Raw genomic sequence first — 144,179 nt, 5'->3', positions numbered from 1 at the left:
TGATTTAAAAGTAGAGCATGTTCAATTGCAAAAACCTCATCTTGTCTTTTTATCTGGTAAGACAGGGGCTTCTGTGCTCACTGACTGTTTCAAGATCCTAATCCTAAGATTTCATAGTGAGGCTCATCCCAGAGTCTTCAGGATCACTTCTACAGTCTCCTGTGAGCTTTGGATTGGATTCTATCCACATGTATCCAATTAACATGGTCACTTAGTCCCTTGAGATCATCTTCCTTTCATCCTCTTGCAATGAGAGTTAGGTTTCTTAGGTCAATCCAATATGCAGTCTCTGTCAGTAAAACTAAAAGGGTAGTGTGTGGATGAAGAAAACACTGGCACCAAACAGCTAATACATAGGATTTTGCCATAATTTCACACTGTGTTCAATCCTATTGACGTCACTTCTGTGCAGTGTTTAGCCCTAGATTTTCCCACAATGGGATCTCATTCTTCTTTCATGAGAATATCTTGGACAAATTGCCATGTCACATCATTCAAAAGCCCATGATAAACCTTGCATCTTTGCACTGGGCTCCCATTTACATCAAAAGGGTAAAACATGCCTCTAATTTAAGGTTAAAATATACTGCTAAGGCATAGGCTAAAATAAGAGGCAGAAGGATGTTGAACAACATCAGGGAATCGAAAGTACTCTGTCTCAGAAAAATGCAGTCCTTTATAGTACAAGTATTTGACACAAATGGGGAAGAATTTGTAATGTGCCTTTTCAGGGAACAAGCCATATCTCCTTTTCTTCCTACCCAGCATCCCCACTGAAATGTAGAGCTAGAGAAGAAATTCATGATTGTATATGTTCTTTATCTCTCTTTTTACACTGATACCTTCTGGGCTTGGTATCCTATTCCTACACTTACAATCTAAAAAGGCTGTAGAAAAGACAAGGATGTTCTTTCTCTCCCTTTCCCCTTCCTCCATATATTCATTTCTGAGATGGACAGTTAAGTTTGTGGGAAAAAATCCAAAGCTGGTGTCACAGCTTAAATTCTGGTGATGATGTATAGGATCATATGGAAGAAATGCATTATGCATGTATGTTCCTTGCATATATGCTTACAAATGTAGAGATGAAATATTATCTCTAAGAGTGTAAAAGAATAATTTAAACAGATATTGACACCAGCTTAAGCTTCCTAAACCAGAGTTAAATTTTGAAATGCAAACTTCAGCTGAAAATATTATGAAAATACAACTGCAAAGGACATTCCACAGGGCTGTACATTTGCTGCTACTCTTCACAAACTGTGTGCAAATAAAACTAAAGGCAAAAGTGTCAGAATCACCTCCATACTCAGTCTTCTATTTCTTTCATTTGAACACATTGTCTAGATATCACTAGCAGAGTCACCTCGAGAGTTCATCTGTGGCAGCCTCATGGATAGATAGCATTGTGCTGGAAGCTGCTACACTTCCATCAAATTGCACTTTCTGGAATGAGGGAAATGATCACTACATCCCATGATATTTTAAAACTTTTCATAATTACTCAGTTCACCCATTGCTATCCACAGAGCTATCAAAATACAGTTATTTGGAAGATTTGGGGTAGCAAACTCTGAACTGTGTTATGGAGGGTTTTACAGAATGATTCAGTGTATTCAAATAATTTACAACTGTATCTGACCTTAATTGGGGTATTCCAAGGTCATATATATATAAGAAACAATGTCTCTTTCCATGACTTCGGTTTTATGAAAAACTCCTTGTATAGTTCATGACAGTTTCAACTTTTCACAAGACATTCACAAATTAGAATCATCTTCCTTGTGGGCCTGCTAATGGAAATCCCCTCATAAAGTTATTAGTCACTGTCTTACAATAGCTTCTTGTCTCTAAGTACTTTGATGTTGTACATAAGAGCCATGGATCAATTACATTCATTTTTCCCATTACCGGGCAAATATTTGGACATTTTCTGTTGAGTTGATTCAAGGCAGAACTAAACCAAAGGAGCTGCATACTGTGCAGACATTTCTAACCTTCAGAAGCTGAAGGTTTTGTGACCTGGGAGAATTAATAGATGTTTATTCTAGCAGGATAAATGGAAAAAGACCATTTCTATTTTAGGGAGATAAATGAAAAGCAAGGAAGATGGGGTTTGTTATGACAAAATTGTTCACAAGTGGCATGTTGAAATGAGGAAAAGCAGTTATGTATTTACATTATAATCCTAACGGAATGTTAGTCAAGAGAGTCTCAAGTGGTAAAACGCATTAGTAATTGTTGTGCTTCCTTCACTTATCAAAACAAGTATTTCCACTAAAACTCATCTGCAAAGACTGTCTCCATTGTAAAGATTCAAAATACACCTATCGTCCAGAGTCAAAATCCAGAACTTTTGAATTAAGATACGATTTCGTCCAACAAGGGGAATACATTGCTAATTTTTTCCTGACTGTTTCAAACAATAGCTGTAACTCTTCCACCACTGTGTCAGAAACACATTTTGAAAATATTTCACTTGCCAGGATTCTTCTGCAGAACAGAAGAAGGAAGGCAAGCCAGCTGGCATAGCCAGCAGTGGCAATCTCAAGTGTTTACCACACTCAGGAATGTTATAAAGCAAGAGCAAACAGATAGCATTCCCCAAAAATGGTGTGAAGTATTGCTCAGCTGGTACTGTTCTTCTAAACTTACTCAAGCTCACTACTAACATTTATGGGATGTTTGGCTTGAAAAAGGATTTCATTGAGAAGAGACTAGTGCTCTATTTGGTTATCAGTTTTTCATTAAATCTTTTCTTCAGCAGAGACTGAAACAACTTCTTCCATAATCCAGAAAGGAATTTCTAGGACTGTGGTATAGGAAAACCCTCTGTCAATTCAGCCACTCTGCTGCTCTGCACTGGTGGCCAGTGTGGATTGGCCGTACAGTGAGAGAGGCTGTAGGAGAGAGTGTGTGGGGGCTTCAGACATCTGAAGTGATAGAAGTAGTGAGTCCTTAGAAGGAACCCCAAAAGGGGATTCCTCACCAGAAAGGCCTGCGATTTAAAAAGGTGTTTATTTTTGTCTGAAGGTTTAGGAATTTTCAAGGGTGAAACTATTGTCAGTACTGTCTAAAAAGACAACGGATTTAGAGCCATTCCAAGAATGAATGGGTGGATGGATAATGAATTTCACATTTCGTGCAAAAATACATTTATGATTTTTTTTTTTTTTTGTGGAACTTTAGTAATATGTTTATTAAGGCCTTTATGAAACAGTTTGAGCTTCTCATTGAGTATTTACATGTAATGAAAAGCTGGCACTCAGCCAGAAAAATTTCTTTGAAAAACTAAAGCATTTCAATCAATCTGTAAGTGATATCTTTAACTCTGTGTGCTTGGAATAGACAGTGAAGCTGGTTTGAAAAGTTGTACTTGTAACTGTTTGCAAGTCCTTAGAACAGTTTCTGAGCTTTGGTACAAAAGGGCCATATCTTCATTTCCAGGAACATCTTATGTCACAAATATCAATTAGTTTGAACAGGAGAAGACATAGTCTACACTATTAACTGCTGTGACTGTCAAGAAGGGCATAAATCATTGACATCTGAAGATCTGTTCCATTTTTTTGAATTTTACTAAGCAGAAATGCAACCATAATGAACGACCATGAATTGTATAGGTAGCAGGACATGGATGCCACAAACACATTGTTTTGTGCTTTTTATCTTTTTCACCCATTTTTGTGGCTTCACTTCCTTTTCTATATTGTTAAAATGAAAAACACTGCAAAGAGCTACAGATGAGTACAGCCTTATTGTAGGGAACCACCCTCAGCCAGTATGTATTTCATTATACATTGTCTTGAAACTCCCTGCCAGGACTGCAGCTGAGGACAACAGTTGTTCTTGCATTATTGCATTCATCCTATTGTGTTTTGTAGTTTAAAATGTGTTATTTCGTTGACATAAAAAATGTACTTGCAGCACATGCAATTTCAAAAAACAGAATGAATTTTAGTGCCTCTTTCCATTTATGACTCAAGCACTTTGTTGGAGTCATCATCATCCATCACAATGTCATCTCATGATTATTATTTTGCCTGCTGGGTACAGGCATTTTACTTAAAAGTGAAAGTACCAATTGTGCTAACTACAATTGTATGTTTGCAGTGTATTGAAGAAAATAGGCATGGCGTGGGAGTTAAGTGAAAAGACAAAATTCTGCCAGGTGCTGTGCAACTTCAGACCCATCCAAGGTGATAAAGATCTAACTTGCCTTGCCTTTTTCAGGGTCAGACCACTGACAATTAAATAGTTCTAGCAAATGTGATCTCATTCTTATTTGTCTGGGACATTATGAAACACAGGATAAAGGAACTTCAAATGTGGTAGCAGAATACAGAGCACTAATGCACGCAGCGTGGTACTTGAAATGTGTTCCTTCATAATCCTATATTTCCCAGACAAATGCTTGTAAACATTAAAGTAAAACAAAACACATTTCCTTTTTATGGAAAAAAAAGAAAAAGAAAAAGCCCTGAAAACCACTGGATTAGCAACACCAGTGAAGGACAATCCCCTGAAGGTCCTAAATCTTGTTTCCCAAATTTGGGCTGAGTTAACTGTGTTAACTCAAATTTTTGATGACAGATCATGGAAAAAAAAAAAAATTAAGAAGACAAATACTGGTAAAATATACTCTGAATTGATTCTGAAGTAATAACACCTTAAAATTTTAATAGTTTTATTGATTACACAGAATGTTCCAATGGTCAGACTTGGAAATAGGACTCAGAAATACTGTATTTTTTTTTCTGTCTTGGCTGTAGGTTTCCTGCATAAGCAGGAACAAACCATTTCATCTGTCTCGTGTTGTACACTCATGGCTAAAGAAAACATACTGCTTTCAGCCTTCTACAAGTCAGAAACAATGTAAGTGAAAGAACTTATCTGCCATTCCTGTCTCCACCCAAAAGCATGGAGAGAACCAAATACATACCGAGGTAGTAAAAGCTGCTAATATTGAATACTTACACAGTAAAGCAAAAAATACTGTGGAAAAATTCACTGCTGTCAGATTCTGGATTTGTTGAATCCTATTTTTTTGACAGTAGATGGAAAAAGATGAAATTGTTTAACAGATTTTGTTTTCATAGTTGATAAAATGTCTCTTTCGGGCATCGCTTTTGTATTTCTGCTGCCCAAGCTGTGCCCAGTCACTCAGTCAGAAAACTATCACACACGTGAGCATCTCTTAGAATTAAATAGACAAAGCAGAATAGTTCACAGGATGAGAATACATAACGTGTAACACAGCCCAGAACAATATCTCTTTGACAATGTTTTATCTCTGGCAGCTGGTTTGGTAGGGCTTATTCTATACTCTTCTACTCTTCAGCTGCCATCTACTTCCCATCTTCCAACATCCAATTTATATAATTTTTACACAAGAGGCAGCACACAGGATACCAAATATTAATGACTAACAAAGCAGTATTAATGACTAACAAAGTAATTTGGTGGAGGGAGAAGATCACTTGTTTGTACTTCACAGCATCTCTCCTTTGACAAGGATTTCCCTAATTTAATGATGTATTGAACAAAAAAGAAACATTTTCCTTTTTCTATATCATACCACTTATCTAATAAGGTGGACATAGTTTCTGTACTCCTGAAAAATGTTTGGATTCTCATAATTTTGGGGCATCTTCACCACGCTGCTCTTTCAGTCATCTCTTTTGCAAACAGAAAGACGTTATCAATTCAGTTTGTTTTATAGAAAACTTTTTCCGATTATTTTTTTTCCCCATTTGCTATACTATTCATATTATCCTGACAGTGGTACAGATTTGATCTGTCACAACTGAAGTTGACCAACTGACAATTTTATGTTTGAATTCTTCCAAAGCTCTTGCGTGAATACTATCCATTGTTTTCCTGCACTGTCACAGTACTGATTTGCTCTGAAATCTCTGCCTTTCCAGTCTGGCAGTTTGCACAGACTTATTCTGTGTAAAGAATAACTCCAGTGTGCAAGACTCCCACCTCATCTGCACCAGAAACCAATGCAAATAATTCACCTACCTGTCTATAATGTCTTTCTCTTCCTTTGCTGTTTCTTCTCATCCTGCTTACTATCCACACATGCTGCTTCTGATGTACACAAAAAAGGTTTTACTGTTAGATCTGATTGCTTCTGCAAGTTGTTTGTACTAATATTTTTGGCTTACTTTGCTGTGTTTAAACATTTATATTGCTGGGAGTTATACTTTTCCTGTTTTCTTTCTTCGGACACAGCTTCCATGTTTTGGAATACATCTTTTCCTTTTGAATGGCATCAGTTACACCGCTCTTTCACTACACCAGCTGCTGCTTCTTCTGGGTGTGACTCATTCAGAATTTGTTTTTATCAATGTTATTGCTGTGCATTGACTGGCATGCATTTACTCTTTTGGAAGCATGTACAATATTTGCAAATATTTTACTCTTTTAGCTGCTACTTCCAATTCTCCATCAAAGAGCTTCTTCTAGTTTTTGTAATTCTCCAACTAACAATTTATCAAAAGCATTTTAGTGGTGATTTATATGTTATCAACAAAATCCAAAATCTCTTAACAGATTTTCAAATAGGAATCAGACAACAAAACAAAATGAAGAAAGGAAAGTTGACAGGACAAACCTTCTCAATCTAATTCATCAAGTCATCCAGAAATTAGTGTTCCATCAATGTTTTGTTTCATAGATTTGTAAAGATCATCCATAAGATCACCCAGTATGGGGTGCAGACGTAGAACCTAGCACTATATACTGACCTGACAGAGAGACAGACATTCTATAATAACAAAAAAGAGTACTTTTGGTTATTCCTGAAAGTATATTAAAAGAGTTTTTTTCATTAAATCTTAGTAAGCAACTTGAGAGCAAGATACCACACTGAATTGTTAGCCCTCTACAAATGATTTAAGATCATCTTTGTGAAACAAAGGGAACCATAGCATGCCTGGCTAAACTGAAACATCAGTTTGATTGCATATATTTCACCTTTCATACAATATAAGATATTGTAATACAAGACGTTAAGCCTTCTTCAGCTAATCTGTGCATGGAGGCTGCACATTAAGCCTCAACAGATTCTACATGCAGCTTCAGACACTATGTACAGCTTTAGGAAAACCACAAATTTTCATACTTCGTGTTTTAGCAATCTTCTTAGATTAATAAATGGAAATATACAGCAATGAAAATATAAGAGCCGCGTATTATTAATGCAGCTACTAATAATAAGAGTGTAATGCCAAATTTACGTAAAACTCGAGACTTGACTACTGTCTTTAAGTGTCTCTTGATCTTTTGGCAAGAATACAACAAAGCTTGTGCCATGCCAAATTTCTTTAATGTCTATAAGCATAAAGAAGTATTTATGAAGCTGCTTTCCTGTATTTCTGTCCCCTTTAAATAACAAGTGAATCCTTATTTTTTTTAGAGCTCACAGTGAATGTCTTTCATCAACTGGAGAATTTATGTGGAAAAAGCATGACACATACATATTATGTGGATATCGATATGCATGTTTAACATTGCTTATGCATTTATGTTCTCCCTGAATCGTGGTACAAAGCAAATGCGTTTTTGTTTGTTTGTTTGTTTGTTTTCCAAGAGTATGGGACATCAGCAATTCTTCCAATGGGAAAGAAGAGCTGAATGAGTTCTTTATTTTCCACTTTGAGATTTCAATCCTGTAAGCCAGTAATTTTTAAATAGTGGAAGAAACAAGATGGGGAGACTGGAAAAACAGATGTCATTGCAAGTGGCAAATAAGAATACAATGCCATTCAAGAAATGTGTCAGTTCAGAAACTTCCCAATCTGATATGATTTCTTTGTATGAGAGCTTGAATAGCACATAGAATCATAGAATGATTGGAGTTCGAAGGGACACTTAAAGGTCACCCATATCAACTCCTGTGCAATGAACAGGGAAACCCACAGCTAAGTTGCTCAGAGCCCCCCAGCCTGACCTTGAGTGTTCCCAGGGATGGGGCATCCGCCACCTCTCTGGGCAACCTGTGCCAATGCCTCACCACCCCGACAGTAAAAAACTTCTTCCCTATATCCAATCTAAATCTCCCCTCTTTTAGTTGGAAACCATTTCCCATTATCCTATAATAACAGCAGAGCTTGCTAAAGAGTTTGTCCCTTTCTTTCTTATAGCCCTGAAATAAACTGAAAAGTCAAACAACGTATCATGTACCTAACCAATTTTATGTAAGATCAAATTCAATTTAAATCTTTTATTATTTTTTTAAATGCTTTATTTTTATTCCTCACAGTAATACTGAACCCTCTTTAGTTGCTACAGAATGAGTTGAAGGTAATGAAATAGCAAAGACAGAAAGGCGTGCATGTTTAGCCAGAGCCATGCTTTGTCACTTTATCATACAAACTATGTCAGCTGGTGTCAGCATGAGTAATCTAAGCTTCAAACAATATCACACTGCATATAAATCAATGAACACAGACAGAAACAGGCTAAGTCTGCTTTAGGCACCCTAATGATCCTGAGTTTTTTCTAATAGCTTGTCAGACTTCAGCCTGTCAAGCCTGAAGATTTAGGGACACGGATTCACTGCAGATTTCCTGATTGCATTCCTGGTGGGCTTCTAGGAATCACAATGAGGACTCCTAGGAAAAGGGAAGAAAATGGATAGCCTTCAGGCCTTTATGAGGCACAGGTTATTGTCATGCCCCAACTAAATCCTAATTACTCTGATTAACAATGGGAGCCTGTCACCGCTCATGCATAATAGAGAGAAAGTTTGGGGTAATTACTATCAAACTCTGTGGCAGCTGCCTAGGCCTCCCCACGTGCCCATGGAGGCATTGTCAGCCCTGCATGCCATTCCTCCCGCTGCTGTTGCCAAAATAGCCGTGCCAGTGTGAGCCGCATTTGCAATTCAGACCGGGACTGGATGGATACAGTGGGACCAGCTGCCTTGCGGGGCTCCAAGAACGCAGAGGAGGTATCAGTTCAATGTACTAGATGTCTCACATCATCATTCTGAGAACTTCTCTCTAAAAAACAAGAGTTTGTGGTCACTTATTACTCAGATTCAGTGTCAGCCTTCTCAGAGCTCTGGGACTGCTTAGCAGTTAAGTATCTCCGAGGTATAGTGAAAGTAATATTTGAGGGAGGTGTCTGCAGCAGCATACATACATCTAAATGAAAGGGAAGAGGTATAATGCTGCTTTCATTTTGAGATGGGGGGGGATGGAAGTGCAGTGGAGTTCCTTTAAAATAGAGAAAAGACTTGTTTTCTAGGGGGGGGAAATAAGTATTTTAAGGTGCTTATGCAATGAAAGTAGTTTGCAGTCATGTTTAGGTGAAAAACCTAGCATGACCCAGCATTGTGCACTTGCAGCCTGGAAGGCCAATGATGTCCTGAGCTCCATCAGAAGAGGGGTAGCCAGCAAGGTGAGGGAGGGGATTGTCTCCTTCTACTCTGCCTTGGTGAGGCTCTAGCTATGTCCAAGTCTGGGACCTCCAAGTCAGGAAAGACATGTAGCTTTTGGAGACGGCCACAAAGATGATCAGAGGGCTGGAACACTTCTTTGAAGACGGGCCGAGAGTTTGTGCAGCCTGGAGAAGAGAAGGCTCTGGGAAGATCTCACTGCACCCTTCCAGTGCTTGAATGGAGACTGTAAGCAGGAGGGAAATCAGCCTGTGAGACAAATAGGTAGGGATAGGACAAGGGGAAATGATTTTAAACTAAATGAGGGAAGATTTCGGTTAGATGCCAGGGGGAAGTTTTTCACAGAGAGTGGTGAGGCACTTGCACAAGCTGCCCAGAGAGGCTGTGGATGCCCCATCCCTGAAAGTGTTCAAGGCCAGGTTGAATGGAGCACTGGGCAGCCTGAACTGTTGCTTGATGTAACAACTGGTAGCCCATCCTGCAGCAACGGGGTTGAAACTTGATAATCTTTGAGGTCCCCTCTAACCCCAGGCATTCTATGACTCTTTGATACCCCTTTACTGACTCCCCAGCTCCTTGCCCTCTCCTCTTGTGCTGACTGTGCTGCCATTCAAACTGACTGCTGAATTCCCTACCAAAGTTCCAGTGCTCCTGGAATTGCAAAGCACCACCAGCGTAGATGAGATGCATGCAGTAAATTCCAAATTTAAGCACACAAAGGAAGCAAAATACTGCTTTGGAGGCACAGGGCAGAGCAGCCACAGGCAGCCCTCTTTCCCTCTGTGGCATGCACCATCCCATTTGGCCAGACTTTGAGTAATGTTGATATTTCGTTCGAGAACTGAGGGAAATGAAATGTTGACAACCTGGAACTTCTCACAAAACAGACATTTCTTTTTCCGGCCGGCTCTAACGTCCTCATGCACATGCATGTGTCTCTGCAGAATTATTAGCTGCTATGTAATGACAGCGGGATTTGTGCCCACTTCCACCATGTGGTATGGAGGGAATCCAGTCCTCAAAACTCCAATGCTTGAGCCGTCACCGGAGACTTACGGAGCCTGGAAAGCAGGGAGGTGGCACAAGCCCTTCCCCAGGGAACAACCTGGTGCTGCTGTTTGCGTGTTCTGTGCAACTCAGTGGTGGGAAGCATCACTGCAGAGGAAGCCCGAGGAGCCTGAGAGGGCAGCTCCACACAGTGCAGTCTTTTCTTTGCAAAGCACAGTATGAGAAAGGCGGCACTGTTAGGACAAGCAGTGACTCCATTCTGTGGGAGTCCCATTCCCTGAGTCTCCCCGTCCACTCCCTCCCCACCACAGAAGCAGTTGCACAGTGCCAAAAGCCATCAGAAGGTCTGCATTACATCAGGGAAGCTGAGTATGCTGCCCCTCTGAGCTAGCCCACAGGGAAGAACAACAGGAGGGAGATTGCTGGGGAAGATAGGACTACTTAAGTGGCAATTCATTGTGAACCACTTTTCTAAGCTGTTGATAGAAGCATTAAGTGTGACAGAGGAAGGGGACTTATCTTTTTGCCCAAGCAGAACCCTAATGACTCCATAATGACTGCTAAATAATGTTGCCAATAATCTCCATTTAATTATACAGCTCTATTATGACCTAAAAAGGAAAGAAAACACAAAAGGCGTCTGCAATCCTGACATACCCTCAAGTTCCTTAGCCCAGTTCTGCAAAATGTACACGGATATGCGGTGTGAATTATTGCCAGGAAGACAACTCTCCCATCCTCCCTCTCGTCTGAAACATTCACTGTGCAACAGATTTGTCTGGCTCTTGAAGCAGCCATCAATCTGTGCCATGTCTGCCGCAGCTTGTTAACATCCAGGTAAGCCTTCCTCAAGACAGAAATGTATGCAGCTTCACAAATCTGATTGGGAAGGCTCTTCCAAAGCATTTTATCTTTGACCAGCATGGTCTACAAAAGCAGGGTGTTTAATGAACACAGCACCACTTCATGTGGAATTTTGAGGAACGTTTTTCGGACAGATGCCTATTGTAGAGCCTGATGGCTTACACAATGGCCTTTTTAAAAAGCCTGAAAAGTATGAATTCCCTCTTTATCATTATTAATTTTTTTACAGATGCTGAAAGTCTGAAAATAGGCTGGTCTTTGAAATAACAGCTTAATGGTACGCTATGCATGCAATGGGCTGAGTATTTTACTTAAGTACAAAAATCTATTTTTGGCTTAGTATTCCAAAGCTTACTTAATACTCATTTCACTAAAATACCTCTTTAGGCACAGTCCAGATTCTGGCCAATACAAACACTGGTTTCATCTGGAATATTCAGCAAAGTAATTGATAAAAAACATGCGTAAATAGATGAAGAGTCTGTTGTCTGACTTCCACCATCAGCTCAGGAAAGTTATTGTTGTTATAAATAATGCTAATCAGGGAAATACAAAGAACCAGATTTCTACTTATTGTGTGGAGAAAGTGCCAAATTCTGGATTTTGCAATTAAGTTATAATAACCAATCCAGTGAAGCAGGAATGAAGATCATCTCCAGAACATTATTTTGGTGAAAAGATATCGTGATTCCAACCGACAACTACTGCTCATTTAATTTTAGACATGTGTGTTAAGTATGCTGTATTTTAAGCTCCAGCTGATGAACCCTGCTAATTCTTTTTGGTAAATTGGTAGAGCAGCACCTGTCTTGCCTTTCATTTATGGAATAGGTGTGAAGATTCACAGACCAGAGCATTACCTTAAATCAGATGGGTATTACTGAGGAGAGAAGGACTTTGGTAAGTTGCAGCTGAAAAACTGCCTTATTTTAGTGTAAACCTTACAGTGAGTGTTGATTTGAAAATAGGTGGGAGAGACACAAAAAGGCATTACAGGGAACCAACTTGTCTACAGGAGATGCCCTTGCTGTATTTCCAGGCTCACCTCATCTGGAGGGCATAATAACAGTGCCAGACACTGCAGCTAATTATACTACAAAGCTAACAGCCTTACAGAAGCATGAGGAAAGAGACACGGTCACACCAATTCATCTCATTTCGAATCCCGCCAGTGGAATGGAATGGACATAAGGGCAGAGACTTGGGATAGGGAGAGTCACAGCCAGTGTAGAGAGAAGCCAGCCTCCCCATGAAGGTGCCTGAAAGAAATGGAAGCAGGGACAGGAGGCTATCTCCCCCCCAGCACCCAGTATTTGCCTTGGGCTGCAAAATGGAGGCTAAGAGGGAAAAACAACAGTGAGGAGAGGGAGATGCCAGGAGAAGAAGCTGAGCTCAGTGCATAATGCAAGTCCCAAAAGGCAATGGGAAATGAAGAAAGGCTCTGTATTCCTCCAGTGGAAAATATTAGAGCATGTACACATGCTGAAATGCTCTTATTAGACAGGTAGCAGCGATTTTTCTTTTCCTTGCCTAATTTTTTTTTTCATTAGAAAAATAAAATAAAATTGGCTGGTTGGTGTGATTCAGCTCCTGAACTGGCTTTTCTAGAGGTAACGCTTCCTGTCTGAGGTACTGTTTCTGGCAAGATGGATTTCCTGGCTGAGATTTTCAAAGTCACCTGGGGAACCTATGTGTTCACACATGTACTGTGAATTTAAGCAGAAACAGTCATTTGAATCCCGTGAGCAGATGTGAGATGTTCTTTTTTTCCCTCTCTTTTCAAATACTCTTTATTTGCTGCATCTTTTATCTGTCTCTTTGCTGTTTGTTCTTTCTTTTCATTTTCTCTTTCCACTAAGGCTTCACATTTCACTCCCTACTTTTCTCCTACCAGTTTGTTCTACTACCAGCTTATTCTGTCTTTGACTTTTCTTTGTCCCCAAATCCTCTTTCTCCACTCGCACTCCTTTCTATTGCCACCAATTGCCCCTTATGCAAAAACTGTGCCATATCTTCTGTTCCCAGTGCCACCTATAAAATAAGAGTTCATTGCAATGCTCCCTTCCCTGCAGTGGGCCTGCACTGATTGTCCAAGCTGCATGCATGAACACTGACCAACAATACTGCAGAAAAACCCTCTATGAGATTCTGTGGGCTGGTGGGGTGGGGAAGGAGAGAGACCGAAATACATCTGCTTTTATTGGTTACAAATCATTATCTAAAAGTTCAAATAGTTTTGAACACTGACACATGGACCAAGCTGTCCCTCAGTGTGCCAGATTTCCTACTGGCATCTTGCATGTGCTGCAAAGACAAATTTGTGCCTTTACTTTTCAGTTTCCAACACCTGCCAGACCAGGAATTCCCCAGAGTGCTCCTTCTGACTGCCTTTGTGTAAATGTTGACATTTATATGCACTCTATTCCTCTGATTTAGAGTTTCCTCTCCTGTTTGTGTGGTAAAATGGGAGGGTACCACCTGAGCATAGGCTATTCTGAGGAAAGCACCTCTGTCTAATACTCTTCCTATTCTGAAAAATAATTAGAATCAAGTGTCTGAATGCACTTTTTGCTTCATTATCCAGAAGAAGATCATGCACTGATATGAGCCATGGCATATGCATTTGGCTGCTCAGGTAGAAAATATCATCACTGTTTTTAAAGGGTCTAAAAAGTGATAATCACAGACCATATTTTTAAGTGAAAATAGACAAAAAAAAAAAAAATTAATGTATTGCTTGTTATTCAAGAGATGTAGTATTTAATTATACAGTTTAGCCTAACACCCAAAGCATGGCACAATCTCTTACTTTAAAATACTTGGGTCCTTTGAAGTCAGGGCTTCTTTTTTGTGGTACTTTGTTAACAAAAAGTCTGCCAATTCTGCAGGACAGAATTTATAGCAGCAGGTCAAAAGACAGTTCCTGGAGGAATTCGGCAGCTCTTTGTAGTAAATCAGCAGTCATGTCTTTGATAAATATCTCCCAAGCCCAGCAGTAACTGGTCCTTGGTGCTGAAAGATGAGGCAGTGGACTCGTATGAGTCGTGTAGTTCAGTGAAAGACACGCAGCAACAAGGAGCTAGTGAACAGCTTCTGAAAGTGTTATGGTTAGACCAGTGCTCATCAACACAGAACCAGTGCTGGAAAACAAAAGGAAAGCCTGTCCTGGCACATAAATTCAAATCTGCTGCTCAGGTATGAAGTAAGTGTGCAGCATTTTGGAGGATAACAAGGCTCTAACCCAAAGAAAGGATATAAAACATCTTTAGAGGAATTAAGGCCTCTGCAGACCTTCCTACTGTGTTTGCATCATGAACTGCTGCATTTAGTCTGTTGACTTGATAACTGTTGAAATGGAGGCCCTGAAAGCACAGAGTAGTTCATGCAGCCCCCAGTTCAGAGAGCTGAGGATTGGTCCTGCAGCTGCAACAGAAACAAGCAACCTTATAGGACCACTTTGAGCAAGCTGTTCACAAAAGGCTCTTTTTTTTGCCTTTCATAATTAGATCTGCCCTGCCAATCAGCTGCACTCAAGTCATTGAGAATATTTTTCGTGGCCTTTAACAGGGACCATGAGGAGTTGCCATGGGCGCAGCAGGACTATGTCTGAGGAGGGTAAGAGTAGAGGATGAAGCTTCTGGGCCAGTTTTCACCAAGCGGAAGCAGCACTCCCATGGGAGATGTCACGGCATTTCAACACTGTGAAGCTTGTCAGTGCCTCATCATATTAATCTCAGAGCAAACGCTGATGAAGCTATGCATTTCTAGGGGAAATTAGAGCACTGGTGCCCTCGACCTTGGAGCAGGGTAAAGCTTGGGATAACTGTTAATGCACTGGCTCATGAGCTTCTACCGCTAGAACAGAGTAGAAGAGGATGCCAACAACTGTGGGAGAGGGAAAATTAATTGGTTTTATTATTCTTCTGGCTGAGATTTACAGGCCCGTCTCATCAAGACTATGGTGTACACATGAATTTAAATAGGTGTGAGGAGCAGCTTAATTTGACAGCATGAAAATTTGTCCCCAGCTGGCAAACAAATCTCTTTCCTTCTTCTATTAAAAAAAAAAAAAAAAAAAAAAAAAAAAAAAACAGTCCATCTAGTTAAAAAATGGATTCATTCCCATCCAAGACATCAGGGAAGTCAGTCTTGTTAAAAATCTGGATTAGCTCCCATTCAAGCCATCAGATCGTCATCCAGGTACTGGAATCACGCTAGGAAAAATATTATTTCATATTCTTTTCTTCCCAACTCAGTATCTGGCCTCTTTCCACCAGGAGAGGGAAGGCCTCCCTCTGAGAGGAATGGCACCAAGCCCTTTTTGCACAGTTTTAAGGATTGCTTATTATAATTCCCTTCTTTGTGAGATTCCGTGCACTTTATCCTAAGAGCAAATACAAGCCTGGTCTGACTCATTAAGGTCTTTCTGAAAATGCAATGGGATTTCTGGTAAGTCTTCTGAACCTCTTAATGAGGGAGATGTTTCTTTGCAATAGGAATCAGAGCACATGAGAATTTCTGAAAATATTTCACCAATTCTGCCCTTATAGATAAACAAAAACTACTTACATGCAAGACCCAGATTCTGGATAAAAGTGACTGTATTCAGGACCAGGCATTTATAGAGGGAAGTTTCTCCAGAATAATAAATTATCTCAGAAGAGATACAGAGGAATCATTGTTTCTCAAGCAGTAACGTTTAGAAGTCCCCTTTGTGGATTCGCACTTAACACCCGTGATACAGGATGAAGCTGTTTTGTGGTTTGGGAAAGGATAAGTTTTAAAACGTGATAAAGGGCCAGGTCTAATAAACCACTAAGATCTGCAGTGTCTCCTGCCTCTTGATATGTACTATATATTACCAAAAACAATACAATAAAAGTTTGTGTTCAGGGATTAATAAACACAGAGATAAAATGTGTATTACTTAGAATACTGTATATACTGTATATTCTAAGACCATTGTAAAGTTGGTTTTTCTGTTGACATAAAATACTGTAAGCTACCTAAGATTGTAACTTGTTAACTAGATTGTGTGGATGGTTTATAGGGAAGAGATCCAACTGTCTCTACTATGCTTATACAAGTGAGAAAGAAACTTGGTTCACAGTAATTTTATATTTCAGCTCTGATGAAGAAGCTCATAACTTTCATGAAGCTGATCTCAGACAGTGTGAGAGAATAGATGAGCAAGTGGGGAGGATAAATGCTATGGATTCTCAAGACCCACACAGTTTCAAAACATTGTTTCACATGATGCCAATCCTCCCTTCTTGACCCTCACTCCTTTCTGTTCCAACTTCCATAGCTTTGCAATCACATTTATCTACCCTTTAATATGCCTTCCTCTCTCCTACTGCTGTGTGAAATACTCCCACAAACCGCAAGATAAACTAATTCAGGATTAGGTTTTCTGAAGCACTGAGTTCCCATTCAGGTCCTCAAATATATGCCAGGTTTTCAGTAGCTTGTGTGATTTTTTTTCCTCTTCTGGAGTCTATTTCATTTACTACAAAAATATGAACAACAAAAATAAGTCAGAATGATCTAAGTAGATGAGTGATTACCCACCTGGCTCTGTCCTGTACGAGGAAAGGCTGAGTTACCTGAGTCTGTTCATCCTGAAGAAAAGAAGACAGAGAAGGGATCTGATAAATGTTTATAAATATCAAAAGAGAGGTGGGAGGGAAATGGATGAGGCCAGGCTCTTCTCAGTGGTGTGCAGCAATAGGACAAGGAGTGATGTCCTAAAACTTAAATGTAGGAGGTTCCATACAAATGTGTGGAAGAACTTCTTTATGGTAAGGGTGACAAAGCACTGAAACAGGTTACCACAGAAGTGGTGGAGTGTCCTTCTATGGAGTTATTTAAGGCCTGTCTGGATGCCTACCTGTGTGACCTATTGTAGGGTATCTGCTTTAGCAGGGAGATTGGACTCTACACCGTGACGTCCCTTCCAAACCCTGCAATTCTGTGATTCTGTGACTACCTTGCTAGCAATCCTGAATTTGTGAATGAGCTACCCATTATTATTATGGTTTTGCTGTAACAGTTGAGCTCCACTAATTTCCAATAGAACAGAATATATTCCTTCTGCAGAATGCTAAGAAAGGAGAGTGGCTTCTGTAGCATTGCTTTTTGTAGTAATATTTATTGCAAAATTTGCCACAGTCCTTAAGCTCAGAAAAATCTCAGGTCTCACAAAATCAGGGGACTTTAAAAACATTTACTCACCGCTGACATTATCATTTGTCTCCTACCTTTGAAGTACATTTGGGGTTTCATTATGAAGAATTGCTCACTTGTAAGATTAGAAATACAGCCTTTAAAAAAGCAAATTTAGGGACTTCCAGATAATAATTTGAGCACAGGAACTGAAGATTGAATAGTGAGACCTGTGATAAAATCCTAACAACTGGCAGCATTAACAGTATGAATGTTACTGCAATTAATGAGTTTCAGGAATGCTATTAAGAGAGAATAGTGCCTCTGTGTGCAAAATACTTTTTCCCATAAAACTATAGAGCTTGGCTTTGTATGTAGCTGCCAACTTGAATTAGTCAGGAACAATTCATGTCAAACTATCCTGATTTCCCACTTCAGTAAAGCAAGAGACATTGTGGGCAGAAGAGCAACACAAGTACTTATATCTCCACTTCAGAAAGTTTTTTTTAATGTTGTCTCAAGTGACATTACTGTGAGCAAATTAGGGAAACAAGATAGTTGTTGATCCAAGACAGATGTCTATGGGATTCAGAATTACTGTACAGAATTTGCTGGAAAAACATACTTAAAAAGAAATGAGAAATGGTCCACTGCCAGAATACAAGGCTGTATGATGTGGCATTTCCTAGCACTCCTCAGCCAGTTTAATAGTTTAATTAACAAAATTTCCTGTTACAATTTTAAACAATGGAAAAGGTTGGAGGAGCTGCAGGCATACTGAAAACTAGATGTCAGGCTGACAAAGAAAGTGGTCAAATAGTTTCAAAAACAGAGCAAGATGCAGTTTAGTATGGGCAATGGCTCTAAACAAAGTTGGGAATAGCCACATGCACAAATTCAAGACAGAGAATAATCAATTCTGCAGAAAAGTCTTTGAGAATAGTAGTGATTTACAAACTAGATATGATACCATGCAAGTGGGATAAAAAAGGAAGGGAGAAAGAAAGGAAGGAAGGGAGGAGGAGGGAGGAGGAGAGGAAGAAGGAAGGAAGGGAGGAAGGAAGGAAGGAAGGAAGGAAGGAAGGAAGGAAGGAAGGAAGGAAGGAAGGAAGGAAGGAAGGAAGGAAGGAAGGAAGGAAGGAAGGAAGGAAGGAAGGAAGGAAGGAAGAAGGAAGGAAGGAAGAAAGAAAGAAAGAAAGAAAGAAAGAAAGAAAGAAAGAAAGAAAGAAAGAAAGAAAGAAAGAAAGAAAGAAAGAAAGAGAAGAAAGAAAGAAAGAAAGAAAGAAGAAGAAAGAAAGAAAGAAGAAGGAAAGAAAGAGAAGGAAGAAGAGAAGAAAGAGAAGAGAAAGAAAGAAAGAGAGAAAGAAAGAAAAGAAGAGAGAAAGAAAGAGAGAGAAACAAACATCATATTACATAGTACAAACATTTTTGTTGGAAAAGTGTAACAATCCTTCTTCTCTCACTAGTGCTGCCAAAATTATAAGTGAAGCTCCATTCCCAGTAATCGATACCACATTTCAAAGAAGAGCTAAATCACAGAAAGAGAAATTAGAATAATTTTCAAACATACACAATTCTCATACACGTTCTCATAACGACTATAAAGAAAATAATCATAGATCAAAAGAACAACAGCAGATATTTAGAAGGGCTGCTCCAAAAGTAATGCCTCCTATTGTATTATGTTGACCCATGACACCAGAGACAGATTTTGGGTATACAGCAGTAGAGATTAAACCTGCCCACCAGCATTTCATTACACGTTGTTGCCATTTGACAAATGGCAGTAGAAGGGCACTTTGACACAATGGTGTCTCACAGGGAAGTGTGTATGAAGCAAAGGAGTGGAACTGAATTCCTCCATGAAAAAAAAAATGGCATCCATTGACATCATTGATGCTTGCTGAACAAACAGTGGATGTGAACACAGTGAGGCAGTGGGTGGTGCACTTCAGCAGTGGTGACAGCAACAGTGTGTCACCTCCACTGCTGCAGATGTTTATGAGCACAGCATGCAGGCTGTTGTCCATTGCTAGTGAAATTGCATAGCTAATGATGGAGAAATGTGTTGAAAGATAGTAGTTTGTAGCTGAGAATTTTCTCTATTAAATAGTGTTATCTGCGTCTGCTATAGTTTCCATGGATACAAACAGGAGGCATTACTTCTGGAGCAACCTACATAGATTAATCTTTAAGACAAATTTCAGTGAACATAAGTAACAACTTCTATCAGAACAATAAGATAACCAAGTGAAAGAAGTGATATCACTAACTATGAAATGAAACAATATCATCTTGTTGTGTACCGCTGCTTCTGAAAATAATCCAAAGAATTTCATGTCACATTACATGCAAACAACTTCAGGCACATTCTTGTAGCATAGTCCAATGAAGTTTGCAATTTAAAGGGATGCAGAGGTAAAAGTATAAGGTGGGAGGAGGTGTAGTTGAGCAATTTTTCATAAGATGTGGAAAAAAGCTGAGTACCTAGATCATTTGTTTCCAGCTAGTCATTTTCAGTTATTATGTCACATTGTTACTATTATGCATAAACTGAAATTAACTGAGTGGTTATTTTTGGAAGTGTAATCAGAGAGAGAAGTAACAAAATTAGTGTAGGTTGGTTTAAATTTTATCTACCCTGGTTGATAATTCTGTGCTGTTTGGTCTCTTTCTGTAACTTTTTGGTATAAATGCCCCAAAAGATAGTCATGAAAAATTTCAGTTTGTCAGTCATAGGATCTGAAAAATTGCAAAGAAATTCAACTCCAACCTAAGTTTTCCCAAAAGAGACTGACAGATAAATCTGGATATTATTTACATTGTATTACATAGCCAACAAAGAAACAAATGTTTGAGTAAATGAATTCATTATATCTTTCTTAAAAGGTCTACAGTCACCTTTCCTCATTTTGTATATCATAGGTGTAGGTGTATGATTGCTGCAGTTTCACATTAACACACTGGGAAACTGAACAGATTGCAGAAAGGTGTGGATCCCACTGAACTTATTAGTTTGCCCTGCTTAAGAGAAAACTAAAAATTTGACAAGAAAATTAAGAAGTTAATTGAATCTGCTTATTCTAACAATAGCCAAAGGCAAAGAAGATGTACTGATGTTGGATAATAAAGTTTCATTTCTCCCTTGCCCTGAAAGGTGATATGTGTTAGAAGTAATGCCCCTTGGCACAAGAGTTTGCTGGAATGTACTGGTTAGCATGGATCAGTGATCTTAAAGCTTTCCAAAGAGGGTGCAGATGTCAGTCCACTGAGTAATGAGCACCAGGGAGGATTGTTCCCAGCAGAATCTGTCTAAATAAATACAAAACTACTATCTGTCAGTCTGAAAAGAAGGTCAAAGGCTATTTTTTTTTTTCATCTGATTACTTGTTTGTCAAGTGTACAAAACAATACATAAAAAATAAGGAAATGAGGAAATACCAACTGGCATATGGCAGAGCTTTATGAGATAGGTCAGATTGTGTGTAGAACTGTTCCCAAACAGTCATGTGAAAGTCATGAGAATTATTTTCTTTCCTAGAAAGAAAACATCTTTTAACTGCATTTGAGACATGCAATTGCACCAGTATTTAGACCCAGAGTGTTTTCAAATAAATATTTTGGGAGGAATTGAGGAGTGAATTCTGTGTAACTGAATGGCTATTCATTTCTCATAAACAGTGGGTTACTCTAATAAAAAGATTGTTTTTATCTTGTGATCTGCAGTGTCCATGCAGGCATTCTGTGAAAAGTAAAAGAGACAAGAAGAAATTTTCCACAGATTTACATACATGATGCTGTACCTTCACTAGATGAATGCCAGAGGTCCAGAAGTTGAAAATATTTGAAAGCCACTGCCATAAGCAGAAGTTGAGATATACGCACCAAGGAACCAGTCCATCTCTCAGTACCTTCAGTGAGAGCTTGGATGACTCCCTCATTCAAAGCCCATAGGAATCAGTGTGAGTCATTCAGAGACTTCAATGGATGATGGACCTGGCTGTATTTGAAGAGTAAAATTTATTTAAATATAAAATTTTAATTTATTTGCAAATGATTTGTGTATGAGAAAGGAACTAATTTAATCAAATAAATATTTTGCTGCAAGTAATTTGCCCTAAATCCGTGCTTAACTGATTTTCCTTGTAACTTCTGTATAATATCTGCAAACCTAAACTGTAATCTAAATGGAGTAAAACTGAATTCCTGCATTCCATGGAGTTCTTTTTGAAGGTTTTATATGCTATATATACACACTATATTCATATTTAAAACAGCTGTTTAACATATGAGGATTTTACTACTTAGTTTACTTCTACCATTTTTCCATTAATAAATTCACCATATATACAGGCTTACGAACAGACTAAAACAGACCCAAATGTTCTAAATATACAGTCAGTTCATTAATAAATGATAATAAAGCAAGGGAAAATGTACAGTTTTTCTATTCATGCTTGCTGAAAATATGCAAGAGAAACAGATTGATATCATCCAAGTTCACAGACCACAGGAATAAAACCATGTAAGCCTTCATCTACCAAAGAAAATTTTAAAAAACCCAAAAAACAAATAACAAAAAAACCAGCCATGTGTTTTACAACAACCAAAAAAAAAAAAAAAAAAAAAAGTCAAGAAAATTCCAAAGGAAAAGAATTAGAGACATGTCTTTTCCTGGTTCTGGTCTTGCTCTATTCTCAGTCTCAGGTAATGAAGGTATATTTCCTAAAACAAAAGCACACTGTGATATTTTCAAAGGTACTTTGAGAGCACGTGTGCTGAAATCAGCTGAAAGATTTTGCAATTCAAATGTATTAAATCTAAGGCACCAAAAGCTACTGCTCTTTTAAGAAACTTTGGATCATAAAAATGCCTGCTTTCAGATTCATTGTTAATACTGAGCCTAACAACCACACTTTACACAGTTCAGAGAGCCTGCGAGCATCACCGCCAGCACAGACACGCTCATCCTTTTACAGAGAATCAATGGCAAACTGTGCCGCAGCTCTGCCCCGGGTGGAGATGACAAACAGATGAGTTCCCACACTTGTATTCACTTGGGTTCTTTTTGGCAATTTTAGATGAATTCAGAGGTCACTGGAAAGTGAACTCTGACAGGACGAAATGCTTAAATTACAAGGAAAAAAGCAAACAAACTTGACCCCTACACTTCGTGATGGCTCTGACAATCATGAATTTAAAATATAAGGACTAAAAACAGAGGAAATTGCTGAAAGTTCGATAGGGAAAAAAAAGTCTTGTGCAACATGGTATAATATCATTCCATGAAACAGAAAGATTAAAATCCGCTGTATCCTTCAGGTTTCCTAATTCTCCTCTCTCCCTAAAAATTCATGGGCTGGGGACAAGTGTGGTGCACACTAAGCATTCCAATTGCTTTTGAAAGGAGCATTTTGCTAGTGGAAAATGTGCCGTCTCTTTGATTGCAAATGTAGTTGATTGTGAGGAGAATGAAAGGATGACCTATGACATGACCTGCTAACGCAATAAGGTCATTTTTTTTTTCCACTCCTCACACAAAAGATAAGAGGATGACTGCTTACAAAGTGTTCTGGCAAATAGACAAATTAGGACTGCCTGGACTCCCGCTCCACTCAGGCAAGTTATTCTAAGTAAAGATAAGTGAAAGTTTGAAATGTTTTGAGGAGGAGGCAGGCTGCAAGCTTTCATTCCTTCCCCAAATGGATGGGTTGTGAAGGAGCAGAGCAGGGCAAAAAATGGCTTGCCCAGGAGTCTCAGATTTCAGATGTGATGTTTCTGTAACTGTGTGGTGAGAGGAGGACAGGATGGCTGCATGGATGCAAAGACTGTCTGAGCTAAGGACACCAACCCTAAGTTTGACTCCCAGGTTGACCATTTGTTTTCTGAGAGGCACCACACTAGAAGAGACAAGCAGGCAAAATCTTCCTCCCAGATGCCTAGATGCAAGCCAGGTCTGTGTTAAGTTTCATACAACCACATCACCATAGCACTACATTCAAATAATGCCTGCCCTTTCAGGATGACTCTGGCATCAGGAAAATTCAGATTCAGGCTTCCAGATCCAAACTTGCATTTCTCCAGCCAGGTCAATGCATGGGCAAGGTTCCATCCATATGTGCCCACATATATAAACCTACTTTTGGTCTACTCTCAGACCTACATTTTAAGCACTGCAGGAGACAGGGAAAATATTTTCATAAGTTAGTGATGTGATATGAGATGAAATGACCCGTGAGTGAAAGTGTTCAGATAGGACTGTGCTGCTCATTTATATACCTACCTAGAAAACTGAGATGGGTTTTAGAAAAATTAGTGCCAATTTTCAGTTGAGCCTTCCATACAGCTGTGGTTTGGGTGAAAGTTCCCTTGTTCCAACAACAACAAACCAATAGCGTAAGGCTCAATCATTTTAGCATAGGATTGCTCTGAGATTTGGATTTTGAACACTAACAATCAGTATGAACTCATTCAAACCAAAACCGAAACAAAGGTTTTTGTGAAACCCAAGAAGCCTGAAAAACCAACTTTCTAAGCAGTGCTACAAAATCAAGCTGCAGAAAACCACAGAAAAGCCCAAATAGCACACAGACACATACACACAAAAAAAAAAAAACAGATGGAGAATGTCATTTTCTAGAACTGCTTAATAATCCTGCCTACAAAACTGGCAGGTTCTCTAATTTCTGTTTGATCTGCTTCAGAAATATACAGTACCATTATAATTCCAACTAAAGTTTTTCCATCACACACCTGGTACCAGCTGCAAATCTAGCAACTATCCCATGGAAAGTAGAATCTTAATCACCCACGATAGGGTGACAGATCAGATATATGTTTTCAACACATTCATGAAACGCTATCAAATGTGGTAAAATGTGATTTCACCTCACAAACATTTTTTAAAGGAAATGGAATATTCTTGGGAAATTCTGGAAGACTAGCAAAAAGAGAAATGTATCCCAGCATCACCCCGTTGAACTAGATTTGCGCCATCTGACAGAATGTCCTTGTCAGTTCATTTGGGCTCTGGCCCAAAGGAATCTCCAGGCAAGAACTTGACTCTAAACATGGCAGCAATCTCATCCAAGGATTCATATGCTTTAAATGAAACTTCAGTGCTTCAAAGAGGCTGAAGCTACATTAATAGATAAGTGAGAGGTAAACCTGAAGCTAACTCATGCATAAAGTACAAAGACGGATCTTTTCTTTTAAGTATTTTTCTCCATAATCAACATATAAATGAACATATAAATAAATCTCTTAGCCCTGACAAAATTGAAATAAGCAACGAGAGTGAGCCTGGCCCCACACAATGCACACAGTTCCCATTCTCTTTTGGTGGAATCTTTGGGAAAATTCAGTCCTATGTATCTGTCAAGCCAAATCTTCATCTGTGACCAGAACAATGAAGATAGAGAATCTGGAGATCATTTCCCTCAACACTGTCCTGGACACGCTGATATTATTATGATGTTGTAGAGCATCCATACCTCCTATGTCTTGATTATATTGCTAAAATATGTGGGCATATCTGCACAGTGATTCACCATTAGGTTAAAATGAGTAAAGTCAAATAGAAACTTTTATTGCTCCTTGTTTTAGAATATAACAGAAAATACTTGACATCTGGTCTCTTTTAATGGCATCTGGAGTTGTGTCTAAGCAGATACTACAAAATCAGTTTCTTCAATTGCATTTGAATTTCAGTACGAGCTATTTCAGCAGATACACAAACTCTTCGTTTTAAAGCTAGTTAAACTTACAAGGCAAGAAGGATCACTCTCTAGGGCTCCTTTGGTTAAAATCAGCATCTGTACATTGTACTCTTTGATCTCTGAACAACAAAGAGAAACCTCAACTTGGAGGCAGGATGAGGTAGAGAAGCTGAAGAAAGAAAGTATTCTTTGAACAGAACCGTCAGCTGTCATTTAACACAAAGGCAGGACACTTCTGTTACTTTTTTGGTTTGCGGACTTGTTTTGATTTCCAGCTTGCTTTTGCTTTCCTTTCAGGAAGAAGAAAGATTTGCCAGTAGCTTCTGAAACATTTCAGAATTCCACTGTTCTATTACCTGCACTCAGCATTATCTTTTAATCTCCAGCAAAAAAAAAATACAAGAACAATCAAATAGCGTTACCAGGAGCAATGGTATTGCTTCTAATGGATGCAGAGTTACAGATATTGGGGTTAATAGGAACAGAGGCTGTTCAGCTTTAACAGATCTAACAACTGGTGCATGGTCATACTCTCAGACACTTTAGTTGTCTTCTGTGTAACTAATTACACGGAATATGTGAATCAGTATTCACAGAATCTGACTCATAAAGAGTACTCGGGGAGATTGGGTAGCTAATTCCAGCTCTGCAGTGACTGATTCATAGCTCAGCAACCAACAGTCAGATGCAGTATCAAATTCACATTGTGTTTTCTCTGTTCTGGCCCCTTGAAGGAACAGAGAACTATATAGTTACCACCTATCAGCTGTCCTGAGCATCTATGCTGTCAAGCTGGTAGACTTGGAGGCAAAAAGACTCACAGAGTTTTTATCTACTTTATATCAGTTTACAACTGGAACAGACTAAAGACAGATATTGCCAGTAATCAACTGTTACTGCAGTTCTGCTGCCAGGCAGTAACTTATTAAGTTGCTATAATTCAGCTGTCTGTCTGAACTCTAGCACATTTGGTTAATGAACGCTCGTTAATTATTCTTAACCATGCTGAGATTTCTATTAGAAGCATGCAATTTAGGTTTTTGAGCATGGCTGCTGGGCTTTGGAAAAAGAGGAGGAAGTTAGTTAACTTTTCCACATGCGTACAGAAAAATCAGGGTTTAGAATTTCTTTTTGTTTTTCTGATTATTATCAAATGATTCCCTCAGTCACTTTGCATACAGGCACTTAGTTCCTTGCAGATACTGTTGGTATTTAGAAAAAAAAAAAAAAACAAGTTCCAGGAGCACCTTGGCTCTGTGTTCTAACCATCAAAATTTTGCCTGCCTACTGAGTGCAAAATAGGGATTTTAGAACATCTAACTTGTGGCGACAGCACCAAATATTTGCAAGTATATTGGTACATTGCAAGAACATCAACACAATAGTGTAAGTTGTATCTCTTACAAACTGGGACAAATTCTGTTGCCTGTTTTCAGTGCAGTTACCCCAGCAAAATCAACTGAGTGACTCCAGATTTATACTCATGTAATGCAAAGCAGAATGTGACTCACCATATGGAATTCATTTGGAAAGAAGTCTAGTTGTGAGTTTTATCTAAAGCTTATTGAATTGTTCATTTTTCTTATTTCTATTTTTCTTGGTTTCGTTGCAGGTTGATAAGCAATCTGAATGCCTGCTGAGGACTAAAGTTATTATTAAACATCTGAAAGTAAAGGTACCTAGAGAAATAGATGAGCTATCCTATTTCCAAAACTCCATCCAAGTTTCTTTCTGTTGTTACCACACAGAACTCTGACCCAAATCATCACCAGCCCTAAGGGAAGGCACAAGAGTATAAATAAGTTATAAAGAATATTTACCTCTTGAATAACCTATTCAGGACCTGCTGTATGTTTATACAATCACGGTTGTTGCAGTATGGAAGGAATTCTGCTCCCCAGGCTGAATACTCCACAGCCATCAAACAATGGGTTCGGTGGCTCCTGTGCACTGCAGTCTCTACTCCCACAGGGTTTCCACATTTTCATTTCTTTCACAGCTGCAGTGCAGGCTTCGCACGCAGGCTCTGTGCTCATCACACAGGTTACAATAAATGTGGCAAGCTGATGGACCAACATGTCTCCCATCTTACTGAGAATGCCAGAGACATCAAAGGAGAAATCTTGCGACACTAAGTGTCACATCAGGATTGTCTTGAGTGGTAGTCTCAAGTTTTGGTTTGACAAAAATCTGAGAACAAAATCAAAATCTGTGAAATTTGGGCCAATTCAATGGGCAGATGGCTTGTGCTATTAATTCCAATGGAAGGTTTGGGGTGTAGCTCATGGTAGTATTTGAGTCCTAACCAGAAAAAGAGTGTGCATGTCCAGAAAATCATTTCAAATACATGCAGTTAAGATACAATTAAACATTTCATTTTATTATATTATTATTTTATTATTATATATTATTTTGTCAAACATAGAATCAATATTTTAATTTTAAAAAAGAAATTTTTTTAAAAAGGTAGAATCAATCCTAATATATAATTTTTAATGCATAGATTTTCAGTTATGTGAGTTTTTTAAATGAAATAAAGGAATAAATAAAGTCAATAATACAAATTATTGGCCTTTAGTTAAATGTTCAATAATGCTATATCTAGAGGGTGCTGTTTGGTGACAAAGAAAGTCACTAGACACTTACTTTTGCAACTGGTGTCTAACTCTTTGTCAAGTACTGAGAAACTATGAAGAATGTAGAAAAGATTTGGAAGAGACAATGAAAGAATTGAAAATACTAAAAGACTGAGGAACTCAATAGATTCCTGTGTCAAGAAGAATGCGAAAGGGTGACTTGCTTGGCAACATAAATGTCATAATTCTTCAGAGCTGCAAAAGATCAAATTATAAGAAGCTTAACTGTCTGAGCACTGGAGCTAAACGGAGTCAGAGCAGTGGCTGATTAACCACTAGGACAGATTAATAAGGTTATGGTGAATTCGCATCTTAGACCATTTAAAATTAGGACTAGAATGTTTTCTAAATCAAATGTTTTATTTGGAGTGAGAAATAGCTTACAAAAGTCCTATCCCTAAGCTATGCTGGAGGTCAGACTAAATGATCTTACTGCTTCCATCTGGTTTTGTATTCTTCAAGTAGAAATCTCTTAAGACGCTTCCAAAAGGAAGGAGCTAGCCTTCTAAAATGTCTAGCTAGCATTTACTTGAGAAGCATTGGTTTCTGATTGACGAAATGTATTCCACAATGTTAGTTTGCAGCATACTTTTTTTATCTTACTATTAAAGTTTAACAACCTGTCTTTATTAGTTTTGGTTGTCTTTAGCAGGAATACTTCACTTGTTAAGAGTAAGCTGTCCTCTGAGCAGCTGATAAATCAGACTAATTCCCTTACAAAAGAAGTTTAAGATTAAGAAAAAGAGACTTTGTGCAAGATTAGATTAACATAACTATTTACTTCCAAAAGGAAAGACTTAGAGGACAATGCCATAACATGTGTATCAAGTCACTTGTCCTGGTTCCAGAACTAATTACTATTACAAATATTGACTCTGTGCATCCTGCCAGCAATCCAACAAGCTGTCTTTTACTAAATTTTCTGTTGAATCAATCGCAGCTTCAGATCTATACAAGACTGTTCTACTGATGTTTATACAGACCTCAGGCCAGAGCAAGTGATTAGCTCCGGCTGCTTCAACTGCTTTAGCAACACAGGGTAGATAGCTACAAGCTGGACCAAATGACTACATTTACTGAATTTGTCTCATCATCAAACTTGCTGTAAGTGAAGACATACAGAAATCTTTATTTTATATCTACTTTTCCAGCTCTCAAAGTTTTCGTATTTATTTTCTCTTGGCAAAAATGAAAGAAGAAATGAGTGAATAATGGAGTGAGTGATGCTTTTCATACTAGCTAGATTTTTTAGCAGTGCAAGTCCTTGTACTTTGCAGAAAGCAAAATGAACCTATGCTAGGAGTGTAAATATGGATGTTTGAAGGCAATTCTGTAAAGGGAACAAATTTTTTCTTTCCTGTGCTTTATGACAGGCTCCTCTTAAGAAATCAGTTTTCTCTCTTTTGGGAAAAAAGTGGGAAATCTTTCATTTGTTATTAATTGGTATCAGTGCCAAGATACATCTTAGTCTCAGTTAATAACTTGCATTACTCCATCTTCTCTACAGTACTGAATGAAGAAAAATGATACAAACTGAATACAAAAGCTAAAAAATGCAGCCTGGGGAGTACAAAATCTAAATCAACTTAGGAAACATTTCCACCAAAGAAAACCAGAAAAAATATCCACAAAATCAAAACATTTAATCAGAATATTTAGAAACTCACATGCATTGATTTTCCTTCCTAATTTTTTCATCAAAAGTGACCCAAATCTTTTAAGTAGAGCAAAAAAGGATTAAATAGCACTCCAGATAGGCTTTCTATATGTAAAACATTTTGGATCTCTTTAAATTTTCTCCACTCATTTTTCCTCAGTGATTTTTTTTTTCATAATGTGGCATTGGAAAGGAAAAATCCATTATTCATATGCAATGCCAAAATTCCTCTAATAAACCGATTATACTTTTTTTTTCTAGAAAAATTTACATACAGATTTGAATTACACACAACCGGATGGGGAAGATTTGTGCCTTCACTTAAGCCCACATTCTTAAACTAGGTGGTGGTAACTGAAGTGAAATGAGGGATGTGAGGGTGAAAACGCATCAGACAAAATTCCTTTTGAAAGCTTGAGTTTTGCAGTTTAAATTTGAGTAAACAATTTGTCAGTGTCTAATTACAGTGGATCTATTTGCCTTGGTACATATTGGCTACCATTAAAAATGCTAGGAGTTAAAAAAGGAACAGCAGCATAAGAAGAAATCTTTCTAATGTTGCATACAAAGCTCTGTTTTTCCTTTACATTACTTTGGGCTGCTCCAAAAGTAATGCTTCCTATTTTATGATGTTGGTCCAAAGTGCCAGAGGCAGATGTTGGTTATATAGCAATAGAGGTTGAACCTTCCCACCAACATTCCATTCCATGTTGTTGCAGTATGACAGATGGCAGCAGAGGGGCAGTCTGAGACATTGGTGTCTAACAAGGAAGTGTGTGAAGCAAAGAAGTTGGAGCTGAATTCCTCCATGAGTAAAAAATTGACATTCATTGACGTTTGCTGAACATTTATGAAGACCAAACAGTGGATGTGAGCACAGTGAGGTGGTGGGTGGTGAGTTTCAGCAGTGGTGACAGCAACAGTGGATCACCTCCACTGGTGTAGATTTTTGTGAGTGTAGATTTTTACAAGTACAACATACAGGCTATTGTTCACGCTGGTTAAAATGCACAGCTAATGGTGGATAAATTGAAAAATAGCTTTTTGTAGCTGAGAATTTTCTCTATCAAATAGCATTATTGTCTTCTTTGTATCTGTTGTGGTTTCCAAGGAAATAAGGAGGAAGTAATATTTTGGAGAAACCTATGTACATGTAGGGTGGCCCCATTCCCGCTGTGTTACCTGCTCTCATGGGGACTGGCAACTTCACGGAGGTTTCTTTGCTGTTTTCTTCTCCATGTTTGGAAGCCCTTCTCACACAGCAATCCCCAACTCCAGAATGCAGATGCGGTGGTGCTGATCAGAAAATGAAGACAGTAGACAATTTATCATGTAGATTGTCTCACAAGTATCCCTTAAAATTCACATCATCCAAATACAGCACTTTATTTTGGCAAGCAGTTATGTATTCAGCTTTTAGGACTTTACTTCTTGGACGATTCGGAATGCAGTAATTCAGGAAGTAATATTTTAAAACATCTAGTACAAGAAATGGGGCCACTTTCTCATACTCTATTGCAACCATCCTAAGCTATTCCTTTCATAGTCTAAAAGAAAGGGGAAGGGATAAAAAAAATGTTCAGAGGAAACTGCCAGCAAATGCCATACATTTCTACTTCATTTTTCAATCTTTTTTAGTGTTCAACTGTCCTAAGTTCTGAAACATTTCATTTAATAACATGGTATTAATTTTGGGAATAACACCAGATCTAGACTTCTTGCCAAGTACATGGGACTGGTTTGATATCTTAGCAATGAGTATCACCTTCAGCCCTGACTATTACTAATTCTTATAACACTAAGTTGGCATTATAACATTCATAGGGCTTTTCTTTCCAGACCAAAAGAATGAAAGATTTTATCAAGGCATGAAGTACATTCCAGCAGTATGGACAATTTCTTTATTGCTTAAAGTGTAGATTTAAAAATCTATAGATCCTACTTATGAACAAAAAATTCCTTATACAGCTGTATTGTGTTGTTTCCACATTTGCTTAAACACAGGAGTCTGGCTACAGAATATACAAAAGATTCATAAAAACATGCCTATGTTACACATGTGTGAAACACATGGAATGTAACACATGGCTTTCAAACTCAGGGCATGGGTTTCCCTTTCTGTAACTATCTAAAATAAGAATTTTCTAACTAGGGACATTTTTTTCAATAATATTGTTAAAAACTTAACCTCAGAGGGTATCAAAAATCTCTCTCCTGATATGGAGCCACCCATATTGCAGACAGCTGTTCAGAAAAGATTATGCCCTCCTGAAAAGCAGAACAGTTGAAGTCTCCAAAGCCCATTCTTCTTGTGAGAACCATACATGGAAGATTGACCAGAGATATCCTTCCTTTACCTTCATATCTATTAACTGCACAATAAATTTGTGATTAAAATGTAGAAGTTAGCTTATTCTGTTGACACTATCTTACATAAAGTTAAATGGGAAATGGAACACAGTCCTTGGCAGCAGTAAGTATCCCAGTTTTCATATACGGAAACACTGCAGGATCAGTGTATTTCTTTTTCACTGTCTCTTGCAAATATTGGATCAACCTGAATAGCAAGCATCTTGCACTGATGTTACTGTGTATGAAAAATGCATCCTCTCATACAGGTACTGACAGCTTATTTCTAAAAGGTGTTATTACTTAAGCAACATACAGTTAATAACTAATAATATCACTTTCATAAGCTAAGCTGTAAGATTGTTCTATTTGTTGGTCACAGAAACATGCAATTACATTAGCTCCAACATAGCTCTTCTCAGTGCTCAACTGGTAGAGAAGTCAAATGAAGCCCTATCCTGTTTCATGTGCAGTCTCTGTTGAAATGTGGCTTTCAGCTTAATGTAACCAGTAAACCCATCCCGATTTCTTAACCTGTGTGTGAATGTGTGTGTGAATAGGATTAGTCTGAGTAGTGTCATATCTCCATTTCTGCAATAATGACAGGAATCTGGATATTAGATATGGCTTAAATAAGAGCTCTGTGTTCACTCTCAGAACCTGACAAGAAAGTCTTCCACAAGCTGGCATTCAGTGAGTACCAGAAGGCTTGTACTACAGGATCTTCTCCAATGTTTTTTTTCATAAAGCAATATATCTGAGAGTGAAAAATCATCATTTTCATGTCAATCCAGATTGTCTCATCAAACACCTCTTGGCCTTGCACTCTGCTTTTGTTTTTATGGAACTTCACTGACACAGTGCAATACCAAGAAAGCTCATTCTGGAGTAGGTGCAAATTTGAATTCAGACAGAATTAACTGTAGATCTGTTTCAATGATTTCCAAGGGAGAAAAACTAGCCTTTATGGGGTCAGATATGCACAGTCCAAAGTGAAAAAAAGTGGGAGGATGGGAATGAAGATGGCAAAGACAACAAGAAAGAGTAAGTATAGTTTCAACAGAGAAAGAGAAAAGTTCCATTATTTTCAGATAGCATAAGCTGATGGTGGGGCCATGAAGAAGGCTTCAGATGGACACAACGTGAGTGTCATCACATAAAAATTTGGATTAAAATAACGTCTAGTATTTCCTTGCAAGAAACCCACAGATAAAGTAAGGCCGTGCTCTACAAATCGTATCAGTGACAAAGGTGACCCTGGGACTTTCCCCTGTGGCTGCTGTTTTGGAACTGGAAACTGTGGCAACTATCAACAAAGATTTAAAATAAGTAAATTAATTAATTAAAATAAAATACAGTCTACATTTATCTGGAGACCTATAGGAGCAGCTGTAGAAAACAACCAGCCTAAGACACAGCCTTAAATCAGCTGGCACTCTGAGGCCAGGATAGCTGAAGTGGTAGCTGATCCCATGTGCCAGAGCTGCCCTGCCCTGCATCAGCAGACAGGAGACTGTGCATGCTCTGATGGAGACAACATTGAAAATACAGGCTGCATATGTAGCTGTTATCGTGGAAAGTACGTATTCCCATTGGCTCCACTGTCAGATAGTCTGAAGCCAGAGAAAATGCCACAAAAGATAAGCCATACACCTCTTTGTTCATTCCACTTGTTTAAATGGTTGTCTGCTCTGCTCTGCTTCGTGGGGTCTTTATCAGAGTCATTCATACAAAAAGCATCAGTCTGCTTCTGATAAGTATTGCTGAGATGATTACTGCTGGAGGGGTGCTAGGAGCATTTAGTCTTGATTGCTCATGAACAATAAGCAATCAACAGCAGGTGATTTATCCATTTACCTATTAAGATATTTAGTTAAATTTGGAGGTCCTGCTGCTTGTTTGTTTCCAAATTTCAGCTTCATCTGTCCTTAAAAAGATTAGCTCTTGGAGTGTCTGAGCACTTCAGATTTCATTGCCCTGTGCTCAGGATGGCTCAGGACCCAGCTGAGCTTGGCAAGCTGGGAAAACTCAGTTTTACCTGCTCAGTCTAAACACTGTCAGATGCTTCTTGTGATACAAGGCCAGGCAGTGGCCTGGGATGTGAGATCGTGTTTTATTGTAACAAAACTGAATTTTTATAATCCCAAATGCTGAATCAACATAACTTCACTGCATTACAGACAGCAGAAGTACTTTTTTTTTTTTTTTTTTTTTTTTTTTTTTTTTACTTGGATGCTAGCAGAGTGAATAAAAAGAATTTTCTTGGCATCAGAGGAGAGAGGGGATACGAGGAAGTAGAACAGATCCTGTGTTTGCTAACAGAGAAAGAAAAGGCACCTCTGCCAATCTCTGAGTGGTGGATAACTTTGATATTATCTCACATACACCAAAGTTACAGGGATACCTTGAGATCCACCAAAATCAGATTATCTGCTGAATGGCTTAGTAAACTATAACTGCAACATTATCAAAGATTTTTTTTTTTTTGTCTGTCCTCTTCTAATTGGTATAATTTTGGAAAAAATAAAATTGCAATGGAAAATTCCACTGAGCCAGACCTAATTTTTAAGATGAGGTGCTGTTTGATTTCATTGAATTGCATTAAAAACATCTGACAGAAAAAGTTACTGCCTGATCTGTATTTCCAAAAATTTCCTTCCCAGTCCAATTCGTTAGTGTTCAGAGACATTAGCAGTAGCGTTAGAATGTATTTCAAATAGAACAGTTGAGGAATAATCAGTGGGAGACTGTTTTGTTGATAGTTACACAGAGTCAATAATAGTTGTATAACTAAGTTATAATAAGCCTGCTTTTTAGCTCTTCTTAATTATCCAGGGGTAACATAGTTCACTAACTATGTCACTTAGCACAACTTCTAGCAAGCAGAATGTTCCTGAAGTTTGTTTAGAAAAGAAACTAGAAAAATTAGGGGAGTTGAAAGTGAAAGACCCAAAGCTGACACCACAATTGCCACTAACACTAAGCCCCTAATCTTAAACTTAGTAGCCAAAATATCAATAGGTGAAGCTGCTGAGTTTAGAGCCTCTCTGACTCAGTGGGAAGTACATGGAACTTAGCGAGAAGCTGTAAAGCACAAATGCAACTTGGACCTGTGTCATCCTGCAGATATTATGAGGTTGCCCAAGATGGTTTGCCTTTGCAAGGAGATCAAACTTAGACTCCAAATGATATAGAAATGCCCAAGCCATCCTGAATGCGCTATGAATAATTTTGTAGAGTTCATTGAGTTTTGGATCCAATCCATTAAATATAATGAAAATGAACCCACTACTGCTGTAATAGCCAAGATTTAAAAAGAGCCCACAGTTTTACTTTTCTGTTATTTGGCACTGCTAAGCTTAATCGTTAAGGAGCTCTGACTTCATAAACAGGTGTAAGAGCAAATAAAACCTTTAAACTTTGCCTTTGTTATCAAGAGACCATCTAGTACCACCTGCACTCAGAGATGTTTAATTAAAAATAAATGTGTCAATGTTTAACAGAGCACTCCAGTGTTATCCACAGAACTGCATGGGACAAAAGATTCATTTAGAAACATCTTAGTTCTGAAAGATTTTTAGGTTTTAGGCTTTTTCTTCCTTAAGTTTTTCTTTGACTGAATTTATATGATATGAATGAGACTGATACATGTTATTGGTTTGCCCTAACAGCAAAGAAGTATTTAGGAATGACAAAAATTGAGAATGGTGTAAGAATGGTTCTGAATTTCACATTTAATTTTTATATCAGAGATTTTCAGATTTGATCAAGATGAATTTTGAATATGAAATTTTAGTGTTATTGTATCATGTTGTTATATAATCATTAATGTTATTGTATAATTAAAAATATGTAAAGAGTTTGTTGAGTTTACTATTCATTTTATTTATAAGCATTAAATGAGTCCTCATGATTTTTACAAGCAAATGAATTGTTTCTACCAAGAACCAAGAATGTTACTCAAAAAATGATGTGCATTTGAGTTTAGCTTTAATAAATAAATAAATAAAGAAGCTTGAAGTAATATGGAGGAAAATGCAGCTATTTTTAATTATTACTCTGTCTAACAAATGCATGCTTATGAAATAATCTATGCATAACATGAAAAAGTTCTTTGTACTGTTTTTGAAACAGTGTTTACATCAAAGTAAAACATATGTGTGATAAAAGAACAAAGCAGAAATCCCTAGTTGCTAGTTCTATTTGAGAACTATATACAGGATATTTACAACATTTCATGGTATGGTAGAACTCTGTGTGTCAGGATGATTAATTAACAGACATGAAAAGTTAAACCATGAAGGGCTCAGGAAGATATAGCATCTCCTAAACCATCAGGATAGGTAGAGAAGAACATTAGGATTCTTCAGTGTCTTGCTGCTAAGTTTTATTATTACTCAAAAGACACCTGGGTCCAAAGCATCAAGTGGAAACAATTTTACAAATGAAAGGAGATAAACCATTTGAAAAAATTATGAGTAACTAGTCTACTCAAAGGAGTTGTAATAGGATCTGGAGCTTTCATCCCCATCCAATTAACAGTGATGAAGACTAACTCTCATCAGGAAAAAATTGGGCAGATGTTCCCATCACAATATCACTACTACAGCTGACACCAATTGACTTTCTTATTGGTCATGTCAACAGAGAGTCAATGATTACGAGTAAGAATTATTGTCCTTCCAGAAAGGCTTTAGGATGGCTAAAGAGTGATGAATGCAGTGTGTCTAGAGTAAGTCTCAAATGGGAACAGGTATTGCTTAGACTTCTGTTTAAAGAATTGTAATAGGCCTGATTCTTTTATTGGATACAGATACTGTAAATCACAATTGCTGATTTACAACAGTTTTAATGGTATCAATGGAAACTGTTCAACATAACATTCATGGATGGAAGAACTGGGTTGGAACACTAGGCTCTTCAGGCTTTTCATTGCTTGCTAAATTGCATGCATAGTGTCAGCTGAGGAAGGGGAGATTGCACTGTTGCACATACTTCCTAATAAGAGCTCCACTGGTAAAGATGATGAGTAATTTGTGGGCAAATAGGAAACACTTCATTAATGATTTTTCCAGTACTCTGATGGAGGAAGAAACATAGTGAGTATACCTCCTTTTATTCTCTGACAACCTTTGTGGCCATTTAGATATAAAAAAGGTATTTTTTTGAATTATTCTAATTTTTCTTGACATCTTCTTTCATGTGTTCCATACATTCCATTAGTCCTATAATTAGAATAACATTTAGTTAGCTAAAATGACTTGGTTTAAATGTGACTACTGTGTCTGGAGATAATGTGAGCAAATGTTGGCATAAAATTTATAGATACAGAAACATAAATAATTCTTTAATGAGTTCTTTCAATCTTAACATAATCAGTGGAAAACTAAACCAGTTGATCCCCTGACTATGGAAATATAAACTCACAGCAGGATTGGCTGATAGCTGAAAAACTTCATTTTGGATAAGAGCCATTTTTAAGAAATGTGCTGTTTACTTAGCCAGGAAAGTTTGGCTGTAGTGAGTAGACATCAGAATTGTTTATTATTGGAACCCAGAAGCACATTAATTATGTGATTTGAGTGACTGGGTAGCATCAACCCCTCAGGTTTTACATGTCAGAGTGCCCTCATCTCGTGTGGTGTAAACTGACCCGTGAAGTGCACGTTTGTGCACCAAAGGTTAAAGGAGGACTCTTCTCCATCTCCAGCCAGGGTCTGCCAGGGTGGCTGCACTTCAAATTTATGTTTTAAGAAGATCAGAGCACTTTAATATACTGCACAGGGCAGCAGCATAGCTTCAATTTCACTTGCATGTTGTGATTTCCTATGAAAGATCATCTGTCATTGGGAGTTCTTGTAACACATTTGCAAATAAGGTCAAACAATTTGTTCAGAGGTGAACACGGTAAGTATAAACACATTGTAAATATTTGAGTATGAGTTTAATGGTGTTTGAGAGGCTTGCACAAAAAACCTCACAAATAAAATTGCCATATTTAAAAACAAATTAGAAACTTGCACATTATTTTAGCCTTTGGTGGGCATTCATCATCATTACAGACATTTCTGTTTATTTTGGTTTGTGTTGGGAAAAGGGAACGTTTAGAAAGGCCCAGCAGCACGCTACAAGTCAGGGCCTCGGTGCTCCAGTTTGGCCTCCCATTAGCCGCATCCCAAGCAGAGTTGCCCAAAGAGATTGCACTCACCATGGAAATATTTTTAAAGAGTGATTATGGTTAGGGGAGAAGCTCTAGTTTGTGCCATTTAAAGTAAAAAAAAAGTTTAGCAGTGAGGAGTAAGTGTGCTTCTCACGTGTGAGTGATCAGTTGTGGTTTTGTGTGAAAAATGTTAAGTAATTGATTGTGCTACTCTTCATGGAAATTCTTCAGTGTTTGGGGGAAGACAGTGTGCAACTGTCTCCCAAAATACTTTACTATTATTATCCTTAGGATTGGAGATCCACCAGATCTACCTCGTATGTTGATCAAAGCACTACCAGGGATTTCTCATGAATCCAGTTCTGCTTGTGCCACATTTGGTATCTCTGTAGTAAAGGCTCCTTACCGTAACACAGCCATATTCCAACTCACTCCTGATGTGAAAACTTCCCTGTACAAGCACTTTTATGTCTCCACTACATTTTAATATAGATTTTGGAATGTAGAATGAATGGGTGTTTGAAATGTCTCTCTCACAAGTTCAGGTCCCTGAGTAGTCTCCAAGAAAAACTGGATTTGAAGAGCATTAAGCTATAGATTTCTGAATCCAAAAGGGTACAAAATAGATTTAAACATAAGAGTGTCATAACTTAAGTCCACAATATCCATTTTCTGTTTCTTTATACAGAGCGCAACCCTCCAAATATTTCTGTACGTAACACGAGGAAAACCATACCTCAATGTAGAAATTTGCAAGCTTGTATCTTCAGCTACAATGCTATTTAAACAGAGAACTGTATATATGTGGACCAGTATCTAAAGCATCTAGTACATTTGGGTGGCTATAGCATTTGGCTTTGGACTTATCTTTAATGCCAAATACGTGAAATATCACCTGAAAGTAGCATACATTTTTTTTTCCAGAATTTAGCCTTCAAACACACAAATATCAACAGCTACCACAACACAAAAAAACTCAGAAGATGGCAAGAGGCAACACATGCTGCTTTGAATTTATTTATTTTTTACCTTCACTGAGATGTTATTCTTTAAATCAATCCTATAGCAACTTAATTTCCTACCCAAACATTGCCTTTTGCTGCTGTTTGTTATTTTATTATTTGTTCTCATTTGAATGGAGGAAGAGCCACGTCACAGTGGTGTGGCATTAATGCTGAACACCAACTCTGGCCATGTCACAGCAGGCAGAATTCTGGCAGCAGTCCCACGTCACAGAGAGGTTGATGCCATGGTTGGCCCAGGATAGGTCTGTCCTCTCTGTCAGGGAGATGTGCAATGGTCAGCATTGGCATGAGCCTCTGACAGAGAGAGAAGGCCTGCCCATGGTAATGGAGAACATTTGCTCGTTACTGATACACCCTGGATAGCCACAGCCTGGGACATGGAAGAGACAACACAACAACATGTTCTCGTCTTCTCACTCCTCATCACTCAAGACTGATCCAACTTCCTACAATGATATTGGTCATACAATGAGGACAAACACACAGCACAAACCTGTACCATGTCATGACTCCAAAGGCAGTTGGAAGGTGCCCACAGCTATGGATAACATGAATTCCTCACACAGCCCACTGTATAGTTCATATGAATTGCATTATATGAAAAAACTTAAAAGCAGCAGTTTAAAATATAAATGTATAGGTAGGACTCCTAGCATTAAAATAGACTTCTCTGTCCAGTAAAATAGTGTATATAGTATGAGTAAAGAATGCCTGTTCATTAATCTTACTTTTGATCATCCTGAGCCAATTTCACCCCAGGGTTTCATTTGGTCTCTCCTAAAGCCTTACCATAAATCACATGATGTATAGCACACAAAGAATAATTATTTTGCTAAGGTTAAGGCTAAGTATTCCACTGCCGTTTTGCCATTTTTAAGGCGTTTTTTTTTTTCTTCTATAACATTATAAATTGCAGTGCTTGAGTACATATCATACCTTTTGCAGGACACTGTATTAAAAAAAAACATTCTAGGTGCCAAAATAAAAGAGTACCAGCAGCTGTTCAGGGAGCTCTACATTGGCATGACTGTGTGGAGAGCCCATTTTCTTCATGGCTACATCTGGAGGAGAGAGCACTGCACAGCCTTTTCATGGCTCCTTGGGGAAAGACAAGCTATTTCATAGGGACTGACCTTCCTGTCAGCCCATGAGACACCATAAACCGAACTGGGAGAGAACTGGACTTAAACCGTTTCTTCTCTGCCAAGATCACACCCTTTTGGAGGTTGCTTTGTCCCAGCACAGAAGTGAGCTGCTGCAGTAACTCTGCCATGAATGAGAGCCTTTCTTTTGAGTCATACGCTTTTGTTTCCAGTCTACAGTGTCTTGGCTTACTACTGTGCTGGGGATTATCCCTTCCAAAAGCCAGAGCCTGGAAAACTGGCCATTTTCAGCAGCTGTTAAACTAGGTTTCTGAAAAGTGTATATATATATATATAAAAGCAGTCTCACTACAGTGAGACTAGGTAAAAAAATGCAATAATAAAAATAATATAACAACATATTTTAATATTATAATGTAATAGGAAAATGTAGTACCAATAATATTATCATTAATATTAACATTAGTAGCAGTAACAATATACTTCTGGTTAAAGCTCCATTTTTTTGTATGCCAGTCAGACATAATGAATTAGGCTGTCTTTTTTTTCCAACCAGAAAAAGTCCCAGTATTACTGGAAACTTCATGCAGACAAATCCCAAATGTGTGCAGAGAGGATCTCAGTCAACTTGGGGAAATGACCCAGCAATAGCTGTGGCAGGATTGGGCTCTAAGTAAGGGCATAGGAGAACTGAAAAGGGAGAGAAGTTTGTAATCATCATGCATGTATGAGGAGATGCATGTATCAACAGTCTGGATTCAGGTCTCTGCTCTCCTACCCTCAAAATCCTACCAAAAACACCACAGGCAGGACCAGAGTTATGCAGATACAATTTATGGCAGAATTTGTCACAGTGGCTGCATTTCTCCATTCAGGTCTCTCAAAAGCCCAATGGACAAATTCATGAATGCCTTGTGTAGTTACGTTGTTCTCTATTAATGTGAGATAATATGTCGCTATTACTTCATAAGATCTAATATGAAATTAATGAAAAAAAAACCCTCGGCACTGAGAAGCTGTGAAACTATATACACTTAAAAGAAAAGACTCTAACATGGAGCAGCTCCGAACTCTTTAATGTCTTTAAAAAAATCCTCCAGTCCTGGAGGGTCTCTGGAATTTCTTTCATACCGGAGCATTCCAAAACATTGCATGTCACGCACCAGATGGTAGGCTGAGATTGTGTCTTTCGCTCACCCTTTTAACACCTTCATTTTGAGCCTCCTGTGGTCATTTTTTTCCCCCCAGATCCCCTAAAAGAGGATTGTCAATGGCACAAACCACTCTGCCTGACTACACTGAATCTTATATTTCAGCTCACCCCCCATCAGAACCAGATATTTTGGGTTCTACATTAAAACTTGAATTATTGTGCCCTGGTCCACAGATATATCCTTGTGTTCTCTCCACTCTAGCAGTATCTTGATCACGTTTCAGACTCTTAATACTCTTTTAACTCACTGCAGACTACAAAATCCTTAAGAAGTCCTTTACTTCAAGATCTTTATATAGATGTACAAACCAGTAGGCAACAGAGCTGAAGTGTGTCAGCAAAGCAAGCAAAGTTCACATCAGTAAGGGATTTGGTGTACTTGCTGTACTTTCCCAGTTTTGTTTCAAGGATACATACACCTGATGGGATGGCCTAGAATAGATGCATCAGCAGGAAATTCTATTCACAAAAGCAGAAGAAAGGAAATATGAATGGAAATAGGAAGGGAAAGAAGACAGTGCAGAGAGTTTGCCCAAAAGCCATGAGGAAAACATGAGGCTGGAAAGATTCTGGAAACAGTAAGGAGGAAGGTCATGATGTCAGTCATGGGACAAACTAACTATCTGGAGCTATTGCTGCTCCAAACCATTTCCCCTGAAAAGAAAGCAAGTTTAACCAAACTGATTTGAGAAATGACAGCAGTTCAGCAGCTGTCACAAATTGGTCTTCCTTGCTTCATAGAAGCAAAATTTTTTAATATTTGTGACACTAAAGTGCAGTTTGGTATGTCTTCAGCCATCCAAATTTAATCTGATGTTGTAAGCTTTCCAAAACCTACTTTGAAGGCTTCACCAAGGGTAATAGAAAAGATTCTACCTTTTTCACATTGAAAATGAACTTGCAGAATTAGTTGTTCCATGTGAAAGGAAACTGCTTGCCAGACACACAGATTATTTAAAGTCTTTGAATGACCTGAGAGACTTCTTAAACTTTCTTCCCTCTGCCTCCTACTCCCTACACTATAGGAGTCTCTTTTATTTTTAAATATATAATGACAATAAATTTAGAACTTCTGGATCTTTCAGTTCACTCTTCCTAGTTGGCGCCTCATGTGAGCAATGGGTCATGAAGTTGACATTCTTCCAGTGACGTATTACTTGCTAGAGTGGCACTGACCACTCTTGGAAAGGCAGGTCAAATAGTTCTTTAATTTAATCTTTTACAGCTAGAAAAGAGATTGCAATTATTTATAGCAAAGGAGGATGTCCATGTGATACTCTCTCTGGGAGAAGAGAGATACAACAGCAGAAGCCACAGAGCACTGTATCTCAGGAAAGATAGCTTATTCTGGGGATGAGCCAAAGGTAGAATAACAAGTGAGAGGGAAATGATAGGGAGATTCTGGAGAATTTTTCACTACCTGATTACCTTCTGTCTAAACATTTGGCTCCAACTTCTTTTCATGTGACTTCATCCAAAAATACACTTCACAACAGAAAAAGTGTTCCTTCTGGGAAGGAAAAGTTGAGTGCATTAAACTTGGTTTTCATCCAGTGACTTTGATTAATAATGTTTCTTAAAGTATACGTTTTTTCTATTGGGCCATTACTCCTGAGGGCACGACCCTGAAGTTTCTTAGCTTGTTGCAATTGGTCGTGCTGTTTTAAGAAGTTTCGTATGTCTCTTTGACTTCATGAAGAACTGGAGTCCCAGTCCCCACACAGATCAACAAGAAAAGTGTTTTGTGAACCACTATCACTCTGCCTAGTATTACAAGACTCTATTAACCAGGTAAACAGCTGAATTCAGGAAGATATGTTTATATTAGTTTCCACTTAATAATGTAAATATTTTCTGATGCACTTCTGTAGAAGAAATGCTGAGTCATGAAGCAGCAATTGAGCACATGGTGGGAAGGCAGAGCCAACCCAGGGGAGCTCAGGTGCAAGGAATGTACCTGAGTGATTGCACCTGGTGGAGCCAGGATCCACCCCTTCCCAGACCTCATGTAACAGTTGGTGGTGAAGGCAAAGATATCTTGTTGGAGATCCCTGCATATCTGAGGTCTTCTAAAGGCAAGCAGCTTTTCTTTTTTTGTGTGCCCACAAGCTGCTGCATTTCAGCTTGTTCTCATTTGCTGCAACCTAGGATTGTGCCACCTCACTATCACTGTACTTTCCATCACATTGTAGCATTACAAGTGCTGTTTGTCATACAGTTTGATTAGACATTCCCCACAGCCAAACAAAAAGTGTTGCCTTTCAAAGTTCCAAATCCCTTTTCCTGTTATTATTTTGCAGTTTTATTATTTCTTAGGCTACATGCAAGACATCTACTTGCTTTCAGCCCCTTCTGCCCTTACAATCTTTTTGTCTGCCTCACTGAAACACAATGTTTTGTAAAACTATCATCGGAAAACTCATACACCTAAGGTTTTTTTTTTTTTAATGAACAAAGGTACTTGTACTTCCTAAGAAAGAACTGCTATAGTTTCAGCAATCTGATTCCAGAATAGAGATTAATAGTTTTGACAATTGTCATAGACGAAGAACCATACTTCTGCTCAACAATAACAGTACAATTTGTTGTTCTTTCAGCCCCACATATTGTTTATGTGGATCTCTCTCTTCATGCAGAGAAACTAAATGTCTGTATTTCTTCTTGGCTGAAGTGATCCCCACATAGCATCTTAAATTTTGAGGAAGAAATTCTGACATCATTATTCATTCATCACTGCCTCTGCAAAATTATGAGATATCACGAGAATGTCTGAAGAAAGAAAAATGTTTATATATGACTTCTCATTTCTTGACCCCGTGAGGTTATTTGCTTCAACTTTTATCTGCACGCTGGAAGGCTAGCAAGTCACTCTATTTAAAGGAAACTTAGATTCTCATGAACTTTCTTTATTCCAGCATCTTGGGCACAGAACAGAAAACAAATACCACAAGACTTAGTGATAAAATTGAAAATCTTGACAGTGTTTTTTCCTCCTGCTGACTAGCTCTTTACTCCATGTGTAATCTGGTATAATCAAATAGAGTAAGCCACCAGTAGATATTATTCATGTGAGGAAAGCTGGCAGAAATATGTCCCATTTAAAGCTGAATACACTGAAGTAAGTTTCCAACCTGATAGTCTTGGTTAGCCCTATACAGATATGCACTGTATAAAATATATGCATGTACATATATCAATATACACACAAACCTGAACCGTTGTAAATATTGCACCAGATGCTGAACTAAATATAAGGTATGGTCTTACTGGAACTATTATATAAACCATCAAGCAGTTATATCTCTATTAATCTTAAATCAAGGAAACTGCATCTTCACAAAAAGAAAGGGATTTGTTTATGCCTCTTAAATGCAAAATAGCCAGAGAAAGAGTACTGCTGTGTGATCACAAGACAATGCACAACATGAATTGACACATGTGGCAACTGGACAGCTCAACATGACAGAAAAAAGTGTTTCACCAGAGGTACAATTATGGAACAATTGGAACAAAAGAAAGGTGCTTAAAGGAAGAAATTTACTTACCCATATCAGAAGATTCCAGGATTACTGAGGAAAGCTCCACCAAGAAGAGATCTCCAGAAAGAGATCCTTCCCTACTGGCAGTCAGCCCTTAAATGAGGTCTGAGAGGTGCAGCCAGGCTCCACTCCTTCCAGTCACACAGCTGAATTGCCTTCACCTGTGTTCCCATGGCTGACCAGGTCTTTTCTCCAGATGCTCAATCAGTGGTTCAGGCTGTGACTCAATGGTTACCATACAACATGCATACATCATTTGTCTAGACAAAGTATTGCTTGCATCTAATATAATTACAAAATCTTGTTGTTTGGAGCATTCAGAGTTCTTGGATACATAGATTCCTAGATCTACACACATGGCAGCCTTTCCTTTAAACAAGACACTTCAAAACCCCTTTCTCCTCCTTGATCATTTATTTTTACACTTCTTGTGAGACCTTAATTTCCTTTGAAACTTCAGGTGTCTCTGCCAAATCTATTTGAAAATCAGTTAGAGTTGTAAAAAGATTTTGTGGGGGCACGTAGTATGACTGCAGGGGGGGGAAAAAATGATGTTCAGCTAATAGCAGTAATTCTGTCTTATTTCTGTATTCTATCACAAATTCCCATGAGAAGCACTAGCTGGCATTTGTAAATGGCAGCTGCTGCCTATGGGTTATCACAATCAATCTTCATGCTACTGCAGCTATACACATAAACAATAATCAGTGTCTGTGAATCAGCAGGCTGAAGCATGTACCATATCTAGTTGACTACTATCGAGACTATTCAAAGTGACATTTCCTTTAATTTAAAGAATTATGTGTTCTGAATGTATTACATGCATTGTATCAGGTGCTTTCTGATGATTATATAGTGAGGCAAAGAAGAAATGGATGATTGCTCTTCAAATTGATACCATTTTGTGTTTTAAACCACCTTCAAGTCCCACGTAAATCAGGCTTCTGTGAATACCAGGGACTTAAAGCCTATCGTGTGAAAAGTCTGTTGAGGGTAGCAACAAAAAAACAACGTAAATAGCTCACAGGAAAGTAGGTTCCTATCTATGGCTGAAAAGGAGTGACCATGTGTCTGGAAAGCATTTGCTTATTTTGAGCACGTAAGGAGCTCACTGATTTAAGTATGGGCATACCAAAATTCAAACTTAAGAAAGCATATTTTGCCTGACATTTAGTTAATCTTGTCTTTAGAATGTCAAATGCCCATAGTTGAAGACATCACTCATATGAATCTTCACGCAATTTGAATTGGTTTTGTTATTCTTATCCAGACACTTTCTATTCATATCATGTCAATTTGTATTGAAGCATCCAAAACCAGACTAGGGTGCAACTGGAAATTTATCATTTGTAGTTTTCAGCTAAAACATTACTACAGTGAGATATTACTTCTGTAAAGTATTTCCCTAATCCATCTCTTAGTTTATTTTGGAAAGGCATGTTCATTAAACTGTAGTACTCACAATGATTCAAATCTGTTTCCTCAGGAAATTGTGTTAGATCAAAGTCCATTACAATAATGAGAAGTTTACTATATTTTCTAACACATATTACTTTCCATTAGAGCTGTCAGCATGCTGATGGATGGAAGAACAAATAGTTTCAGCGAAAACAACTATTTTGAGGAGCATCTGATGGTCTTCTTTACCTGATCATGATTCAGAATCATTTGTTGACAAATAGCATTCAATCTCTTTTTCCAAAATAGTTAAAATAATAAACAGAAGACCAATATGTCATTAGCCTCTTCATAAAAAATAGGATATTCCCAGCATCCTGTGGGTTTTGATTTGCAATGGAAGGTGCTATTTATTTCATTTCAAACCCTCTCATATGGGGTCCTGTTGGAAGCCATTTGAAATTCCACATAAATTATGTTCCAAAGGTTTGTTTCGTTCCTCACTTTATGCACTTTTTCCAGGAAATCCTTAAAGATGGAGCGGCACAAATTGCCATTACGGAAGTTGTGTCAGTTGGTCTTTATCATATTATGCTTATCTTAATGCATAATCTAGTCATGAATTAGATTCTATTTGAGGTCTTATCTTTCCCAGCTAGAGTAGACTAAAGAGAAAAGTCTTTATTCATTGAAGTGCTCTGACTGACTTGCTCTCAAGTCCTTGGAATTCAGAGACTGAGCACTGCTAGTCCAGCAAAAGGTTTCATGCACTTGCTAACTGAGCACAGTCTCCCTGCAGGCAGAAGCCTTCTCTCTTGTGCTTAAAATTACATGTGTGATTAAATACTTTCCAAGCTGTACTGAGCAAGTGAAAAACCTGAACCCCAGGTGAAGAAAAACAACAGAAAGAACTATCTCAAGCAATTAGCACTTTTTTCCTCTTTTTAATATAGTTTTCATGAATCATATATAACACTCAGATCATTCAGAAGTTTTCTCTTTAAATACCCCATTTCATTAGTTCTAACTTCCTCAAACATAGTTTCTGTCATACCTAAGGAACTGCCAAATGTTTCCAAAAGAAGCATATGATGAGAACATTTCTTGGTGAGAAAAATGAAAAGAAAACATGTGCCTAACTTTTCCAAGTCTGTTCTGTCTAAACTTCTATGCTTTCCTCACACGCACAGCTTTGAAACCCTGTGCCTAATACCAAACTGACAGAATTAGCCTTTTTTACATTTGTCCAATGGCTAGCAAAAGTACACCTCCTCCACCTTTTGCTATATCTCTTACTGTGAGGTAGTTTAGTTTTGCTGTGTTAGCATCCAAAGCAAGTCATTTTTGCTGTGTATAACTGGGTATTTAACTGTTGTAAACCCTTTGAAGTCTACTTTTTCTGCCAAGAGGTCAACACGGTCTTTCTTTTGCCCCTTGAAAAGGACCTTTCATTCATTCCTATGTTTGGTCAAGTTGTTGTGGGTTCTGCTGTGGCCTGGCACCACGAGTCCTCCCTACACAAGCAATTGCTGCTCTCATTGCTACTGCTGTTTGTATTCCTTGTTGCTTCTTTCATTTATCTTCACTGACACACCAAAGGAAAGAAGGGGCTGAAAGGGGAGAATTTGGCTGTAAGCTAAATTGATTGCATGTTATATTTCATGGAAGTCTGGCAGGAAGGGTTGAGTGATCTCAGAGTTTCAGGAATATTTTTGTTCCTATTGTGCAAATCAATCACTGTGAGGCTCAGCCTGGGCTGACTGCCCCCCGGCAGCCCACAGCAGAGTTTGCTGCATTGCCAACAACAGTTTAAATATAACAAAAGTCTCCCAAGTGGACACTGCATTCCCTTGATGGGGTCATGTATTACCCAGCATTTAATAAAACTCATGTGAATTTGGAAAGGATTCCCAGATAGATTAGTGGTTGAAAAAGCAGTAAATTTAACAGGTAGAAGGGATGCCCAAAAAAGAGGTGATGCTGTCACATTGAGGTGGCTGTTACTCTTCTGTTCCAGTATTAATTACTGTAGGTGGGTGTCTTGGGAGTATTAGAACGAATTATTGTCAGATAAACGAGACTACCCCTTTCCTGTGATGGTTCTACCCATTCTGGCTCTGTCATGGATGAATTTGCTTCGTCTGGAACACCAGCTTAAAAGGCAGGTTTGCATCTCAGCTTTCTATTATTCTATGGAGGGCACAGGCCTAAAATGAGTAGAGCCAATGGCTTCAGCAACAATGAGGGTCGAGCAACACCTACGCCATGTCCCCCTAAGTGCTCAGGCAAAGATGCCTCCAGCAGAACTTGTTCTCCCACTTTGTGCCTGAGTACTGTCTTAATCTTTCCAGAAAAACTGCACCACTGCTGCCCTGCCCTTTGCATCCTGCCCTTTTCTATTATTACCCAGAGATACCCAGTCTCTCCTAAAAATTATAGCTACTCTGCTAACCTCATCTTTAACCAGGTCCTGATAAAAGGTGACCGTAGCTGCTGCTTAAGCAATTAACTCTTCAGTTCTGGCACAACTTGTCACGTTTTAATTTCGAGCCTGAAAACAGAGTGAGAAATAATGACTCTGCATTCTTCCGTGGCCAGTGTACGGCCATAGGCTATCTTAAGAATATAAGGCCATATGATGTGTCACTGTTCAAAAATTCAAAAGGAATCCAAAGTAGTAGCATGTGCTTGTTCCTCCCATGTTATCTAGTTCACTACTAGACTTAGCAATCACTGTCACAAGTGAGAGCTGAAGGAATGCTGAGTCTGGAATCATCACTCATCTAACAAGTTAGTGCTTCTGCAAGATACACAGCAACTTGCTGACTGCTACCACCTTAGTTTGGACACAAATCAGACCAGACAGAGAGAACAGATGCAAGAGCTCATGAAACTCTGTGCCCTGGCAAGGCACCCATTCTGAAAAACACTTCAAGATTGCAGTTTGGGTGTGAAGGGTAAAGTCTGTAATCCTCTTTGCTCTTGTGTTTGGGGCTCACATTAATCACCCTCCCTGCAGCATACCATGAAATATATCTTTCATTTGTAGCATTGTTTTCTTAATAATTCATTTTCTCTGTACAAATATATGTTCAATTAACATATTTATGAGTGGAGAATTACACAGATACAATTTTAAATCAGTATAAATGTGGAATATGGACTCTGTGGAACATATAGCTTACTTTAAATGAAAGAACTATTTTCATAATGTTTTCTTCTTTTTCTTTTAAAGAACAATTATTTATTTTTAGAAAAATATGCAAGATTGAGTTTTCCAACTGGCTGCCCAAATTCTTTCCACCAATCCCAAGTCACTGCAGCCAGAAGAGCAATAGTGCACAAAATATGTGTAGACTTGCCCTTTACCCATTGTTATGCACAGTTATTTTGTAGAGTAATTTCAGCTGGCCCATGAAGGAACCCAAATCTTGACTGAATTGGAAAGGCTGGGATTTTTGGAGGAGTTCAGGAATTCTGCTAAATGCCGTTAGGTGTCTGGCTACAGCAATCACTCAAAAAATCTCAGACTGAAAAGCCCATGTGACAGCCATCAGTGCAAGGACCCAACAGAAAATAAGTTCTATTCTTGCCAGGTCTTTACAGAGACAGACAGAAAACCACAGTTAACAAACGTAAAACCAAACGGAACTTTACACTCTTGGAAAGTGACTGTTCTGAAGCCCAGCCAGTATACTTCATAAACACATTAAAAAAAAAAAAAAAAAAAAAAAATCTTTGAGCAGCATGCATTTTTTACAATATAAAGACCCCACATCACCACAGAGCAGCTGCCTGCTTGAAGCCACCCAATCTATCCCATATTAATGCTGTAAATAGAAAACGTTATTACATGGCCAATTCTGCATTCCAACATAGATGTTCACTGCTGAATTCAGGGATGCTGTCTTCAAGCTTTCAGATCTACAGATTTAAGGAAGAATAAATACGTGTGATGTGCTTCTACTACCAACTTCAGAGCTCATTGTTCAGTTCTCTGCCTGCACCCATCATCCACCAAATTTACTTTGTTGACCAGTAGTGAATAAGCTCTTATGTTCTAGAGTTGAATGCAGACGTACCCTTCTAAGAAAAGAGAAAAAAAAAAGTGTCTAAAGCTCATCTGCTGTGGAATAAATCTGGGAATAAAATAGGCACTTCTTTCATTTTGTCTTGAAAGCAATTTGGAAGGAAAAATACAAACATTGTGAACAAAGAATCGTGAAGGCAATATTGATACTGCCATCAATGCATTTTAAAATATTTAAACCTGCTTCTGATTATCTTACATGCTTTCCATTTGGCATTTACTGCTTCTGATTATCTTCCACTTGGCATTTAACAAACCCCCCAGGGCCTGATCAAACGTCAACTGAAATTAAATCCTTCCTATTCGCACTGAGCACTATCGCTCCGTGGTCAGTTTGGCCAAGGAGGCAATGGATAGCTTTAAACAACTCCTCATTATGATCTGCGACAGGAGGAGAGGGAAGCAGAGATGAAGGCAGTCATGAGATGTGTTCTGCATCCCAGAGTGTGAACCTCACAGGAAAAATCATCCTTCAACTTCAGCTGGGGCTGCAGAAAGCCCTTAAGACTTCGTGTGATTTTCTGAATGCATGTAAGTTGATTGCAAATCAGTCCAGTTAATCAGATATGCTTTTAGTTTTCAGCTGGTGTCACTGGTAAGCTGCACTGGGCTGTGCTGCTTGGGGGAGATTGGGCAAATGACCTCGGATGGGTTTGGCTCTGTGTCTGCACTGAATGTGTGAACAAACACATCCGGAAAGAATAATTTCATGTTTACTTTGAAATGTGTTTCCTCAGGTTTTCCAGTAATACACTTTCTGCAAATATTTGAGCCAGTAAAGTCTAATCACACAAACATTATGGAAAGCAAACACCAAACAAGTGTGAGCCAAAAAAATTCATTTAAAATCCAAGAAGGACAAAATTCAATCGGCCTCTAGCTGCTGAGAAAGAGACATCTCAGTTCCTCTTGCTGAACGTGTGCTGTTTGTATAACTAGGAAGTTAATGGATCAAGGGATTGACTCTTCCCAGGTCTAGAGTGCACCATAAGGGGTGGGCAAGGAATATTTCTGTCTGTTTAAGGTTGGGTTTAGTCTGCAGTGCAACAGTAATCTCAGAGGGCTTTTGTGTGGGTGCTCTGCTGAGGCTAGCACAATGTTAATTATACATCATCACGATACTAATTTAAATGAGGATAATTGAAATCATCATATAATTGAAAAGAGGCCTCCTGCATTTGTCGCTGCCTACGCTTTTCCCCTTTTTTTTTTTTTTTTTTCAACTTAAAAAATGTTGATTTATTTATTTTCCATTCACGATGTCGAAGGCAGTCAGCTGGAACATCCAGCAGAGAGGACGCAGTGCTGTGAGGCTTGCAGCCAGGTCCACCCCTGCCTCACAAAAAGTGAGGGCACCTTCGCTTTGGGGATGCCAGGGGGCATTTGGCACCCAGCGTAGCTGGCCAATGTAAATGAATGCTGGCAGGGCACTGATACACCCAGATTGAAGGCAATACATAGTTAGTCCACCTGACTGTAGGTAATAATTGCAGTAACCGGCTGCATTGTACTAACCCCAATGGTTGTTACTGTACGCTGAGGGCATATGTTATCTGCAGAAGTTTCATATTTCTTTTCAAAAGTGGAGTTATCCATTAATAAAACATAAAGTGATTGCACTAATGTGTTCGCTTCATAGGTGGCCTGGCAAAACACATGCAGAGCTTTTTTCCAGGGCTTCCCTGCACGCAGTGCTGCCCCATGTGTTCCCAGACCCAGAAGGGCTCCCAGGAAATGGGGGAAACACAACAGTAATTCACTGCAGGGATGGGCAACAAGTAAGCACTTGAACTTTGTTGTCCAGTGAAAAGGAAACAAGACCATCTTGCAGTGGGAGAAGGAGCATGAAAAGATGTTAATCGCATGAGCAGTAATCTCTTTGGCTGCTCAGCGTGCCACACTTGGGCTTTGTTTGCCTTGACTTATCTGGCTTACTTATCCCAATCCGTGTGATCATGGAGGTGGTGGAGGGCCTCTTGAAGCGTGCACGAGATCAGCTACCGGGGAAGGGCAATGAGACGTTAAGGAGGAAAGGTGGTATCATAAAAAAGCAACCTTCCAGGCCACCTATCTCGACGAAAGGGCTCAGATGGGCAATAAAAGCAGAAAATCATTGAGACAGCAATGAGTTATGAAGGCTATTAAAACCCACAACTGAATTTACAGAATAAGTTTCCCCTGATGTATTATAAAAATGCTTTTCCCCAGGAACTGGAGATACCAAAATTTGTACTGCAGATTAATTACAGCTTTATTTAGCAGAACTTGGGGAGCAGGAGTGTTCACTTTGGTCAAAGTAGCACGGATGCTAGTAGTGTTAAACTTTCTGAATTTCAGCTACTGCCAGGAAATCATTAACATTACATTTAACAATTTCAGGTACTTCTGGTTTTGAACTCCAATTTTATTATTTATGGAATCTTGATTGCAGGAAAAACATACCCAGCCCTTGTATTTAGATTCTGTTTACAAAGGAGCTCTGTGTTCTCACAGGAACCTGCATAAGAACAGAAAAGTAGATTATGTGGCTTTTTTAATAGTTCTTCACAAAGAGTCTTCTGTTTCTAACAAATGGTTTATGCAAATGTATTCTCTGTACTGCTTCAAGCAGTATTCATGGAAAAATGACCGTTATGCAATAGGGAACAAATGACTATTCACTGTGTCATTTCTTAGGTGAGCTCATGGACAACATATATTTCACGGCCACTGCCTTTCTCCAATTTTATAATTTTGACAGAGGGCAGAGAACTATTGACTGGCAGTGGGAAATGCAGAGCACTGGCTTTAAGCCTTTCCAGCAGTATTCCAAGAAAGGCAATGGGGGATTTTATATTGCATACTAGAAGAAAATGTTCATGTTAAAGGGCTGTTGGACAAAGGGGCAGTACAGATGAAAAAAAGTAGCTACATCTTCAAAGTTACAGCTACTGCTGGACTTTGGAAGGACAAAAGGGTGAAGGTTTCACAAAAATCTTAAAAGGATACGAGTCCCTGGTGTGAATATGACAAAAAATGAGACAGTTTGGAACATACAGGCCATATCTTAACAAGACTTATTCATACAAGCCAGCTTGCTGAAGTCAACGGCTTTGTTTGAATTGGGGTAGGGTTAGACAGCAAGTAAGGACTCATTCCACAGTCCAGTTCAGAAAGGATGGGTTGGTAGTGGGAATTTGATCTTTTACAACAAAATAGACTTAAGCCATCAGTTCATGTACAAACTTTATATGTAAATGACAGTGTAACATAATACAGAGCAAGAAACTGAAAGGAGTAAGACATGGGAGTTAAAGTAGCTGTAGTGTGAATGTTTTGAGCCTCCTTTGCCTCTTATGTACCTCGTGTGACAGCAGTTAAGCTTCTTGAGTTGAGTCCCATGAGTGAACATAGCAGTCTGGGAAAAACATCTAGGCTTGTCACTCTCTATTCTGCACTTCTGCAGTTTTTGCTCAGATGTTTTTCTGGTCTGGAGATAGAACGCCAGTTGTTTTCAAGAATAAGGGAATCTAAGTTTGTCCACTTCCTCATCCATTTGTGTATTTTCTTACTGGCCATCTGCAATTACCAGAAAGCTGGATAACTGTACCTGCCTTGGAGATCAATAATCTTTCATGAAATTCATACATTCACTTCATACTGTTTGAAAAAAAAGTATCAGATCTCTTGCATTTGTTTAGAGCAAAGATATTCAGTGTATGAAGCAGAGTATAATCACTGGGCTTTTCAAGTTTATCACATTAAATACAGTTGGAGAGGGGAAAACAGTAACTATTTTAGGCATGTAGGTAGATATACTTACATAGTACGTATGTTTGATTAACTGGTGACCAGAGTTCATCAACTGAGACTGGAGAACTTGCACTACAAGATCAGGAAGCACTGCATCTTCCTCAGTTATTTTTACAAACTATATTCAGAAAATAAAGAATTTAGTGCCTACTCCAGATCTATATAATAGTAACGTATGTCTTAATGCAATTTTACACTTTTTTGGTTTCATCAGCAGGTATTGTAAGAAACTTTCCTAACTATGGGTGAGTAATAAAAATGGGTGAGTAATAAAAAATTCCAATGTACACATACCAATACCATCCATTGCAAGAGGTTTACATTAATCTTCAAGGACAGTGAAAAGCCTTACCTTCTCTGTGGAGTCTGAGGCTTTGCTTAATGTGTGTTTTTAATATCTTTATATAGACTGTACATGCTAATATCAAGATTCTAAGTTGAGCATTGTTTCCAGCTTCCCTTGGACTGCATTTCTGGCTGAAGAATAAACAAATATTGAAAGTAATTCACAGAAGAAAAAAATTACTGAAAACACCAAAGACGTGTTCCATTTGTAGATTTAATTAAGATACCATGTCAATAGAAAAGCACTCTCTCACAGAATAACAATTCCCTGCGCCTTATACGCAACCAAGCCAAGACAGGGGAGCTTATTTCAAGGTAGAAGATACTGGCCCCCATCACAACTATCAAGATAAGTGATATGACATCATATAGAGAAGGACTAGAGATGTTTTAATAATTTAGCCTTGTGAAAATCCTGAACTTCTGCTTAGAAAAAGTAGGCATGTGTCAGAAGAAGGGTCAGGTCTCTGCTTATTCGTGGTCTTTCCCTCAGAGCCAGTTAGCTGGTGGCTGTCAGACACTGCTAACAGGGTGACTGGCTTTGTGGTCAGCCCTACAAGGGTCATTCTGGAGTAAATGCCAGTTGCCTGACTGACATATTTTAACTGTGACCACAGTTACACTATTCTTGATTGCAATAAGGGATACTTAATTTTAGGAAATTCTTTGAAAGCCAGCAGGACCTTTGGAAAGGTAAATACTTCTCAGTATGTGGGAAGGTATTGGAGTTGGTGTCAGAGCACAAACAGTTAAAGAAAGCCTTTTGAAACGTCCATCTAGGGTCATGGTGAATGGGGATGTTGAATCCATTCCTCATCATTCTTTCCCTCAATGGTGCATTCAGCTCAGGCTCCACATAGCATTGCCTTTAGACCGGTGAATCTATTTTTAACAGGTAAAAAGCCAGCTAGGTTATTCTAAGCAAGTAAAAATGAGATTTTGATTTGCAATTTCCAGGGACTATTCCCTTCTGACAAATAAATAAATAAGTACGTATAAACACTAAACAAAAGGCCTCGATTTGCCCAAATTATGGCATGTCAAGTTGCAGCTATAGTCACTATTCTCATCTTTCCGTCAAGATATTTGATTTGTTATAAATAAAACCCCGATGCAGACAAAGCCAGAGAACACTGTGTCCCAGTAACTTTCCCCAGATTGGCACAACTGGGTACAGCAATATTTGCAAAACACATTTCTGACAATGAGATTTACATAATGAAAAAGTGGACTAAGATTTGACCAGAATCAACAGTGAGACTGTAAAAGAGATGGGAGTGCAAGCTCAGACTCCTACTGTTTTAACCTCAAAACTTCTCTCAAATTCCTTCTTGGAAATCATGCTTGCCCTACTTAGAAAGATACTAAAATACTTCTTGCATAACTGCTCAGGAAAGGCCATACATAGGGAATAAATTACCGAGCTGGCATTAATTTCATTTCACTCTAATGCTCTGCAATACGACATATTTTACATCAGCTCCACTGCGTAAGGTTCTTCTATCAACTTAAAGAGAAAAGCTTGACATTAAATTTATTTCTTGGATAATATATTGGATGCTTCTGAAGCACACACTGAAGCATGAAGTGATAGTGTCTGTTGAAGCCATCAGTTCTTATTGACAAGTCTGGTTAAATTATCAGGTTGTATGTAATTTTATTTGAGTGTAGGAAAATGAAGGTTATAGCCAAGAGCTTGGTGGGGTTTTCTTTCCTGAGATGATGATTTATTCATTTTGGCTTCAATAGCTACGGTGTCAGGCGTATTTTATATTTTTCCAACTTTGACACTTCAAACATTTGATTTCCCTTTGCAACTTCCAACCTAGAGCATGTTTCCCATTATAGATATTCAAGTGACTGCCTTGCACACACTGACTCATGAGGCTGGTTTTTATTTTCACAAAATATATATCCCTATTTGAATAAAATACAGATGGTGTCCAATACATTATACACAGCAAATTTGCCATTCCTTGCTTCATCCCCTCTGTGTTCAGTTCCTCAGATTTGAGCCTCAACATGTCTGAGAGGGCACAGCAACAGAAATTTGAAGCCAGTCATACTTGGTTTGCTATCCTAGATGCTGTGTAGTTTTAAAATTACTATGGTAGGATTTCGCATTTGGAGCTCTGCTTTAAAAGTGAGACGCACAGCCCTCAGAAGGTACTGAGCAGGCAGCTTCATGAGGTCCTTTGGTAGAATTTGCATCAGAGGCACACAAGATGGAAGATGCAGGCACCTTGGTACCAAATGACTTTCCAGGTGACAGCTGGAGCACATACTGTGCTCTCTTACACCATCAAACAATTTGGAAGGAATCAAAATGCACATGCACAATGGTTACTTGGAAAGCTTAAGATCTAGATTTTTGAAAAAATCTGTCGGCATCACTAGATGGCATTGTAGGATGGTTTATCTTGTCATAGGAGAGAGGTAGGTACAACAGTAGTTAATGAATTGATTGCAAGCAAGCTGAAGGCATGTCCAGTCCAACTTCGGAGAGTGAATTGCAACACAAAGCAAGAGCCAATGTTGGCTGATCGGTTACTGAAATGCTGGAATTTTGTTCTGTCACACACAAACAGTCCAACACTGGTGAGCAAGAACTGGAAGACTGAAGCTCAGACAGAAATAACTTTCAGGGTACTGAAGAGACTGAGAACTGATAGCACATGGGCTGGTGACCACAGAGAGTTAATCCGTTCCTGAGTTTTAGTGGAGAATTTTGGTACTCCACACTTGTTTCTCCCCCACAGTAAATTTTGACCACCCAAAAAATATTTCTTACATTTCTTACATCTCTGTTTTTCTCATACCTTTTTATTACCTAGTTCCCATGTCCCTTTCCTATTACTTTTAAAATGATGTATATTTGCCATCCTGTGATGTTTTTGCCTAGCATCAGCATCCATTTGGGAATTACTGTTAATTTTAATGAGTAGACTCAGTAGCACCACAACTACAGCGGTTTCTTAATTGCATGAGTATTATTACACTCATATAGTTCTCTTTTATTCACACTCTAGAAGCTGCTAAAAAAAAACACAAAGAAAAGTATGTTCCTGCGTAACCACATAATTCAAGGAGCTTGGTCCTTAAGAAATGAACCATATATCAGAGTAATTATAGGTCATGAAACATATGTTGCAATATAAGGCTGAAATATGGTAATTTCTTTTCACATCTGCCACCTTGACCTGCAACCCAAGTTATTAAACATTAATTCTCTAGGTAGAATGTACAGTCTATTTGCAGACTCATTGCCTATACAATAAAGCAGGTATTATTTTTTGTCCCTGTAGTATTCTCTCTGCTTAAAAGTTGAGTGTTACCTAACTTTCATCCTGAATAAGAAATCAGAACCACATGCAGATGAAGATTTGATTTTTAATTGAGGTGTTTTGTTCTTGAAATGAGCATTAGTTTTGCCACTCATGGGACTACAGTGCAGGATGGTAAAATATGTGGAAATAGCTCGTGTCCAAGAATGAGATGAGGCCTGGTAATGTCATGTAATGTTTATAATAGGTCATGAACTTGCCCAGAATCAAGGTCTTGTATGAAATGTGAAGTATGCCCATTTCTAAAACTGCTTTTGTGCCCCTCATCGTCCATTTGACCGGCTGCTCCACATTTCTTCTAGTGTATTTATAGAAAGCTTTAATTTGTAAATACCAATTTGTACCATTGTCTTCATGCACGCTGGGTATTGCTGAATGCTGAAAACTCGGACTTGTTAGGACATACTTGAACTCGGCAGAAGGATGATAAATGAGGATGACATGAAGCCTCTTACTGTTGAACAGTAAGTTTGTAGAAATAATACTCATTTCCTTAGACTATTTATTGAATGGTATGTCTTTAATTTGCTTAGTCTTGCTGAAACTTCCACTGTAAGGGTGAGGTAATGCTCCATGTTGTCACTGACTTTCACATGAACCTATTATACACATGCTTACTCACACGTATTATGCGTATGAATACAGGGAAAAATCAGTGTATTTTTCTTCACTTTTATGGTCAAAGCATTTAGATCAAAGAGGTGAGTTTTATTTTGTTTGTACTTCACAGCTATTCATCTGACAGTCTGATTCTGTTTTGTATGAACATAAATCAAGGATTAGCTGGACTACACTGAAAAAATCAAGCTAAGTAAGATCAGATTTTGGCTTTATCATTTCAAGTAGTCACTGAATAGTTTAGTCTTCCTTCTTAGCCTTAGAGTCTTTTGCTGAAAAACTGTGATGAGTGGGGATTTATTGTTTACAAGCCACGATTTCTAATAAAGGCGTTGTTTGACCGCTGGCTTGACATCAGAGACGCTTTAATAATCAGGATGGCTCCTATTGAATTATATTTCCCTTCAGCTTGCATGGGGATATGGAGCACTTATTAAACAAAGTCAAATGTTGACTGTGTGCATCTACGAAAGGAAGAGACGTGATACTTTTGCTTCCTTTCTATTTTTAAAATGCAGCTTTCAAAACCATCCACGTCAGCTTGAAAAAAATACACTTGTAGTTACTTGCAAGCAAGTTACTTGTTATGGTTAAAATGCCAGTCAGTGTCCACATCTGTACTGAAGGATGTATATGGCCCTTGTATGGTCTTGGGATCTCTCAGAAGCAGTCCTCAGAATCATTTGCCTCATCTACCTTATTATCAACAAGTGTGTCTTCTTCACTCGAAATAGTGACTGCACAAAGTCGTGGGGTCTTATAAACATTAACAGTCAGCACTCCACATCCATCAGTCAAAGTGTAAGAAAGGTATATATTTTGCTTCTCTAATTCTTTCTGAAATGCACACCTCATATATATCACCAAGTATCTGCTGCTGCAGAGAGGTGTGGGAGAGCAGTAGAGCAGTACAAATCTGTAGGAATCCATGACCATAGCAGAGAGAGCCCACATGGTAACTACCTCTTTCCAGACAATTGTCTAGAACTGACATGTTAGCTACCACATCTACTCCTTTGCTCATCTAGGATAAACACAAGGTTGCATTCACTTACTGTAAGCCGTTGTACAGATGATACAAATTCATCACTCCATAAGTCAGGCAGGAAGAGCATGGGCAGCCCTTGGAGGCACTTTATGCCACAGCCTGAGCAGGGCACTGCAGCCCTAGGTTGGAACAAGCACTCAGCACAGACTTGCAGAGAACTGCGACTTCATGGAGCTCACTTCTCCAGATGAATTCAACATCCTTTAGCACTTCATTTTGTACGTAGCCAATTGCTTTTTCACTAGGTAAATAATCTCTGTTCAGTGTGACAGACATAAATAAGTGTACACGTACACACATGTGCATGCACACACACAGACATCATTTAAAGCCGTGTGGGTGTCTTCTTTCATATTTCTACCTTGTGGCCTGAGTATGTCAGGAAATGTAAAAAGCAGTCAAAAAGTTATGGGCGGGGAGGAAATAGAAATTCTTTTTTCCACAGAAGACACAGTACAGCTCCTGGCTGAGTGGAACAGACCTGCCAGCTCTCTTTGAGCTCTGCCTCCTCCTCTGCTGTGGTTTCTCAGGGGTTTCCATGCCACAAGCGCCAGTCAGGCACTGCTGAATCAGACCCACAGCTGCCAAAGACACTTTCTCCCCATGAATTCAAGCTTTTACCAGTGCTCATTACAGCTTTTAAACTCACTTGTTGTAGTATCACGCCTCTCTTATTAAGATTTTAATCATGATTTCCATTGGAAAGCCTTACTCTCAAAGAGTTATAAAACTGCCTATATAAAGTTGATTACTGCTGTGATCTAGAATCCAGCTTCTTGGCTCATGGCTGTTTCTTACTTACTTGATCTCTGTTTGCAAAAGCTGATGTAAATTGGTTTGGCAAGTTTGTTTAATTCCAGAGATAAACAATTTCTGACTTCAGAGGTGTTTGTTGTTTTTTTTTTTTCTTTTCAGGCGTGCAGAAAATGATGAAGTGAAATTATCCTTAGGTATCTGCCCACAGTATTAAAGAATATCCCAGATATCTTTTTTTTTCTTTTAGCTGTTGACAATTTTTTATCTAGGAACACAGCTAAAGGATTTAATCATTCACTTTGTTTTTAAATGCTGAGTATTTTTGGAATGGTGTGTAGACCTTAAATGGGGAGGCTAAACATTTTCCAAATACATACCAGCACCTCAGTGCCAACAACCCGTATCACTTCAATGAACTGTGCAGTGTGTGTTGGCATGATTTATGTAGCAATTTTAAAAGAATCTGTAGTGTTTGTTTATTACCACAGTGTGATTGATGGGTTTCTAAGTGCACTGTGACACAATCAGCTGAGCTATTGCGGCGGGTAGTTTGATAATCTGTGAGTTACCCCCATTACAGCATGTCATTTCAGTGGACTGCCAGAAGTCGTTAGGATATCAGTGACCTCAGAGGAACCGTGGTGAGACAAACCTGCTGCCAATTGTGTCACCATCTGGCCATCCCTTCTGTGCAATCACTTGGACTATGAAAATTTCTGCCCCTCTTCCTTGCTCTCCTGCTACCCTTCTCTCTATGTCCAGCAAGAAAATCAACCATCTAGCACCATGGCTAATTACTTCAGGTTCTATTCTCACCCTCTCCCCCTCTACAAATGGTACTGACATGACTCAAACTTCAGAAAAAGAAAGGCTGATGAAGTGTTGTCTTCTAATGGTCACCTGTTTTGTGACAGTCAAATACATAGACAAAAGCCACCCCTGGATCCTGAAACACACCCCTTGCTGGAAGCCACTGGAGCAACATCAGCTCCTTCCTAGAAATAACACCCTGGGTTTAATGTGACTTACAGTACACCATAACTAAACCCTCACTGGATTCTGGCATTTATTTCCAACACAAGAAAAGCAAGTAAGAAAGAGATTGCATTTATCTTTTATTTATTACAAAAATAAACCATTTAAGAAACAAATGCACATTTTTTTTCCCTGGCTGTACAAACTACAAAACAGTATGACATTGGTCACTTTAGCATTTACTTCATTGCTTTCACTGAAAGCAAATTCTCTAGACACACCATGCCTATAAAAAGCATTTTATATAGAATTAAGGCTAGCATTCAATTACCATTATTAAGGTCATTTACTTCATTCACTCTAAGAATTAGCAAGCGGTGCCTTAGAAAACCACGGATTTGATGATAAAAATATGAATAACTGCAAGATATTCCATAAAATAGTTCTGTTTCACCAGATGGATTGCTTTGCCTGTTTGTCAAAGATGTGGCTTCATGAACAATTCAAACTTGATTCAACAAAAGTCTTAAGCACAGGCTTAATTGTAAGCATATGCTTAGGCCTATCCCTATTCAGCAATGCATTCAGCACTTGGTTAAGCCCCTGCCTTTCAGGGGGACCATTCAAATGCTTATGTGATTTGCTAGACCTACAAAATGGCTCTTTTAAATTAAAAAAAATGAACCTTTGTGATAACATTGGAAGCGAAAATGAAAATTAGCTACAGTCTTGCAATTCTAAACATAATCAATTCTTTCATTTTGACAAACATGTTGCTATTGCATATTCGATAGCTTTAACATGAATGCTGATTGTCTTCAGCAATGTTTGATACTTAGCTTACAAATTGATATGTTTCAGTTACTCTGTTGTGATTGTACGAGCTCAAATAAATATCAATGCAGAAGATACAGATTTCTCATAGAAATAATCAACTTCTGTCCCTGTACTCACACACACAGGTCAGAAAAGTCACACTAACCTTAGTTAGAAAAGTTAGAGCTGCCAGTTGATTTATATCCAAAATTACATCCCAACAGTGTATCGTATTTTGTATTTTGCTTCGTTTTAAAAATCACATTTTCAAAATGTTGTCTTATTGCACATTCATCCTGGTCACGCAGGTTACTTCTTAAAAGTTTTGTTTAGCACTCTATAGATTAGAATGAGTAATAGTGCAATTATCTCTCTGGACACAGCCACCTTATACATAACAGCTGCCTATATTTATACACAAACAGCTCTGGTCACTCACACATCAGACTGAGCCACTTCAGCTGTCAGTCTGTCACTTTCACATATGTTATCTTGTCAGGATCAGGCATGATATGATTTGAAGCCGCCTTGAAGAAGACAAGCTGCCGACCTGCACAGGGTAGGAAAGGGAGGAGAAAGGGAAGAAAGGTAATTAGAAGTGATGAGCAAAAGGTTGCCTGCTTTACAGTAATGACATTTTGTATTCACAATCAAGCAATGCATTCTTTAGGCAATCCAACACTGAAGTCTTTCTTAACTTTAACTGTAAGCTGTAATGCTTTCATTTGAAGTTATACTAAATCTTCCCTGCTTTCTGTACATTTACACAATTATAGTCAAGACACAGCTGCATACAGTTGAAAAGGTAAATGAGGAGAGGTCTGAAGGTTTTAATATAAATGTAACATAATTTTTTAAAAGGGAAGGCTTCAAAGACTCTCTCACTGATATAAATGAACCTGGGTTCAGCTCTTCAATGAAGGAAAGTCATCTGATTCCACAGGAGAGGTATCAGCTTTGCATGCTTGAATCTTTGTAACACTGATCAGCAAAATATACGTTAAACATAACAACCTTCAGGAAAACAGCTCTTGCTGATCACTTCGTAGCTCTGGGCTTTATACATGCTGGGGCAACACTTTTACTCTTTACACCATAAATAAATAAATAAATAAATAATCCAGCAAGTGATAACGCCCTGGGCAATGTAAGGCACCAAATTCAGCTGAATTCTGTCAGGTTTCATTCACCATTCTGTGGGTGCTGCAGGACAGGTCTTGTACTTTCACATCCGTGTCTCCAGATAAGTTCTGGCCCTCCCATGGACCCAGCAACTGCCTCTTCTTAAAGCAGAGGCTGCAGAAATTCTCCAGCAATACTGAACTTCTGCCTTCACTCTCTAAAATTCATAACACCAAGTGCTCTTTACTCCCAGCCTGCCTCTCTAGGGGGCTCCCATAACACTATTTTCTTTAAAAGTATCACATGACAAACAGGATGCTTCAACTCTTGACCAAATTTTCAAGCTGCAGACTGCAGGGATTCAAGCACTCACACATCAAGGACAGCACAGAGAAGTGCTATTTCATGTAATACTTGAAATATGGCTGCTACATTTTGTTCACTGTTAATTCTATAATCTGAGACAGGGGCTGCTGTAAACTTCCTAGGAACTCCTATAGCCCATTAGAATTATTTTTTAGCATGTTAGTTAACTTCAACAGTCTGATATTATCATATGATGAGCAAGTAATCACTGATTAATCACAGGCAAATTTAAAATAAACTAGTTTTTTCCTGGTTCCATGGAGGTCTCTGTTCATATCTCTTAGAAGCACGAGAAATACAGAGAGTATACAGAGTACATATAGTGCTGTAGCACTATACTCTCTGAAACACCCTGGCATGTCTGAAGATTCTCTTCATTTGTGATACTTTCAGAGCCAGAGGTCTGCACCAAGAAACAGGCACATATGTAAGCCTGGTTTGCGCGTATTTATTTTCCTCCACTAAGCAAAACCAAAGCATCCACTTGCACATAGGGTAAATTTTGATGTTAAGGCATGCTGTGATCGCAGTTGTACAGACAGAAAGTTTAGCCTCAGAGCCTAAATAATTGCCACACTGAAGTCTGTGGTAGAACAAGGCCTTAAATCAGCTTTCCCAAGGGTTGGCTTGCATCAGCCACCCTTCCTCTCAAAGACAGGAGTAGAGGAGACAAGCTGTCCTCTGCTGAAATTGGCAATCCCAAGCAGGAAAATAGCTGTGTTGGGAGGGGGAAGAACACATAACAGTCTCAGGTTGGGAAAGTCCACAGGACACACACATCGGAACCAGTCACTACAGGAGGAAAACCTCACACTGAACTTCGGTGGGGCCTTATCTCACAGAATGGAGACAAAAGAAGACAAGTTCACTCCACACTAAATGCATGATCATGTCTGGTTTTAGCAGACACTTGCAACGTTTTTGTTTCTCAGCATGCTGTGGAGTTCCTCAGAATCACTGTCAGCCTGGTTGAGCAGCCAGGAGCCAGGAGCAACGCTCCACTGATGTTAATCAGCACGGACCACTTGCCTGCAGGGGAACCACACTGAGACTGCCAGGCCCACAAACCTCTGGGGAAGTGTATTTATTTTTTCAAGAGGCATATTCTGGTAAAGAAAATGAGTTGTGGTAGCAAATGTTTTTTTCCCCTAGAAAAAAGATTTTTCCAGATGAAATGTGTCAGGCCATCCACTTCTAACTGGTTGAAACCCTCTCTCCTCACCATCCTTCAGCCAAGCCCTGCTGGCAGAAGCACACCAGCAGCAAAACATTCCTCACATCAGACAGGAAGTCCCAGCTAGATGCATGGAAGAACCTGTTTGGTTTCATGTTAAACTGCAACAATCACGTGGCTTGGAAAGTCGTGTGAAAATCCACATGTTGGGCCATGGCCTGCAAATCTAACTGCGGAAACTGGTGTCAGACTTTTCTTGTCACCTCTGCAAATGTTTTGTCTAAAACAAAATGTTGGTGTCCCCTTCAGCAGCACTCATGACCTACCTGTCCAAGTCGTCTGGTTGGTTAGGACGAAAGCTTTGCACTGGGAGTAGCTGTCGCAAATCTCCATGGCTTCATTAACATCAAACACAGAGAGGAGGCAGCCCTTGTGATGGTAAGATGGCCAGCATCTGTAGTTCTCATCAGGAATAAAGGCTTCAGGCAACCGCCGGTACTCTGCAAATAACCACAGCAAAACAATCGTCTTGAAAGGTCTGGCAAACTGCTTGTACTTAGCAGGCAAGGTTTATTTCAAAAGATTAGGAGAGGAATATATGATTAAAAAAAAGGTGACTGTACCAGTCCCATTTCACTCCCAAACATGTTTATAGCTCTGCATCTTACTTTCCTGTTCCTTCCTTCCTTTCTCCTCACCTTTTTTCTTCCAGAAAGCACCTATAAATAAACAGTCCATGCACAAAACTCTTTCCTCCTCCCCAGTGTGCAGGCAAGGCTCTGGTTTTACTGGGATTTTAGGGGAAGAATGTTCTACTGAACCAATATCTCCACTCAAATGACCCAGCTGACTGTCCCACTTCCCAGGGAACATAGCTGTTGGGGGAGCCCACCAGGAGCTCCAGCCCTCCCTCACTCTCCCAGTGGCACACCATTTTCTTCCAGCCCCTTTACAGGGAGAAGAAAAGACAGCCTTTTAATTAAGCAAACTTCTTTGTTTTGCTCGCTCAGATGAGCACAAAAGGGGAGTTGCTCGATGGGTCTCGAGGAGGAGGAGGGAAAAAAAAAGCATAAGGAAGCACAACGGCTGCCCTGGGCTCCACACTGCCCAGTGCGCTGCTCGTCCCCTTGGCTGCCGTTCAGTCTCCCTTGCCTTTATGAGCTCCCCTTGTTCTCTGTTCACAGCTCCTTTTGCTTTCCCAGCCGCTTATGGGAGTTTCACTAATGAATGCGCCAGCAAATTAAACTAATCATTTATAAACATCTCTATTTAGCTTCCAGACACACAAACAGATGGTTCCTCTCCTGTCGCTTCCCTTCCCACATCCTATTCAAAAAATAAATACATTCTATATTTCTTCTAATTGTATCTATTATGGAAACCAGAGCTGCCCGTCCTGACATACAGCCTATTCTTAAGTCACTCTGGTTCAGGCATTTTCTTCCTGACATGGCAGATTCAGCCCACCACTATTTCAGACAGCATATTTTACAAACATCACCAAGCCAGCAGACACACTTGCCTCTAGTCTAAAATGCCAGTATTTCAATCAGGAAAAGAATTGCACACCCAAGCGCTCGTTCACACCGCATAGTCTGAAACAGTGGGAAACAAATGCAGTAAATACACACTCTTTTTTAAGCCTGTCTCATTAAAATTACTGCAAGACACTCACAAACAGGAAGAAACATCAGAGCTGATCATGTCCCACTTACATCAAAGGCAAAAATCCCTTATGTTAATTTAGGAAATGCAGACTAGCACTCATGAAGAAAAGTAAAAGACTTAAGAATGAAAAAATTAGTTTCACATTAGAAACATTCATTTCACCACCAAAAATATATATACACTCTTTCTGAAGAGGTCGTAGCATAAATCAAACTGCTACTGAGTGGATAGGTAAAGTCTTTTTTTTCTCTCTGTGAAAACATAATTGCATCTAAGTGAATAATATTCCCTTATCTCTGCATAGTAGCTGTTGAATATTGATCAGCGCCTGGCAGCCCAGGCGAGGAAAATGATGTAAATCATGAGATGTAAAAACGTGGAGCCTGGTGAATCATTTGGGCAGTTTGGAAATGTGAATTGGAAATGTGAGGTGGACCAGCAACAACCGCGGTGATGGTCAAAGTGCTCCTGTCATGGGGCAGGAGGGAATGCAGCCTTCAAGCTGGTACTTAGGGTGCTGTATCCGAGTAGCCAAGGGGGATGCAGTATGACCCCCAGGGAACTGGGACAGGCAAGGGCATGGGGTCATTCCAAACCAGCCAGGTGCTCCTGCCACGCTGGGAAACCAGCACAGGATTTCCTCAGAGATAGAGAAAGAATAGAAAAAATCTGAAACTCACTGCAATGCCAACAAAGCACTGGTCTGAGGAAACTGAATTTTATCCAAAAATCACTTCATCTTGAGTAGAGCAAGGTAGCTGCCTTCACTCTTTGAACAGCAAAGGCAAACATTCCTGGAATCCCTTGTTTACACAGTCACAAATTAGGGAGCTGACCCCCCGAGCCTGAATTTGCATGAGTTGAGAAGAATTATACTCTTCTCAAGAGGAGTCACTGGAAGGGCCCCCTCCTGACGGATGCCCCTTGGTGGAAATGCTCCTGGCCATGATTGGAGCCTCCTGCTGCTCCTTGCTCCCTATCAGCCTCAGCCAGCAGGAACCTCACTGCAACCCACTCCTCATTCACGTCCAGATGTAAGTCAGAGGGAAATGCTCATGTGCAGGAGAGACCTAAATGCACAAGGAACCCAAACATCAGTACTCCTTGCTTCAGTTTAAAGGGTTGTTCCTCTCTTAGATAAAACCTGCTTAATAAACTGCAAACAGAACAAAGCTTTCCTGGGGAATCACAGCACAGTACCTTCCACATCCAAACCATTTCAGCCCTTCATTTCTTGTTTTCAAAATTCAGTAGAGCCTTTGTGGTATGTCCTGCAATACATATCAACAAAAAAATGCCATAGCATTTGTCTTGTGTTATGGACACATGGCAAGTCTATCAGACCCAGCAATGGGTTTTCCACACCTTTAAATGATCATCCTGGTCACCCCAGCACAGTTACTTGCTCAATTTAGAAATTCTCCAATGGGTTAGGGGCAGCTCTAGCTCAGATGTTTGTCCTGCCAAGACCTGAAACTCGCTTAAATGGAGTCCATGGAATTTGAAGGCTCACAGCAATAAATCACATCATAAAAAGGTCAAAGTTCTGGTCGATTTCCAGACTGATGGTGTTTAAAACCAATAAATACTTGCCTAATACTATAAATACAGCCATAAATTTACACTTTTGCGTACATATACGTTGTTTGACATAGAGTATATGAAGTCTATCAAGGCAATGGCAAGGAACAGATCAGAGATATTCAAGGCGCTCCTACCACTATTGCAGCAGAAAAAGAAGCCTTCTTGTCATCTACTGATGTTGTGAGGGCTGTAGCAAATAAATATAATGCAGTAAGCTTGATCTTAATGTCACTTACAGCAGATTTATTCCAGCTTACCATGCTGGAGCTGATTTGCTGCTCACAGCTACACAAATAAATCCTACCAGGAAACATTTTTCCTGCCACGTAAATATTTTGAAACTTCAGAATATTTGCTACACTGAGTCTGGGCAGTTCTCAGAAGTTTTGTTTTGCAACGTTTTTAATAGTTTTAAAATGTTTTTAGAAGTTGTTTTAAAAAGGCTTCAGAAGTTTGCTCTGGATGACCAAAACATGCTGTTTTAATGTGTCCAAAATCTTCTTAAGATTTTCTTACAGCAATAGCCAGTCCTCACAACAGCCACAATGATTTTCAAAGCACATGTCTTCTTGTATGCATCTCAACAAATTGTAACCTCACTGACCAGTGCAAGGGCTACAAAAGAAAGCCAGCACTTTAAAATCTCATTCTAAAATCTTTCCATCAAAAATCACCTGTGCTGTCCCAAAGCCGACCATAATCTATAAACATACTCATTTTCACTATACTAGATTGAGTCATATAAAAAACTCCACAAGTATACTGTAAACTGCGAAATAGCCTGTGGTTTCCCCCCTTTAGGTTGTTTGAGTCACCCAAAATCTGACTTTAATCAGTCCTAATGACCGTTTATTTCAGCCACAGCAGCCAGATTGCACTTTTACTACCAGCTACAGCTACCCATTGGAAACGTGCCCAGTTTTGTAGTTATCACCTGCCAGTACAGCGTGGGTCAATGACATCAATGCAGTAATGTTCATCCTTAAAAAGAAATCACATTACTCCTTTTCCTCCTTCCCCTGTTCCTCTATTATGGAAAAAAAAAAAAAAAAAAAAAAAAAAAAAAAAAAAAAAAAAGCGCTCTGGCAGCCAAATCTGGATTTTCTTTTAATTGCTTTGCTTACAAGTAAGCAGAAAGAGCCTCATTTTGCCAATCATCTCAGTAAAAGCAGTACTGAGCAGTATTTTGCTATACAGTCCTGCTGATTCCCAGGGAGATTAAGGAGCACAGAATTAGATTCTAAATAGGTAATAACATACTTATGCTTATTAGCACATTTCATTTTCTGCTTTAAATTTCCTTATGCCTCAATATCTCACATTTAAAGGTTCTTCCAACAAGAAGCCTTATGCGCAGTTGTGCTAAGGAAAGCCATTTTTGGTGCATCAGAGAAAACAACTGGCTAGGTGTATCCTCTATGTCTCTGCTTTTAATTGTTTCTGACAAACCCCACTGTTTGGAAGGACAGGAATGGCTGCCAGAACGTGGATTTGCTGCAAGACCAGGAGACAGCACTGCTTCTCTGGTGTGCACTTTTGTCCTTTGGCTGATTCATGCACACAGGCTGCAAGCAAATCCTACCTCTTTCCGCATGCTATTGTGCTCACAACAGAGCAGTATTTAAACTGGCAAGCCTGCTGTCCCTGCAGCACAAATAAACACGGAGAATGATATATTCAGTGACATTTTATTCTCATTAACATCACACAGCAGGAGCCGCACGGATGGGGTACTGGGGCTCAAAGATAAGTACTGGGCTGCCCATGAAACAGCAAGGCAGCACCGAGTAGACTCTGCCTGTGCACCTTTACCTCTGAGCCCACCACAAAGCAGCTTTTACATCCCTGGGAACAAAAGGCAAAATGCACAAGTGTGAGATAAAGCAAGAATCCAGGCTGCAAGGACTGTGGCTTGTTCCCAGCTGGGCCTGCAAGTGCCTTCACCAGAACCCTTCCGGTCTGGGCATTTTGGCCTGCTGTAGGACTTGCAAACGGCCTCCAACTGTATCACAGCGACCTTGCAAAAGTTCCCCTCACACATGCACATGTGTGCAAACACACACACCCTACCCAACTTCAATAATTCTTGGGTAGATTTACAATTTCCTAAGCAGGTTGCTATAGTGAGCCTGCAGAATATTTTTTCAAAACACTGTTGTACTATAAATGTTTACATACAGCATAACCCTGCCAAATTGTCTTAAGACAAAGGAAAACACAAAATGTCTTTGCTTAATGTCCAGCCTTCCAGCCTTTTTTTAGTGTTGTGACCATACTTTCAACTGACAACAGAAGTTTATTACACCTTTCTGTGGGCTTGCACACCCTTAGGCCTAATAATGGGTCATCTATTAGCTTTAATGAATAACAAAGCTATCGGTTTTACTAGTGTTAGCTGATTTCATGCATTTCTGAGTAAATTCTGAGCTAACCGAAAGGCTGAGGCTTAGCTTGACATCCAGACGCTCAGTTGCTACAAATCAACATCGCTCGATTGAAATAATACAAATTTTGATACTGAGGCAGGGTGTCACTGATGAGCGTCAGCAGATTTCTTATTTCTTAATCCTGATAATCGCTTTAGATGACATATGCCAGAGGAAATGCATGGTTTCTGGATTAATTCATTCTTCTGGATTCCAGCAAAAGAGACCAAGAGTCCACAGAATATAAAATATTTGCTCAGTGTTGTTTTAAACACTGCAATGTTCCTGTAACAACATTAACAGTAGTGTGATTTATGATTACAGAACACATATGAAGCTATCAAATGTCTCCTGCACCTCTACTCTGTTTCTTAGATACTAAAGCAAAGTCCAGAGCATAATATAATTTACAGCACTATAAAATGTTTTACAACTGAAGCACAGTGAAAGCTTAATATCCACGACCTTCTGTAATATGACCATGTCATCTTGTTAAACTTTCTTTATGGGAACACTAGAGCTGACAGGAGCTTTCCTCATGTCACTTCCCTGCCGATTATCAATATCACCTTTCTCACTTCACGTTGTTCATAGGAGGAGGGCTTCCTTTCAAAAACATAGGTTCAGATAGATAACAGACTGTTTTCTAAAAGTTTACGTTTTAGTTACAGCCTTAGATCATTTGCCCAAGATCATGATCTCCTCTTTCCTACTAAGAATTTACAATGCTCTATCCAAGACAATGGATAATTCAAAACATTTAGACCTAAAACAAATTCTGAAGCACCATTACTTAAACCTTCTATGTTTTCTTTTTCAAACAAAACAAAACAAAATCTTGCAATTATTGCATTTGAACTCTCCTCTAGGATTTCAGTAAAGATCATCTACCAGGAAAAGGCCTTCCTTTGTCAAAACTCTTCATTGCCAGAGAGACTGAGACAGTATTTTTTGTCATTTTATTTACTTGGAAGAGTGAAAACCTTCAGAGCCAGTTACTCTGAGATGTTCATTGTCCAAAACAAAACTGATGTGAACTTGTATCTGCAAGGACTTGGCACGCTGGTGTACAAAGGTAAGCTTTGATTAACTTCAGTCTGGCCTCAGAACCAAACCACAATCTAGTTTTATCTTAAGCTGACACTGGATTGGAAGACACACTCCCTGAACTTTCATTGTGCTACAGAGCAAGATAAAAAAGGTTTTAAAAAAAAATCCTATAATCTCACCTAAATAGTTTGCTTTGATTTCAGAGAGTAATGCAGGGTCCTCCTAACTCCCAAACAAAGCCGAAGCATGACCTCAGCTGACAGCAGGGGAAACAATCATGGCTGTCCCTTTCATACTCCTCTTCTACTGCCAAGAAAACATTCGACCTATTCAGCTGCTCAGCCCTGGTTTTGCTGGTCAAGAAGCTAGCTCAGTTGGGAGTGCCTTCTAGCAGCAAGAGGATGACCACTCAGACACTAGTTCTTTCCAGTATTACTGCACGACAGAAGAATTTCTCATTTATTGAATAATCTATGGACTGAGGATATTAATTGAATGAACTGATATGAATTCTAGCGTGGTATTACAAGTCTAATATTAGTGGAAGATAGAATGTGCTTTGGATAAAAGTGATAGAAATAAGCAGGTAAGGAGGGGTATTTTACCCTCATAATATGACTTCATGCTTTTCTGGCAAGCAAAAGGACCCTTAAAATAGAAATAAATTACAACCCTTTTTCTGTTTGGTTAAAGTAGCCTTAGAACAAACAAGAAACAGGCCTGCACATCTTAAAGACATGGCAGCTAAGTCTGAAAACATCTCATCTAAATGTACTTTCCATCAAGATATCTGAATTCTCAGGCTTGCCACTGGTTGAGGTCTTTTTTGTGTCAGCGAATTCAGTATTAGAATCCTAATCTTTAACTTAGTACCCTTTCAGATTGGTCAAATACAACACATCTACCAATTTTCAACATCTTTGCGCAAGCTGCAGAGCAGCTTCTCTCAAGTCCATGAGCAGCATCCTAAAAGTAAAAGGAGTTTCTTCCACCAAAGGGTTTTACTAGCTATGAAAAAGGACAGATTCTGTGTTATATTATCCAGGACTCTATGGAATTAAACTGACACAAAAATGTGTAATTACTATAGGAACCAAATATACATGGAGCACTGCTCCATATTAGTAGAAACTTGCACTGTCACATTTACTATTACTGTCCTAAGCTTTCTTCCCTGAGATGCTTTATAAACATGACAGACCTCTAAAATTCAAAGCTTCGTATTGTCCTGATACGGCAGTTAAATCTGGAATCAACCAGCATCACAGAAAAACTCCAGCCCTCCTGGCACTTCTTCAACAAAGGACGTGTTTGTACTATCGATTGTACTGCTGAAAATAATTTTGCTGTGTTGACAGGCATCACTCAGCACAGACCGTGATGAAAAGCCGAAAATTAGAAAGTTAAATGAACACCTGCAACAATTTTCCTGCCAATTTTACAACAAAATAAATATTGAATTATTCTGATAAGTGGGTCAAATTCATCCCTGGTGTCATGGCCCTCTGAGGTTAACAGCGCTATGACAGGATTGAATTTGGCTCCTGTGTCTCTCTCTCAAAGAAAATGCTTCACTGAACTTTTAAAACCCTCTGTGCCATCATTCATCTTCATTTAGAACCCATCTTTTCTTCTTTACTGTGCTTTTTTGCAGCAAAACTGTAATTTTCCTATCAACTTGCAGTCAATTATGCTGACAGTTTGACATGAACACTGTACATACACAAAAATAATTTGCAAAACAGCTTTTTCAATTGTTAGGCTTAACAGCAATTTCCGTCATACATAATCTTCTCTGACATGCACAATTCCACAACCTATCCTTCCCGGAAGAATATGCATCCTTCCACATCACAGCTGCTCCAATAGCATTTTACATGTCTGCAGTGCTGCAGAGATCTCACGAAAAACAGAAATAAGCTATGTGCAGCCTCATTTTGATGTTGTCATTTTTTCCTTTTTTTTTTTTTTATTGCTAATAACATTTCTCTTCTTGTAAAGGAAGATAAAAGTTTTGTCTTGCTATCTTGGTTAAGCTGTGAGAAACTTTTGCCTGACCAACCTAGTGGCCTTCTATGGTGGTGTAACTGTCCTTGTTAATGGACAAGGGAAGAGCCACCAACATCATCTCTCTGGACTTCAGTAAGGCCTTTGACACGATCTCCCACAACATCCTCCTATCCAAATTGGAAAAAGATGGAATTGATAAGTGGACATGTTAGAAAGCATCCAGAGGAGGGGTCACAAAATTGAGCCAAGAAATGGTACTCTTCCCCTACAAAGACAGGCTCAAAGCTGGGGAGAAAGCTCCAGGGAGACCTTTCAGTATTTAAAAGGGGGCTGTAAGAAAGGAGACAGACTCTTTAGCAAGGTCTGTTCTGACTGGACAAGGAGAAATGGTTTCAAACTAAAAGAGAGAATTAGATTGGAAATAGAAAAAAAAAATTACAGTAGGGGAAACACTAGCACAGGTTGGCCATAGAGGTGGTAGATGCCCTGTCCCTAGAGACACTCAAGGTCAGGTTCAGGGGGGCTCCGAGCAACCTGATCAAGCTGTAGGTGTCCATCTTCATTGCAGGGGAGCTGGACTATATAACCTTTTAAAGGTCACTTCCAACTCCAAAAATTCAATGATTCTATGAAACTCCTATGAGCCTCAGAAAATCCTCAGAGCGTTAAGGTATCTATGGGATTTCTGTTTCAGTCGTGATATCTGGGCAAGTTCTAATGTTCCAACAGCAAAGAAGTGTGTGTATGTGATTAAACACATTTTCCACAGACCCTCTAGGAGAGCCAGGCTCTGCTGGGCTTCCTTTTACCACTGCAGCCTGCTCATCTCTTATGCAAGGCCCAACCACTACACTCAGCTGCAGAAAGTGCCCAGGAAGCAAAAAGTAGACAATTGATTATTGTGTGCACGACTTCAACAGCCTGTAAGCTCTCTGTTTTCTAGACATTTTCTCTTTCAAACCTCAATTACCAGCCAAAGTAGAGTCTTTAATCTTAAGGTTCGAGAAAGGATACTTTACCAGATTTCAATATCCGGGTAGTGTTCTGCAGGTACTCTCCACTCTTATACAGATTCAAAACTCTTTCTAGTTGAGCAGCTGTTTCATCTATCCCCCAGTGAAGCTCTCCTTTAAAAACATAGAAAAAGCATGATTCAGATGAGAAGCAACCTTCACAGAACTAAAGAAAGGCAGCATTCAAAGAGAGGCTGCTCCATGACAGTGCTTGATGTGGACACAGAGTCCATCAGCTACTACAAAGTGACCATAAATCAGATTTCTTATCGGATGTGAGCTAGGTGTGTCAAATGCTGACTCATCCACTTGGGAAGCCAAGACCCCCAAGCAGAAAACACTGCATTGAGCTGCCCAGATGGGATGAACATCAGCCAATGCAGGGAACTCCAAAGAATTTGCTTGTTCGTAGACTGGCATCATTCAGTTCCTAGTGGAACTCAATATAGCGCAAGACACAAAGCTGCTAGACCTAGGGCCAAAAGCCCTCAAAAGAGAACTATGGTGCATGCAGCTTGCTCTTGTCCCAGAGGCACAACTTTGGCCATCAGTAAAGGCCTATGATAATTTCACTTGCCTCTGGCTCCTGAGGTATAAAAAGCACCAGCGTTAACCACTGGCGACAGGCAAGTAAGCATCCTAGTGGTAGTTACAGATCCCCCTAGATCTGTCCTGCTAGAGACAGGGACTCTGCAGACACCACAAGGAGCTCTGCAACAAGGACCATGCTCTATAGGAGGCAGCACAACCTCTCACCATGATGAATTTTCTCTAGATTGCTCCTCGGGATAAACGTAGAAACTGCATTCATGCAATTCACCACTGTGCAGACATGTCAGGAAGAAGCACAGACCTCTGTCAAGCATAGTTAATATCTCACAGTGGGATTTATCTGGTATACAGGGCCCTTTTTGCCCTTTCTGTATGGGGTGAAATTTATCCTGAGTAGAAAAACAATTCAGTTTCCTTGCAGCAAATATAAAAGCAGCATCCCCTCATACCCCACATGTGATAGTCACACCAAAAAAAGAAAAGCTTGGCATTACCACATCCAGTGTGATTACCTGTGGCGTTGACTATCTTATCCAGTAATGGTCTCAGTGAGGGCGGCGCGCTGTGTGGCAGAAGGTACGTGAAAAAAAACCTGGAAAGGAAAAGTAATCCATGTTGAAAAATAAAAGAAACTACAAACATGGGACAACTACCGAATGAAATTCCTATTGCTTGTAAGCCACTGACCTATTCAGGAAATAAAATCGTATTCTACAGTCAAATATAGCTGTGTGTATTCACACAGCTGTCTGGCATAACTAGACCACGCTGCTATATACAAGGCTGCCTTGTAACTATGTGTAAACGTTCCGTTAATGCAGAAATGTGCTGTGAAGCCCCACAGAATGCATCTCTTAGCAAAGCTGTCTGTACCTTGACAAACTGCGAGGATGCCATCAACTTCAGAAGTCTCAGGGGCTTTTCAAGGCTTGAAGTGCATAAATCAGATTTCTGTTCATTTTGTAGAACTGATTGTTACTTTATTTTTTACAGTTTTCCTGGACTTTAAAATTAACAGGGAGAAGAATACCTTCTTCTATTGTTTTCACAACCCTGCAATTCAGAACATCTTTTCTGTTCTCATCACTTATCTAAAACCAAGATGCATTCATGTGGATTGCCATGTATGGATGTATCCTCTCCATTTCAAAAGAGAAAAGAATATGCCTTTATTTAACATCATTTGAAGTATACTTAATTTCACATTGTTCCTTTAAATTTCTATTTCTCTTCCAATATTACTAAACACTGTAAACTCAGTGTCATAGCAACCTAAGATAGAGATGGACAGTTCAGGATCTGACAACATAAACAGAGCTATCGGGCATAAATATTAGGTAATGAGCAGAACAGTAACACAATTGGGAAATTGCCCTGCTTTACATCTAACCTGCAAAGCAAAGTAAACGTTTTTTCATATACAGAGACCACATTGTCAAACAAAAACCTGCAGTGAGTCATACTCAGGAGCAAGACTAGCAGATGTCTTATATAAGCACAAATTAAAAAATTGAGTTACTGATAGCAAAAATTGATCACAGACACAGGTATTATTGAGTTGACATATTCCACTTACACAATGAATATTTCCTTGAGATTTTAACTCCCTTCTAATCCCTTACAAAAATAATATTTATGATTTTCACAAGCGGGATTATCTCCAGGTAGGTTTTTCTAGCTGTGGCCACGAAACATCCAATGAAAACAGACACAAAAATCTGAAGAGTGGAATAACATTTGCATTGAGTAATTTATCTGGTAAATTTTACTTCATTTTTTCTGCTGAGAAAATAACCATCAGCAGAGACCAACTGATTGCGAATAGCTCTTTGCAAAAACTCAGTAGATGCCATTTACTTTCCTAAATGCCAGACAGATGCAAGTCACAGAGCTTATTGTTCTTCCATGGCTATATGAATACCTAACTTGTCCTAATGCAAACACCCACATGCGAAATTCTGAAATGTACAGACATTGGTGTCTGAATAGCTTAATTACATGAATGTTTGTTATTCAGATTAAGGCCAGTGGCATCATTTGTGATCTGCCAAATTCCTTCCAGTTTGCTCCTAGTCTTTTCTCCGTTTCTTTTTTCTCTGAAGAACTACCTGATCTTAACTGCCTGTGATGGAGAAATTCACCCATTGGTCAATAGTTCAAAGTATTAAACAGCCTTACATTTAAAACTATTCAATGCTTCTAAAATTAGTCCCTCAAATATTTGGCAGAAAACCCACAGAGATGGATTTATGGTAGAAGGTAACAATCTGAAAATTAACAGTGACTAATCATAGAATGGCTTGGATTGGAAGGGATCTCAAGGATCATCAAGTTCCAACCTCTCTGCCACAGGGGCAGGGCCACCAACATCCATATCTAATACTAGACCAGGCTGCCCAGGGCCCCATCCAATCTGGCCTTGAACACCTCCAGGGACAGAGCATCCACAACCTCTCTGGGCAGCCTGTTCCAGCACCTCACCACTCTCTCTGTAAAGAATTTCCACCTGATATCCAACCTAAATCTTCCCTCTGTGAGTTTAAAATCTTGCATAGTAGATTTTTTTTTTTTTTCAAAATGTTTTTCCTCCTTTAATTATTTACCTCATGAAGAAACCAAGTAGATAGGCTAATTGTGTTTGCAAGGTTGGGGCCCACTATACTTTGAAATTTCAAGAGGTTTATGCGTTGTTTGTCATTCCACTGTTTTTGACTAATGCCTAACAACAGCACAAGCAATCTCTTTGCTGAGCACTGACAGACATTGCTTTTAATCTCTAATTGTACAACAGGAGTGTGAAAATAGTAAATTATGTACACCTAATGAACTGAACATTTTGCCTTCTAAGACAAGTGCATAGAATTTGTTGCCAAGTCCATCATGCATGGTTGCAGCCTCCTGCAGCATCAATCTCTGTTAAACGAAGAACAGTTGTCTCAACCACATAAAGCAGAACTGGGGGCTGAAACCATGGGGATACAGTGCGTGTTACACACCAGTGTGCAATTCAGAGGGAGTATTGTAACAAAAAATGATTGCTTCCTTCAGTGAGACCAGCAACGTGCCCCAAGCCCAGTACACCACAGACACATCTTCGTTTAAGCCTGAGGTGAATGGATGCCTACTAAAAGTTTCTCAGCTAGACCAGTAAAATGGTCTTAAGTGAAAGCTAGCTAGCTAAGCAAGATCTTTAAGCCAAGCAAGCAGAAACAGAAGACTTTGCAGGACACACTAAAATCTATGCTGCACAGCTACAGATGGCTGTCATGTGGCACAGCCCATTCCAGTGTGGTCAGTTAATGCAACGCACATGCTGGTGAGCACCTCAGGACCAAAGCAGACAGCACTCCCTGTAGAAGCCTCTCCTCACTGTGGTCTGGCAAGGAGTGAATGGCATGATAGTTGAAAGGGATGTCTAAGAAATGAGCACACCATTATGGTATTGCTTTGAGCTCCTCCACCCTCATATCTGGACAGGAAGATGGATGCTTCAGCCAGTGGCTTCCCTCCACAGCTGACTGGTTCGCCATGAACCTGCCACCTCCACATCCCCACGTCATAGCACCACCACTTCAGCTGGTGGTAAGAAACATGTGGTGATCATTACACCAAAGAACTGCTGGGAGAACTGTCTCACTACAGTGTTAATGGGACCTCATCTCTGTGAGCGCTGCTGCTGTACAATTATAAAAATCGTTATTTGTGTGAAGAATCCAGTGGAATTAAACCAATGTGAAATTAGACTACGTGGTGAATCACACTCAAAGCATGGAAAATATTCCCAGTTACAAATGCTATGTTATGGTATTTTCCCAAATGAAACAATTATTCATAGCTTTTGGATAACAGAACTGAGACAAGATGAACTCGTAGGCATGAATAACTCTGAATGATGCTGCAGGCTTTTTGTCCATTTTTAATTCTCTTTTACCTTACAGAGGACTGATCATGTACCTGTAAGCATTGTAGAGATTCCTCTTTTCATTCATGTTTTGGCACCGTCCCTCAACAGAACAAGGCAGAGTGAAGTTCCGTGCTGGAAACTCCATAAAGCAGTCACTGTTACTGGTGCAAGAGCTTTCCTCAATACTGGCATCATCTAGATCCGTCACCTTCAGCTCCCCATCCACAATCACAAACTGTCGGGGGCGAAAATCCAGCAGTGTCACAGAGCCAAGAGGAGAGTGAGCCAAATAATGCAAAAGCCGAACTAAGCTGAGACATATCTGAAATACAAAAACATGGGTACCTAGCATCATTTTCTCAGTACAGACCGTAAAAATGAAACCACTTTGGTTGAAGATAGATTCATAAACACATGACTTAATATGGGCATTATAACTTATCCTCAACACCAAATATTGCAACTAAGGTATTTTTCATAGGATTAACATAGTTGATTGTAAAGCCCTTGGAGACTTGAAACAAAAATAAGCTTCTTTACCAGTGCTTTCCCACACTATTCTTGAAGCATGGCTCATTGTTGCTATTCTTACTTTGATAGAAATAAAAAGCCTTAACTTTTAATAACACATTACATACAAGCCTTGACCATGCCGTCTGTGTTTCTGCTCTGTACAAACTCCAGGTTAGGAATTTTGGCCCAAGTGCCAAGTGAGCTCCTACAGTCAAAGCTCAGACTGCAAACAGCATCTGCCAGTGCAGACAGACAGAGTCTGCCTCTGTATTGATCATGCCTTTTGACTGCTGTTACAATTATATATATAAGGGTTCCCCCTGTGTTTCTCTTTTACGGTTGAGAAGGAGTGTGTGTACCACAGTGGGCCTCCATGTGCCACTTTAAGGCTGGGGTGGAAGCTCTGCACAGACACTGTACTTTTCAGTTGCTGGAAACTCTAGAAACTTATTAGACAGCAAACTCAATGAAAGCTGAACTCAGTCCCTTACTAAAGAACTGTTTTGAATTAACACAAAAATAGCATTAATATAAACACAATTAAATATTGGAATTTTTATCCTCTATATTAAACTAATAACAGGTCTTACCCAGTCTAGCAAGGTTTTTATTGTTTATATATAATTTTGGTTTTTGTTAACGTACACTGTTAATGTCACATACATTGAAGTAGTCAAATCAAAATTCGATCTCAGGGCATAAACAATATGCCCAGGGGAGCACCTAAACACGTACCTCATGAAAAAGCAAAGGCTGAGCATGTCTGGAGCTATACTTCACAGACCGCACGTCTGTGCGACATTAGGACTATTCCCCACTTGTATAATCACCTCCTTGCTTGACTGGGCTAGAACGTTTATCCTACTTAAGTGATACCAAAGTTTACACAGTGATGGCTGTCCTGTGAATGAATACAGGCACAGTGATGGGATGCCAGAGCTGACCTTCCTTTCCTCCCTCTGAAAGTACACCAAATTCCTGCATGCGCTACCCTGAAATACTCAGTATTAGCCAAAACCAACCTATAATACACTTATCTTCAATTGTCAACAAACCCAGAATTCAGTTTGGATAAAAATACAGGTTGTCATCTGATATCACCACCTTTTCTCAAACCCAAAAGACACTGCTCCTGCATTGGCAACCTTTCTGAGCCCCTATGGACTGATGCCCTACATACCTACTATGAGTCTGGGGTATGAAAATCCATGTACAACAAAAGCCTTAAGTACGACAGTGAAGGCTTTGCTCTTCATCACACTCTGCTGACTGGAGCAGCATTGCCCTGGGGAGGAAGCTGGCTTCACAGACCAACACCAAGAAATTATTTGTAAGAACAACCAAGCCATTTATTTAGTCCTTTTCAGGACTGGGTCACCAAAATATCATAGAATAATTAAGGCTGGAAAAGACCACTGAGAACATAGTCCAACCATCAACCCACCACCCCTACGCTCACTAACCTGTGTCCCTCAGTTGCCACACCTACATGTTTCTTGAATGTCTTACATATCAATATATGATTTTATTTCCTCTTTCTTCTCTGTGCTAGTTGAGTCCTAGATAATTTCATGCTTGGTAGCTTGTCTAAGACAACTCTCCTTTACCTCCCTTTCTAAGTGCTCGCTCAGAAATATCCATACTAAGGGAATCTTTCCAATTCGTTACCCATCATCTAACATATCTCTTGGTAATTGACTGGGTACTCAGATGCCATCACAGTGTGTTGTTGGCGCTCTGTGGATGAGATGAGACAAAGACAGCTTCTACTTTCACGGAGCTGTGACAAGCACCTCCGCTGTTTATTATAGACCTATTTCTTCCAGGAGAAGGGAGCTGAAGTTGAGCTCCCTCATTGCTCCCAAACACAACTCAGAAGGCAGCATGGCCATAGGACCCTACCTGATAGACATCTTGCACACAGCTACCCAGCCTTGAGAGCACCAACTATAACAGTAGAGACGTAGGCTGTAGCATACCACAGTCTCCAAGCTTAGTCAGGGGCACTTTAATTCTCCCATACAGATGGAACCATACAGCCCAAAGTGTTTTAGATGAAAACTATTGCTGCCTTGAAACGTCTTGGGGAGTTAACCTCAGTCGACTAGACAGCCCAGTGTATACTGACTGAGACAGTGCTGTCTTGATCAAAGCATTGCTGCAGTCTGGCTTCATTTTGGACAAATTAAGTGTGACCTTCGTGCTCCTGGTAAATTGCCAGCGCAGTGGACAAGCCGCCTTTCAGATCTGTGTACATTGCTTTCACTCTCCCCCCGTAAAAGACAAGCAGAACAGGAAGTGGAAGAAAACAATTATAAAATCAACCTCGGATAATGATCAGGATAGAAAAGTAACATCCTTCTATTGTTTAAATTCCAGTTGCAGCACATAACGCTCAATGCCAAGAACTCTGAGCCTTGAGCTTTAACAAGTAAGAAACTTTTGCAGATACGATGTAAAAGCACATAAGCCAGCTACAATTAGATAACATTGACAGACAAAACAGCAAAGCATATTAAACACTGCAAAAAGGGAGTGTTAAAACTTGTTTCTAAACCAAGATGCAATCACAAGCAAAGCAAATGCTGAATAAATGTGAATTATACCACTCTGTGCATAACCTATGTTTCACACGTCATGCTTTTTCATATTCATCGTTCTCTTGTATGTCCCTTTTAAACAATTGTTACTTACTCGAAATCTGTCTTCCCAGGAAGTCTGTAAAAGCTGAATCATCTCTAAAGGTGAGCCTAGTTCAGTGATGGCCGTCAGCGTGTCTGGGATGTCATTGCTATCTTGGTAACAATAGCCATAGAGCTGAAAAAAAATCACAGGGCAGTATCAGTGTAACATATCTTGGTACGCTTGTATGTTTCTCAGAGGAAGAGGTGCAAAGTAAATATTTCTTACAAAGCGTTTAGCTGCCTTGAAGCCCTCCCCAGCAGCTTTTGGACCCCCTCATTTGAGGAACATTCCCTTGAAATCCCCAAAGGAAGCTCCTAAAGCAGCCAGCACAGCCCCTGTGGGTGTCACACCACTCCAGGCAAGTAAAGCGGCCATGCATGATTTCACATCAACAAATGTTTAAGAAAAAAACTAAAATATCCATGAATGTAGAAACAGAACTCTATCAGAAAAAAATTAGCTTAGTCTATGCAACATCTGGCTAAAGACAACTTGATTTTCTTAAAATTTCCCTAAATAAGACTGCTTAAAAGACATCACAAAATCTTTTAATGACATTTCCATAGAGCTATTATTTGTGCAATGACTGTGCATTTCAGTGAAATACAACTTGAAACGCAATTGAAATACCAGAACTTATCATTTGCCAGCCAGAAATTGCTTCTTGCTCTACTTGATGGACTTTCATATGCAGTACCATTAAAGAAGGACAAATATTTCAAAATATTATCTGCCAGTAGATTCTTCAATTTAAAAGAATTTAAATGGCAATTTCGGCCATGCTCCAGCTCCTTCTTGCATTCGCTTTCCAAGGACATCTGAGCGATTAATTTCCACTTGCACAAATAACTGCCCAAGAAGAATATTTAAGGGCTGCGGGGAAGAGCCAGCTTGCTTTATATGGAGTGGGACAATGCCTGACACAGCTACAGGGACAGGCTTTATATGCCACATGCCAAGCCCTGGCAGAGAGGCAGTTAAAGGAGCCTGATAAGGATCTGATTGCAACTTTTCAGCCAGTACAGCATGCACATGAAATAAAATTAAATGTAATCTCTGCCCCCAGTCAAATAAACTTAACAACAGAAGGGTTAGAGGGAGAGGGAAGGGGAAAAAAAAGAAAAAGAAAAGCAGCTTCAGAAAGTGCTCTGGTTCTATTCATCTCTGCTTTCCCAGAGTAACCTGATTTTTTTCCAAACCCTTTTTAGCTCTACAGAGCTCAGTGAAGCTGATGAGGATCTTTCCTACGCTGGGGGACATGGTACAGCCCCACAGAAGAGAGATTCATCCACTGCAAGGCCACCAGCAAAACCAAGAGCCGGAGGAACGAGAGCCGCCACAGACAGCTGCTGCCGCGAGCAGCTCTGGGTATGGAGCGTGCTCCTCCAGCTTGTGACCCTCACAGGCAGAAAAGCAAAGAGTGGGGCTAAGTCAGCAAATACGTGGCTTGTTCCAAACAAGGCTGCTAGCTCCGAGTGGAGCTGTCAGCAGTTCAATGAAAAAAAGCGTTCCAAAAACGCAAGTGAAGTAAACAGTTTTTCTTTTTGGTGTAAAGATGGCACTGCATTTCAAAACAACAGCTTAAACACGGAGTTTAACTTAAACGAAAAAAGAGCTAGAAAATTTTATTCTAAGACGTGCCAAAAAGATCTTGGCACTGATGCACAACTGAGAGTTTGGGATGGATGTTGATTGGAATAAATGAAATGGGAAAGCAGACCTTCCTCCTTGCAGCCACGTCAGCAATAATTTCTTAAGCAAGAGCCATTTGGATGGGACTTGGGCGTCTCTACCCTGGTTTTGTGCAGATGTTTACAGAAATTAGGAATGCGTGTTCAGTGAGCTATTGTGGATGCCCACAATCAACACACATCTGCTTAAATCTTCCGAACAAAAATAAGAATGAAATTCAATGAAAATATTTAGTGTACTGTCTACCGGTGTTCAGAGAAAGCCAAAATTTTCAGCACAGAGGGACTATGAGTGAAGTCTGCAATTTTTACTGGGTATTTCACTTCCCTTGTGTGAAACGACAGACAGAAAAACATCTGTGAGTGTCAGAATCAAACATCTGCTCCTCCACTGTGAACTCAGTGCTTGTCTGTAGCGCTCACTGTTACCCACTGAGGAAAAATGCCCTCAGGGAAGTGAAAAGGAATAGAGATGGGGAAACAACACTATCACAGTTAAGTGTTGAGTCACAGCAACAGAGAAGGCAAACAAGACATCAGACTTTGTTAGATAGTCTCATGTTTGTAAAAACTATTCCAAGAACTGAAAGAAGGAAGATAACAATTAGACATGAATTTGATTATAAAATGGGATACACGTATATCCACACATAAAATACTGATAAATCACTTACTACTTATGTGCAGATGAAATTAATTACAGTGCCTACTTGTATCTATTCTATCTTGATCCACAAGTTGCCATAGTTAACAGAGTTTCAGTTTGTTCTCAGAGAACTGGAACTTTTAAGCAGTAATTCTGCTTGGGCAATCAATCGGTACCCTGGCAAAAGTCTTTGTTGTCTGAGCATCTGAGATGCATTTTACTACTCTATTGCCCATCTACTCACTTCAGTCACTGCAGAAGTTGAAATGAGCTCGATACACACTGGGTTCCTTATTCTCAGAAGAATTCATCAACCATACCAGTGAGCAAGTTTGTGTAGGTCTAGCTTAAAATATATATAATCTATATATATAATCTAACCTGAGCTCTTTATTGCTTAAGTGAAACCTCCCCAGATGCAGCGCTATTACATAATTATATAGAGTTATAAAAGCACAGAAGTTTGATATACACAGGATTTATTGGGCTGCATTTATGCTTTTTCTAACTGAAGTCATGAAACTAAATGCAAAAATGCACATGTAATTATATGGTCATACTTGTATGTGCAATTATGATGATTACAAACTGAGTATGTCCCAACAGCCAATTAAGCATCTAAAACAGTTACATTCACCCCCTCCTGATAACCAACATCCAGAATGCAGGCACTTACTAAGTACAGAATATATAATAGAAGCAAAATACTCAGAGACAGTAATCCTCAGCCCTTTCATTTCATAACTGGCTTGTTAATACACATGGAGTTATTACACGAAACATTTTATTTGTTCCCCTTTTTTTTTTTTTTATTTGACCTACGCATTTTAAGGCCTGAAATGAGACAAACAGGTTTGTATTCCCAGACAGCAAGGTAAGAAACAGACAGTTGGACGCACATAACGAAAAGAAAAATAATAACCCAGGGAAACTGAATTTGGCTGGAAGCAGGAGATGATCCTCTATGCAAAATCCTGTCGGGCCGGACATCAGCCTCAGCGTCACAGAGCTGCGCTTTGGATATATTAAGGAATGATGGCTTTCATACTTTTTTGCAGCATGGTTCCAATTAAATGAGTGGAAAGAAATACAACTCACATCTTTTTGATATACCCAGTCACTGCAGTTAAATGCCACCTCAATATATTTTTTTGTAGGATCTAATAGCAAACAGTCACGGTACTGGGATGCCTCGCTTTCTGTTTAGAAAAAATGGAAGCCAGCTACAAAATGTTTAGCTGTTCTCACATCATGCGTCGTAACTCATTTAGGGCAGCCCTGTTTACTGAATTCTCCCTGGACTGTTTGTGTTTCCTCGCTCATAAAGACTCAGCCCCGTGCTGCTCTGCACTCTCCAGCCCCACAGCGGAGCATCTCCCAGCAGCAGCTCTGCTCCAAGGAACCACAGTCCACTCACTCCCTTCACAGCCCTACAAGCTACAGGACAGAGGTACCCTCCTGGACAAGCCAAAGGGACAGTGAAAGCAGAGGTCAGAGCCTTCACAAAAGATGACAAGCTTGCTGAATGAAAACACAAAATAAAGGAGCTAATTAAGCTGTCATCAGCAGGGCAAGGATATGCAAACAGGCCCTCCCACATTAACTAGGCATCCTTCCTGGGTTTTTGTTTGTTCCTTGGGTTTTTCCCCCAGAAAAATAAATGCTGAGGCAGAGCTACATCTTGGGGACCCAAGGTGCCTACCAGGACAGAATCCAGCAGCCACTGGCTCACAGAGTACCATTCCTCCTAGTCAGTAGCTATCCCCCATACTCCAAGATCTGTGCTGTTTATACAGTTTTACTAAAAACCACAGCACGCTGTGAAGCTTTCCCTACGCCTTCCTAGTTTTCAGCCCTTCATGCTCACATTTTTCATATTTTTTTTCCTACAACCACAAAATCTGGAAATCAATCCCACTGTCCCATACTGAACAGGAGATCTTCCCAACTTAGAGCCCTGAGGACAACCCCTTCCTGCAGTCACACAGTGACACTGCATTAGCAATGTCTGGAGACTTCATTCTATCTTTCAAGAAGAGTTTGCTCAAACTTACAAGAGAGAAGGACAGTTTAAAAAAAAGTCTTGCTTTCATAAAGAGCAACAGCAGCCAACGCTTGCCACGTCCTTTATTTTCCAAAGCACATGGACATAGATTTACCTCATCAAAATTGGCTGCATCGATGTTATATTTTACAGTGACTTGGTGCCAAGGGAAAATAAAAAAATCCCAGTGACACTGGTAGCATCTCATTAAGCTGTTTGTTTGGACTGGTGCACGTCAAAACCAGGAAGGCGCATTTCAGAAGCTTGTATGCCTCACTATTATCAAAGCCACCATAATCCTTTTTGACACAACCAATGCTTGGATCCAGCTGTCACCATCTGAGAGGGTGACATCACTCTAAGACCTACTGATCTCCCAAGTTCTAAATGTTTTTCTATTGCTGATTATATGTACACATAAGTACATACATATTTTTGCACGTCACATTCCACCAGTGAGGTGACTACATATATGAATATCTGTGTTTCTCTATTATATATACACACTATTTTCATCATTATATTATTTATACCTACATGTTTATTTAAACATGTATTTGCCACCTCACTCAGCTCAAAAGCATCTGCCAACCTGTAGTCTCCCCCTGGGAAAAGGATGAGTTCCCTGAAAGGATCAACTTTAAAGATCGATGCGAAGTCAGCTCTGCTGCTACAGAACATAAAGAGATGGTGTGTGAGAAGTAAATTAATTCTCCTCATCAAAATGGAGAAATCAAGCTCTGTTGAGCTCTGAGCTTCTCTGAAGACGACATTCAGACTGCAAGGGCTCAGCACCACTCAGGACCAGGACTGGGCCCAAAGCTGCATGCTGAAAGCTGTGAGGCAGAATTTCCTGCTGCTGCTGCCGAGCACTGGAACCGACAGCAAGCAGGGGGAATTCACACAGTAATTCAACATTCACAGCTCTGCCCAGGCTTTTATTTATAAATGTGGTATTATTAATAGCACTGAACTCAGAGTTGGAAGGTATGGGACCTCATACCTGTTTCTATTACTAAACATGGAATTATATTCATAGAAAAACTGGAATGCATTATTTAGAAATACACAGATATTACAGCTGACCATATACATCTACCAGCATATCCACAGATACCTCTCTATGTATTTTATCAGTATGTGTGTATACATATCTTCATACGCCTACTCATCTGACATATATTACATTGGCTATAATCTTAAGATTTAGTAACGTTATCTGCCATTTACTCACCCTGCTTTCCTTACACTCTGAAGTGGAAAATTCTTCTTCTAAAAACATTTACAGCACTCTGAATTTGCATTGCACTGCACAAGCTCAAGGCCTAACCCTGCAAATATTTAGTCACACAAGTAGTCTACTCTTGTAAAGCCTTCTGCGAGGACAAATAGATCACTCATCCAGCCAGGACCTCAATGGGAAGGCCCTGATATCACTGGAGGCGCAGTTCATTATCTTGTAAATAGCCAGACCAGAATCTGCCCTGACCTCCATCCACAGCGGCTGCATTCAGCTCCACTGCCCCAGAAGTTTAACCCTTATTACGACAATATTTTGCATTACAAAACTATCAAACAATCTCTGTGCACTGCATGATCAGAAAAGCTTGACCTGCTGGGATATCTATTGGATCCATCTGCGTAATTCTCCCTTCTTAGGCACCTGAGTCACATCTCTGTGTACTTTATCAGCATTAGGACAAGCTTGGGGTAGCAGCCACATATTCCGAGGAGAAAAAAAAAAAAAAAAAAAAATCAACTCTGTTCAAAATACATTGTTCCAAATTTGTCATAAAATGATTTAGAATGTTCGTATTCAGTGTATACTACTGGAATCTCAGGTTCAGATGGGTGTGATGAAAATTAACACCTCCTTTAAAATTAGTCCAGAGACAACTTTAGTATTACCATAGTGCCTAGAAGAACCAGTTCTTATCAAATTTTGTATGCCCATCACAGAGAACAAACACTGTAATGGGAGTTAGAAGCCACTGGGCACCTATCTGAGTTATCAGATGACTGTGTTGATGTAAAAGCCCATAAAAGAAGATCACATCACACTGCAGCACTTTCAGGTGTGGGTCCACCAACACTCTCCAGGACTGTGCAGCAAGTACAGGCCCCCCACCTTCCTGAAAAAGGTCCTAAGTCTTTAGTGCTGAAAGACTCCACGTTACCTTAAGCAAATTATTCATACCTTCTACACCTTATATTTGCCACCTTCAGTAGAAAAGGAAGGTCAATACTAAGCTTACCCGGCTACCCTGTATTTGGGGTGAGGATTGAAAAACTCGAAAACCCACAGATTTCCCTTACAATTCATATGTCATCACCCTGGTCAGAACTGGTTTCCAAGCCCCATTGGTCAGAGGATGGCATGGCCTTGATAACTCCCTGCTGCTCCTCTGGAACAGGCAAGCAGCAAGGGGAACACAACAGTGCCCACCCATGTTTCTGCCCCACCACGGGAATGAGCAGGGCCAGGCTCCCCAAAGGAATCTGGAGGAGGTTACAAGTCAACAGCTCGCATTAAAGAAGGCAGAAATTCAAACCAGAGTCTTCTGGAATGGTTTACATGGCACATAAAACAGAAACACAATCATAGAAATCATTCAACAACTGATTGGGATTAGTTTTATGAAAGCAGTCTTCAAGAGTATGGAGGATGCAGTACTTTTTTGCTAATTTGGAGGCACGTGCTCTTGCCTTATGGAAATCTCTCCCTGCCAACAGCTTTGTAAGCTGAACATCCCATGCAATTCAATGGGAAAAGCCAGGTTTTGGCAACTGGAGCATCAAGAGAGAGAGCTGGTTTGCAATTGTATCAGCCCTGTGCTTCCAGCAGCTCTGGCGTTCTTGTTAACAGATCCTTTCTTCACTCTTAAAAGTGTAGGATAACATCTGGGCCTTTTGGGAAGCAGTCTCGCAATAAAGAAGCACTTTGTGTAATTCTTCTTTCCTCGCCAAACCACATCTGTCTGCTCTCCCTGCCCTCCTCCACACCCGAGCTCCTCGGGGCTGCAGGGACACATACTGCAGCAGCGGACTGTCTCCACTGAGCCATCAGTAGGTGGCACTGCCTGCTTTCCTCTCTACCACATCAGTATCCGTTGCCAACATCCCACGCTCACCAACATCAACGACCTCAGACCAAGAAGACACCCAGGTGACTAAGAGGCCTTGTCTCTGTGAAAGGTGACGTGGAGCAACCAAGGGGACTACACAGCGGCAGCTCTTCACCAGAGGAAGGAAGTGGCCAGCAGCGGGAGAACCTATCCATGCTGCACAAGGCCTGGAGCTCCTCTGCTTCCGCAGTTCAGCAGACAGAGCCAGTCTGCCCCCGCATCACATCTTCAGCCAATCTGCCCTATGAGCAGTTCAAAGTGACTACTTAAAAAAAAGAAAAATCCCAGCCCATTAGGCACTTCACTTTGCAAGGTACACTCCCAACAACTGTGGTCCCATCCCAAACTCAGAAGCTCAGGCAGCACGTGGCATCAGCAGTCACTGACCAGCTTCTTGGATCAGCAGCGTGCAAAGCTTTCACGGTTGAGCCCCAGTCAGTTGCAAACGATGGCTCATTGCTGGGCATCCCGCCTAGTGGCAGCGAGGTTTGTCATTCGGCGTCCTGCAACACGGTCGCCACAAAGGGCATTCACTCACTGCCCATCTGCTGACAGCAGGGAGGTCCCCCAGTGGCTGCTTCCACCATGGCTTCACGGTCTGCTCTTCCCTTCCCCCTGCTTCTGGGAACACAGCGCTGAATTCATGCAAAAATGGGGGAGGACTGCTCCTTCCAGAGTCCCTCCTTTGCAAATATGCTGGCACTGAAACTAATTGTATATTGGACTTCCTCGCACTTGGAAAGACTGTCTGCTTCCACCTGGAATACGCAACATCCATTCAAAGCTTTACCACTTGAATTCTCATGCTAAAAGTAAGACTAGTGCCCTATCTCCCTGACTGCGCATACCTATAGGGAAACCATTATGGTAAAAAGGTCGGTAATTATCACTTGCAAAGAGAAGGAAATCCGATTTAAAATTGGGTATGTTAAATATGGTCAGCTAGCAAATCCCGCACCGCGGAGCTTGTCAGCTATGTGTTATTTTTAGTAAAATTTTAAGCAACGATGTGTGTATATATAAATATATGTTTTAAGAGCGATAAATACCATCACAGTAGTACTAAAAATCAGTCAGTAGCACTTGTGAACTGAATCGACTCCTGCTGCAGTGCCATTCCAGTACCCCATCGGCATACGCTACGCCAGCCGAGCGCTGAGTGCTCCCTGAGCTGCGGGTACCGGGCACTCCTTCCCCTACCACCGGCTGCAGACAAAGCCAGCATCACCTTCCGTTGAGCGTTTGTGATTGTTTTTAAGAAAGCGGCGGCTCCTTCTGACACGAATCGCTGTGAGCGCTGATAGATGGCTGGCACGGACAGGAGCTCGCACTTCTCCGACGCTGCAGTGCCAAACATCCCTGCTCTGCTTCAGCAGAAAGAGATGCCCCTAAGAGGAGGGCACGCTCACGCCACGAAGGGCAGCACCCTACCTTGTGATACTTCGGGGCCATAATCACATCATTACAGCAAATCAAACATCGCCTTTGTGCCTTTACAATCCCGCCATTGTCCGAAATTAAATGCAAATGGTTTGATTCTCTTTTCTTCCTCAAACAAGGGCGGGGAGGGATTAAAGAGCACTCAATCACCTTCCTCGCCGATCACACGGCGTTCACACAGCGGCATCGCAGCTCTGCGAGCAAAGAAACCGCAGCTCAGAGGGAGAGAGAGCTCGGGCACCGCGTCTGACGGGGAGCAGCTGCAGAGCAATTAGCGGGCCGCGAAATCCTTCGTTCCAATAAGTCAGCGACCCGCTTGCTTTTCTTTCCCCTTTGCCCTTCGTTCTAAAAGCCTCCCGAATGCACCGCCCCTCTTCTCCTCGCGACCTTGAGGACCGATCCGCAGTGTTGCTTGCACCTGCCCGGCCCAGGGGATGGGAGCGCGGCAGCAGCGCAGCCCGGCAGTAGCACGGACCCGCTCTCCTCTCTCTGCTTTTCCACGTTCCTGTAATAGCGGTGATTGGCCGCATCTGCCGGAGCCGATTCATCTGGCTCCTGCCCCGGCGGAGGGCACGGCGGATGTGTCAGAACGCTGATCTGAGGACAGGGTGCGTTCTGAGAGAGCTCTTTCCCCCTCCATCCTATATCGTACAGTAAAAGAGTATTTTTAAAGGAAGGCTAAATAAATAAATAAAAGCTGATTTTGACAAGAGACAGGCCCGAATGGGAACTGCTGAGACAGTAAAGAACAAGTCTGTTATCTTACAAACTACACTTCAAGCTGTCAGCTGCCCGAGATTTACAGGAAAACCCCCTTCCTTAGGACGAAACCTACACTGAATTTCATTTCCAGCCCCACCAATGCCACCTCCTCACTCCCAGCCGCGAGCAGGTGGCAGCGGGAAAGCGAGGGGCAGCCCCGGTCCCCCTCCTGCCGGGAGGACAGGCAGCCCCAGAACGGAACGATGCGTTCGACGGCCGCGAGCAGCGGGAGTGCGGCTGCCGCGGGTGAAATGGAAGCGGCTGTCAAGGGCCAGAGAAGAGGGGAGGAGACGGTTTGGCTTTCGTACCCATTTCCTCTCCCTCGGCCGCAATGCTCGGACTTAGTGATTTCTAAGCCCAAATACCGCCCCGGGCCAGCTTCCACTGAAAACACGGAGAGTTCCAGCATAGAGGCCAAAGGATCCCGTCCCCTTTCAGATTTTAGAGACACTGCCGGCTTGCCGTTGGTCGCCCATTCCCATCTCCCCCCGTTTACAGCTCCCGGCTGCCATCGAAGCCCTATTCTCGGCTCCGCCGTGCCCTGACGCGGCCGTCGGGTCAGGCTGCAACTTCCCCCCGGGGTGCTGTCCCACTGAGCGGAGCGACACTTCCCCGGCCGTCCCTGTAGTTCCCCGGCGCGAAACGTCCCCACGGAGAACGTCAGGGATTCTAAGGGACTCCCGGTGAGCTTCCTCCGGCTGACAGAGCCAGGATACAACCAAAACAAAACGCGATGACAAAACCGTCACAAAACCGAAAAGATGGTTCTGGTTTAGCAGCGCGCTATTTTTAAACGGGGCGGCACTGAAATCATCCTCACGAGGATTCGTCCCGCCGCGGGACCGCGCTTCTTCCCCCGACGCCCGCGGAGCGGCCGAGAGGCTTCCGGACCCAAGCCCTCCTTGCTCCCCCGGCACCGGTGAACGGGACGTGCTCATATCCCGCTGTCGGCTCTGCTGGTAATTACCGCAACCGGTGTGTTCCATCGGGAACCAAAGGAGCGAGGCACATCGCTACCGGAATGCCAGCTCTCTGCGGTTCGCGCGCGAGGAAAAATAATGGAAATTGAAAGGAAGGAGGGAGGCTCAATTCCTATTTTCCTGCAGGTAAATCACAGCTGCCTGCTCGTTAAGCGGAACGTTCAACTCCAGAACTGTGACCGCGGGAGCCTGACGCCTGCCACTCCTGCCGGAGAAGAAATAGCGAACTCCTCGATTCAGTTCAAAAGCCGCCTATAGTGACACCGTCTCCTCCGCTTTCCGTTTTTACTCTACCGGAACGTTCGCGTTATTCGAAATCGCGGCACTGCCATCGGAACGAACCCATTCGGAGCCGCGTCGACGCCCTTATAGAGCAGCCTTCGGGGCTGTCTACACCCGCACGACGCGGGTCTCCCCCGGCCCCGAGCTCTCCGCCAGCCCCGCGCCGCCGTCGGGATCCCGGGCAGCGCCCTCCCGGCCGTAGCGCCCCGTTGCTACCCCGCTCCCGGCTCACGTCGGGGACAGCCCCACCGCCGGCGCCTACCTTCAGGACGTTGGCGTGGCGCAGCCGTTGCAGCAACACCATCTCCTTGACGATCTTGTAGGCGGCCAGGCGGTAGCAGTCAGCCAGAGCCGCGAACTGCCGCACGCAGCGGGCGACGTCGTGCCCTCCGAAATCCACCGCCTTCAGCGCCACGGCCAGAGAGCGGTTAAGCACCGCTTTGTAGACGGCCTTGGTGTAGCCCGAGCCCAGGTACTGCACGCCGCCGGCGGCGCGCAGCTCGCGGCAGCCCAGCGGCGGCGGCTCCAGCCCCAGCTCGGCCGAGGCCCGGCCCCGCTCCGCCGCCGCCCGGCCCCGCGGCTGTTGCTGCTGCTGTTGCTCGGCCGAGGTGCGCGCCGGAGCCAGGTCCATCAGGCGCCGCTCCCGCGGCCGCACCGCCCGGCGCACCCCCGCCGCCCGCGACTGCCGGTAGCGCAGCACCTCCTCGTAGCGCTCGCGGAGCTGCCGCGCCAACGCGGCTCGCCCGCCGCCGCCCTCCTCCTCCGGCGGCTCCAGGGGGGCGCCGGGCGGGGACGGGGGGGCCCCGTCGCGGGGCGGCGGCGGGGGGAGCTCGGAGCCGGGCACGAAGAGCACGTTGAGCAGGGTGCCCAGCAGCAGGGCGAGGCAGCAGGCGGCCGCCACCGCCGTCTTCCTGCGCCTCATCGCCCCCTCGCTCCCGTGCTCGCCCCTACCCCGAGAACCGGCCGCAGGGCTCGTTTCGGCTCTCCCCGCTTTTTCCCGAGGCTGCGCCGGCGGCGGAGCGGGGCCGGGCGCTCAGCCGGACCTCGGCCCCTTAAGGCGCACCCGCATGACACTTGCCTCCCCGCTCCTCGGCTCTCCGGCACTTATTATTAGCGGGAGCGGAGGAGGGCGGGGGGGCGGGGGGGATCCCCGGGTCGCTCCCTCCGCTGACGCGCCCTGATTGACACCCGGCCCTCCGGCCGAGCAGCAGGGGGGCCTGGGAAACGTAGTCCCCCGGAGCAGCCCCGCCGGCCGCCGCCTGGCCCGGGAGCGGGACTACATCTCCCAGGCTCGGCCGAGCCCCCCGGCGGGGAGGGCGCGGGGCGGGGCGGGGCGGAGCGCAGAGCAGCTGCCGGGCGGCGTCCTTTCCCCCCCCCCTCCTCCCCGACGGGAACCGCGGCCCCGCGCTCTCTCTCCGGCGGGGCCGGGGCTGGGGCGCCGCCGTCGGGGGAACGAGGGAGCTGCCCGGGATGTGCCACGGCCCCGAGGGACGCGCGTGGCCGTGGGGGAGCGGTACCGCGGGGAACGTGTCACACGCTCGGGATGGAGCTGTTAATCGCAGCCCTCGCGCTGCCGGAGGTGCGAATCGCCGGGGGGAGCGCTAATGACACGGTTATCCATCAAGGCCACATTACGACGCTGTTAGCAACTAATTAACAAGCACAATCAGCCCGAGCCGCTGCCACAAAGGAGCCCATCAGCGGGAGGAAAGCCGCTAAGAGGCCGGCGAGGCAAAGTTCACCACAATGGCAGCGGGAAATCGCTTCCAAGGAGGGAGAGGGACGGCCATCGGGGCAATACACATGGCACACACATAAATAAAATTGAAAGAAATGAGCCACGGCTCTCCCGGGAGCTCGGGGCGGCTCAGCCTCCGGCCCCGCGGGGCCGTAATCACCCCATAAACAGAGCGGGGCGCGTAATCACCGCCTCCAATAAAGCCTCCCCGCCGCTGCGTGGGGGGGCTCCGCCCGGCGGATCGCTCTGTAGCCCCGGAGCCGCGCGCTCCCCATTCCCCGATGGTTTCTGTCCAAAGGCGTTGCACGCTTGCAGCCTTCCGTGGTCGGCTGGGGATTTAGGGCAGATTCGGTACCAGCCAGCGCTCCCCAGCTCTGCAAAGCCGGGGATGGGATGAAGTCGTGGAACAATCGTGTTCAGGGGCACGCGGTGCAGCCCGGCGCCGGTGGCTGCGCGTCCGCGGAAGCTCCGCGCCCGCTTCGTATGCGCGGTACACGGCAGCGGAGAGCCCCGACCGCAAAACAGATGCTTCGCCGCAGATGAAAGCGGCCCACCTGCTTTTCCCATCGCGTCCCATCTCCTAGCCGCTTTTCTTCATTACATCCCTCCCGACAGATACCATGAAATACATCGCTCATTTAGATATGGGAGCCGACCTCTGGAGGACGACTTGTGCGGAGCCCTTTGATGTCGAGAGGCAGATTTCAAACGCCAGAGAGCCCCTCCATGGTTTTAATTACCCCGCGCCCGGGGCCTGCCGCTGATTAGGGCGGCGAGGCGGGCGGGCGGCACGGCGAGAGGGGCTGCGGCCTCGCTACAGCGCGCTGCCAGCAAAACCAACACGGTTCTGTAAACACAGCTACCGGGCAAAGTCAACAGCGAGCTGCGGCCGACAGCAAACAGCCCGCGGGACCGCGCTGCTCCCCAACGGAGCCGGCCCGGGGCTTCCCTCTGCCTCGCCGCTCCCCCGTGTCCTTACGCAGGACGCAACGCTGAGAGCATCCCTGACCCCGCGGCACTGCGGAGTTTTCAGGTTGACAGCGGCACTGGGAAACGTGAAGCGCTGCAGAGGGAGCGAGGGCTGAAGTGCATCTTTCCATGTGAGTTTTACTTGGGCCCCCAGCCGGCCCGGCGATGGAAGCAATGCGACTGCCAAGCAGAGCGCTGCTGTCCTTGTTCTCGCACCAGCTTTACAGTGACTCCCCATTGATCCACCTCTGAGATTTTGGCTCCAGTCCCCAAAACCCCGAATCCCATATTTCAGGTTGGATATTAGGAAACATTTCTTCTCAAAAATAGCAGTGATGCACTGGCACAAGCTGCCAGGGAGGTGGTGGAGTTACTGTCCCTGGTGGCGTTCAGGAACTGTGGAGATGTGGCACTGAGGGATGGGATTAGTGGGCATGGTGGCGGTGGGATGATGACTGGACTAAGTTGTATAATCATAGAATCACAGAATATAGACTCACAGGAATCAGTGAGTCCAACCCCTGTCTGCAAACAGGAGCATCCAGAAATCAAACCCTATGTCTGTTGGCACTGTCCAGGCATTCTTTGAACTCCGGCAGCTCAGGGCCGTGCCCACTGCCCTGGGCAGGCTGTTCCATGCCCACCACCCTTGGTGCAGAACCTTTCCCTAACCCCCAGCTGCTACTCTCCTGAAGCAGCTACATGCCATTCCCCCAGTCCTGTTGCTGTCACCAGATGATCATAGAGGTCTTTACCAACCTTAACAATTCCATGAATTCCAAGCGTGGGTAGCTTCAGGTCCTCAGTTAAAAAACACAGCTGGAAACACATCTGTGGGAGCTGGGATCTGTCAGAGCTTCTACAGGGTCACTGGTTCTTCCAGAAGATTTGTGTGCTTGCACTGCTTCTCTCTGACACTTAGGAGTTAATGCTTTTTGAAAGAACTTCATAATCTTTTGAATTCCTGGCCACCTGTTCTGGCTGTTTGTGTGGAAGTGGAGCTTTTTTTTTTTCAAAGCCTGAGCCAGGAGGCCCGAGATCCCTTGAACACCCAGGGCTGTGCCTTTGGGTGCAAGCTTCTCCAAAGCCAAGCTCTCCATTATCCTCTGCCCTGCCAGACTCCAATCCTTTGAATGTGTAGGTTTTGTAGTCTTCAGAGAGTGTTCTTACACGGCAAAATCTTTATGGTACTTTTTAAACAAGCTCTTTCTCTTTTTTTTTTAATGTTGTTTCTTCCTTTTCTCTCAGGAAACCCACTCCCTCGTCTATTTGAAGCAAGCTTAGATGCGGCCAATTGTATTAGTTCTGGCTACAGCAAAAATGCAGAATGAAACCTGAAGTGTATGGTGTGAGTCCAAAATAAATGGTCACTAGCAGAGCCAGCAAAAACTTGCGAGCGCAGACAGTCTGCAAAAAGGAAAAGCTTGGGCTCTACCTGCGGCACTTTGCATTTTTTCCAAAAGGAAAAATAAGTTCTGGCTTTAAAGAGCTTGGGAAGAGATGCTGGAGGCACTGTGCCTGTTTGTGATTGCATTTATGAAATGTGATGATTCTTGCTTTTTTTTGTGTATGTGTGTGTGTGTGTGAATTCAGCATCTGTAAGTGGGGGAAGGTGCTTTATCTCCTGTCCTGCGTTCTCAAAACACAGCATTGATTTTTATGTGCCAGATGTCAGCATGCCCTGATTCTCCATCAGTCAGTTGGGATGAAAGCCTGCCCATATCACAGAGGTGTTGCAAGGATAACTCTGCTCCTGCACAGGGAGATCTGGTACCGCAGCGATAAAGACACTGTAAATATTTACACAGACAGAGCGAGCTCATGGAAGTGGTACATTATTGGCTTAACTTCATTGCAAGGAAGTAGTTGAAAATGTCACAAATATATTACGTTCACTCTTATTTTTAATTAAGCATCGACAACATATTTGGTGGTGCTTCAAGCCACAAGATTCAGAGAGCTGCTGCTCTAAACGTTTTACAGACTGCAGGGAAATACCAAATCTCAAGCAAAGGCAAGAAGTAACACAGCTACTTTAGGACTAAATCCTGCCGGTTGGACCTTTACACTTTTAAGCGTTAATAAAAAAAAAGTGCGGAAAGGACAACGAGAGGATATAATGTATTTGAACATTCAAAAACCTTTTGATAAACACCCATACAAGAAACTGTTAAAGAAACTTGGTAACCACATAATTAAAATCCAGTTATAAGTAGAGATGGAATACATGGCCAATTCTGATAGTAGGGAAAGAGATTAATAATGAGGTGCTCTAGAGATCAGGACGCAGACCAACATTGTTTAATCCTGTATTAATAATGTTGGGGTGAAGACTGAAGTGTCAGAAGTTGATGTCGATAGAAAAGCAGTTAGCTTAGGTCAGAACAACTCCAAAAGAATTTATTTAATAACACAGCAGGACCCTGTGCAGGAGTAAGAGCACAGCGTGGAAGGTGCCCTCAGAACCTGCAGCAGCCCCCCTCGCTCCCCCTGGCACGCTGGCACCATCCCACAGCTGTACAAGGGTGAAGGTCGATAAGCAGGGCACAGGCAGAGGTTTGCACGGCTCAGCTGCTTCCTCGCTCCTCCCATGGGCTGCCCAGCTCCCACAGTCTGCAGTGCCAACAGACTGAACTCCCTCTACCAGCCTGTGAATAATCTATCTGAGAGCTTCTCCAGCAAACGTTTAGAAAAGCCAGTGTGAGTTCCTCATGGCTTATTCTCCCCTGAGGACATGCCAAATGCTCTCGGTCACCTCTCATAGATACTTTAAGCATTACGTGTTTGCTCTGATGAGAGCAACATGGCAGCAAGCCCCCGGTGTACGTGGTCTATGTAAGCTCCCAGGAGCAGTCTGGCACCTCCCGGCACAGCCAGGGTGAGAGTAGCTGTGTGCAAATAGTCCCCTCCCCCAGTGCTACATGGGGTAAATGTGTCTGAGCTATAACCACCGAGCTGAGGCACTGTCACTACTGCCCAGAGAAGCTGTGGTGCCCCATCCCTGGAGTAGAGAAAGCCAGGTTGAATGGGGCCCTGGGCATCCTGAGCTGGAGTGGGGGTGGGGAGGGAGAGGGCACAGCCCTTACCATGGTTGGGGGTGGGACTGGATGATCTTTGAGGTCCTTTCCAACCCAAGCTATTCTATGGCTCAGTGATTCTTTAGAGTGGGCTCTCTGCTATGAGGTTTTTCTTCCCACTGACTTTGCTTTTGCGGTGTGGCTGTGCCTTGCTACTCCTCAGTGGTGTGATGTTTGCAAAGTGGGGAATCCCTGAATCCACACTGTAGGCTATTTGTTCCAGCGTGGTACACAGACAAACGTACTTATCCGTACTTACCTGGACAGCATTTGATGATATCTCTGTATAACTTCATTGTTGCCAGCCCTCCTTTCCAACCACTGTCTTCTGCACAGTGCCACCCTGACGCAGCGCAGGCTGTGATGGCTTTTGAAGGTAATGACATTCATGGAAACTCAGACCACTGTTTTTTGCAGGGATTTATTATTACTTTGTTTTTAACCAGCAGGTCATTTCCAAGGATACTATTCTGGAAAAGAAAGCAACTCATAAAGAAAGATTTTAAAAAATCCTCTTGATATGACTTGTGAAGTATTTTGAAGTGCCAGCCATAAAATAAATTGTTTTTAAATCCCCTCTTTCATCTGATGATTTACATGACATTGGAAATGCCCCTCGCTCACAGTCAGGACCCTGTTGCAATAGGTGGGTGTAAATACAGCTCACTGTGGCCCTGCTTACAGGGGAAATTGAAAGGCCTCACACCTAGAGGAAGGAGAAAGCCCTCGTGGGAGTGGGAAGAGCCCTGGCTTCAGTCCTGCTGTGTCCAAGGAGCAACCTAGAGCTGCTTCCTCTCAAACCACGTTCCTGCCGGTGAATCCCAGTGCTTTGCCTCACACTTGCAGTTCAAACCAAGAATCCATCTCTACATGGCTTGTGAACACTCTTGGGATTCTTACTTTTTTTTTTCTTTTTTTTTTTTTCTTTTTTTTGTTATTTCTTACTCATAGAATGATTTGGGTGGAAGGGACCTCAAAGTCCATTCAATTCCATCCACCTGCCATGAGCAGGGCTGCCCCAACAGGTCAGGCTGCCCAGGACCCCATGAACCTGACCTTGAGCACCTCCAGGGATGGGGCATCCACAGCTTCTCTGGATAAATCTAAAACGAAAAGCCATATAAAACTAAAAACAATGCACATAATATCTATTCTGCCTAATAAACTGTAACCTAATACTAAAGTGCAGGGGAATGGGCTCCAGGTATGAGCAGGCTTCATTTGTGGAGCCTTATGAACTGACATCAAATCACAACCTGCTCAGAAGTGAAGGAACAGCTTCATTAGCCCTGCAGCACTTGTGACCAGCAATTCTGTCAAGGGCTGGGGAGGAAAAGATCCTTTCTCTTTGTCCGTGATTCACTGCATTGAATTATTATGGGAAACAAGATGTTCAGGCCATAGTGCAATATGTATGAGCACAGTGTGCAGTAATGCAACCACGAAGGTCACTGAACAGCTTGGTATTGCTGGTTTAGAGTTTGTGGATTTTACCATTACCACCTTTAATTTTCTCCAAAGAAAAACTTTGGGAACTTTTTCGAATAATCCAAATGGGCCAGAGTCTGGGACAGCCCATGGCTCTGGGTAGGCTGCAGAACTCATGAAGACCAACACTTCAGGACCTGACCTCTGCAGGAGGCAAAGCCCCGGTGTTTCCCTGGAAGTGGCTGCCCTCTGCCTGCCTTACTGCCCTGGTGCAAGGGGAGAACTGCTCGGGCTCTGGTTTATTGCTGACCTCTCCAGGCTCCTGGATGGCCCTACTAACATCACAGAGACTCTCCAGCACCAACCCTTGCCATGGGCTTTGAAACCCTTCCTCCCCCAGCTCTTCCATTGGCCATTGCTGCTGCTCTTTTCACCTGCCAGCAGATAAATCAGCAGCTCCTCAGCCCCACCCTTATCCTCCAGACTCTGAGGCCCATAGCAACCATTGTTCTGAGCCACTTCCAGCAGGGCAGAGCTGATTCATTCCCTCCCAGTCCCAAGGACAAGTAGCAAAAGCTGTCATTTTGTTAATCCTGGTGTAATTAACCACCACCAGTGTTTCGATTTTAATCCTCTTTCTATAAACTTTGAGCTTTAGGATCTGTGAGCTTTTATATCTGTGGTTTTAGAAGATATTTACATTTATCTTTATCCAGGACATAAAATCTTTTGCAGAAGTGATAGTTTTTTTGGATGGTCTAAACTATTTTGGATTCAAATCAGGACAAAAATGCAAGGGCCAGACTGGAGAGGTACAGGAGGAGGTTGTCAGACTCTTGCTTGTTTCACCAGCATGGAGCAGTAGACAGGAAGAGAAGCTGAGTGTTTTGTGCAGAGAAGATGGCTTCTTGCTATCTACCAGTTTTCAAAGACATGGCGAAAAAGAAGACCTGGATCTGCAATTTCTTCCTTTGCTTTTGGTATCAACCAGCTTCCAAGGATGCTGGCAGGGTTGGCAGCCCTGCCAGTGGCAGGGGATTGGAACAAAGTTATCTTTGAGGTCCCTTCCAACCCAAACTATTCTATGATTCTGCCGTAGTTTTTGTCAGAGATGGAAATGTCATTATAGACTCACAGAATCATGGAATCACCAAGGTTGGAAAAAACCACCGAGATCATCAGTCTCACCATCCACCTACCACCAATATTTCCCCTAAATACTACGATCTAAACATTTCTTACAACATCTAAACATTTCTTCTTCTGCCAGGGACAGTGACACTACCACTTCCCTGGGCAGCAGTTCCAGCACCTAAAACCTCTTTCAGAAAAGAAAGTTTTCCTAGCATCCAACCTGAATTTCCCCTGGTGCAACTTGAGGTCATTATCTCCTGTCCTATTGCTAGTTATGCAGGAGGAGATGCCAACTCCCACCTCACCACAACCTCCCCTGAGGTAGTTGTAGAGAGTGATAAGGTCTCCCTTGAACCTCCTCTTCTCCAGACTAAATGATCCCAGCTCCTTCAGCCACTCCTCATAAGGCCACTTCACTCCCCTAACAGCTTAGTTGACCTTCTGTGAACATGCTCCAGAGCCTCAACATCTTTTTTTCCAGCGAGGCTCCCAAAACTGAACACAGTGTTCAAGATGTGGCCTCACCAGTGTTGAGTACAGAGGGAATTATGTGGTACTTTCTGTGAGAATACCCAAGACTGTGGATAGGCAAGACATGGGAACATCTCATTTGAATAGACAAGGTGTTTGAGTTGTTTCTCAGAGTCAATAAAAAATAAAGGCATGTGAAAATGTCAGAGTATTTCCTCTTTCCCTTTCCCATCCAAACACAAAATCAAATCAAAGCAAACACATGGGACACAAATACAGCAGCAGCCTCCTCTGTGCATATTCACTGTGATAGGCAGGCAGTTTCCAGATGTATGGATTACACAGCTCAACCAACTGCTGCTTAAAGATTGGCCTTAGCATATTGACTGAGTGCCTCACCACGTCAGAAACTTCTGCACTCGGTGGTAGAGCTTCTGCCCTTTGCATCTGGCTGCATCCATTTGGTGACCTTGTTGCCATCTCTTCATTCCAGCTAGATGTTTTTCACATCTCCTGAAGCATAAAGTCTCTGTAATGTAATTAAACATGAGAATATAAATATGTGAGGTTTTTTTTTAGCTTTAGTCTGAATATTTTTCAGTTGACTGTTGCTATAGTGTAGGAAATGCATAGCTATAACAGCAAGAGCTGTGAAGGATACTCACAGCAGAAAGAGCATCAACGCTGCAAAATGTATATAAAACTGCCAAAGACAGAGTGCTTAAAAGTACTTTCAGATCTGCACTGAAAAATAAATTAGGATTTTCACATCATGTGGATGCACATCTCTTATAACTACTTTGATAACTGTGTATTTGTGAGTGCAGTTGGATGCTGGATAAGACTTCTCAGACATAAATACTCCTGCAGTAATATGTGCTACAGAATCACTGTGCTTGTGCAGGGCTCCTGCCCTAGGCTATACTGGTTACCACAGCCCTAACATAGTGCTTAGTATTTCTAGTCCTGATTCCATTTTTCAGCACTGATCCCTTATTTTTGAGTGGTACTGGTATGAGCAAGACTTGGGGCTACATATGTACAAGAGACACCTTGGCACTTTGACAGCCAAATTCACAATGTCATGTCACTCTACAATTTACATCTTCATGTTATGCACCACAAGAACCTGGGCATCCCAGGAGCAGGAACTGCATACAGAAGAGGCTCAAGACAGCCATCAGGCTGAGAGAAGAGCTGCTTAATGCCAACAGAAAGAATAAAGAGTAATAGAAAGCCATCTTTTATGGTTGACAAGGGATTCAGACTTGAAGATATCACTGGGCAGGTGGCTTTTCTGAAACAGCAGAGGCCGAGGTTCTGTACTGTTATCTCACTGTGCATCCTGAAGGCTAGGATTGAAACTTGTGATGCAGGGGATTCCCATACCTAAATCTCTAAACCAGAGTTTGTGCCTTGTCCCTCTCCTCTTGCTGCAGTACTCTGTCAGGAAAGCAATCGTATTCACACATGGGATCCCTTCCATCACACCTACTAAGATTGGTCTCTGTCCTTATTATATGGAAATTATTCCTACTGCAGTGTTTTTTGTTTGTTTGTTTGTTTGTTTGTTTGTTTACCAGCTGCTGTATAAGAGAATTTGTAGTCAGACACTGGTCCAAGCAGAACACTGATATCAATAAAAGAAACTGGCAGTGGCTGACATGCCAGCAGGATTCAGGCATCTCTCAGTTAAGGGTTGAAAGGATTTTGGAGGACTTTTCAGGTTCCAGACACTGCTAAGCAGCTGAATTTGGGGCACAAGTGTTTAAAGAGGTTGTGAATGGCAATGGTCCTCTGTGGAGGTGTTCCTCTCCCAGCATGTTGTGGATGCTTTATGGGTGCATCCACAGTCAGATGTGATTATAGTTTGCAGGATGCTTTTTATTGCAATCTTTCTCTAAATCTTAATAGCTGACAGCCAGTAAAGTCAGCAGCATTGTTTACAAAGTAGAAAAGATAATTGTTTAATAAAACACTCCATCATTCATAAAATATTCCTTTATACTCACCATTCATCCTGATAATTTTCAAGAACATGCTGTTATATGGGAAAAAGAACTTCTAAAATGTTTTAGTCCTCAAATCTAGGTCAAAGTCTGGAGCCCCATTTGAATCTAGGACGATCTTTTCCAGAAATGCTGACCGTTTTATATTCTTTGAGCACCCTGATAGGCTGAAAATATTCCTAGGAGATTAGCAGGCTCTCAGCTACTGCTTAAATTCATAGAAATTAAACCTTCCATCATCTGGTTTTTATATTTAGAAAATGTCAGCTATACTTCCTATCACGTATGTTGTTGCTTCAATGCACTGAGCCTTCTGTGAATTTCAAAACACATAACTCAGCTCTCAAGCATTTCTTTTGTAAATATTGATAATGGTTTCAAGTTCTTTATTAAATAACTTTTTAATGAGTCTGAGGACAAAGAACTATTTTTTCACAGTCTCCCAAAGATAAGAATCGTAACGTATCTTTCTGTACCATGGAACACATGGTTCTCAATACCTCATTGTGCAGCCTAGGTTTTCCTCACTTTTTAAAACTCACTTTAAAATATATATATTTAAGGCCCCATGATTATAAGAAATAAAATCCAACTAGGTCATACTGAGGTGTCTGAAATCACATGCAAATTCTGTGTGACAGCTTTGCAGGTCAGTGTGTGCTGGCATTTGGAGTAGCATTAGAAGTCTCCCTTTACCCTTGTAATCCTGCAGCAAGAACTACAAAACACTACAATCACTCCTAATATGGTTCAGCACATAGACCTCTCCTTGTGCAACATTATTTATTGCCTGCGTTTTTACCAGAAAGGATCCCTGTGCATACACATAGGATCGAAGACAATAAAATATTATGGAGAGGTTCAGCAGGGGAGGTTTCCAGGGAAAGGCTTTTTATCAGTTTACAGGCATGGCCAGAGTACTGCAGGGGAGTTCCTCTTCGGAGCAGGCTGTAAACAATTTACATTAGGTAGGTAATAGGAAGTCTTTAGAGTGCCTTGAAAAATATTAACTTACAGAAGTTCTGACCTCTGTCTTCTAGACCTGGCCCAGAGGACTGATGTTTGCTAGTAAGCATTCAGCTCGCTAGGAAACTGCATACTGTCAGTGGAATTAAGGCTATTTTTAATACATTTCAATTAGAAACTGGACTGTGTAGCAGTATACTAAATCAAATACACTGTACAACTAATTTTCTTTACAAAAACCCAAATGGTTACCTTTGAACTTAGAAATGTTGCCTTCAGGCATATAATATTCCAGCCAGCTGCAGCTTAAGTGCATGGCGCAGGTTTTGTAGCTTGCTTCTTCATTCAACACTCAAAATCATTCATGTTTGCTAAGCAGAATTAAAAGCCAGCCAGGAACGTATTACTGGTCCCCTGATATTAACCATTCTTCTCACACATTCTCTTGAAGACTTTCAGCTCTAATTGTGACGTTTTCCTCTGTTGGTCCTATTGATAGCTTGAAACCTCACTAACGATCCATTTGAAATGTAAATACTTGGTCTCATTTGAAGGGCTGTTCAAAGAAATTGTATTGAATGATTTAGCTGTGACTGCAAACACTGATCACAAGAAACACAAGGCAGCTTAGGTGATTTTAGATAGCGTCTTAGGCTTGGCCCACAGCTGGAGATGTTGCCAAAGTTGTGGTTTCCTAGAAGGCTAAGAAATATCTTCAGTCTTTCCATTCTCCAAAGTTTTCACCTGTGCATTTTTTTTTTCTTGTTAAAATGAAGTACAAATGGCTTGAATTGGCACAGTGGTTTTGTTTGTTTGTTTTTCTCCAGAGCAGATGGTAACAAAGCCATGGGACTTCTTTATTAAACATGTAACTGAAAGATAAGGCTTGGAAAGGAGCTGCTTTGTTCACTGGCTAGCAGGTTCTTATTTGCATCTATTATTCTAATGATGCTGAGACTTGCTTGCAGAGTTTAGGATCTGTCAGGGCACCACATGCACCCCACAGGTATCTTTTCAGCTGTTTCCAGTTAAGGCGCAATATTACTGAGTTGTGACTTATAAGAACCATTCCATCTTCCATGTTTGTCATTGTGCCAACACATGGGAAATGACCTCGTCCAAAAAGCTGAGCACCTGCAACTCTCATTAAGATCCTCCCGGTGTCACCCATTGCTTTTCAGACTCCTGAACGGGCCTCTTACAATCTACCTGCTTCAAATTCCCTGAGGATTTATTGGCTCAGAACACAGATTACTTGTCTTGGTATCAAGGATTTCCTTTCTTTTGAACACGAACATAAAAACACAAAGAGGGACTAAACTCAAGTAATGTGAAAATATTGTGTTTGATTCCAGCCCATATATTCAAAGTTATAGCTAAACGTCTGATTTTAACTTGAAATGTGATGCCTCTACTCTGCATATCATCATGCAGCATGTAAAATGTTTGGAAGCCTTTAAAAAAACAGAAATATTTTTGGCTTTGATTCATTCATCATTATGCTTTCTTTAATGCATTTGTATACGGCTCAACAGATTTTTACATTATCAAGCTTGAGCATCAAATTTCAGGAATGATTAAATCGGTGACACTATCAGTTACAGTGGTAGTATACAGTCAGAAACCTGTTATGTACTTTACAGGTGCTATATGTTTAGATGAGAGGATCCTGCTCAAAATCTGTGCAGTCCAAAAGCTTGATCCAAATCTTCCTGAAGCCCTTCCATTTTGTTTCAGTGACACACAGCACTGAAATTTACTTCAGTGACACTGAGCTGTTCTCAGTGAGCAGTAAAGTACAGGCACCTGCAACTTGGCGCTGGCCTAAAATTGCTCTACTTTTGCCCTTTTAAATTCAGACTAAGCAATAAAATTTAATGTACACATGCACTTACTGCATTAAAATTAATGGTTTCATTTCCAGACTGATTACTAACCATGAGCTTAAATGAAATTAGTTCTCCTAGAAGATGTCTAAGTACCCATAGAAGTGAATACTGGTTTTCAGACTTGGAAAAAATGCAATATACCAAACAATGACAATTTCCCACTCAACTCGCTTAAATGCCTTAGTGATCTCAGGGGTTTTTTTTATAGATCCTGACAAGAAATAATCTCTAAGCTCCATTCAACACCTGACTCAAATTTGAAGTGAAACAAAATAAACTCATCACTCATCTTCAAAGGTTTAAATGTAATCCTTTCTAACGAAGACTATTTCTTTCCATTGCTCTACATTCCCCTTTAATTCCATCAGTTTTCCATGAGATCATCTAGGCAATTTTACACATAGCTTCTTTTAAAGAAATCACGCCTCAATCGAGCATGTTTAAAAATGTTATCCTATGGTAATTTATGCATTATGAAAGCAAAATTTTAAACCATGTAATTAATTAGTTTTGAAGTGGGACTTGGATGTGAATGGAAGCTTGCAATTAGACCTCATTAATGTACTCAGAGTTTACAGAGTATGCAGGCTTATGCTTCCATTCCTCCAGATACTGTGTCTCCTGAAAGGAGATAGTCTCTATCCCACTTGCTTGTAATTGAGAGAAACCCTTTGTTGTCCTGCAAAGCTACCTCCAAGTATTTTAAATGATCCAAAAGCTGATATTGTTACCCTTAGAAGCACTGATGACTCTTTAATCCATGGGTATTCAAGTTTGTATGGAAACTTCAACTGATGCAAAAAGCACAATAACACTAACAGAGCAAATTCTCAGCTACGAAACACTATTTCTCAACACAGTCACTGCTACTAGCTGTGCATTTTCACCAGTAATGAACAACAGCCTGCATGCCACACTCATAACAATCTGCACAAGCAGAGGTGACCCACTGTTGCTGTCACCACTGCTGAAATGCACCACCCACTGCCTCACAGTGCTCACATCCACTGTTTGGTCTCCATAAATGCTCAGCAACCATCGATGAATGTCAGTGGATGCAATTTTTTCTACATAGAGGAATTCAGTGACACACCTTTGCTTCATACACAGTTCCATATTCAATGTCATTGTATCAGACTGCTCCTCTGCTGCCATCTGTCAATTGGAGTAGCATGTGATGGAATGTTGGTAGGAAGGTTCAACTTCTACTGCTGTACCATCAATGTCCACCTCTGACACGGTGAGCTAACAGAATAAAACAGGAGGCATTATTTTCAGAGCAGCCCCCATAGAATAGAAAACATAGTTAATATATTTAAGTAACAAAACTTATTTTCATGTTCTTTTTAAATTAAAACATACAGTAAAGAGAGCAACAAAACCATAAAGCTCACGGGATATGACTTTGTTTTTGTGACACTAGCTCACCAGACTGGTCCAAAGGCAGCAGCTACAATTCACAGTGAGCTCTCAAGGTGTTTGTCAGAGATTTTTGATGAAATTTAACTCTTCCTGTACTTCATCCTTTATAATAACTGTTCACAAATGTATGTACTGCCCAAAAGCTGTGGCATTAATAAGGCGTGACTGTGAGGTGGGGGGTATTTCTCTGTGGTAAGAGAGGGCTTATAGAAGTTGGGTAAAGAGACATGATCAAATTTTGGATTGCACTCTATACATTCCATTTGGAAACTCACAGCTAACGTACTTATGTCAAATGAAAATGAAGTCTCAAGTAAACAAAAAAAAAAGATTTTTTTTGGCAATTTTGAAACGCGCTCTCAGATTCCTTTATCACAGTGAAAAGCGTGGCTGCATATTTTTTGCCGTTCACAGGACTGTGTTTAACCAACATATCAAAATCTGTGAACTTATTTGTCATCATTCAAGTTAGCACTGCATTGCACCCTGCCCCTGCTTTCAGCCCAGATGAGGTTAATGACTGAGTGACTGCTGCTTGGTGAGGCAGAGCCACTGCCATGATGGCGTGGGGCGGGGGGCAGCCACAGTGTGAGCTGGGCCAGGCCACATGCGGCCCACGTGTTGGACGTGCCTCTTTAATCAGTATACTTGAAATGCATGGAATTCTTGCAAAGCTAAAGTGGCATGAATGGATTCTCAGGTAAGACTTTAATCAGTAGAAAAATGCATCCAAAGTACAAAATGACTGGAAAACAGTGTCAAATGCTCTCGTACTGTTGTTTCACTGAGACCTCATAAGCTCTGAAGTCAAACCTAGTTCAACTGAATGCTGTCTATACTTACAGTCCTATTAAGAAGCTGTCAAAGTATTAATATTACAACTAGTCGAAAGGTACAGTTAAAGTGTGATTGCATTGTGTTTATATGTGGACTGCTTATGCCATTTGCAGCAATTTTTAAAGTAGTAGTGTTTCCTCAGTTTGCATTCAATATGTGTGTTCATAATAGAAGTTGCAAAAAGTGAGTTGTTTATCATACTCCCCAGAAACGTAAAGAATACATCTTCTACATACCATGTCAATAGACATATACACAGACCACATCCTGCAATCAACATCTAGCAGCCTTAGCAAGTTTGGCAGTCAACATCTGGAAGGCTGGCAGAACCAAGCTTGGGATTTGGATTACGTCTTTTTTTCACAAGGTGTGCAATTGTCCTGGGCAAATAAAGCCCTTAAGCCTAGTAAGGAGCTTTAGAGTATGCAATTACTTTAGGGGACAAATTAAAAGACACTGAAAGCCTCACAAAGTTTTACAGCCTATGTGGCAAAACCTTATGACTCTTAACTGCCAAACTCAAATGAATAAGCTTGTCTCCTGGGAAAAAAAATTATTGTGCTGGATATTTCTAATCCTACACATAGCACAGCACTTGGAGATCTCCAGAGGGAAGAGTAGAGGTATTTTATTTTAGTTCTTTCTATTAGATTACATGTCAGAGAGAAGAGTGGTACAGCTAACCCATTTTCCCCATTATTTTTCTCCCTGAATATGAACTTTACAGTGCTGCTGAAGAACAGAAGTATCTTTATTTTATACAACAGCAATGGATCAAAGGACATATTCTGGAACCTTATCATCATGTGTAAGAAAAGCAGGCAGTAGTGTAGCTAGAAACCAGAGGGAAGAAACCCGCGAAGTTATTTTGTAAGCTGTTTTTGTCCAGAAAAGGTTCAAAAGCAATGCTTCTGAGCAGCTAATGCCTTATTTACTTTCCTGTTTTTGTTTTAACCCAGTCTGTGTTATGTAAAAGTAGACTCCAACACACTCATCCAGAGCTTCTTGCCTGAGGCGATGAACCTAGCAATTTCATCTATCAGTTATACCAAACCACAGCACACTTTTCTAAGCTTAGCTTGTTATTGTCTTTCAGGCTGTAGAATAACCCAGGGCAATGGAACAGTTGCTGGCATTACAAATGTTTTCAGACTCTGATGCTAGTAATATGCAACCTTATTTGAATTAAACTACCTCTTTAAGAGAGTCTGAAACCGGATGACTTCATATAATTCATTATGTTTAAGAAGGCGGTTTAGTGTGGTAAGTTAAAACCCATTAAATTGCTCTGTAGTTTTCTTGGCTGTGGTTGTTTTTCTTAAGTGAAAGTAATTAAACATAAATATTTACTAATATCCCAGGCTGTGAAACTCTATAGCCACTAACAAGAACAAGGAGAACCAATCCAGCAGTGGCTTCCTATACTAATATCCCACGCTGGCTGAAACATTCCTGCTGACTTTTCAACAAATAGGGCCAGCTATTGTGGATTCCTTTGAGGGGGAATTCAGAAGCTAGGCAGTTGAATTTATTTAAACAAGGGAAGGAAACCACTACTCGGATGCATTTTTTTAATACATATATATATATACAGGATTAATGCAATGTGCCGCAAAACACCACAAGTAAATTAGCTTTTTCCATATTGATCCTTCCTCTAATTTGCTCCAAAAATCTGCTGATGTCAGTACAAAAAGTCTCATTGAGTTGCATGGGTTCTGCATCACAGTCTTGCCATAAGTAAGCTAAACCACAGCAGACTCCTCCTCCAGTCACCTCATCCCATCACTCCTAAACCATCTCCCTCCAGCCAGCACAAGTGATGCTGTGACCACAAAGGGAAACAGACTAAGGAACAAATATCAGAGATGCCAGGTTAGCTTACGTATTCTGTTGCAGTAAAGCAAAAGCTTCCTCTTGCTAAGCTTCTGGTAAGCTACTGATATGGTAAATACCGATAGAGGCAGCATAGAATCATAGAATTATTAAGGTTGGAAAGACTACTAGGATCATCTAGTCCAACCATCAACCTATGCCTGGAACTGTTGTAAACGATGTCGTTGAGTGATATATCTTCCCTTTTCTTTAAAACCTCCAGGGATAGTGACTTCACCACCACCCTGGGCAGCTTGTTCCAGTGCCTCACCACTCCTTCTGAGAAATGTTTCCTAGTATCCAACCTGAGCCTCCCCTGGCACAACTTGATGACATTACCTTTCATCCTATTGCTGTTACCTGGGAGAAGAGGCTGACCTCTACCTCGCCATAACCTTTCAGGTAGTTATAGAGTGCAGTAAGGTCTCCAAATGGGTCTCAACTGAGGACCCTCCAGATATGATTTTCAGAGACGAGTATGTGGGATTTAGCTTTGCAATAGCACACATTCTTTCTACTCTACTTAGAACTAAGAAGCCTCTTGTAACTCTGTAGGACTCAAATTCAGTAGAATTAAGCAGAGATATTATTTATACAATGTGGTACTTCACTGAGTTGATCTTTGGGCAGATTTTGCTGTTCCTACACATATCAGTCCCTGTTCACGCTTCTAATACGACCTCTTTTCTCTAGCATTTGATGAAAAGACTGCAATAAAAGATCTAAGTCCTCAAATGTTGCCAGAAAAATTCAAATCTCTTAGGTTCGAGGAAGGCATCAGTGACTGGCCCAGGGGCACTATTCCAAAAGCAAGATACTGCACACTATGAAAAAGAGCAGCAAAGCCTTAAAACAGATGGCCCAGTATGACTAGGGATGGACACAAGCCTGATCTTGATTCAGGTCATGTGCTGGGAGAACAGAGGACATGCCGGAGGGCTTGTGCCAGCTGTGTGGTGTGGAGGGTCTCAGTCCTGAGGGTTGATACTGAGCTCAGTTTCTTAGAACAAATCATGGCCTGCCCATGAAGCAAAGGCAGCATAAGCAGGGATGCCACAGTTCTCCCCCCACCAGCCCCTTCACAGAGGCGGGTGAGTGTTCATCCACATCACCCCTGGGCCAACATTTCTTCGCATCTCCTGCCAAGCAGGGTGCCAGTTCATGCAAAGTATGCTGCTGAGACACATGGTGTGTTTCAGCCATCGTTAATTCCAAAACGTTTTGCCAAGAAAGAGCTTGTTAAAAGCTGCTTTAGCCAGAAAGATGAAATGCTAAGCTGCCTGCCTTTGCAAGACGATAGCTCACGTGAGAGGTTTGCATTACTGAAACGCAGACATTTTCCTTCATAATAAGCTGGCTGGATCTTTTCAGTCTTCTGGGGGTTTGAAGTGCAAAGAAACTGCCAAAACAATTAAAACTTGGGTTATATATGTGGCTGAGAAGCAATCTGTGTGTTCTGCTGGAGTGGATCAACCCACACGTGCTCCCAGCAATGCCCGGACAGCCGCCAGTCCTGGGCCTCCCCTCACATCAGGCCCTCATGGCTGCTTGGCTCCTGGCAGCAAACCATTATTCACCTCAGGGAGCACTGCAGTGAGGGGCCACTTCTCTGTCAGTCAATAAGCACTGATAGCAAATAAGACATCCAATATTTGCTAACTGTCTTGGGTTATAAGAAAAACAGTTAAAACTGCACTTATTGAGTGAACAGGTCCTTCACTAAGCTATAAATTAGTCAAGCAAAGCGGCCTTTGGCCATACTACCCTAGGCTGGATTTTTGTGAGATTTTTATCACTTATTCAGTAGAATTTGATTAAGTTGGTAAATCTGGATGACAAGTTGCCAACAAAAATTCAGGTCTCAGAGTAATAATTCAGTAGATGGCATGTTTCTGTCTGAGTTATCACTAAGCACATGCCTAGAGCCAGGCTTAGTATTTTTATTTGAATTCTGGAGGCAGCTTTTCAGAGTCAGAGGATACAGTCATCCTTTCAGCAGTAGGATGCTGGACATCCACTGCTCTAAGAGCTGGCCAGATGTTCCTTCACCTGTATCTTTGTCTTTTGTGAAAGGGAATGGTTAAGGTTTGAATACAGTCCTAAATGATGCATCTCATACCCCAGGGTGCATCTGGACAAAACAAAGACAAAAATCTCTACTAAATTAGAGAAGTCTTTCTCACACTAAAATGATTACCAGAAAAAATATGAATCCTAATGCTATAGGGTGAAGTTGCACAGTTTTTCTCTTTTTTATCATCCAAAGGCTCTTGCAAATTACTGCTAGATGTTGTAACAAATCTGATGGCAGCAAGCAAGGATTTCTGTACCTTCAGAGACTCTTCTACAAGTGTATCCTTTTTTCTTATTTCAACTGCTCTGTGTGCTTTGATTCACAACATAATTCAGCCAAGCAAATCAATGAGGAAGACAGGGAGGATACAAGTTTATTTCCATAGTGCTTAATTGGGAGTTTCCCCCACAACCTGTGTGGCAAGTAATAAGCTTAGCCTTATTTGTACAGCAATGCTTGATTTACTTGTTACTCCCCTTCTGCCTTTCTCATACCATGGTGGCATGGTATTGTTTCAAACCGCTGATCTCTGCTGTGGTCTCTTGTTTCCCACAACTTGCATTGCTGGGATGTTTACTTCCTGGATTTAATTCTAATTTAGCTACTACACTAATCCTTAAATAAATCTTTTTCAGTTCAACTCTTTCCCTTAGCCCTATACACCAATGTTTACACTAATTTAAATAGGCAGGATATTAGATTAAAGTTAATTGAGGGAGTCAACACACTAATCCAGTTTCTATGGGTTTACACCCCCTGAAGAAAGCATTAAGAGCAGCCATATAAATTACCTTTTTTCATAGGGAGAAAGAGAGTAAGTTTGGAGAGTGGCCCACTATTAGGTTTTGGAAACCCAAGTCATTTGTTTCATGTGTTTCTTAAATCATCAAACCGAGCATAATATCAAGACAATATATGCAGCTAAGCTTAATTCTCTCTTCCGCACTTCAAGGCTGACAGCCCAGGAAAGCTGTTTGAACAAAGCTGGAGAAACTACAGTTTCCATAAAAGCAAGTGACAGCACATTATCAAAGTGTACCAATCCATGCCCTATTTCCAAGCAGTACAACTAAAATAAAATAAAATTTAAAAAAAAAAGCAAAGAAAAGCCAAACCTTGAATGACATGCATTGTTTGTTATGTTTTCTTAAAGAAGCAGATTAAATTTTAAATTTTAAAACACTCACCTTAGTATCTCAATCCTCAGTTCACAATTTGTATCAGTATTTCTATGTGTTCTGTACTGTGAAGGCACATAGGAAAATGACTTCTGAGTATCACTGCAGCTGTTTGTTTTGTTTGTCTATAAAAGATTTTCTAAAATGCCTAAAAATTGAGACCTACACATAAAATATAGTTATTCTGTGGTACAAATAAGCATCTATAAATTTTTCCGTTTGTAAAATCAGAATTCACTTCTGAGTACTACAACCTGAAATAGCTCTTGTTTCCTTGAGCTGAAAATCACAGAGTTACACTGCTCTCCTTTTAAACTCCAGATGTCTGCTTTTCTGTCATGTCCTCTCATAGCAAGGTGGATGCTGGCTTACTTACATCCATTAATAACATGACCCAGGGTGAAAATTAACAAAGAAGGGCAACGGACCAGTTCTGAGCTCCTCATATCAATCGTTTGTCCATAGCCCATGCATATACTCGTGCAATAAATTCAGTCACTGTACTATGCTGAATTCTGTTAAATTCCCAATGCTCTGGGGCAGAAGTTGTAGCTTTTCCCTGCCAGGTAGGTGTTTATGAGCCTGGTAGCACCAGAAGCGTTTCTGGAGCCCACAAACATAATTTAGCTGCAGTAATGTGAAATTACAGAGCCTGTCTCGTGCCGACATGTGTTACATGCAATTGTAAAAAGGAAAAGAAGTTTAACAGCTTAGCCACAAAGGAATGTTTATATCTGATTACACTAACTGCTAATTTAATGGTAGTTAATCAGTGGCATGTAATACAAGCTGAGCAGTGCAATGGATTTATTGATGAATGGTGTTTAAAGTTGTTGTTAGAAAACTAGTGCATTTGTTACATTAAACAAGCAAGTAAAGAGCCCAATGAAACAGTAGCACATTTGCTAAGGGCAAATTTCTGTTCCAGTTACTATGGTTCAAGTATTAAGTTATTCCAAATTCAGGAGTGCTGTTCCAAAAGTGATGCCTCCTATTTTATTACATTGGCCCACAACATCAGAGGCAGATGCTGGTGGTCTGGCACACATTGATATTCATGGACATTTTCTGAACATTTTGGAAACCAAACAGTGGATGTGAGCACAATGATGTGGTGGGTGCTGTGTTTCAGCAGTGACAACAGTGATATGAAAGTCAAGCCATGTTCTGGATCACCATGCAGAGTTGTCACACCACAAAATGAAGAGCATCTCATCTGCACAATGCATTAACAGTAGTGGCTACATTGATTTTGTAGTTGAGAATTTATCAAGTAGCATTACTGTGCTCTTTGTATCTGTTGTAGCTTCCATGGATATAAAGATGAGGCATTACTTTCAGAGTAATCTAGAAAATCTAGGATATGAGCTGCAGATTCAATCCTACAGGAGGCAGATGAAATTTCCTAGGGTGGTATCAGTAGGTGCCACATTGCTGGGATGTGCTCTGAATTTTCATGCAAAACCATCATGCAACCTGTGTTGTGCACTTTATCAAAATTCAACATCAGAGGAAAAAAAGAAAAAAAAAGAAAAAAAAAAAAGATGACAATGCTGAGGCTGCAACTTGAGGCTTAAATGCAGGAGTGGGATTTTTATTCTTCTTATTTTAAATGCATCTGCACCCCTGCACACTGGCTATAGGTCTATAAGCTGCAAGGGACATGCTTCCTTTCCCTGAATGCAGTGGGTGCCAAGAACTAGCAGCACTAGCAGCTGTACAACATCTCACAATATGTGAGACTGCAGCACATAGGATGAAGGGAGCTGAAATAGGGGAAAGGAAAAAGAAAGGTACAGCCACTTATCCCCTCTGGCAAGTATTGATTTGCCTGGATGCACACCTCACCTCCCCAGATCTGACCCACACAGCTGCCACGTACCACACAGCTTGTTTTTCTTAGAATGAAATATGAGCAAAGAGAGTCAGCAAAGCAGTTCTGGAAGCAGATCCCCACAGAGTGCATCCATGCCTGAGATTAAAAAGCTGAGAAAAGCTTTTAAAGAAGATCAGACCGAACCTTTTCACTCACTTTTCACTGGGGTCTTCTCTGAATGGCTGTTGCTCTCTGCTCCCCCCAGTGCTGCATCTTGCAATCCCAGTGCAGCCTCCTGACCCTAAGGCCAGCTGAAATCATCGGGAATTTTTACTCCTGTCTTGGCTGCAAAGAGGCCAGCTGCCAAGTGAGAGGCATCTGTAAAGGAGAAAGAAGTTTAAAATTATGTCAGTTATTTATTAACGTGAGACAGTTTACTGAATGCTGCCAAAATTTAAGAGCTTCTGTTTCTCTGAGAGCTTCAGTTCCTTCTTGTGTAACTGTCAGGAATCTGTCCAACATTGCCTATTTCATGAATAATTTTCTTTTATCGTTTCACTGGAAGACTTCAAATGCAAAAGATGGTGATTTTTCAGGCCATTAGCAATGGCCATTAGAAGAGCAAGAAAGAAATGCTAACCTTGGGTAGACCTGGCAAATGAGGTGCCTGGTGACCCAGTGATGTAACTGTGGAGTGTTTAAGAATGGTTCATGTGAAATCTAAAACCCTGCCAAAATTTAGATAGCATATTAAATTTGCCCCAATGATATTACTGCAGGGAAAAACAGAGTAACTAGTATGGCAGTAATTTCTTGTTCAGAATTCATTGTAAATCAACCGCTAGAGGAAGAAGTTTGTTGAATCACTTCTCAGCTTGAGGACAAGAGGAGTCCCAGTAGTCTTCAAGCTCCTGATGCAAGCTATGCTGAATCAGTTGCTCCATTAATAAAATCTGTCATTAACAATATAACTGGGTTGATCCTGCATGACACAGGCATAGAAATGCACATCTGGCAGTGGCAAACAAGACACAGGAGGAACAGGGGAATTAGATCAATCAGGCATGGGAGCGTTGCCATAGTTTCCAAATAACGCATCTGTGATGACAGGTTTGGGCACCAAATGCGGGGTTTCATTAGTAGGAGAGACTTGCAAATTCGTTGTGCAGCCTCATCAAACTCATTTGCTTTCTTTGCAGCTCCAGCCAGGCTGCTGCACACAGACACTCACTGAACACTGATGCATGGAATGGGATTCCACCCCTGCTTCAGTCATTCAGAAGTCAGATATCTAATGCAAGTTACTAATTCAGGCTTCCTCTGTAATTAATAGTCTATAGACGAGGAGCCTTCACTGCCAGATTTGGCATCTGCCTCAGATGCATTTTATCCATCTTTGTGTCAATTTGAAAAAAAATCACCCTCAGGACATGCCTCTTCTGTTCACCAGCTCATAAGGGGTTGTGGCTGACCAGCAGTAGGTGGAATAATCCTATTTCAGATAGATATTGCTCAACCTTATGCACTCTCTCATTGCACTCCTATTTAGGGCCACAGCTGGGTAAGCACAGGTAGCTGTGGCCCAGAATTGAAAGAAAGTCAAAATTCATTTCAAGTTAGAAGTTTAGAAGTCGAACACAAACAAAACGGATAATGTGTGTGAAAAATACATAGATCTGAACATATAAGCATCAAGATTGCATTTTTCAGAAACAGTAAAAGATTTCTGATTTCCTAGGATCATTTAAAAGAGAACTCAAACATAAGAGCCTTTTCATTTAGCTGGGCAGATGGAACCATCTACACCTGCAGTTCCCTGTAGATGGAGACAAACATTAGCCTGGACCGCACTCTTTCTGTATCACTGTTCCCCATATTTACCATTCATGTTGTGCTTGACTAATTCCTCATGCTGTGTATTTTTGAACATACCATTAAAAAGTTATGGTGCAGGTCATTTCTTAGGCAAGAGGGAATACTCCACACATAGCAGGGTTTGTTACTTGTTTACTTCCAGAGCTGAATTTTTCTTTCTTTCCAGCTCCGTGCTGCGGAATTTGTTGCTGGTCTGGTATAAACAGCCCATCCTGTGCACTGACCTAATGTAAACAGTCGGTAGCCAATATAAACAACCAACAGGCTAAATGAAGCCTCAAAGTATGTTTGAGCAGCAAGAAATGAAACATCGATAAATGTATTTCCATCATGCAAACTGTTGTTTCTCAGCTTGCCAGAAAATTCTCTTTTTGCAAATTTCTTGGAAGTTTGAGCATCAAGTGGTGTATGGGAACTGTTGAGTCATGGCCTGAACCATTGATTGATCACTTGGGAAAAGGACTGGGTCAGCCCTGGCAGCACAGATGAAGGCACCCTGGAAGGAATGAAGCCTGGCTGCACCTCTTAGACCTCATTTAAGGGTTGACTGCCACTGGGGAAGGACTTCTTTCTCGAGATCCCTCCCTTGTGAAGTTTTTTTCCCATGAACCCAGCTCTTCGGATACAGGTGTGCATTCTTTTCCTGTTTGTCTCCTTTCCCATTCCACCATGTTAAATCTTTCCAACTGTAACTAGTAGTTTGCAGTTTTCCCTAAGAGAGGGGTGCCAGGGGACATCACCAGCATCTTGTATCCTTGCTGCACGCTCAGATGAGCACCTCTCAGATATCAGCTTGCTGGGGGAAAGAACCTCGGTGAGGTTCAGCCCAAACAACACAAAAGAGGTTGGAAAAGACCTCTCAGATCAAGTCCACCTGTCAACCCATCACTCCCATGCCTGGTAAACCATGTCCCCAAGTGCCATGCCTCCATGTTTCTTAAATGCTTCCATCGATGGTAACTCCACCACTTCTCTGGGCAGCCTGTTCCAATGAATTAAGAGAATCACAGAAAATTCAATCAAACTGATTCACCAGAACAAGTTTGCCTACATTATTACCAATATAATAATCTTCTTTAAAGAACTGGACTGTCCCGAAAAGTTGTCTAATTAGTTAGACGACTTTATCTGGGATAGGAGTCTCTGGGAAAGTAGGAGTCTTTCACAATTATGCCTCATTCCCAATCCTCCCCCCTACCCTTATTGAGAGACAGCTCTCAATTGCAAAATCCCAGCCATTCTTAAAGAAATAAATTAAATATCATCTAAAAATTCAGATCACTGGTTAAGATTAATCTTTTCTATCCATATGGTTAATCGGCTGCTTCAGTGCATTCCTCAGAGGCAAACACTGAATTGGGCTGAAATGAAATAGAAACGGTGAAAGAGGCAGTGAGGCACAAAGGGCAGTCTGATAGAAAAGAGAAGGACCCTCATACAGCTATACTTAGTACTAGGAGAAAAAAATACAGTTATTTCGGGTATCTCGTAGAAACTACAGTAAGAAAACAAACCTTTTATCTTGAAATACTCCATCTGACTTCAGCCCACCTTGGCAGATAGCTGTTTGCTCTCCGAGGAGAAAGGAACCAGATGGTTCTCATATTTCTAATGGCTGCGTATTTACATGACAAACACCATCACCGAGGTTAGCACTAACTGCTGGAAGCTTTGCTGGTGAGTGTGTGGGGGCGACTGATCGCAAGAACGAACGTTTTTTCGTCCTCTTTTCACTACTATTGAATTCATAGCAAGCACAGAAAGACGGTCCACAGACAAGCAGTGCAGTGTAACTCTTGCAAGACTGTTGATTTTTTGCAGCCATAAGAGTAGAAATTGAGCAGAATTCAGCCAGAGGTGAACCCTGCTGGGGCATAATGCATTAGGCTTCCGTACTGCTGAACCATGTAATGAATCCCAGGGTCTACACTAATGCAAAACTAGTGGCGATGTGCTAAATGGTTTAACTGCTCGTAAAATGGTGGCTAACCATCTGTCCAGTTATTATCGAGCAGGAGAAATTTAGCAGCAATAACCAGCCCATACTATATTAAGTTACAGCTTTGCTTAGAACTGACATGCCATAGTAAACAAAGGAAGAAAATTAAATTAAAAGTTCATTGAAATAGCTGTGTTTCAAATAAGGACTCAGTGGAGAACGCAGACTGAAGTCTTCTCCTTACTGTCCTGAAGGATACAGGCTCTCAATCAAAAGAGGGTTTCACGGTAAAGTGACACTTCACATTATTTTAAAGCTACTTTGAGCTCCACTTAACTATTCATAGGAGAAGAGTAGAGAAAGTGGAGTGAATGTTAAGAACCCATTTACCTGCAGGGCTGTCCAGTTAGCTACACAGTTCCACCCTGCTTCAGTAGAAGCTGTATTTTCTTTACAAAAAGAAGATTTTGGCACAAATTGCTGTGCCATGTGAAAGGAATGCTCTGGTGGCTTTCAAGAGTGGAAATCAGCATGCATCCCACTTTAGTCACATACTTATCAAAATGATAAGTAGGGCACATGTTAAAGTAAGCTTACTTTAATATTAAATAACAACAGGGGAAAGATAAAAAAAGAAGATGCTTTCAGCAAATATGAAATTTCACAGGGAGGATGGTTACTGCCACAGAAAGTGTTGGAAATGAAGTAATCTTGGCCAGACTGAAAATGAAGATAGCCCACGCTGCAGAGTAGCAGTCTCTCTACTGAGTACTTTCTACACCAGCATCCAGTAAATACATTCCCCAGGGTACACAAAATGGAAAGCTGTGCACATTTATGAGACCCTTTGGTTTCCTGGATCACCTTAGATGCACCAGGTTACCTTTGTGTTGTAAGAAACATCAGATACTGAACTGAAAGGCCATTGAGAGAAATGCACTTAACTTCACTGCTTAGCACTTCAGTCTGATGTTTCTTAAATCGTACGTCAGGATCCCTCAGCAGACTCAGACCTAGCCCAAAAAACTTCAGAACTGTCTGCTAGACTATGTAGCATTATATTTCTCTGCAGGCACTAGCAATTGTTAAGGCAATTCATCACCATAAAATACAGGAATTAAAAAATAAATTAATTAATTAAACTCTTACTAGCAAAAAGTTCAGCTCAGTTCCTCAAGGTCAGAGAAGTGAAATAGCAGCTGCTTCTACAAATGCTTGTGCTAAGCAAGTAACAACCACTCATCTCTGCTAGTAACTCTTTAAGGATAGCGCAGAGAGTGTATAAAGCCAGATCTACCAATTACAGCTGCTTTCTGTTTTCTCTAAAGGAAAGGATATCCCCAAATATGGGGATACAGCATATCCACAACTGAACCCTGCATCCCTAAACCTGTAGGTGGGGACCGGGGTGGTAAATCCCTCCCTGTTGTGAGGACAGAGCAGGTCCAAGACCGCCTCATAAGACTGAATGTGTACAAGTCTATGGGGCCAGATGGCGTGCATCCCAAGGCTCTGACGGAGCTAGTTGAGGTGGTTGCTGAGCCGCTCTCCATCATATTTGAAAAGTAAGCTGTTAGCTGAGGTCCCGGATGACTGGAGGAAGGGTCACATCACTCCCATTTACAAGAAAGGGAGCAAGGAGGACCCCGGGAACCAGGTGAGTCACCTCTGTGCCTGGGAAGATCATGGAACAGATCATCCTGGATGACATGCTTGATCACATGAGGAATGAGTATGTGAACCGAGACAGCCAGCACGGCTTCACCAGGAGAAGGTCATGCTTGACCAATCTGCTGGCCTTCTATGATGGAGTGACGGCATCGGTGGACAAGGAAAAGGCGACTGATGTCATTTACCTGGACTTGAGCAAGGCCTTTGACATGGTCCCCCACCACTTCCTTATCTCCAAATTGGAGGGGTGTGGGTTTGATGTGTGGACCAATCGATGGATGAGAAATTGGTTGAAAGGCCGCAGACAGAGGGTGGTTATCAATGGCTCTATGTCCAGGTGCAGGCCGGTAATGAGTGGCATCCCCCAGGGGTCTGTCTTGGGACCAGTGCTCTTTAACATCTTTATCAATGACATCAATGATGGAATCAAGTGCACCTTCAGCAAGTTTGATGATGACACCAAGCTGAGTGGTGCGGTTGACACGGTGAAAGGAAGGGATGCCATTGAGAGGGACCTCGAGGCTAGAAAGGTGGGCCCGGGTGAACCTGATGAGGTTCAACATGGCAAAGTGTAGAGTTTTGCACTTGGGCCAGAGGAATCCCAGGCATCCATACAGACTGGAAGGAGAGGTCCTTGAGAGCAGCCCTGTGGAGAAGGATCTGGGTATCTTGATAGATGAAAAACTTAACATGAGCCAGCAGTGTGCCCTTGCGGCTTGGAAGGCAAATGGTATCCTGGGCTCCATCAAAAGGGAGTGGCCAGCAGGGACAGGGAGGTGATTGTCCCCCTCTACTTTGCTCTTGTGAGGCACCATCTGGAATAGTGCGTCTAAGTGTTGAGCCCCCTGTACAAAAAAGACAGGGAGCTGTTGGAGAGGGTCCAGAGGAGAGCCACAAAGATGATCAGGGGACTGGAGCACCTCCCCTATGAAGACAGGCTAAGGGAACTGGGCTTGTTCAGCCTGGAGAAAAGAAGGCTGCAAGGTGACCTCATTGCAGCCTTTCAATACTAAAGGGAGCCTACAAACAGTAGGGGAATCAACTCTTTGAAAGGGTTGACAACTGCAGGACAAGGGGAAATGGTTTTAAGTTGAGGGAGGGGAGATTTAGGTTGGATGTCAGGGGGAAATTCTTTACAGAGAGAGTGGTGAGGTGCTGGAACAGGCTGCCCAGAGAGGTTGTGGATGCCCCGTCCCTGGAGGTGTTCAAGGCCAGATTGGATGGGGCTTTGGGCAGTCTCTTCTGGTATTAACTGGGGAGGTTGGTGGCCCTGCATGTGGCAGGGGGGTTGGAGATTCATGATCCTTGACCCTTCCAGCCCTGGCCATTCTGTGATTCTGTGAATAGCAAGCTCCTGGCAGACCAACAATAAGGGCCACCTGAGAAGAGGTACGTTCCTAATAAGTCGCACTTGCAAAGAATTTTTAAAAAGTCTCAACAACAACAAAACTATAAAACAAATCTGAATTTGAAAACCTGCATGCTTTTTCTAGCTGATCTAATAAAAGTGCATATTTTCCAGCATATGTATAAACTACAGGGCTGGAGTTTGATAGTGCACATCTTAGCACAACTAAATCTGTTTGAAACCCCAACCAATGGAATGGTTTAGCATAAGCAAGAAATTATCGTGTGTAAAGATCATGTTGACATTGGCTGCTTATGGGTTGGTGGTGTTTTGTACATGGGCTGTGAAATCTATGTGCTTGCCTCAAGAAGATCAGTAAGTTGGCTTTGCCAGAGGTGGCAAAGTTTGCTGAAACAGTTCATCCACACTGCCCTGCCAGCCAGGATCATGGTAGTGCTCAAGTGTCCTCTGAATCTGAGCACACTCACCACCATATCATGCTCTTTAATACCCTCTGTTTTCTTAATTTCACAAATTAAATACATTGCATTGATTGGTACGTGATTCCAGTAGAAACATAAATGTTTCCAAGATTTTTTCCATTTTCAGGAATCAGCTTTGTTTTGTCAACAGCTTTAGAGTGATGGGCATACATTCTGGGTCACAGAAAGTAATTTAAAAGGAGAAGCTAAGTGGTGTGAAATCAGAAAAAAAATAAAACTATAGGCCAGTTTCACTAGAAAAGCAAAATTTTTATAATTAGACTCCTTTCAGTATGATGGATGTTTTTGATTTGCATAGACAGCTCTATGAGAGTACATCTGGGTAATACCAAACTACTGTCCAGAAAACATGCCAGATGCTTTAGATTAGGGATTATATTTTTAGTCTCTCCTTAGTCCCTTGTACATATCATTTCGCAGCAGTTGATTCACCAGTTGCTATAAACCTTGTTTAAATATTCTGCATGTCTAACAACATTACCAAAGAAAAGCTGAGTACTGAAAACTACCCTGGCCCAGTATGACCTTTTTTTCTCTGGAGGCCTGGTAAATGCTGCTCTTGGGGTAGCAGCACCTGGCTCTGCAGTGGACTTTACAGAACAGTTGTGCTTCTAACAGTTCAGATGGTTCGGATCTGGCCATGTATGCATTGTTTCAGAGGTTTCAATGACAGATCCAAATCTTGAAGCTCTATGCTGACCATGATGGTTATCATATGGCAAAGGAGCACAGACTATGTTTATTATTAATAGCAGCCCATATAAATACAAGCCAAGTACACTCAGAGAAGCTGCTCCCCACCCAGCATTTCTGCAGATTACATTTGCCTGCTGCTTTTTACATTACCATCATTCATAGTCATTTGTTTCGTTTGGCTATGAATGATAGACAGATATGGACAATGCACAAGGGTTCGGAGTGTGAATTTTAACACATGTGGGAAGAATAGAAATGATATATTTATGGATGCTCCCTCAGAGGGTCTCAGCTCTAACACCACAAAAGAGAAACTCTGAGCAGCAGCAAGGAGGCTGAGGGAGGCAGAAATTAGAGCACCTGGTTTGCACTCTCAGAGACTGGGCAGATTTTCACTCAGCAGACACATGGGGCATTCATGCAAGTCTGGCCAATGTTATCTGTCTAGCAGTATCTTCCACTTTCAATGCAAGGAAATTAAGATATATTTTGATCTAAAGATGTACATGCACGTGTCTTTATGCATACACATACATACAACTAATCCATCATTTTCCTTGTAGATAAAACACTGGTTTTCAAGCCTAAGCTTGACCCCTTTCACTAGGCACTCCATTGCATCCCCTGAGGAGCCCATAGTCTCCTCTCAAATATTTTTCTTCAAAAGACATCATCTAAATTTATACGTATTTATGTATTTAAATAAGTCTACTTATCTGTCTCCACATATACATACACACATACATTTACATTTAAAATGTCTTATTTACTTATTGGTATCAGTGCTTACCATTGGCTCTTCAGCTGATAAGCACCACTAGCCGAGGCAGTGAAAATGAATTTGCAATACCCCACTGGGCTCAGACCTTTCAATATATAGCTAACAATTCAATTCACCTTACTGAATTTTATTTTTATAGCACACTTATTATTTAATAATTATATAAATGAATGAATACAATTCTTTAAGATCATAAGACTCAGCTACTACAGTGAGGAATGCAGTATAAACGCAGGTAGGCAGATGTTTTATGACTCATGAAAGACAGGAAAATACACATTTGTAACATCTAAAAATGTTGCTCAAAGTTCTGGGTTAGAAAAACTGCTATTCTTGCTTAGTTGAGCATCTCCTTTCAGCTCTTCTGTTTATGTTGTGTCTTTATTAGTCTCAGTTGAGAAGAACATTTAGGAGGTCAGTGTGTTCATATTATATTAATACAGATTGCTTAAAAACATTTGATATTTTAATACCCATAGAAATAAGTCATTCAGATGGGTAAACATTTCAAGCAAAACTCATAAACTGGATTTTGCTGAGCTGGCATGATGCCTTCAGAAATAGGATGCTTCTGGAGATACGCTCAATGAAGATTTTCTACCTTAAAATTCCTTTTATTTATAGCCTGTGATTTGATTACACCAGTGGATAACAATTATTCCAGAAGCTAATGAGCCATGTAATTTCCCATAAAATAACAATCTTATGCAAAATATCTCAGTAAAAGAACCATTATAATTGGGGTGGAGGTGGGCCAGATTTGGGTTGGGTTGGTGTTCTTAATTTTTTTTTTTTCCATAAAATAAACAAAAGGAAATGATTTAAAAGCACTCTTTTGAATTAATGTATAGTTAATAATTAACTATGCAAGACTGCTTGGCATGAGGTAGCCTCTTGAAGGAATGCTAGTGTGAAGAAGTGGAGTGGTTTAACCTGGCAAAAAAAAAAAGTTCTCTAATTTAAGCAGAGTGAATTACAGCCAATGTTGTATCCCAGGCTCCAAGGACTCTTCCAGAAAGAGTGAGATGCTATGTAAAAATGTTTTCTGTCTTCTCCCATGACCTTTTAGGCAGCAGGTCCCAACAGCTGCAGTTCTTTCCTCTCTCTGAATAGGAGCTACCATTTTCCCTACGTGACAGAATCAGACCGGAATCCATTTGGTGGCTGCAAGGCATGCTTTTCCCATGCCCACAGTGAAATAAAGTACATCTGGGTGTACTTTTCCCCCAGATTTCTCCTACCACAGGCAGTACAGCACCTGCTGCCTGGCACTGTGGCATACATATCCCGAAAAGTGCCTGCACCCCAAACTACTAGCACTGGAAACAGACTACTCAGCATTCGTTTAGAATACTTTACCACATGTTTGGACATTTTTAAGGTACTAAATTACACCATCATTGCTGTAGAGAAAAATCACCACCTTTCTTTTCTGGATAACTTATGGGAAAGGGTTTGAGCTGAAGGTACTCAAATGCAGAATGCCCAAAGCACAGAAAAGATAATTTTTCCCTTTCAAATAGCACAGACCAAAATATTCTTTCAAACACCTCATTACTCCTATTAAGGTAACATTTTGATTTGAAACATCTGCAGCTTCTCAAAGCCTGAGTGAACCTGACATTCTCAGCGTTTGGCGACAGCATTGTGCATGGCATGCATTTCTGGTAAAGTCCAATCTCTCTCCAAACTCCTCCTGGGCATAGGGTGACCCTGTCTTTCAGTCAATGGGTAGTCTTTATGGTCACACAGAGTAGGAATTTGTCCACAGAAGATTTGAATAACCTGGACTATACTCCAAAAGAATGTCCGTAGAAATCACTTCAGCCATTTCATCCAAAAAGGGCTAATGCCTTCCTTTATCACTGCTAGACAACAGATTGATTGGGCTGCTGAAAAATCAGATCCCAACATTTCCTTCCCAAATAATGCAAATATCTTAGGTGATGTTTATTTTTCAGGATTGCAAAGATTTTGGCTGCAAGTAGGAAAAAGAAATAACAGCAAAAAAAAAAAAAAAGGAAAGAGGAAAAAAAAAGAAAAACTTACACAACTATAATTCAAAGCCCTACAAAATGAAAGCATTTCAGAATAACTAACTAGACTTGTCTCTGGTTAGCATAAAGGCATGCCTACTGCGAGGTCTTTGTATAGAAATCCTTAAGGAGGAAAAGATATATTCTCAACAAAATAAAATGTTGTCAGCTGTTTAAAACTTAGTGGGAACTGAAAATGTCAAGCTTATACCTGTTAGGCATCATTTAAATTGAAAAATGGACCTTCTTCAGTCTTCAAAGTAATGCACTTCAGGTGATAATGATGGATTAACGTTGAGAGAAAATGACCTAGCAGCCTGTTAGTTACTTTTTTCAATTGAGTGGGAGCACACCAAATTTTTCATCGATCTGCCAATTGGAGACAGCTGAGAAATGACGACTACGCTTACTGCAGGCTTCATACATAAATATCCACTGATGAGCACATTAAAACATGAGAAAGCAGAGGAACAGTTTGTTCAGATTCTTCTGCGTTTAGTCTCACGTTCAAACAGCCATATATTTCTAAACAGTGAGAGTTTACAAGTTCAAAGAGCTGCCCTCTTCACAGTCGTGTTTCTTATAAGTTTCTTACAACATTGCACGAACGCATTTTACAAGGCAACTCTGTTACTCACATGATTAATTCAGTGCCCTTTAAACTGTGGGAGTTGCATTCAAATGTGGTTTAGATTAAAGTGATTTAGCATTATTCCAACATCCAACAACATGGATGTATGTTTTCAATGGTTGAATCTGAAATCAGCTGTTCTGTATTGTTAAACCCCTTACAACAAGCTGTTTGAATTTCTGGCTGCTCAGCACCCCAAAGGGACAGATTAATCTCTGAACTCTGTGGCTGTCTCCTATTTCGGCTTCTCAAGCTTCTCTGCTGTTCATCTGGGCAGCGCTTGGACAAATAGGACAATTTACAAGAATCAATAACAGCAATTCCAGACAGAATTGGAGATAACTCTCGGCGGAGACGAGAGCTGCACAATGCGCTTTGTAAAGCCTTTTGCTAAGGCGCTGGGCCTGGCTGCTGCCGCTTGGCGATCTTTCTGCCCAGGTAATCCTCTATGAGCAAAGAGGAGCCATCTGGAGTACCGAGGACACAGTGCTTCGCTAAGGTAATGAGGATTTTCCCTGAAACACAGCATGTGCTCTGCACCCCAAGGCAATGCCCTGAAGAACACGTTCCCAAAGAGTCCCTGAGCGATCCACCCCGGCAGCAGCAAGGACAGAAACACACCAGCAAACCCTTCATAATGTCGTTAGTCATAAGTAATAAAGTAGGAACAAAAGAGGTTTTCTTTCTGAAGGGAACAGTTAGCTTTTCCACTTCAGAGACCAGGGAGAGATGACTTTTGTTACCTGGAGTACACAAACGGGCAGGAAATGGGGCTCTGTGGATCACTCAGGCATGAAGCCATGAATGTGAGATCTTTTCCAGAGAGAGATGAGAAAAAAGCACAAGAAAATAAATGTAATTTAATAACTGCTTAGAAGAGAAAATAGCTGCCTCTCCTTATTGGTGAAATGTAGCAGCAGTAGCAAGTGCAGGCAAAATAAATCCAACATACAACTGTGAAGCAGGTAGTATATTTGGAGGAAAATGTGAGAGGCGGCCTTTTAGATCATTAGAAAACATATTCACTATAACGTTGATGAATCAGTGGTTTGAAAGTAGGTTGGTTGTTGTTTGGAGGGCTCCTATTACCTACTATGAAGCAAGAAACGTGACTTCTTATCAGAGGGGAAAAGTTTGTACCCTGCATTTTACTGCCATTTATCCCAAATGCTATTTTTTTCTGAATGATGAATGACCTCAGACCAAGCTAAGAAAAATTACTCAAACGACACACAGGGTCTTTTTGGCTTTTAGCTACTGTCATTTGAAATAGTGATTAGAACTCTAATAACTCATTGGTTGTAGGAGAATCAAGATAAGGAACTGACAGGATTTTTTGGCAGCTTATGGGATTTATTTAAGATGATGAGAATTTTATCCCTAAGCTCTGCATGTTCCGTAGAATTATAGAATTGTTTGAGTTTGAAGGGACCCTTAAAGATCATCTAATCCAACTCCTCTGCTGAACAGGGACACCTGCAACAGATCAGGTTGCTCAGAGCCCCCAAAGCCTGACCTTGAGTGTCTGTAGAGGCGGGGCATCCACCTCCAGGTAACCTGTGCCAGTGCTTCACTATCTTTATTGTCAAAACTTTTTTCTTATATTCAACCTAAATCTCCCGTGTTCTAGTTTGAAACCACTTTCTCTTGTCCCCTTTGCACAGAACATCCTAATCATCAAGTCCTTCTTTATCTGGAACTGCTCTGGAGATGCCTGCACACTTCTCCAGGACTTGCCTTTTGTCCTCTCAAGGGCCAGGCAAAGAGGGAAGCTGAGCTCCAACTGCGACTGAAGCATTTCTTTCTCCAGGAATCACAATGGGAGTCAAGAATAGTTTTTTTCTCCTACTGGGAATTTTCCTCAGATTTGATACAGTGACTTAGCTCTGCTTTCAGATTTTCACTCCCACCACAGGCACCAGACAAGCCCTTCTGAGGCTGATTGAATCTCGAGCTTTCTCAGTAGATATCTTGGGAACAGTGCAGGACAGTAATTTTGATATGCTTGAAAAATTCTGTCTTAAATGGCGATAAACATGTTTTTTTGGCAGGGTCTGTATTTACATTTTTGTTCAGATTTCTTGCCACGGCTTTACCCTCCCCCTGGGTCACTCCGCAAGTGGCTACAACAGCAGGAGCATTTTTGTAGACCACTGACCTGTTCACAGCTGGTGCCTTGTCACACTGGTGCTTTTTCCACTTTTCTCATTGCTATATCTAATGAAGCTTATGTGTAGAATTGGATACCTTCAAGATATTGGGCTCTAGCTTATTTTGTAGTTCTTATGCTTTTAACTCCCTAACTTCTTGACAAAACTAACAAACCTGACAACTTTTTATCCAAAGCAAATGTGAATTATGACTGGCACAATTCTCACCCTGAAACAATAAGCAAAATCTGTGCAGAAAGGACAGTCTCACACTTCCCAGCTGCACAAGTACCCGTGCGAGACTCAAGCAGGAGTAAACTGGAACAGCCCTAAGGCAGTTTTAATACACAACTAAGAGAAGATGGGTCCAAGGGTGGCTTAAGAACAAAAGAATTTCAAGATTGTCACAGTTTACTGATCACCTCTGGTCCAACGGAAAGCACAAGTCATATGGAAATGAAGGTGAAAGCCAGAACATTTAATACAGAATTATGGCTAGCAAGGAACACATATCAGAAGTCTGGCAATTACTTCAGCTTACATAATCCCCTCAAAATCCAGCTGCTTAGAGTAATTATCCAAAGTAAACTATGGCTGGTAATCCTTATTTTTATAAAAATACATTATTTAAAAAAAAAATTAAATTAAATTAAAATAATCCCAGTGAGCAGACTGTGTGTGTGTGTGTGTTTTGTGTGTGTGTGTAATTGGACGTACTTTTTTTTTTTTTACCCATGTAAAACTTTTCAGTTTAGTGAGAGATTTGTCTTGGACATATTCATGTGAGTCATGCAAATTTCTGTGGGACATTTGGACTTATATCATCCAACTTATGTCATCCATTAAAAAATGGGAATTTGAAGGCATGTCAAGTGTAAGTGATCAACAGACTCCAGCCGATAGATGACACACAAAAAGAGGAATATACAAAGGAAGCAACATTTGTTAAAGGCAAGTGCTTCCAAAAGTGATGAGAAAACGCTTTGATTCATATTATTTCCACATGAAGCTTTAAATAGGCTTACATGGGTGTGCAACTGAGTCCTGGGCTGACAAGAGGTTGCTGATCCCTGGAAGACCTGGGACTTCTTTTGGCTTTAGATTTCAGTCTGGAAGTGACATCTGATATTAAGCAAGTTTCACCTGGTTTCAGGTTTCACTGGAAAGAATGGAAATGGATGAGTAAACCCAGGTAGCTGTCAGAAGGCAATTACAATGCAAGATGTGGGGCAGCAAGCCGCAGTCTTCCTGTTGCAAACGGAAAACTATGGCCAGGTCAGGAGCACCCATTTTCCCTGCATGTACAGTGCTCATAGGAACACAAAGAAACTGATCCCAAGGTATTGGCCTCAAGTTGCACCAGGGGAGGTTCAGGTTGGATATTAGGAAAAATCTCTTTTCAGAAAGAGTGGTGATGCATTGGAACAGGCCACGCGGTTGAGTCATCATCTCTGAAGGTGTTCAGAAGTGTGCAGATATGACTCTCAGGGACGTAGGTTAGCAGCCATGGTGAAGTCTTTTCCAACCTTAATGATTCCATGATTCAATGAAAGTGATTTTGCTGGTCTTCAGCCCAGCACTTGACTATGTATTCCCCCTTTCTAAGCTACGGGGCAGCAAGCCACGTCATCCTGCAGAAGAACTGCTAAGCTCTGTGAATTTTCCCACAAATATTGTCTGCCCTGCAGTCTTCTTCCCAAAAAGTTATGGGATGGTGAAGTATTTGTACGATAGTAAGATAAATGCACAACAGCTGGAATGCAAGACCTGGCACCAGAGAGCTTTTGCCAGCAGGCCAAGGAGAAGTGCGCAAAAAAAGCGGGAATGAAATTACACGCCTTGTCTGTCCACACTACGTAGGAGCCTGAGGCCAGCTAACCCAGAGTGATAGATCAGTAATTCGTCATTGTAAGGGAAACAGCTTACAAAGAACACCAGGATCCTTGAAAGATGTGTAACACATTGATTAAATTCCCTGCATAATATTTTACCAGCAAGAAAAGCCCGAGTGAGATTTAATTATATACCCCACAAAAAATCATTAAGCATTACAGCTGCTTCATTCCACCCTTCCTAATTACTGATTTTTATCAGCAGATTAAAATGCTTCCAGCTGAAAGGCTAATTAGCTGATTTCATGTTTTCTGCCTGTCCTGATCACAGGGGAAGTCTGCAGTCAAGGGAAGCGCAGCTCTAAGTGACTGTGAGGATTATTGCCCGTGCTGTGTGATTTATAGCGAAAGATATGCTGCCCCTCAGCTCTCTGTCTTGCCCTGCTATGCGTTGCAGAGCCCATCTCCTGGCTGACCATGCTGCTATGTCACCAGCTGTCCCTCCTCCCTGTCACGCGCATGCACATACTCTATGTGCACAAATTCTCTACAGAAGAATTCACTGGTAAATACACAAAAAGTTGGAAAAATCACATATACATGACTGGGTATGCTACACATGGATCACATCTGAGGGTCTCTTCCTGTACCTGAAGATATTCCAACTAGCTCCTACTAGGCCCTTTAAGTTTTCCAACCATTCTCCAAATATGACCATGTGAAAATTCTGATGGCTGAAAGTTTCACAGAAAAAACGGGTAGTGTAGATGCCTTGCAGAGGTCTCTGAGATAAATAGCATATTGATAGTAAGAAAACAATACTCTCATACACTGTGACAGAAGAGGAAGGAATAACCCAACCCCTGGAACAGAGCTTGAGAGAAGGTAATGGCATTTTGCCACTGGCTTCAGTTGGGCCAGAATTATACCCATGGCCTCATCCAGCTCTGCAGGAAATAAAAACTTTTTAACTGGGGAGCCACAGATCTTGGATAAACAGACTGTATTGATTTCTTACTGGAACAAAGTAACAATTGTCATCTTCTAATACCCACCAAATAGGCAACATTTCCTACCTATCTTAGAATCACAGAGTCACCGAGGTTGGAAAAGACCACTGAGAACATCTACTCCAACTGTTGACCCATCACCATGTCCACTAACTATGTCCCCAAATGCCACATCTACATTTTCTCGAACACCTCCAGGGACAGTGATTCTGTCACTTCCCTGGGCAGCCTGTTCATATAAGCAACTCTGTGCTGCTGCATCATTCATTTAATGCACTCTGAATTACAAATCTTCAGGCTAAATGCAGAAATCCATTCCTGGAGGCATTCAAGGCCAGGCTAGGTGTGGCTCAGGGCAGTCTGGTTAATTGGCTGGTGACCCTGCATACAACAGGGAGTTGAAACTAGATGATCTTTGAGGTCCTTTTCAAACCAGGCCATTCTATGATTCTATGAAATGATAGAGCTAGATATCACGATATTCCCTTCAGTTCCCCCAGTAAATCATACATATTTATAAAACAAACAAAACCAAACAAACAAAAAACGCACAACAAAACATTAAAACATCCAATTGTATAACAATTCACAAATTCTCACACTAGAAAAACTCTTTTCTGACAGACATAGCAATATGTATTTTTTGGACTGGTGTTTGTGTATTTTTATGCACACACATATCAGGCCAAAACATCTACAGCCTGTATAAAAATATCATCCTGTTTTCAATTTTGAGGAATATTTTGTTTCATGTTTACCCTGCTTTGCTTCTTTTTTTTTCCTTTGTGTTTGGATTGGATGCATTTAGAGCACAACACACCCTCTTTAATGGAAAATGGGAAAGCTTCACAAAGGAACACTCTGAACTAAGTAATATAAAATAAGGCCTCGTGCTGTATGTACTTTATTTTGCATTCTGTGTGCAGCAGTGGGTCTGCTGAATGTGTGAAGATAGACATGTATTTTCATGGTTTTAAATTGACAAACCCAGATCCCTAGTGTATAACGAGTAGAATTCATTGAAACAAGACCAATACTGCACCAATTTGGAACATGGCCCAAATCAATTACAGGTAAACTGTCTAAACACATTTGTTATGTACATATATAGATGCATATATAAAAGCTGGAAAAATATTGATAAAATTATTTGATACATCTGGTCATTTCTGAGTTTTTTAAATTAAGCTGTTCAAAGCAGAATCCAACCCGTTTTCAAATAAGAAAACACACCCTTAAGGTCTCTTACTTAACAGATTTGTGACACATGTTCTGTACCAGTAAATAAACAGTTTGACTGTGTGAAAATTTTGCAATATGAATGTCTGGATCAGTTGAATTTTCCTTTACATACTGGAATAAGCACAACACTTCCCTCTCCTCTCCCCCCCCCCTCCATTTACAGTGAGAGAATTGTACAACGGCATTGGCAATGGAACTCTGGTCACCAGATGGTAATGCTGCAGTGTCTCCATTGCCAGACTGGAGTACCAATGAGAAGTTGGATCTGCAAATATGGCCCAGACCACAGTACACCTACGTAAGGTCTTAGAATGATACTTACCCAGCTAATGCATCCCTCCCAGATATAACCTAGTACACTTTAGTGGTAATCAGAACCAGAAGGCATCCCATACAGCTCTGCTGCTGGGGATCAGACCAGTTTACTTGAGAGAGTGGTGTAGAGGTAACCCGTGCTACTCAGGAGCCCCAGTCCAGTGCTCACTGATGAGCTGGCTGGTTATGAGCTCCACAAAAACATGACATACCCTAAACACAATTGAGACACTGCCAGTATTATGCTTAACAGAAAAGTATTACTATTGACATGGGTTCAATCAATATCATACTTTTTTAAAAAATCCTCAAAAAATAAAACAAAAACAAACCAGAAAACAAAATATTTTGAAACCACTTCTATATTTTACCCAAAAAATAAACTGCTTGCACTCCACTACAAGATGTCATCGTGACTGCAGCATGGTATGTAATGAGAAAGTAACTCCAAGCTGCCAACAGAAATGATCCAAAATAAGCAGCTCACTGTAAATCCACAAATAGGAAAATTAGAGCTTGTATTTAACATTTTTTCCTCTGAACAAAGCCTAAAACTAGGCTGAAACTGCCTTTATCAGCACTGAAGCTCCACAGCCTTTATAGTGCTTGTGCTAAATGGCTGCAAAACCCAGATCTGAACAAGTCAACAGAGTGAAAGGAAGGAGCCAGGAGTTGGACTCAATGTTCTGTATAGGTCCCTTCCAACTCAGATATTCTATGATTCTATTATTCTTCCTGCACTGATCAGCCATGGCTCTACAAAGTCATGTATTTTCAGTATGTGAGCAAAAACCATGGAAAAGCTGAAGACCTTGAAACAACCTATTTGCATCTTAATATCCTATGGTAGAGATTACAAGTTAGATCCTTATATCTTGACAGTCTTATCCACCATCTAACCAAGAAACATTTCACAAAGGCACTGGCCTTCAAAGGTCTCCTCTGCTGAGAGCCATCTCTGAGCTCTCACAGGCACCAGTCATATCTAAGCCACTTTTGAAATGTGATGTAAGGATTCCGCAATACAAAATACCTTTTAACTTCTAGATGGAATCTATGCTGTCTTTTTCAGATAGAAATTTTATGCTGAAAGAAGCCTTTGCAAAGATTTAGGACTAAAATTTCTCTCTCCAAAATAGTGCTCGTTCCAGTCATGTTACACTTCCTCCCATGCAAGTCATCCCACTGGCTTCAGGGGACAATTTTACAGCTCAGTATAAGACTGAAATCTGCATTAGCTCAAGATAAAACGCCATCTCTACTCTTAACTCCCACAAACCTAATGCAAGATAGAGTAACACATGCTAGAAAAAGCGACAGTGTCTTCTAATCAAATCTTAATGCGAGCTATTTTCTGGGGACTGCATTTAAATTCCAGATAAGTGAAGCTGTTGATAATGCAAGCTCTTTTCTTTCGTACATAATAAACAAGAGAAAGCATACAGATCCAGCTTAGCAGCCCTTTTATACCTTTAAAACTCCAGCTCTGCAAAGACAAAGCACATGTTTGGCTTTATTTATTGCCTTGACTTCAGTGCGGTTACTTATCGTATCTAAAAAGTTAATCAGACAAATAAGACTCTGCCTGGTGGACATGAATTCCCACATACATGTTGTCTGGGATACACATAGTTTATTTTATGAGAAACAATTACTATCTTAATTTGCTGATTTATTTCTTTAAGAATATTGACAGCTGTGCTATTTGATAAACACAGAAGTGCAACAAAAGTAAGAATTAATTCTTGGATATCAGACTTTAACCCCACTAACATCAGCATTGCTATTTATCTATCCTGGTATGAGATGGAGAAGAGTCTGATATAGGGACATTAACTGTGTCTTATTTAAAGCTCAATTTAGTTTTATGGACAGTAAAGAACAAAGTTGTGCTGTCTGTAGTCATGGAGAAAACAGGATTAAAGATGAAGGTTTACCACGGTGGCATGTCAGCATCTTCCCTGCTCCAGAAGCTGTTGGAAGCCTGGTTTTAAAATACTGCAAGCAGAAAGCCTGACAGCTTCGGGAAGGACAAAAAAAAAAACAACAACAAAACAGAAGCAAAAGAGATGCAAGGAGATGTCCCACTGACTTCCTCATCTGTCTGTCAGACATCAGTGCTGGCACTCAGCGCATGCCGGGCCACCCACCTCCAGGAGGAGAGCCCTGCTAAATGGGGCCACCACCGACAGCGAGACTGTCACTGGCTCAGTGTGCAACTGACCCATGGTGACAAAGGGAGGAGGAGAACCAATAAATCACACGTCAAGTGGGGATGGCTCTTGGCGGGGCTTTTGAGGGAGCTCGCAGTAGCCGCCACAAGATAAGAATGGGATTGTGATAATTCTAAATGCTGTTTGGGCTTGTGTGCACATACCCGCTGCCAGGCAGGAAACAGGTTTCAAAGACTAGAAAGCAAAAGCAAGAAGTTTTTTATACCTATAAACACTGGGTTAGATCTGCCTTCTTGAGCTCCAGAGGTAGCTGAGGTCCCACAAAGGAGTCCATGATGGTGTACAGTGGGTTATGATACCCTATAATACCCTATGAGCCAGTCCTCATCAGAGCCCTACAGTCATGCCACTCCGCTCCAGAGCAGAGTCTTCTGGCTGGTGCCCTCTCCAGACCCATGGTTCTCCCATAGAGAACCATAAACCCAAGTAATTTGGCTTGGTTCCATTGCCTTAACATCCATCCCCTGGCATCCACACAGAAGGCATTATCTTCCTCAAAATTGTTGGATCAAACTTAACAGCCAAAGGACCTAATGTTGGAGATGTACATTTTTAAAATATAATACACACAGGAATTCACAGGAACAATATATTTCTGTTGAGAGTTTTAGTATCTGTAAAGAGCAACACAGGCTCATGAAGCAATCCTCTAAAAAAGATGCTTGAGGTGCTTCCTGAAAGAGGAAGAGGTTAGGAGGACTGACAGGCAGAAAGAAAACAGCTCCTGAAAATGTACAGCAGAAATTAAGTAAGTAAACAGCACTTTGAATTTCTGGGGTTTTGATAGAAAGTGATTTATTAGGGCAACAACAACAAAAACGTCCCACAGTTTTAGTTTTCACTTTTTTCTTTCACGGAAACCTTTTAGAAACGATGTGCATGCATTTCACATAAAAAACAATTCAAGAGAAATGTGTCTATCTCTAGGGAGTATCCAGGAGACTTAAGTTTCATGTCCTTATTGCATATTGAGAAAGAAAAAGTGCCTAATGTTGTAAGTAAACCCTGATTTTTGCAGGCAATTCTTTTCTTGCCAAGTTTCTCACTGGAACAAACTGCAGATCCCCCATATATTTGCTTCTTGTGAATTTTTGCCGAATTAGAAGATACAGTTTGTTTGCAAGTACCACCTGCTGATTTTGTCGAAAACAGGGAAAGCTCAAGTTTGACATACGACCTCAGAAAATTTTGCTTTTTACAAATAAAACAGAAAGTGCTTCTCCAGCACCATCATATCCCAAGCCAATGTAATTTGCAAAAAACTAGAGCATTTTTCTTTTAACTGAAAACACTCTTGGGCTGTTTCCACAGAAACCACATGCAAATGTTTGACAACTTTTGTCTCACACTTTCAGGGAGCAGTCAAGAAGAAGGTTGTACTTCTTCTTTAATTAATTAATTGTGATATGGGAATTAGCATGGGAAAACAATGAACACAATTCATTGGTTTCCTTCTTATTAAATACCTGTGCAGACCACCAATGGTTATAATTAGTTGGCTTGTTTTGTTGGGCTTTGGGGTTTTTTTTTTTCTTTTTTTTTTTTCTTCCATGTAGTAGACTGTTTAAGGCTGATTTTTTTCCTTCATTTAAATGCTTTTTCTTCCAATTTGGTTTACATCTAGTAATATCCCATCGTTCTAAAGCGGCTCCCATAGTTCTTTGCATATTTTTTCGTGTACAGACACCAGCACTCAAAAGAGGAGCTACAGAATTCCTGCCTAATATGCTGATTGCCTCTGCTACTAGTAGGTTGTCTGATGTCTACATAAAATAATAACTTGCAATGGCAACAACCAGCTATTGAATACGTGGCACTGTCCCATTTGGCATTATTAAGGCCTCGTTCTGGCGACACGAGTGCAGATCCTGTAGGGCTCACCTGCTCAGCTATTAGTTTCAATTTGTCTCCCAGCACTTGCCAACACGCAGGGCGTGTGAGCAGTCCCAAAAGACCTCTTTGGAAAATCTCACCACATTCCCACACCTCTGACAATATTTCACTATACCTCAGGGTAATTCTAAACAATCTTTGCATTGTCCAATGCCATCTGTTCAGCATTTCGAAGCATAACTGCTCAGTATTTGCATCTCACGCATGGTAACCAGTTTCTGTTACACCATACCATTCGTTTTTGTCATACTCTTTCCTTTCAGCTCATTTCTTTTTCATCGCCAGCCAGTGCTGTGTATCGTATAGGCACGCGGCACAGCCAGGAAGCTGGAGTAGTGGAGGAAGCATCATGCTGCTCTGCATTACTGCCAGAAGCAGCCTATTCTCAGCTCTCTACCCAGGAGAACAGCCTGCATTACTTGTGGGAGTGCCAGCGGGTGCTGCATGACAAATTCCTGCACAGCCAGCCCAGATTTCCATGACTGGTAATAGGATAACCTGCCTGTGTGAGGGGAAACAGGCACTGAATCAAACCCAGGTACGGCACTGCTTTCACAAAGCACTGACCACTGCCATCCCCACATCCAGATGGGGCCATCTCAATCACCACACAGGAAGCCAGTCCCTACTCTTCCTCTCAGTCCTATCTGCAGCTCTGTGCTTATCTGGATAAATAAATTGCACCAGGACTCCACACAAAAGGAGGACAGTGCACAGCCTGATTTGGAGATTATTTTAGAGCTGGGAGTGAGGATATTAAAGAAATGCTCAAAATACCACTATTGCATTTTTGCTGCTTGAATTGGTCCAAACCTTTAAATAAAAGTACTTCATTTAAAACTTGCTATTTTTTAAACTCTTTAGTAGGTAACATCAGTGACTCCTTTCCCTAGTATGTAATGTTTTCAAGTGTCTTAAGTCAGTGAATTTCCAATACCTACGGAACTAATAATAAGTTTTCATATTAAGTTAACATCAAAACCCCACTGAAGCAATGGGGTTCTGTCTGAATTCACTCTGAGTTCAAAAAGGCCTAAATATTATTTTTAAAAAAATTAAAGTAGTTTTGAATATTCAAGCGTTTTCTACTCGGTTCTGGAGCAAGTCAAATTAATTGAAAGGCCTGCTGAATATGCCTAATCATCATCTTAAACTGAGATTTTAGGAATCTTGACCATGTCTCAAATGAGTTTTTGTGTTTTGTTTTTTTTTTTTTCCTTTACCTTCCCATAACACCGTTCACTCAACTAAAGATTGCCCATCACTAGTTCTGCAAATGAGCACATGTGGTGACATCCATCGCCAGTAACTGCTGACCTCAGGAAGCTAAGAAAACAAACTGTTTCAAAACCACACTGTGAAATATGGCTGCTAAGATCACCAACACATTCTTCTCATTTTTCATTAGCCTCTCCTGTAGTTGTCACAGTACAAATCACGGGGCAGGAAATGACAGCACTGGCTCAATACTGTGAAATTGGTTTAGTCTCGAGTCTGCAACTAAACTTTTTCAATTAAAATCTGATAGTAGCACCTCTCAGGTACACCCTGATCCCTGCCTTCATTGGTGAGTGGACTTGGAGCCAAGGCTCCTGAGGGCACAACAGGAAGCCATCATCCCCTGGCGGTCTCAGCTGTCCCCCAGCAGTGCACGTGCACCCCAAGATGCCCAAGGAGCCAGCAGATTGGGTGAGCAAGCAAGAGAATCTTCCTCCTGTTTGCCCAGGAGCTCACATTGCAACCAGCAACATGCACCAGGGCTCAAGATCTGCCCCAGGTTCCCTGGGAGAAAGCCAGACAGTAGTGGGGCAGACCTGGAACCAGATGAGGTTGTTTGGCTGGAAGCTGCAGAAGCAGCTGCCCATGTCAGGAGAGATGGGCAGTCCTGCAGCAAGCACTCAACAGAGGAATGTTGGTGGGCAGCACAAAACAGCAGCTGTGGGTGCCAATGGCTTTGGCTACATGGGTGCTTAGAAGAATCATAGAATTGTTTGAGTTGGAAGGGATGTTTAAAGATCATCCGGTCCAATACCCCTGCAGCGAACAGGGACACTTAAAGCAGATCAGATGCTGAGAACCCCCTTCAGTCTGACCTTGAGTGTCTCAAGGGCTGGAACATCCACCACCTCTCTGGGCAACTTGTGCCAGTATCGGAGCCACATAGCTTAACCTCCAAAAAATAAAGATAGCTCTGCCCTAGTGTGACTCTGTATCTGCTAATTGGAGGCTTAATTTTGTCCTTAGGGCAGAAGCCTTGTGTCTGGGCTTTTTGGAAGGCAGAATATCCACAGGGAATCCAGTGAAGTTTGTCATTTAAACGCTATTAATCTGAATAAAGAAGGGCATTGTTATTGCATGACTCCCAGAGGAAATATCAAGATAGAAAGGCGGGATGGATCAGAGCCAGTCACTGAGTAAGGTGAAATACCTCACACCTAACGAGATGGAAGTTAGCAGTTCCTGAAGCCGTGTTCTTAATACAACTCACAGCCTCGGTGAAAGCGCTGAAAGGTGAGCAGCTGTTCAGATCCATATGAGGATGTGAGTTTTTCCAAAGCCAGACTTGCCCTATATTTTGCACCGAGTAATGGAGTAATGTTCTCTGCAAAAGTGAGGATCCTGGGTCCAGTGATCCTTAGAACTGCCATGCTAACCACATCTACTAAAGACAACAGCATCAATATTTTAAAACGGATATAAATAATGTTTTTTCTACATCAAAATGTCATGCTTCTGGAAAATATTGCAGCCTGCTGGTTGGAGAACTAATTTGACTAACATTAGGCACATTAGGACAGTCATGTGTCTCCCCTTATTGTTCATATTCAGACTTACGAGATGCAAAATGCATAATAGTGTGTAATTCTGTGCAGTGTCTTTAGAAATCAAATGCATGCAATTAGCCAGCAGCATGTTTTAGTAATTAGAGGACAGCAGCCAAAGAATAGCAAAGTGGTATTCTTTCCCTTTTTCCTACCTCCCTCTTTCTCCCTTATTTCTATTGCTGTCTTTAAGTAGAGAAGGGAAGCATTTCTGAGCCTCCAACCTCTAGTGTCCAAGCTGCGCCTCACTCTCCCCAAGTGGGAGTGAGGATTCCTGTGAAATAGAGAAAATTGAATCAGAGGCCACATCACGCTTGTTCTGCAGGTCTGTGCAGCTCCTCTTTCAGAGACTTCTCAGAACCAGGCTAGAGAAAAGCCAACTGACTCAAACATTCAGGACATCATCCTAATAAAATAATTTTTTAAAAAAATCACAAGTTCTCTAAAACCAAAACCAAAGCAACAACTTCTTCCATTCATCTTCTGATCTGTGAAGAATTTATAATTCATGTGGCACATTTAAGACTTTTTCCTTAAGCGCTAGATGTGCTTTAGATGAAAAAGAAACCAGAAAAACCCTAAGAGATTCTCATGTAATTACAGATGTCCAGGAACTAAAAATGTAAAAAAACTAGAGAAATATGGTTATTCTAGTAAAATTGCAAGCTGATGGTGACCAGCTTACCCTTCATTTGGTCAGTTTTCAGTGCTGTTTCTATTCATACATCAGATGGGTTCTTCTCCAGCTGTTGTCACTAAATCCACGTGATGAAGTGGGTAGCCTCCAGACTCTGCCAGCAATGCTCATTCATTGCCTGGATCCTTCATCCCACAGATCTGGTCCTGAAACATCTGCGCCCAAGAGCAAGGATTTGACTCACAGGCCTTAATCACAACTCCACTGAATCTCTGGGAATTTTGCTTAGATGTCAGGAAGTATTGGACAGCAAACAGCATGTAACTGTGTGAAAAGAAAGTGTCAGCATCATTTAAGTGGACTGGTGGATAGCATATTGGCACATCAATAGGAAAACAACAAGTATTTTGTAGAAAAAGTAGAAACTAATTGCATCATCTCCTCATGCCCCTCTACTCCCCTCCAGTACTATCTTTACCTACCTGTATTGCAAGCTCCTTTACAGTACGCCACCTCATTGTCTATCTCTACTGTGTTAAGACACTAGGAAATCATACTGTAATACAATAAAGTTAATACTGCATTAAAACAACTAATTAAAACCATCTTTTTTCCTCACATCCATGGGTGGGAGAAGCTCAGTGCACAGTGCACACCTGCACTGTGAATTACAGAAAGTTTAAACAGCAAGAGCCTGATGCAAAACCTTACTTCAATACTAACCCAATACTAATCCAGCTTTCTCTAAAAAATACTGCAAAGTATGACACAACCTTCATATAACAAATGGGTTACAAAAAACCATTGATTTCTGAGCAACATAAGCTGCCAAAAATGCATTTGGTCTCTGTGGAAGAGACCTTCACCTCTGGATACAGCCCATCAGTGCACACCCTGTTAGCAATTGCTTGTTCTTAGAAAATGACTTTCATCTGGTTGCAGAAAATAAGCGTATAAAGGCACGTTTGGCAGCCCTCTCAAATCTTTATTCACTGCAGTTTCAATTAGATAACTGTCTGCCACCTTTCATGCACACCAGTCCTGTATTCTTGATGACACACTACGTCTGCCATACCTGAGATATCCTTTGAGTATCCTATCCTTGTCACTATCTTTTTATTAAATTTTAGGGGAATACTCATGCCTGGCATTTTTTCTTCTATCCTGTGGAAGGAGATGAGGGAGGTGCTTCCAAGTCTCCCTTACCATTCCTACTGATAACTGAGAGGTTTTTATCCCATGTTACTGGATGTTTTGCAGCTCCTCAGAGTGCGCAGTTACTGCTCACCTGGGCTTCATTTTCTCTAATTCAAAATAAATCCCAAAGATCTAAAAATTTGCACAAGGAAGTAAATATAATGAAAATGGAGTAAGAGGAAAAAAAAGAAAATTCCTCATTACAGCTTTTCTGTCACAAATTGTTGCTTCGCAGTGCATGCCCTCCATTCATGCAACATCTTTGTTCCTGGCAACCCCTTAAATGAAGCACCCACAGGGGACATTCCATTTCCTTCTTGATTCAGAGATGTTTTCAGCACTCTGCATGTGCTATGTGTTACTCCTCTGCATAACAGTGCATTGTGACTAGACACTGTCTTTCCTTGACCTTCAGGCTCTGCCCAGCACCGGTGGTGACATGGAGTGCTGAGGGACACAGCTGCAGAGCTGGCTCAGAAAGTCAAGCCATTGGTTGTCTTTTGCTCACACAGGCTAACATAATTCAGGTAGTTTCACACCTCATTCTTTGAAACTAAGAGTGGCACCCAAAAGGCCTTTACTCTGCTGTTCCTATGGGTCCTGCAAGGATTCACTCCTACCAAACAGGTCACACAAAAGAGTACAAACTTCATCCTTCCTCGTAACATCTGTGGAGCTGGCAGCTTGTTCTCAGACTGGCTTCTGAAAGAAAGACACACTCTCCTGGTAACACAAGTGATATATGCTACTATTATCAGTTTCGTGTTTTGAGAAATAGCCACTGAATGAATATATATAAATATACAAACATATTGATCAGGTTTTGATTATATTTTTGATAAGGTTACAGGAGCATACAACTAAGACAAGCCCATAAAATACAACTTTTCTTGTAGTTAGGTATTGACAACAAGGAGAACTAGCTTCAGTAGCTTCAAGTTTCTTCTTGAAAATGTCAATATCAAGCCTTTTCCAAGCGGCTTGGAGAAAACACCTCTATGCCATGAACAGGAAGATCTTCACACTTGCTAAAACATCATACTTCAAACTTACATAGAAAGTTACCGTTGCAATGTTACTTTTGCTCAATGAAGCCACTATTTTACCCAAGTAGAAAGCAATAAATGCTCAAGCACTGTTTGTCATTTATTAAGTTCCTAATTCACTTGGAAAAGAGTGGTGAAATCAAATCACAAAGAGGAAATATTCATCCTAGCAACAAGAACTCCAATTTCTCAGAAACTCTTCACACCAATGCCACGCATACTGCCAGGAAGTTATTGAAAGTTGGCTGAGTTGCTTAAAAATACATAAAGTTAAACACACACATACAAAAAGATAAATACCTTGCAGCCATGGGATAGGCTTTGTGTTCTCTCTCACTATTCTGTTGCTGACAGAGAATTTCCTAACCTA

The 144,179-nt window shown here is 41.1% G+C and overlaps 1 protein-coding gene and 2 long non-coding RNA genes across 3 annotated transcripts; 1 reads left to right on the top strand and 2 right to left on the bottom strand.

The window, feature by feature from the left end:
- Positions 1-61,338: 61,338 nt before the first annotated feature.
- Positions 61,339-94,307, bottom strand: PKDCC (protein kinase domain containing, cytoplasmic). Its single transcript, XM_085219332.1, has 7 exons — positions 93,331-94,307; positions 82,108-82,230; positions 78,951-79,222; positions 75,509-75,588; positions 74,451-74,558; positions 65,020-65,193; positions 61,339-62,581 (listed from the first exon to the last, which is right to left on the bottom strand). The coding sequence occupies exons 1-7, from the start codon at positions 93,988-93,990 to the stop codon at positions 62,496-62,498; spliced, it is 1,503 nt and encodes a 500-aa protein (XP_085075458.1). The 5' UTR covers positions 93,991-94,307; the 3' UTR covers positions 61,339-62,495.
- Positions 92,210-102,086, top strand: LOC146544901 (uncharacterized). The gene is made up of 2 exons (XR_014881970.1): positions 92,210-92,765; positions 92,913-102,086. It is a non-coding gene; the product is annotated as an uncharacterized LOC146544901 (long non-coding RNA).
- LOC104909582 (uncharacterized) lies at positions 102,035-116,317 on the bottom strand. Its single transcript, XR_004158813.2, has 3 exons — positions 116,168-116,317; positions 107,843-107,994; positions 102,035-102,414 (listed from the first exon to the last, which is right to left on the bottom strand). It is a non-coding gene; the product is annotated as an uncharacterized LOC104909582 (long non-coding RNA).
- Between the last annotated feature and the right edge of the window lie 27,862 nt (positions 116,318-144,179).

The sequence above is a fragment of the Meleagris gallopavo genome, chromosome 2 (assembly GCF_905368555.1).
Source record: "Meleagris gallopavo chromosome 2, MGAL_WU_HG_1.1, whole genome shotgun sequence".
NCBI lineage: Eukaryota > Metazoa > Chordata > Aves > Galliformes > Phasianidae > Meleagris > Meleagris gallopavo.
Note: the sequence above shows the minus strand (reverse complement) of the source record. Positions and strands in the feature narration are given on the sequence as shown.

Excerpts from the sequence above, each read along its gene's own strand:
- PKDCC (XM_085219332.1), bottom strand. The coding sequence starts at position 93,990 with ATGAGGCGCAGGAAGACGGCGGTGGCGGCCGCCTGCTGCCTCGCCCTG. Across the intron at positions 74,559-75,508 it reads TAAGATAGTCAACGCCACAG|GAGAGCTTCACTGGGGGATA; the intron begins GTAATCACACTG and ends ATGTTTTTAAAG. Across the intron at positions 65,194-74,450 it reads TACCCGGATATTGAAATCTG|AGTACCGGCGGTTGCCTGAA; the intron begins GTAAAGTATCCT and ends GGTTATTTGCAG.